The sequence below is a fragment of the Sardina pilchardus genome, chromosome 18, assembly GCF_963854185.1.
Source record: "Sardina pilchardus chromosome 18, fSarPil1.1, whole genome shotgun sequence".
Lineage (NCBI taxonomy): Eukaryota > Metazoa > Chordata > Actinopteri > Clupeiformes > Clupeidae > Sardina > Sardina pilchardus.
In genome coordinates this window covers 8,648,200-8,790,510 of record NC_085011.1, presented here as the reverse complement: position 1 = coordinate 8,790,510, position 142,311 = coordinate 8,648,200, and the positions used below count along the sequence as shown (strand labels likewise).

The 142,311-nt window shown below is 44.7% G+C and overlaps 8 protein-coding genes across 11 annotated transcripts in view; 3 read left to right on the top strand and 5 right to left on the bottom strand.

Moving 5' to 3' along the window:
* The window catches only part of itga9 (integrin, alpha 9), a 67,171-nt gene extending 28,967 nt beyond the window's left edge, over nt 1-38,204 (top strand). Inside the window, exons 16-28 of the mRNA XM_062519729.1 lie at nt 15,739-15,891; nt 16,956-17,032; nt 17,682-17,829; nt 23,882-23,968; nt 24,271-24,350; nt 25,007-25,096; nt 25,809-25,917; nt 26,136-26,243; nt 29,483-29,608; nt 29,996-30,115; nt 30,367-30,462; nt 33,268-33,387; nt 35,446-38,204. Of these exons, the coding sequence (XP_062375713.1) occupies nt 15,739-15,891; nt 16,956-17,032; nt 17,682-17,829; nt 23,882-23,968; nt 24,271-24,350; nt 25,007-25,096; nt 25,809-25,917; nt 26,136-26,243; nt 29,483-29,608; nt 29,996-30,115; nt 30,367-30,462; nt 33,268-33,387; nt 35,446-35,544 (1,413 nt within the window). The 3' untranslated portion in view covers nt 35,545-38,204. The remainder of the gene's footprint in view (nt 1-15,738; nt 15,892-16,955; nt 17,033-17,681; nt 17,830-23,881; nt 23,969-24,270; nt 24,351-25,006; nt 25,097-25,808; nt 25,918-26,135; nt 26,244-29,482; nt 29,609-29,995; nt 30,116-30,366; nt 30,463-33,267; nt 33,388-35,445) is intronic.
* An 8,406-nt stretch (nt 38,205-46,610) lies between these two features.
* LOC134063648 (zinc finger CCCH domain-containing protein 6) lies at nt 46,611-58,557 on the bottom strand. Its single transcript, XM_062519274.1, has 12 exons — nt 58,141-58,557; nt 55,616-55,853; nt 55,094-55,219; nt 54,666-54,897; nt 53,333-53,502; nt 52,956-53,084; nt 52,692-52,806; nt 52,455-52,564; nt 51,364-51,590; nt 50,631-51,151; nt 50,071-50,421; nt 46,611-49,619 (listed from the first exon to the last, which is right to left on the bottom strand). The coding sequence occupies exons 1-12, from the start codon at nt 58,224-58,226 to the stop codon at nt 47,914-47,916; spliced, it is 4,011 nt and encodes a 1,336-aa protein (XP_062375258.1). The 5' UTR covers nt 58,227-58,557; the 3' UTR covers nt 46,611-47,913.
* Nucleotides 58,558-58,930: 373 nt separating this feature from the next.
* LOC134063645 (fibulin-7) lies at nt 58,931-72,503 on the top strand. 2 transcript variants are annotated; one of them, XM_062519273.1, is made up of 8 exons: nt 58,931-60,305; nt 62,367-62,535; nt 64,146-64,322; nt 67,136-67,261; nt 67,977-68,114; nt 69,117-69,254; nt 70,145-70,283; nt 71,158-72,503. In XM_062519273.1, the coding sequence occupies exons 1-8, from the start codon at nt 60,228-60,230 to the stop codon at nt 71,528-71,530; spliced, it is 1,338 nt and encodes a 445-aa protein (XP_062375257.1). In that variant the 5' UTR covers nt 58,931-60,227; the 3' UTR covers nt 71,531-72,503. The 2 variants fall into 2 exon arrangements, with proteins under 2 accessions (XP_062375257.1, XP_062375256.1); XM_062519272.1 differs by having other exon boundaries at nt 62,364-62,535.
* Nucleotides 72,504-78,802: 6,299 nt separating this feature from the next.
* tmem87b (transmembrane protein 87B) lies at nt 78,803-103,033 on the bottom strand. 3 transcript variants are annotated; one of them, XM_062520239.1, is made up of 20 exons: nt 102,880-103,033; nt 101,994-102,054; nt 101,723-101,814; nt 101,464-101,598; nt 101,285-101,341; nt 101,130-101,183; nt 100,541-100,634; nt 100,372-100,433; nt 99,483-99,666; nt 99,074-99,173; nt 98,685-98,778; nt 83,065-83,129; nt 82,224-82,339; nt 81,772-81,830; nt 81,294-81,397; nt 81,026-81,099; nt 80,840-80,910; nt 80,493-80,545; nt 80,262-80,292; nt 78,803-80,078 (listed from the first exon to the last, which is right to left on the bottom strand). In XM_062520239.1, exons 1-20 carry the CDS (start codon nt 103,006-103,008, stop codon nt 80,037-80,039), a joined length of 1,677 nt encoding a protein of 558 aa, XP_062376223.1. In that variant the 5' UTR covers nt 103,009-103,033; the 3' UTR covers nt 78,803-80,036. The 3 variants fall into 3 exon arrangements, with proteins under 3 accessions (XP_062376223.1, XP_062376222.1, XP_062376224.1); XM_062520238.1 differs by lacking the exon at nt 83,065-83,129 and adding an exon at nt 82,636-82,707 and having other exon boundaries at nt 82,224-82,332; XM_062520240.1 differs by lacking the exon at nt 83,065-83,129 and adding an exon at nt 82,636-82,707 and having other exon boundaries at nt 82,224-82,332; nt 101,291-101,341.
* A 372-nt stretch (nt 103,034-103,405) lies between these two features.
* On the bottom strand, nt 103,406-123,362 carry mertka (c-mer proto-oncogene tyrosine kinase a). The gene is made up of 19 exons (XM_062519795.1): nt 123,096-123,362; nt 121,019-121,370; nt 120,272-120,372; nt 119,790-119,957; nt 114,502-114,588; nt 112,884-112,999; nt 112,381-112,561; nt 111,282-111,436; nt 108,542-108,677; nt 108,147-108,303; nt 107,260-107,348; nt 106,853-106,948; nt 106,635-106,715; nt 106,435-106,527; nt 106,116-106,234; nt 105,819-105,928; nt 105,311-105,470; nt 104,703-104,839; nt 103,406-104,499 (listed from the first exon to the last, which is right to left on the bottom strand). Exons 1-19 carry the CDS (start codon nt 123,151-123,153, stop codon nt 104,001-104,003), a joined length of 2,895 nt encoding a protein of 964 aa, XP_062375779.1. The 5' UTR covers nt 123,154-123,362; the 3' UTR covers nt 103,406-104,000.
* An 845-nt stretch (nt 123,363-124,207) lies between these two features.
* On the bottom strand, nt 124,208-136,418 carry lhcgr (luteinizing hormone/choriogonadotropin receptor). Its single transcript, XM_062519411.1, has 11 exons — nt 135,953-136,418; nt 132,095-132,166; nt 129,770-129,844; nt 129,558-129,632; nt 129,354-129,428; nt 129,143-129,214; nt 128,909-128,977; nt 128,716-128,790; nt 128,178-128,366; nt 127,485-127,535; nt 124,208-126,980 (listed from the first exon to the last, which is right to left on the bottom strand). The coding sequence occupies exons 1-11, from the start codon at nt 136,144-136,146 to the stop codon at nt 125,882-125,884; spliced, it is 2,046 nt and encodes a 681-aa protein (XP_062375395.1). The 5' UTR covers nt 136,147-136,418; the 3' UTR covers nt 124,208-125,881.
* A 1,640-nt stretch (nt 136,419-138,058) lies between these two features.
* On the bottom strand, nt 138,059-140,417 carry LOC134063666 (transcription elongation factor SPT4-like). The gene is made up of 2 exons (XM_062519311.1): nt 140,003-140,417; nt 138,059-138,490 (listed from the first exon to the last, which is right to left on the bottom strand). Exons 1-2 carry the CDS (start codon nt 140,286-140,288, stop codon nt 138,423-138,425), a joined length of 354 nt encoding a protein of 117 aa, XP_062375295.1. The 5' UTR covers nt 140,289-140,417; the 3' UTR covers nt 138,059-138,422.
* Nucleotides 140,418-140,821: 404 nt separating this feature from the next.
* sft2d1 (SFT2 domain containing 1) overlaps nt 140,822-142,311 on the top strand; it is a 17,334-nt gene continuing 15,844 nt past the window's right edge. Inside the window, exons 1-2 of the mRNA XM_062519310.1 lie at nt 140,822-141,000; nt 142,244-142,311. The exon at nt 142,244-142,311 is cut by the window's right edge and continues 19 nt beyond it. Coding sequence (XP_062375294.1) covers nt 140,935-141,000; nt 142,244-142,311 — 134 coding nt within the window. The 5' untranslated portion in view covers nt 140,822-140,934. The remainder of the gene's footprint in view (nt 141,001-142,243) is intronic.

Sequence of the window (142,311 nt, the reverse complement as noted above, 5' to 3'; positions counted from 1 at the left end):
TGATGTGGCACATCAGACATCTTGAGGCAGTCATCTGTGTGTCATGTCGAGGATAATAGTCGGTCAGCTGAGTGAAGAGATGTTGTTGTGACACTCGCCTCTTCTCAGGTTACAGCCGGCCCCACATAGTTTATTGCATGTGAACTAGCCACTGCTATGGCTGTCGATCATTCCATGATGGCGGTGTTTTGTCTCTGCGTGCAAACAAAGCACACTGAATAGGCATTTAATAAACACTGAATTGGCTGTTTATTTACCACATCCAACCACACCAAGTGACTCTTGGCATACTCATTAGAGTTTGTTTTCATAAGTGCATTTTTGGTGTGCCTTGAGGATCTACAGAGCTGATAGTGGACTGTGTTTGCGAGTGGTGACGCCAGCAGGCTGTTGTATGTTTGTGCGCGTTTGATTTATTGAAGCGTGTAAGATGTTTTGCATAGGAGTCATAGCTGTGCTCGTTGCGAGCCTCTAAGCGGCTCAGATGTGTCTGTGTGGGCCGGAACATTAGCGTCGGGGATCTGGTGTCGCCCCACATAGTTGGCATCTCTGGGCAAACTCTAATGTGTGAATGGGATAAACACACTTCGAAACGAATGAAGACGGCGTATTAATCATCTACAGGCCCTGGTGTGTGTCAGAGTGTGTGTGTGTGTGTGTGTGTGTGCGTGCTGTGTAGGCAGCCTTGTATGACCACACGCTGAGATCCAATGCATTTTGGATTTGCGCGTAACTACTTTTAAAGCGGATCCTTACATCCCGGTTTTCTGCGTAATTAGAATGAAAATCCAACAAACAGAGAGAGAGAGAGAGAGAGAGAGAGAACACTGGGACAAAAGACTGGAGGAAAGTCTGTGCTTAAAGTGAAAGACCCAAACAAAGCTCATGTGCCTGTGGTTGGGCCTGGTATTTGTGGTATTCTTGGGGTTTAGTTGAAGGGGTCGGGGAAGGGGGGAATAGGCCACAGCAAACGATTCCTATAGCTCATACTGGAGTCAAGCATGGCCACCAATACCTAAACTATTTCCCAAGAGCGTAATTCATGTCGTAGAATGTGTACAGAAGGATGGCTGTTTGCAAAGCAACTTGTCTAAAATTCAAATATACAAATGACTAGAAGTATTAAAACATGCCGGACACGAAATGGTTGACTGATATGTAACCGAGGGGAACCTGGGTTGTGAGAATTGAGTGAACTTCAGGGTTTCTAACTTTACTAGACAAAATCAACAAGGCCTCTTCATAGTCTGGACACGGGAACACAAGGCTATTTCTTATTTCTATCTGTCAGTTTCTCTGTAAATCATAAAAATTCCAAACAACAGCTCTGTCCACTGTAACATAACCTCCCATGTGCCTGCTGTTAGTGAAAGATTCTTTCATTTCGTGCAGATTTCTGTTTGAGTCGAGATGCTGTTTAAGTTGGCGAAATTGCTTTGTTTGAAGTGCGTGTGGAACCAGCAGTCATGGCCATGAGGTGTCTGGGGCTTGTTTAGTCTGGCCTGGCCAGACATGGTTATTGTTGGATTTAGATTATAGATAGCCATGCATTTATTGTGTTGATTGAGGGGCAAATATGCTATAGTCGTGTTAGCTGGCTCCGCAATTGCACAGCATGGACCATTTGCTTGAACATGTCAGGCTGAGGGTGAAGCCCCACCAAACCTCACCGTTTGCCTGGTGCCGTGTGATTGGTTGAGAAGTGTTGAGAATTGTTTAGAAATGGTGGATACATATAATGAATTGCTTCCAGAATGTTGCCATTGTTTGAGCAAAATCATCACTTTCCATAGTGAGTTGGGAGTATAGTTTCTGAATCTTTCCAAAACAATGGTCAGAGATGAAAGATGTAGCCAATCAAGGTGATGATGAAGGGTAATACCTTAGCCAAGCTTAACACATGTGATTTTGTAAAAATTTGCTGACTTCCTGAACACACACATGTGTGCGTGTGAGGAACATAATTGCTTGTGTCACCGAGAAGAAGCGAAATGACTATCATCAGACCTGATTTGCCCGCCATCTCAGGGGGCCGTCCTCCCTAGCCAATCCTGTCATTTATCTAGCTTGAGTGTCTGCCCACATCAACCAGGCCTCCCATTCGCTTGTAGAGGTATGCTAATGGAAGCCAGCTGGTGCTCCACTGGATTCTCATGGGCTTTTGTGTGTGCGTGCGTGTGTGTGTGTGTGTGTGTGTGTGTGTGTGTGTGCGTGTGTGTAGGGGGGGCTTTGCTGTGCCCCCTCCCCTTCCCTTACCTCTATCCCCCCTCCCCTCAAAACGTGCTGTGAAAACAGCGAGCCCCGCTATGGAAGCTAACGTCACAGTGGGTTCATGAGCTTATGTTGTGTCAACGGGCCCGGCGCTCCGGGCTTGGCCCTGGTGATGGAAAAGTGGCTGGGGGTTTGGTTGACTGCCCTCACACTGACACGTGAGCGCATGGTCAGTCTTCGCGCTGACCCTTTTCAGGAGGAGAAAAGTACTGTACTGAACTGTAGCTCAGGATAGCAACCAACGAGAGGGAGGAACGTCAATGTAAGAACGTCAATGTAAGAAAGTAACTCAACTCCCGTTACCTTAACAGCTGTACAGTATGTGATGGTAATGCTCCCAGAAATCGAATTAAACCAAATAAACTCCGTCTCACGTTATACAAGACTGTAATTGTTTCTGCAATTATTATTATTGCAAATGTAACTTAGAGAAAGAGTATTATGGGATCTCAGAAAGGATACAAATCAAATTAACTTATTAAAAAATAGTGGTATACAGTAGTCTCTAGCGGTCACTGCTTTGGCCAACTGTATAAACCATTAATTCTGTGATATTCTGCTCTTTAATTAGGAAAGCTCCGTATAGAAATTGAATTAATGGACATATGGTCGTGAGCAGGGGTTTTATTTATTTTAAAGCACGGTAAAGGCAACAGGAGAGGCTTTGACTGAGCACCCACTGATGATTGATGAAAAGAGTTCTGAAATCACAGAGGTTTTAGCCAAGGTTAACACAAAGTTACAAGGCAGCACTGAGAAAACTAGTTGTGATGAACAATAATACACAGTGAAAATCTGTACCACTACAGTTGTAAGATTTTTTGGTGGAAGAATGTAAGATATTATGTAACTGTTTCATGTTGATCATTTCAAACATGTTTCTATTGGCAAGGAGAATGGAACAGCATACCGGAGCTCCAGATGTTCTTTGTTTGGTTATTTTTAGCCAAATAAACGGCATACTCTGAGCACTTGTACCTCAGATTAAAGGAGAAAAACTATTTTTTTGTCATATTCATGATGGATGTCGGACGTTCTTTGGGATAATCACCAGAAGCCAGACGTTTCGTGAGCTGAGGCCAGAATCGGAGAAGCTCATGTTACTGTCATCCCTCAAAATCTCAACCCCGGCGTGAGTGTAGTCATCTGGGGCAGTTGGCACATTCATTGCTATTTATTGTTTCCTCTGATCACAAGTGGCTGTACGCTAGAAAAATAGCTTGTGTTTGACAAGCATTTCACCTTTTGATGGCTGGGTATTTTATCCTTAATCGGTCTGATTTCTGTATCCTTCAACCAGACTCCTGAACTTCACAGAAGCTAATAAATTGTCAATTTCTCTTCCTATATAATCATGCTATACCAAGAGACAGGAAGTCACACACAGACTGTGCAACACATGACATTTAATCAGCCCACCGTGTTTGCCAAACGATTAGCAAAGCATGAAATAATGTTTGCATGAAAACAATGCAATAATGTTCGCATAAAAACAATGCATACCTTGACTAGTTTTCGAACGGTACAGAGAAGCATAGAGGTATTTGAAACCACCCAGGTTTCAGTTGTTAACAGTTTGCTATAAATGTGTCAGCCTGTCCATGCCAAAAAGAGCACGAGTCTTATCCTCTGGCCTAGAATTTAAGCCTTGTTGATATGTTCCATCATAAAAGGTAAGCATAATTGCGCTGTAAGATACACAAAGCCATTTATTCCCAGAGTGTAACACGTGGTCACGTTTGCGTAAACAGGCTTTTCGTCACCGTGCCAACAGTCGTTAATGTTTTCATCATCCTCATCCCCCAGCTGTTTCACTATATTGTATACACAGTTGCATATATTTGTTGATAATAGGCCCCATTCACTGGCCTAGCTATCTGTGTACCAGCCCTGACCTCAGCCAGCCTTCCGTGAGGTGCATTTTAATGCTGAAAGTGGAGTCTAAATTAGGGCGCCCGCCCCGACCCGTGCTTGCGAACAGTTGCAGATTTATCTTGGGACATTTCCCTGGAGCTCTTGTCACCGCACTCCACATCTCCGACAGGTCCGTGTGGGTACCCCCTGTGTGTGTCTGACCTCGGAACTGCCACGCTGGATATTTAGGGCGTCATTAAACTCTAGATATCTGCCCAACCCCGGGCTGCAGCTGTGCAGTCCACCCCAGAGGACCGAGATGGGCAGTGGACCTGCATGATAATTAAAGTAGGTGAGGAGCAATGATCGTGCGGTGGCATATAGGGGGCATGCTGGAATCTGCCGTTAACCGATGCCAGCTTATGCCAGCTTATGCCACGTATAGCAGTCTCATTTCCTATGCAAAGACATGTCTTTTCAGTGGTGGATATCAAACACACTCCTCTGGCCTAGTTTTTCAGAGGTGCCATACTGAGAAGCCTCGTCTGTTTGGAAATGTGGAGTGGTCATTTGTTTTAATGGAGGCATTTGAAAACATTTACTCTGCCTCCTTTAACTTTTCACCCCGTGCCCGTTGTGTAGCTGACACTATTCAACTAGAACATTTTTCCAAAATATATCACTTTTTTCCCCCCTTTTTTGTTTGTTTTCAAGACTCAGCTGGTGTGATGTCAACCCGCTGACCCAGAGATTTAGGTTATGGAGACCCCTATAAGCCCCTTTCTTCGTCGAACTCTCCACGAGTGGAGTGACCCAGAGAGGCACACATTGCCCGCTACGCTACATGTACATCCATCCATTTGCCTCGCCACCGCATACAGTTCACTGGAAATGCACCATTCCCCTGGTGCCATTCTACTGGTTTTCATTTAGCTAAGGCCAAGAAAGCTGATACAGTGGCTATAGCTGGCAGGAAGGTAATCATATCCAGCTGTCCCCTATTAAGCACACTGGCAACCCTGCCACCTATTTATAAAACACGGGATGGAAAAAATATTAAAATGCAAAGAACCAACCATCCCCGAGTAAATTCGGTGGAAAAATTGAAAAGATCCTCTGGTCGGAGAAAAGGCAAATAAGATCCAGTCCAGATGAAGTGGGCAGTTTTGCACATATCACCCTCCGGGGTGCTTGCCAGGCTTGGGGTTGTGTTATAGTTATAGCACAACCTTACTTAGTGTTACGTGCTCCACTTGTAGGTTTCGGAAGAACATTGCATTCCCACTTCACTTTGTTTGGAATGCCATTTCATGTGCCATTGGACCTTGAATGCGGCTTAGTAGGAAAGCAGCAGAATCATCACTTTAGTGCGGACACACAACTCCTAATAGTTTCCACGCTCTGGCCTGCACATCTCTCAGACGACACGATACTTTGAAATCTTTTGTAAGTACATAGCATAAGCAGGAACTGTGCCTGACCTAATGCCTAATAATATCCATGATGGCATGGGAAAGGAACAATGCATATAGCACACGTTTACTTGGCGCTACTGACCCAAGTTCAAATGAGCAAATGTCCGTGGACTAGTTGTTGGTGAACAAGAATAGATTCTGGCCTCTGCACACACACCTCTGCTTTTCTATTTTTTGTCCTTTGTTCACATGATGTTAACAATCTTGTTTAGAACTTAGTTTGCGGCTCCCATAAAAGCACTGCAGGACCACAATAGGCACTAGTGTACCAGCCGTTTTGTAACCACCTCAGCTTAGCTAATAGGACCCTGCAGACTCGTACTGTCACCTAGAATGAAAATGTTGCTCGCTGAAATCGGTAGGGCTTCACCAAAGCTGTGTGCCACAGAGTTGCCCCGGGCTTCTCAGTGACTCGTGATCGTCCACACACACACACACACACACACACACACACACACACACACACACACACACACACACACACGTCAGGCCCCCCCTGTGCCCCAGGGGTCAGTAACCTGGCCGTGGTGATAATAGACCCTAATCTCCCTGCTCTGTTTTCCACCTGGCCACTCTCTCAACAAAGCGCGGGGAGCCGCTGAAAACAACAGTCAGCAAACGGAGCCCGCGTCTTTCTGTCCTCCTCTTATCAGCCTCGCAGTTGTTGTTGGAAATGTATCTCTTGCTATTGTAGCCTCGCGGTCAACAGTCTGTTTCCTGTGTGTGTGACCGAGCCGCGGCGCTGCACGCTGCACGAGGGGTCAGGCGCGCCGCCACATCAGAGCACGGTCAGAGTGGGAGCTGATGCCCACTGCTGAAACATGATTTCAGCGGGCGGATTAAGGGCAAATTGAAGAATCCGCTTCACAATGGGCACAATGATGTACTGTAGTGTGTGTGTGTGTGTGTGTGTGTGTGTGTGTGTGTGTGTGTGTGAGAGAGAGAGAGAGAGAATGTGTGTGTGTGTGTGTGTGTGTGTTTGAATGTGTGTGTGTGTGTGTGTGTGTGTGTGTGTGTGTGTGTGTGTTTGAATGTGTGTGTGTGTGTGTGTGGGTGTGGATTGGGGGGTACGAGGTCAAATGGCCTAGTTTTCTGACCAGTGATCTCATCAGCTACAGTACAGGAAGCATCTGGAACAAGTTCTGACAGACCAGGATGGGACTGGCCCGAGTTGACGTCGGGCCCAGAATGATAAAACTGCAGCGCCTTATCATGCATGACATGTAAGCTTATCCACTGCCTCTCCCCAAAGGATATCCCCAATCGTGAAAAGATTGCGCCGAGGCAGAGGCACTGACTGCCATCCCCTTCTCCCTCTCCGTGTCTGCCGACTTCTCGGTGCAGTATTTCCAGTATCCTATCGTGTTCAGTGCAGTAGGCTTGGAGCCATGACAAATAGGTGATAGAAATATGAAAAGCACCTTTTAAGGAAATCCAACTGAGATATTGACTCCATGCTCTATGCGGATCTTCTGTGTATGCTAATATTTGACTGCTCTCTCCACTGATGGGCCTTCGTAGATCGGTATGCTTGCCCCTAGAGTACTGTAGTTTTTAGATGCTATCTTTGGTATTGAAACCTCCAATATCCTGCCTGGAGATTTTGTGTGTGTATCAACACAATACGCCTCGGTTGCTAAGAGGATCTGGCAGCATCTGTGATTTTTAAATGCAAAAGAGTGGAAAGGAACCGTTTCCTGTTTGTGCACCGCGTTACATTATCTAGATGCTCAGGAAGTATATCTTCCCTAGGAGGGAAGCCCTAAAACAACGGTGTTGTTGTTTTTGGTGCCGCTGATGTGTTGTTGTTTGGCCCAAACAAAAACACCAGCAACCAAGACCCATACGGCTCAAGCGTCATCCTCTCCACTAAGTGTGAGTGGAGCCGCTGGTGATAATAAGGTCGTGTTTATTGTTGTTATTAATGAGCCTTGGAGTGCCGCAGCGTATGCCATCGTATAACATTACTCCATTTTCCAAAGTCACACAGTTCATGCAGTGCACTACCGTATATTGTTTTTCTTTTCAATGGGGCACGGTGACTAACCATTTTGAAAGATTCAGGGTGCCTGACCTCTATCTAAAAACACACTTTCCTATTGTTTGCGGAGGTATGACTCACCCACCCCCATATAATGCGAGCATACATCCCACAGCTTGGGCAACACTTGAGAGAGCAGCAGGCCTCATCTTTTTTGCATCATTGTGTTTCCATTGCCTCATCAGGGAAAAAACAATATTAGGCTGCCTCAGGCATCACAGGGGGTTGCATGGGAGGGGGTTGAGTTATGAAATGATCACTGGCATTCTGGCAAGAAGGACTAATGTCCCGGCAGCAACCACCTGTAATAGAGAGAAAATGAGCCGGTCCGCCAGTAGCTATACCGGCGGTGGCGCGGCGACCCAAAGGTGCAGCTCGTCAGATGTCACGAACCGAGCTGAGAGGTCACATGAACTCTCTGTACCGCGCTCCTCTGAAGAGAGGGTCCTGGGCTTGTGTTGAAAGCTTAAGAGGCTTGATTGAAGCCATACACCCACCATCCCCCTCGCCCCCCAAACACACGTGCACAAACACACGACACACACACACACACACACACACACACACTCTCTCTCTCTCTCTCTCTCAAACACGCAAAGGCACCGACTCAGTCAAGGCTGCTTCCATAAAAGGACCTGATCCAAATTCCCCATCTCCCTCCTATGCGGTTTTTTTTTTTACTCCAAAGCCGTTTGGCTTGGGTGCAGAGAGAGAGAGTGGGAGAAAGGAGAGTGAGTGAGTGACAGAGGGAGACAGAGAGAGAGAGAGAGAGAGAGAGAAAGAGAGAGAGAGTTGTCTATCTCCTCCCACAGTACAGCCGGATAAGGTAACATCAAGGAGTCATCCAGGAAACAGGGTGTAGGATGATGGAGGGCACTAGGTTGGAATTCTGGGAATGGAATGCCATTCCATGTGCTGTTGCAATATGGCCCCGCACGCGTTCCCCATATTCCCCTGATCCCCCCCTCCTACGCTATCTTCATGTGTACATGTGCTGTCCACTAACGGTCAACTCCTCTCACTACACTGGTCTCTCCCCCCCTTGGGACATGGATACTGTGTGGTCTCACTGCTATGAAAAGCATTCAATAAACATGACCCACAAGGAGATCTGATGCTAAGTGTTTATAACAGGAAACTGCCAAGCATATGTGAAGGAAAGGCAAAGAAAATATAACTGAAGGGCAAAACGATAGGATTTCTCTGTTCGGTAACGTGAAATGGATGCGGCCGACCCAAGATATACCCCAAAAGGTAATGTCTGTGGAGATATCGGAGAGCTATTTGAAGACCGAGACTGATTTAAAAGTATATATGTGTTGGCACGAGTTTAATCCCCAAGTGTTTGTTGAATGCTTTGCGCATGTTGGAACAACAAATCTTCTGAAGCTTGGCCGAAAAGCCCTAAATTCGTTGACAGCCTTCCCAATAGAGGATGAATGATGATTTCGTTTAGCGGGCTCGTCTCGAGCGGAAAACGTTTTCCATCTGCCAATTTACACCCGGGAAGCATGGCACCTCCGCTCCCGCTTTATAACTCCCAGCTGCACTCCCAGCCGCTTGAGGGTCAGACGCCGAAATGCCTTTTACCTGATGTATGCGCGCGCACGGCCATAAAATAAGTTTACTGTAATTTGTGTTTATGTGGCCGTGGTTCCAGTGAGCAACTCGTCTCTTCTGCGTTTTTTTGGCCTTAATTGTTGAGTTATGTGTGTCTCCCAAACCGAATGGGTCAACACGTAGGGTTCGGAGTAAACCGTCTCAACCGCAGGACAGTTTGTCTGCCGCGAGCATCAGTCGAGTCGCGCGGGGGAGTTTGGTCGGAGTTGGCTGCGATTCAAATCTAGAGGAGTTTGGGTCTTGTCAGAGGGTTGTGCGACAGTATAGGGGGAGTGTGTGTGTGTGTGTGTGTGTTTGTGTGTGTTTACATATCTGTATGCTTTCTATTTGTTTGTGTGTGCATGACTCGGTGTGTGTGAGAGAGAAAGAAAGAGCGAAAGAAAAAAAGGAAGAAAGGAAGAAAGAAAGAAAGAATGTGAGTGTGTATGTCAGTGCACGTGTCTGTGGGGGTGTAGTATTAGCGCATGGGAGGCGGAGAGAACCCAGATGGAACAAGTTCCCTGCCAGGGCAGCAGATAGGCCCCCCCCAAACGCCCCCCCACTCCCCGAATGCTGACACTAACTAAATGCACTCACATCTTCAGGCAGCTGAACTTTTGCAATAAGTGACCATTCCCATGGGAGTAAACATGACTGCCCTCCCTGGGGGTTAGCACAGCAATCGGAAACTATTTGAACAAGTAATTTTTTCCTCCATAAATAGAGAAGTGACAAGGACCAACACTATCATGGTTCTGGCCACATCAAAAGAGTAACTGTTTCTCAAGCACTATGACATTACTGATTTTAGAGCTGGCCCACTCACAAGGACATGTACTCTTTGAATAGAACAGGGGACATTTTTCATGTTAAATGTCAGATAATAATGTTGACAGTATTTTGTTTTAGGTTAAGGGTTACTTCATTCTTTGTATGTGCTTTGAACCACCAGCATGGTAGCCAAAACAGGTGCTTCATGCCTTGTGGTTAGCAAAGGCCATGTTGTGGTTTCAAGCGGCCTTTTAAAAAGGTCCGCTGGCTTATTAAAAAAATATGGAGGTCCGGAATTTCATTTAGCAGTTAGAGTTTTTAACCTGAGTTGGAGGGTGATCACAGAAATATCTGTTTTGTTTTTTTATTTTAATGTAATACAGGCTTAGAAGGCCTTTTAGTATTGTCCTTCCTTACCATGTTTATTCCCTCAGTATCACTTTCTGCTGGAGTTCAGGGAAGTACAAACAGTGCAGTTGTTGTTTATACATTTTCATCTCCAAATTCACAAATGAATTTCCTCAGAAATACAAAGCATATGACATAATCTGGCTTCGGGATTTGGAAAAATATCTTGTTAAATCTTGTCTGTCAACAAGTATTCTTAGTGTGTCCAAGATCCTTGTAATGGCATTAGCTAACAACCCACATTTCACTATTTAGTAAAATCCTAAGGCTTCAGTTTGACAGAAGTTGAATGAAAGAGGAGAGAACTTTTACCACAAAGTCGTATCAGCATTTATCCACGATTTATTTTGATATCTCGACTGCTTGCATTGTCGTAAGAGTCAGTTCATGACTTTTTGGCTCATTGGTTCCAGATGGAGTTTAGAATGGGCAGAAGATTGGGGTTGGGATGGGTTGGGTCACGTCTCTCAACTCGATGAGAAAAACAGACCAGAGCTCATGCTGGATCCTGTGTGACCATGTCAGGTGTAGCCTAGTCACTGATCATGGACCTGTAGACGTGAGTCTGCAGTTTAGTGGTCATGGTGGTCGAGACAGTGATCCTCATTTCACACCACAGAAATCACAAGTCCCCATATGACCACAGCAGTGCGGTGTATTTCTGTTGTTTCATGTTGTTACACTGTGGCTTTAGTTTCAAAGCTCTGATCCAACTGATTCTGTGGAGGTACTTGGTCTGTTTGATCCATCCTGTAGCTATTATGAGTCAATATAGCGTGAACTCTAATGAAAGAATGTACCCTGAGCTTGTTACCGTGGCGCTGCATACTGAGCAACACTGACACAGTTTTGGGCTCAGAACCATACATCTGCTGCCCATATTGACCATATATGGAAATCCTAATGGGCAGACAAACTCTTAATAGAGATTGGAGTTTGTTCAACTCATTTCCCACGTCCACTTCTTAAGTGTGTGTGTGTGTGTGTGTGTGTGTGTGTGTGTGTGTGTGTGTGTGTGTGTGTGTGTGTGTGTGTGTGTGTGTGTGTGTGTGTGTGTGTGTGTGTGTGTCCGCGTCTGCGTCCATGTGTAAGTACACACGGATGTATCTCTGCGTGCTTTAATAGCTCTTGAATTGGCGTCCCGGAGTCACTCTGTGAGAAGAGTGTTCTGGTGTGCTGCTAAGAGTCTCCCATCCAAGCATGAGGCAGCTCCAACACACGGAGCCCAGTCCTTATGAGCTGACCTCATCTCCCCCACCCTCGGGCACAACACGCTGCCGTCCCAGCACACACAGAGAGACAGAGGCAGAGAGGCAAGGAAAGAACAGGAGAGAGAGAGAGAGAGAGAGAGAGAGAGAGAGAGAGAGAGGGGGGTGAAGAGAGAAAGATGGAGAGAGACAGAGAGAAGGAGGAGGGTGGGGGGCGTTGGGAAACTGCCATCTTGTTTTCCAGATATGCAAACAAGCGCGCGAGATCAAAGCCGGTCTTTGACGGTTTGAACCATTCTGGCACGTCACTGAAGGATGGAGTTGGTGTAATAAAACTTGGTAGGGGCTGGGAAGGGGAAAGGGAGTAATCACAAACTCACCGACTCAATCCAAACCAGCTCATTACGTCACCACCTTCTGAGTCTTTTCACGGTTGGGAGTGGAAAGGAACCAATGAGATCGCAGAGCTATTTTTGAACTTGCGCATACATTGATCATTAAAGGGCTTATTCATTTCTATCCGACTTGTTTCTCTCCGAAAGCTGGTTTGGATCTCAGGAGAAGGTTAATCAGCTCTGTCTGTTACATGCTCCACAGCTCTATGCTAATAATGCCCTTCTCTGCTGGTTGTCCAAACCCATGAGGTCAGACTCTTGGATGCGTGTGTTTGTGAGATGAAGACATCCATCAAGTGATTAAGCCATCTGCCTCACTCTGTTATGCATCTATATCTCTCTGTCAGGTGTTAATGGATTTATTTCAAACTTTAGAAAGAAGAGGCTCCCTTGGGTTGGAATGTTTCTTTAAATCTTGTTAAACTTCTCCTTTTGGTCCAGTGCCTGGACTTGCTTGGTGGCCCATTCTCATTGCGGCTTTAAAACTCTTCTGGCTTTGTGTGCAAAATACATCTTTGTTCTAGAAGAGTCTGCCTGTCCCACAAGAAGCCCCACAGCCCAGAGAGCTGCGGACTTTTGTAACGGCTGTGACCCAGATCCGGCCCGGATCTCAACCGGAGATGACCCATATCTGCCCGCTCTGCAGCCCGAGCCGCTCCGTGGGTGTCTTACAGCGCTGGCATCCTGCCTGTGGCTCGCACGCCTCCGATAACTGCCCCCCGGAGCGCTCTCTCTGTGGAAAGGATACAATGGCAGGAAGCAGGGCTTCTCTTTTACGGCCCCCTACATCCCACACAATGGCCGCCTTCAGTCGGTGGCACAGTGACCCGCTTGGCTGGTGGCGGTTGATGAGAGTCGGGCCGCGAGGGGGGTGAGGAGGTGGGGGTTGTGTAAGGAGCAGTTGTTGAGGCGCTCCGTGCCTAGGGGCCAATTACAGCGCAGAGAGCCATTAACACCAATGTGCAGGCCCCCAGGCCCCCCTCTGTTCAGGCCTATAAATACAGGAGGCCAGAGGCAGCCCTGGGGGGGGAAGGGGGGGGTCACAGGAGGGAAGGTGTTGGGAAGGATGGGAGGAGTGGTGGTACTACAGAGAACAGTGGAAATAGGGTGGCAACAGGCATTACTGGGAGACTGGGAAAGCCAGGGCTGTGGTTGTCCTAGAGATTCAGATACAGAAACATAAACATCCAAACACACGCACACACACACACACACACACACACACACATGCGCGTGCGCTGATTCCCTCGTGCGTCTGTGTCTGTGTGACTAAGGTGAAGGCCCTGCTGCGTTGTCTCCGGGAGGTTCTTGAGTTTGTCCCGACCTCTCGCCGGGCCACGGGGAGTCTGCGGTCGTCTCCCACACTCAGCGACGGAGCGAGCGAGCGCGCGACATCTTGGAAGCATCAGCCATTATATTGTTTCTCCAAAAACATGGGAGAGGGTGGGAGTGGAAAGGGAAAAAAACAACGATTTCTTAATACGTGCTATTTTTTTAACTTTGTTTATTTGGGTTAAGTCGCGGTTATCTCGAAGGGTGCAAAACAGAAAAGAAAAAAGATATGCGGTGGTCTATACAACACATTTATTGTGTAACAAGGAGTCATTCATGTCCCCCCAATTCTCCCGTGGCCCAGAGAAAGTCCAAGATAAACTTCCAGAGTGGGAGGCTGTAGTCTGAGCTCGGAGCCCAGGGCCGACGGGCCCCGAGGGGACAGGGTCACGCCGGGGCCATTTGACAGGGGCCATTTGATGCATTTCACTTTAATCACTCCTGGGACCCGTGGAGCCTGCCAGATCTCTCTCTCTCTTTTTCTCTCTACCTCTCTTTCTCTCTCCCTCTACCTCTCTTTTTCTCACCCTCTACCTCTCTTTCTCTCTCTCTCTACCTCTATTTCTCTCACTCTCTACCTCTCTTTCTTTCTCTCTCTCTCTCTCTCGTTCTCACTGATCTCTCTCTCACCCACTGTTTCCCTCTCTCCATATCTGGCTGCCTCCCCCCTCTCTTCCCCACTGTTTCCCTCTCTTTCTCTCTCTCTTTCTCACTTTCATTCTGTCTAAGGGGAACGCTGTGTGTTTCTCTCTGAACAATGACATTGTGAGCCTCACCTCTCCGCCGTGGGGAGCCCTCTCACCCCCCACAACAATGATTGTCTGTTGCTGTGCACAAGAGCTTTGCTTTTATGTGATAAATGGTGAGAGTGTCCACAACATGAGAGTGATAAAACTGTCCCAGACTTCCTTTTTAAGTCCGTGCACTGCGTGGGATAAATGTGTTTTCGGTTCTTGTCTCGATGGATGAATATTTCTGTGCAGGTGTTAAGTTGTTGGGGTACATTTTGTGCGCAGAAAAAAAAGCATTCTGAGAAGTCATAACCCGTGACTACGGCTCTGTTTTTGTCCATTCATGTCCTGTCCATTAACACGCCGCTCTTTCCTGCCATAAGTCTCTCAACCTCACCAGGTAGTAGACATCTGCCTGGCTGTAGAGGATGTGTGTGCGAGGTAGTTTGCATGTGTAAATGTGTGTGTGTGCGTGAGAGAGTGTTCGTGAGGCAGTGAGTTTGAGAGTGTGTGTGTGTGTGTGTGTGTGTGTGTGTGTGTGTGTGTGTGTGAGAGAGAAAAGAGAGAGAGAGAGAGTGAGTGTGAGAGTGTGTGTGTGTGTGTGTGTGCATGTGTACAGGAGTGTGTATGTACTGTATGTGTGTGTGTGTGTGCGTGTGTACAGGAGTGTGTATGTACTGTATGTGTGTGTGTGCGTGTCTGTCTGAGATAGTGTGCACGTGCAGCGCTGTGTGTAAGTGGGCCTTTGTGTGTTGGCCCTGGCTGAGGAAGGGGATGGGTGGCGGGCGGCTGGGCTGGACGTAGGGGAAATGGACAGAGTGATAAAACAGACGAGTGCAAACAGAAGAATGGAGACGGGCGCGAGTGGCCCACCAGGCCGCCGGAAACACTCCTCTGTTTACACAGGGGGGGTCTGCCGTGGCTGGACACAGCATGGTCCGATGCGGACCGGGCAGACTCCAGCGGCACGCCGTGGCCCGAGGTCGCCCGCTGTGCCCGGCGGGCATGAGAGATACGCCCGCGGCTAACGCTATAGCCTCCCCCCCTCCGCCTGTCGGGGGTCGTTCAAAGCGGGAGCAGATTGATGTTTAATGGACAGGGTCTCCCTTTCCCACGTCCCCCCCTAGCCTCCTCTGTCAGGATCCTCCGGTGAGGAGCGCATGGGGCGACCCTCCATCTTCTTCAGCGTTTGGTGTTTTTACTGTTTCCAAGCGCCGTGCCAAGGCAAACACTCCTCCATACTGCGGAGCTGCACTCTAGTGCTGCCAGAGGGAAGAAAGATGGAGGTTTTTTGTGTGTGTGTTGTTTTCAAAGGGCAGCACCACATCACACTGCCAAATGCCATTTTCCATCTTTCCAACTCCACTCATCCATCCACCCACCCACCCACACCCCTGACGGTCTGCGATAGTCTCTATGGCAGGGCCTGTGCTGTTGGAGTCAGCTAAGTACAGTAGCCTGGAGTGTGTTAGGGAACGCTTGGGGATGGGAGACAGGGAGAGCAGTCTGTGATGAGCCATCCACAACACTGAGAACCTTTCTTGGTTATGTTGCATCCCGAGGTGATTTGGCTCTAATGTTTTTTCTGTTTTTCTGTGTGTGTATTTGTGTGTGTGTGTGTGTGTGTGTGTGTGTGTGTGTGTCTATCAACAGAAAGAGGTGAGGGACGTCTTCGCTCCCATCACGTTCGAGGTGGCCTACAGCCTGGGGAAGCACGTGCTGGAGAGCGGTCAGGAGCGCGATCTCCCCGCCCTCGATCCCGTGCTCCGCTGGAAGAAGGGCGGCAAGATCGCCACCAGGAACGAGGTAAGAGGGCTCCTCCTCGCCGCCGTTCTCCAGAGACCCAGGGGAGCCGTCCTCCTCGAGTCTCCGTTTACCCAGAGCATAGCTATCCCCAAGTCTCGTCAGGATGACCGTAAGCGTTGTGTTTTCGGGACATTGTCTAGACGGGATGGACGGTGGCCAGACGCCCCGTTGGTGCCTCTCTAGCCCCCACACCCTCAGAAGGGAGCGCACAGTCAACACGCGCTCACTTTTATCAGAGATTTCCCCCAAAATCCACTCTGGCGTTTCCTGCTTCTGCATGAGAGTCATTTCGCAACCCCGCCGACGTCTGCTGTTCCGAGAGTGGCGAGCAGCACCCGACTCATTCACACATGTAGTTAATAAATGAAGTGCTGCTGAGGTCACAGAGGTGTGGTGAACATTTCTGGGCAGCGGACGAGGGAGGCTGCCTTTCGCCTTTTTTTCCTTTTTTTTCGCAGTGTGGATTTCGGACGAGCTGATGATGAATTTATTTGTACAGTGCCCACCCCTGTAATGGGGGCTGAGTGTTTGCACCTTTCGGGCTGCTGGTTAAAGGAAGATTCCTCATCTTTCATCACTTTGGTGGGAGCCATTAGCGAAGGAATGTTCAAAAAAAAAAAAAAAAATCATTCCTGGCTGTAAGCGCCTCCTGCAATCATTTATTCCAGCATCGCTCAATCACGCCCACGGGGGCTTAAACGGGCCAATTGCGGAGCCTTGAGAAGAAACAGAGATCGGAGTCCTTGAAGTCCTCTTTGCTCAGCGCCGCGGAACACGCAGGCCGTCAGAGAGGAGCTTATAGTCCTATTCCACTACTACCACTCACGTGGCACAGGGGGAACAGCAGCACTGGAGGGGCTGCAGCCAGGGAGGATCCAGTCTATTGTCTCCAATCCCACATTACGCTGCCATCTAGTCTAGTCTACCCCCCCCCCCCCCCCCCAACACACACACACACACAGTCTCAAGTCACGTTGACTGTCGTGAAACGTTGTGTAAACATCCTGTTCTTTCCCCCTCTCTTTCTCTCCCCTCTCCCCCCTCTCTCTCCCCTCCTCACCCAGACATGGTTTGAGAAGAACTGTCTGTCAGATGACTGCGCCGCCGACCTGAGACTCCATGGGAAACTACTGCTGTCAGGGTAAGCAGGCTCCCGTCTGTTCCTCCTCCTCCACCACCACCACCACCACCAGCACCACCCACTGCTCCTCTGCCTTGGCAGGCGCTCCCTCCGCTCGGGCCCTGACGTCATGAGGCACTGTGCTGTGCTGGGCTGTGCTGGGCTGGGTGGGGGACGCGGCAGCCATGACACATGCTTGGCACGCACTGCCTCCTTGGAGGTGCTCCATTTAGCCCGTTCCGAGTTTTTTTTTTTTTTTTTTTTTTTTCATTTCTTTCTGTATTTAAAGAGCTCTCTTTCCTGTGTCGTTATAACTCATAACGGGGCATAGGGTCTGCTGCTGCGCTTACCGCTGTGAATACGCATCACATCAGGCAAACGTCATATGAACACCAGCACAAAGTGCTATTATATGCTGTATGGGGACTATACCATGTGCAGAATATGAATGTATAGTGTGTTGTCCATAGTATAGTCTAACTTTGCTGTACGTGCAGGGGGCTTAGCTAAATATACTGGATCCTTTGAGCAAGTCCAGCACAAAGGATGGAAGTGCTGGTGGCCATAAGGACTTCTTCCTCTCACAGGAAGAGCTGCCAAAACAGACTGTCACCAAGACAAACGTTTAAGCATTATCCAATCAGAGATGTATGGCTGTGTCCTTTCGCAGGGCCCACGTCAGATCTCATTTGGCGCTGGGAGGAGTGCGAAACGTCTCGCTGAATCTGACCATCTCCAACGCCGGCGACGACGCCTACGACACCAACATCTTCCTCAACTTCTCCAGGGAAGTCCATTACATCAACTTCTGGCAGAGGGTACGTCCAGCTCTTTCAATCAATGGAAGGAAGATCTTTTTTTGTCAATTTGCCTTATATGGAAAAGATTATTGTGCATGAAAAAAAAAAATGTAAAAAAAAGATATGATGTCATTTACCAGCGCAAAGACAAACTGCCACAGCAGACTGAGATTTAGAGGGAGTGAAAAATTGTGCCTTTAAGCCAATTACACTTGAGAATATGTGGAACCGCAAAAGGACTCTCTCTATCTATCTCTGCAGGCCCAGCACCTGTTGAAAGGGCTTTAAGCGCTTATATATAAACACTGTCACACTAGAACATCAAAGGCCCTGTGAGAACTATAGGAGGCGGAAAAGGTACCCGTGGCCGTGAGCACCGGAGGTCCCAGGGGGTGGGGGGGTGTTGGCGAGAGTTCAGTGGGCTATGGGAACCAGGGCGCACCACACATGCAGGGGGGGGGGGGGCAGGGGGAGGGCATGGGGTATTAGCGACAGCTGGGTCGTCTCTCCACAGCCTGTCATCCACACGGCCACTCGGCTAGCAGCCCCTGTGGTCACGTGTGTGTGTGGCACTAATTTAGGTCAGTCCATCCGTGTCCCCCCTCCGCCACAGCGCACCACACCGCACCGCACCGCACCGCTCTCTCCGAGACAGTAGTCGGGAACGAAAGCAGATCTCCCGTTCACTGGTCCGTTACTTTTTTAGGCCTTGACAAAAAAGCTCTGTCGTATTTCTTTTTTTTTGTTGATGGCCTTCCGATTCCACATGTGTGCCTGATCCTCTTTAATGGGCTGAATGGATTTCCCAGGAATGTTAGTGCTCCGTCTGTCTGCTTACCCTTAAAGAGCCAAGCAGATATTGTCGCACGTACCTGAATGAGACTTGTTTTTTTTTCTTTCTTTCTTTCTCTCTCTCTTTCTCTGTCTCATTCTTTTTTTCTTTCTTTCTGTCTGTCAGAGATTACTTCTCCAGAAGGCCGGTGAGGAAAGAGTCTCCCCTCTATAAGGGCAAGATAAATAAAGCAGTAGACTCTCTCTCTTTTTCTCTGTATGATTCAGATCACCTCACAGGCTCCTAACGCTCCTGACGCACTCCTCTGACAGCCTGAGAGAGAGGGTGTTGATGTCTGCCTCAGACAGCTCCCAATACGACTACGTTTATTTTCTCTTTCCTCGCTCCTGTCATCCACACGGCACAAGTCGAGATCCTCTCCACACACATTTCACACAAACAGTCGTTCGGAGGTCCCGCTGGTCAATAACCTTAAGCGATGTTTAACCTCCCAGGTTCCTCACCGCGCTAAACCCGATAGCTGTTTTGACACTGATATTTTCAAAAATAAGATGTGATGGACAGGTTTTTAATCTTATAAAGGGGCTAATCCTGTCGACCGGCACAAGGTGTTGACTTACCTCTAAAAGGCAGTTATTTTATTGCCTTTGTTTCAAGAGGGAGTCTCCCCCTTCACTCTCGACCAAGCGCCTCTCTGTGTGTTGGGAAATCTCCAGAAGGGCAATAATATTGAGAGGAAACACTCAGGAGGGGGGGGACATGGGTGCTTTGTTGCCATTGCCCCTACTGTAGCGGTGCAAAGCCCTCCCAATTACCCCTGCTCGGCGAGGTGTCGGGAGGCTGTTGATTTGACCTTGAAGCACACGTCGAAGGTCAGCTCCGAACTCCACCCGCAGGCGTGTATTATTTTTTCCACCGTCGTCCCCTTGCAGTGTGTGTTTGTGTGTGTGTGTGTGTGTGTGTGTGTGTGTGTGTGTGAGAGCGGGTGTGTGAACTCCTGCTTCCCTCTTGCCTGATACTGGGGGCTCTGTTGTCCATGTGTTTGTGTTGAAACCCAAGCCCTGGCGGCGGAGCGAGGGCCCGGCGGAGGCCCGGTGGTTTCGGGAGCTGAGACGGTCGCACCCCTGCGGCAGGCGGGCGCGCCTGAGGACACCCCTCTCACACTCTGCCAGGCGCCCGGGCCGCACACAGGAGTGCGCTTAATTAGATCGGCCAGATGTTTTCCTTCAATTAGATTTTGTGGAGGAAGGGGAATGATATCGGTTTTGGGAGCAGGGGTGATTGGGTGTGTGTGTGTGTGTGTGTGTGTGTGTGTGTGTGTGTGTCTGTCTGTGGGGTAGAGCCAGGTTTTGAGTTCTGGAATGAATTTTTGTCATTCCCTTGTCTGAAGGACATGAAAGACGTGTGTGTGTGTGTGTGTGTGTGTTTGTGTGTGTGTGTGTGTGTGTGTGTGTGTGTGTGTGTTTGTATATTTCTACACCTTTTTGTATGTATATAATGAGGCCATGTGTGAGTGTGTATGCGCACGTGCTCTTGCACACACGGTTGTGTACCGCGCAGAGCTGCAGGCCAGAGTGTGTGTGTGTGTAAGTCAAGTGACTTGTATATTTGAACAAGTTAATGAAAATACATTCCAGGAATAGTCCTTAACCATGGAAATTCATACAGTACGTCCATTTGTCATGTGAAGATTTGTTATGATGTGTGTTTATTTAGGAATTCTTCCGTCATTGCCGCACTCGGCTCCCCTCAGTTTCACAGGAGACTGCGGTCTTCCCCCGCGAGGGTACGGAGGTAAATCACTCCACAATGAACAGCCAGCCCTGCCTCAGTCTCACTGTACCAGGGATGAATAGAGAGAATTAGGAGATTGAGTAAGAAGGGAAAGAGAAACAAGCAGTGAAAGATAGAGAGACAGGCGGAGTGTGTGTGAGAGAGAGGGAGGAAGGGATGAAGACAAACGGAGAGAGAAAGAGGAAGAAAGTGACAGAGCGAGTGGGTGAAAAAGAGAGAGATTAGACTCTTGTGTGTCGTCATGTTGTCATCTCTGCTTAAGTACACTGAAGTGAACTTCACTTGTGGAACTTAAACAAGCGGCGTCTGATTTACACACGCGGGTACAGCCAAGAGTCCCGGCCTGCAGTGCCAATGAAATAAGAGCAGGGGGTGGAAAAAAGACAGGAGAGGGAAGGATAAGGAAGCGGAGAGAAAGAGAATAGGAGAGAGCAAGTGCACAGAGAAGACTATCCCATATCTCTCTCTCTCTATCCCTCCCTCCCTCTCTCTCTCTCTGTCTTTCGCTCTCTCTGTCTCAGAAATGCAGACAAAGTTGGGAGGAAGGGGACAGGGAGTGTAGTGTGACTATGTAGGCCTTGTGTATGTAATTTACGTTTAATTGATGTAAGCATGTGACAAAGTAAGCAATGGTTGAAATAAGGGAGCATTAAACCTCTCCCCCCTAAACCTCTCTCTCTCTCTTTCTGTGTGCCTCTCTGAGCCTGAGTGCCAGGTGGGTGATGGGTAAACAGTCAGGCTTGCCTGCCCAGCCCTGCCCTCTCCCCAGGGATGCCCGCTGTTTGTACAGAGACACAGCGGATTACAGGAAATGGAGGAAATTCCTCCATCCCCATAGTTTGCAATGGGGGAGTTTGTCTAGCCCTCCACCCGTCTACCTCCCCATGCCTCCCTCCCTCTTTCTTCTCTCTCTCTCTCTCTCTCTCTCTCTCTCTCTCTCTCTCTCTCTCTCTCTCTCGTCACCTCCTCGTCCCTGGTGTCGCACCGTGGCTGGGGGTATATGAGTTTAAGTATGTGTGTGTGTGTGTGTGTGTGTGTGTGTGTGTGTGTGTGAGAGAGAGAGAGAGAGAGAGAGAGAGAGTTTAAGGTCAGCTTCGACTATTTTAATTGTCAGGATGAGGACCTGGGCCCTGGTGCTGCACCCCACCCTCTGTGCCCTGTGCCGGTGGGGTGGCTGAGGAGTGCTTAGTCAGCGTGGGCGAGTGTGTGTCGCCCCGTGATGACTGATCTTTGCCATGGACACACGTGTGTGTGTGTGTGTGTGTGTGTGGAGGCTGCGTGAGGGGGGCCCCTGGCAGAGAGAGAAAACACACAGGGCCGCTGTGCTCGGCTGCCAGATTATTTTCAATAGAAAGTGGAGCCACTTTAGCCATTACTCTCAGCACGGTGCAGTTTTCCCTCATCGGCAGTTTGTGTGTGTGTGTGTGTGTGTGTGTCTGCATGTGCTTATGTTTTTGGGTGTGTGTGTATTTGTATCTGTAAGATGGAGATGTTATAACTGCTTACGGGAACAAAATATAAATCAGTACTAAAAATAGCCATGATATAAACTGCACAGAATAAAGTGTTGTGGAAAATTGCTTCAGACATGAGCTACAGTATGTCAGTCGAATGGCTCTCGTTTTTTTGCTAAAGCTCACTCCCTGCCTTTATGGAGCATTCCAGAAGCACTCTGCTTGGCCATTTTTATCAGCTGGCCTGTCAGATGTTGATGCATCTCAGCTTTCACTGTTCCCTGTGTGTGGAGGTTTGGTGAAGAGCAGGCTCACTAAGTCTCACTTTAGGACTGCTTACTCCTCTCGGGGTCAAGGCCTCACTGTTTACACAGCGCAGCCGGCGAAGCTACACCGTGTTTGGATAAGCTTCCAAACACACTGTCTGGAGGCTAACCTCACGCTGTCCAGTAGAATAAGTGTTTGTGTGTGTGTGTGTGTGTGTGTCCATGGTGTGTGCTTGTGTGCATGCACAGGATGCACACACATTATTGTCTCTTTGAGTCTACAATGTGTAGGGTGCACGTGCGCATGTGTTTGTGTGTGTGTGTGTGTGTGTGTGTGTGTGTGTGTGTGTGTGTGTGTGTGTGTGTGTGTGTGTGTGTGTGTGTGTGTGTGTGTGTGTGTGTGTGTGTGTGTGCTCGCATGAGTGCACATGCACTGTGAGCACTTGGATGTCTACTGTACATGTATATACTGTACCTGTGTGTCTGCGTCTGCGAGTGTGTGTGTGTGTGTGTTTGCATGTATGTGTGTGTGTGTTTGCCTGTGTGTGTGAAAATTCACATGCAGTATGCACGAAAGGCTTACACGTGTCCTCTCCTGATTCATGCTCTACCTCAAAGCGTGTCTGTGAAGCCCACTCCTTGGCCATTTGTCCTGGTGCTAAAAGACAAGTAGGTGATCTACAGCTGGGCCTCAGACAGAAGGAGTGGGGAGGACGTGTACACTTGGCGAAGTGCTGTAAAATATGGACGCCGTAAAAAAGGCAACCGTATTTTCTCTGGAGATGCTTTTAGACTGTTTACTTTCTTTTTTAAGTCCTCGGCGGGACTGTCTCAGGCTGACAGGGTGGCAGTATTTGCAGTGCACTCTGGACTGCTGTGTTGACCTCATGCTGTGGCCTTGGTGCTCTGAAGGTGGAGAGATAAGAACAAGGTTACGTTCAAGCGTTTCATATACCAAGGTGACTAGTGCTTACTTGGGTTTTCATATACAGTACCAAGGTGACTAGTGCTTACTTGGGTTTTCATATACTGTACCAAGGTGACTAGTGCTTACTTGGGTTTTCATATACTGTACCAAGGTGACTAGTGCTTACTTGGGTTTTCATATACTGTACCAAGGTGACTAGTGCTTACTTGGGTTTTCATATACTGTACCAAGGTGACTAGTGCTTACTTGGGTTTTCATATACTGTACCGAGGTGACTAGTGCTTACTTGGGTTTTCATATACAGTACCAAGGTGACCAGTGCTTACTTGGGTTTTCATATACAGTACCGAGGTGACTAGTGCTTACTTGGGTTTTGATATACTGTACCAAGGTGACTAGTGCTTACTTGGGTTTTGATATACTGTACCAAGGTGACTAGTGCTTACTTGGGTTTTCATATACCAAGGTGACTGTTGCTTTCTTGATGTGGTTAGCTGGTTTTATGGCATGTCAAAATCATGTAGGCACAAATAAGGGGTTTGAAAACCTCATGGCAAGCCGCAGGGTTTGAACAAAAAAGAGACTGAAGAAAGGGAAACAAGCTCTGTTTTCTGTCTTGTGTGGCAATCCTGTCTCTACACTACTTAGTACACATGCATGCATACACACACAGTCACACACACACACACACACACACACACACACACACACGCATACACACGCATATATGCACTCACGCGCACACACACACACACACACACGCACAAACACTCCCCTGACTGACCGCACTCTCACTCTGAGGCTCCGGTCCTCCCTGTGTCTGTTTCTCCTCCAGGAAGAGAAGGGCATTTCCTGTGAACTTGTTGAATTGGACTTCCTCAAGTGCAGCGTGGGATTTCCTTTCATGAGGGCCCAGACCAAGGTAAGCAAACATGGTGCCACCATGCCTAATGCAAAACTAGTGTGCCTTAGGGCCAAAGTCTGCTTATGAATTCTGTAATGATGACTGGCCTATTGTATACTGGAACAAGTACACTAGAGTGTACCAGCCTCCCACGTTGTGTTATCCTGCCTGTGTCTGTATTTACTGTAGCAAGCATTGACCTCTGTGACTGTAATTGGCTTAAGCTTATTTTGCCATTAGAATTTCTTAAATCTCTTTTTTATTATTATTTTTGGTCTGAAATTTGGTCTGTTTTTTTTTCTCTTCTATTTTTCTTTCAGTATCACCTCGCTGTGCTTTTTGACACGAGCCATCTCTCTGGAGAAAATGAGACCTTGCAGTTTTTAGTTCACGCTCGGAGGTACGTTGAAGTCTACCTTTGTTATGTGAAATACCAGATCAAGTCTATAACCTTCCTTGTGCAGACTGTAGTATGTAGCATGACTGTATGCTGATGACATTTCACAGCAGTAACTGAATGGGTGATTTGGCCCACAGTTTTAGTAATAACACATTTTATGTGTGTAGCACATTTCAAAATCACCCATACACTCTGTTTTGCCATAACAAGGAAGCACAGTCATAAGCGCTCATTGTTTTTAAAGGTCTGGATTGAACTGTAATGCAGGCCAGATGTGTTTTCTTTACTTATAAATGTATATTACACGCTGTCGGCTAGCTTTCATTCTGTCAAATGTCTCCATTGGCACTGAACTGCCCTTAATGCATTTTTGGCTCGAGTTCACCTTTGAATGTAAAGAATACCTTTTCAGTGTAACAGCACAAGTAAGCTGCCTAACTGAAAGCAACATGTCAGTTGTCACAATTTATATTGCTCTTCCATTTTTCCTGTATGTTCGAAACCGGTAAATACTTACAGGGAACCTTGATTACAGGAGATGTATTGTACAGGGAAGGATATTTCCTGCCCGTTTAGAATAAACCTACAGTTAATTATAGCCAGAGCACATGTACAGCTGACAGGTTTAATATCATGACTTGTTTTGCTTGTTGCAGTGCAAATCCGGAACATGAGAGCACACTCCATGACAACACGTTAGACATCTCTATCCCACTGGTGCACGAGGTCGACACCACCATTACCGGGTAAGGGCTTCACAAGCATATGACGTTCCCCTTGATAAATAAATGACTCCTCCATAAATACGTGGCTTTCATCGCAGGCAAATACAGCTGGATAGATACTCCTTAGGAAAATAAACCAACTGGAGGTCTGTTGTAATTGTTTGAGAACAGATGTAGCCAGGTTGGGTCTTTGTATCGGAACCACTTAAAAAGCTTGTTAATATTCCGTTTCACCGCAAAGCCCTCTGTTTTGTTTTCTGTCTTTGTCATTGGCCCATAGTTTCCTCTGGTGCAGGAACTAGTCAGATAGAGGCGTGTTATCTCTACAGAGACACTTCAGAGGGAAGAGTCAACCCTGGGCTAGTACCGATGGTCCTTGCCATCTGGGTGGGGGAAGCAGAGCATCTGATAATGTGATCTTCCCTGGTGTCCTTCATGTTCAGAGGAGCTCACATGAAAGCTTGTGTGGGGGCGACTTTTCGCTCACAGGGGACATTTTTGATTCTTTGATGGCTGTCGGGTTTTCAAGTTGTCTGAACACATATATACGTATTCAAAACAGACATATATTATTTAAATGAGCAATCTCATTCCTTTTTAACGCTTCATACAGTCCCTAGAACATAGGAAATAATGTGGACAGGTTATATATTGTGAGATGAAATAAATACCTCCAGATGAAGAATTCGGTGTCTGCCGTTGGACTGATTTTTGGCTTTGTCACCGTCTGCAGTGTGGTGAACCCAACATCTTTTGTGTATGGGAATTCCATTGATGCTTCACGATTTGTCCAGCTGGAGGACATGGAGTGCAACTTCCAGCCACTTAACTTCACATTCCAGGTACTTATCGCCACACACTGTCTAGCGTTTTAGGTTCTTTTAGGTGAGCTTTATATTTCAGTACAAAATGACTTTTAGTGAAATTATTTTGACGTTTATCGTAGTATTATCCTTGCACTCCTGTAGAAAAAGTGCCTAGTGACTGCAAAAGTAGACCTCAAAATTCTGTTCCATGCACCTCTTCTCTGCATGATCGAGTCTATGACGCACTCTTGCAGGTTGTAAACAACGGGCCGAGTAGACTGCCTGGATCCACGGTAGATATCAGGATCCCCAACCGGCTGGCTGGTAATGGAGCTGACATGTTCCACATCATGGACACACAGGTATTGCATTGTTAGATGGTAACAACACTCTAATACATGTGTATGTATGTACTGTACTGTATGTATGGATGTCTATAGCACTTGTAAGGCAGGTTTTCAGATTCCTTTGAGGCAGATGAGAGCTGAACGCCTTTTGCTGCTAATTTACATCTGTGTGAGCTTCTGATAGCTCATTGTTGTCTCAGCTGGCTGTGGCCGGAACCCCATCAAGCAGCCATCAACACTTCCCCCATCGATTCAGTGAAAGTCAAATTGACAACTTCTGAAATACTCATAAAATGTATGTTGTAAATGTAATACATCCATGTTTGGTCTTGAATTAATACTTGTAATGTGGGCAACAGCCTAATCACAGTTTCATTGCAATCTAATATTTGTACATGGTTATAGACTAAGAAATACACTATAGAGTTTTAGACGCCACACCCACTTTCAGGTAAAGAAGCCCTGCTGAGTCGGGAGTGGCTGGATGGATGAAAAGGGAATCTCTTGGTGTGATGCGCTCTTCTCTCACTTTCTCAGTTTTGGGCAAGAGGTGACGCTTCTCTTCCTGCTCTGCTCTGGTCTAGGCAAGAGGTCACACTGACCTCTCTGCCCCTCTCTGCCTCCCTCTCTCTCTCTCTCTCTCTCTCTCTCTCTCTCTCTCTCTCTCTCTTTCTATCTATCTTTTGATTTCTTTATGGGGTTTGTTATTTTCATTATTTGATATATTGTTTATCTGGTGTATGTAGCATTTTAACTTGGTAACTTGTTAAGGTTTAAGTCCAAGTTTATTGTTTGTTTTGAGGTTAAGATTACTTATCCTTTGTTACTTTGTTTAAGGATAATTACTGATACTTTTACTCTTACCTAAGGCTCAAGGCCTAATAAATGGTTAATTCTCCTCGCTCAGTTTGCATATCTCTACAAGTTTAGTGTGCCATTCTCTGCCATAGTTAACATCATTAGTTATTTGGTAATGTATTAGAGGTACAATATGTCTTATGGAGTCAGATTTAACGTGGTGAATTTCCTAATAACATTATCATTTAACTCCACATGGCTACTGATCCATTGTTCTTCACGCATGTAAAGGGAGAACGTCCGATGTGTTTGTGTAGCGCGTTTGGGACTGTTTTTTCCAACCTTACACACTCTACAGAGGTCATGAGCAGTACATATATACGCACATACCATGGTATTAACACATCATTTTTGGGGGTGAAGATCTTATCTTGATGAGACAGTATCTTCTCCCTACTGCACTCACTGCTGATGTGTATCACCCAGTGCCTGGTAAGATCTATGGCATACTTTATGGCCATTCTCATATGGGTTTCTGTGAGTCAGCCGCTAATAAAACACTGCAGTAGTCTGAGTCAGGGGTAATGAGGCCACTGCAGGTAGGCAGACGACGTTCGCTTCTCGAGGGCCCCTTATTGAAGTTATGAAATGCTACACCTCCCGCCAGATAAAATGTTATCTTAACCCTTGCGTCGCTGCTTTCATATGGCTAGATCATGCCGGAGATCAACCTGTTAATTGTGTTTGCAGTGAGTGGGTGGCTTAGGCGGAGTGTACCCAGGGCCCGGCGGCCCCCATGTGGAATCACTTTAGGGGGGGGGGGGGATCAGACAGCTTGCACGAAGGGCTGGAATGGGACACCTGCAAGGAATGCCCTCCTCCCTTGGGGGGACTCCCGGTAACCTGCAGGGCCGCCAAACAGAAGCTGATAACACAGCTGCCCGGCAGAAGCTGCTCAGAGTGTGTGTGTGTGTGTGTGTGTGTGTGTGTGTGTGTGTGTGTGTGTGTGTGTGGGTGTGTGTGTGTGTGTCTGTGTGTGTGTCTGTGTGTGTGTATGTGTGTGTATGTATGCATGTGTGTGTGCGTGTGTGTGTGTGTGTGTGTGTGTGTGTGTGTGTGTGTGTGTGTGTGTGTGTGTCTGTGCACGTGTGTGGGTATGTGTGTGTGTGGGGCACAGGGGCAAGAGCTCCAACAGGCCAACCTGCTCCTCCCAGGGTCTCCTCACAGAGGGACAAAGCAAACAGCAACGCCTCGTAATTGCAAACGCACATGTGCGAACAGGCCGCCACTTTCCCACACGGCGGCATGTGAGCGCTGGAGAGGGCCGAGGGGTTGAGAGGTGGGGCGGGTGGGCCATTTGCACCAACAGAAAAGGGGTCAGAGCTGTCAGCGCAGCGCTGCTACTGTGGGAGAGCCGTAAGCTGCCTGTAGCCATTTTAAATCATTGAAATCCAGGGGTGTAAATCAAGCCGGGGCTGTGGCCATTGAATCATCCCCAGCAGGAGCAGCCACTCTCTGACGGATGTGCTGGCAAAGCCCCGCGACCAGAAAGGCCCCTGTGGAAGGAGCCGACCTCGGGGAGACACACTGGGCAGCAGTCAGACTGACCATGGGAGGCCGGCAGGCCGCAGTCCTCTTTCCCCTTGGGCACTCTTTGTCTCTCTCTCTCTCTCTCTCTCTTTCTCTCTCTTTCTTTCTTTCTCACTCACTCTCACTAACTCACACACACACACACACATACAGTCTCGCCCTCAATTTATCTCTCTCACCTTCTGTGCCATTCTCTCTCTCTCTCTCTCTCTCTCTCTGGGGCCAGCCTGAAAGGAAGGATGGCCATGAGGGGGGAAGAGTGTAAGGGCTCCCTGGGGGCCCGTGTCAAAGCCGACCACCCCACCCCTAAATCACTCCATATGAGGAAGCATGGCAAGGAGCGGGGCGAAACAGCACTTCCTTTAACGCTTTTCAAATCCGCCGGTCACACACGGACATCAGCCTCAACTGTCCTACGACACGCACTCTAATCCTGTTCACGCCGCTATAGAATACTCAACGGGGGAAGAGCCTGAGGACTGAGGACTGGTCATTCTTCCATCCATCCCACCCAAGTCGCCGACGCTGTTCCCAGACTTCACGGGAAATCCTCAAAGTCTCCTCGCCGTGCCTCTACCATCGCGCTTAACCCCCATCACACATGTGGCTTCAGTCTAGTCAGGAGACCTCTCAGCACAGAGTCAATCCCAAGACAAACGAGCACAAAAAAAAAAAAAAAAAATTGAAAAAATGTGTTTTGTTTCGACTTGCAGTAGATGATAATGATACTAACAAGGGTTCTAAAATGACTTTGTGGATGTTTGTGGAATCTTCTGCCTGTTGGTGATTTTGTACCCGTCCTGTTTGTGGCTTCAGCGCATGCCATTCCTGAGGAAGTGTGTGTGTCTGTGTTCTGTTGTGTCCAGGTGGCGGACGGTCGGGGAAACTGCACCCCACACAGGAACCCCACACCCTGCACCATCCCCCAGGACAGGGAGAACATCTTCCACACCATCTTCGCCTTCTTCACCAAATCAGGAAGGAGAGTCCTGGTACGTCAGAAGTCTGTAGAGGGTTTCTGTACGATCTGCTATTTACTCTAGACACTTAAGCAAACTTGAATGTTTATATGTATTCATGTCTACAAAGGCAAGACAATTTCTTAAAAATTTGCTATATAAATAAAATAGTTTCTGATATCTTCAGTGCTTTGTTTGAAGGATTCTCACTAAAAGACTTGATATTGTTTGTTCATCCCTAGTCGTTTAATCTCAAGTGGATGAAAAATGTGTTATATAAATAAAATACTGACTTCAGTAAGTTTCTTCAGTGCTTTGTATGAAGGATTCTCACTAAAAGACTTCATTTTGTTCAGATTGTTTATTCTTCTAATCTGTTTTTCCATCTAACCACGTTATTTGTGTCTCTTTTTGGTGCAGGATTGTGACCGGCCAGGGAGAGCGTGTCTAGTAATCTCGTGTGCCTTGAGCTCTCAAGCCAAAGAGGAAGCTGTTAGTATAGACGTGCGCATGCTACTGAACACAGAAATACTGAAGAGGGTAAGCTGGCTGACATGCATGCCATGGTAATAAATTAGCCACAATCCAATAATCTGCCATCTGAATCTTTTCATCTCAACCTATTTATCTATATTAGTAGGCCTACTATACACATGTGATCAGGCCATTGCTGTGAAATAATTCAATGCTCTGTCAATTCCAGATGAATGGACTGATTGCCGGTAGATGTAGTAGTGTAGTCATGTAGTCATGGTCAACCTGAATTTGCCTTCTCTCCTTCCTCATCACAGGATAGCTCTTCTGTGATCCAGTTTGTGACACGAGGGAACGTTCGGGTGGACGACAGGGCCATTGAGGTGCTCCACGGCCAGCCAGAGGAGATATCCGTGAGTTTCACATTCATTCAGTCGTTCAATTGCACTCCCACTCTCGCAAGGCACTTCAATTAGCCTAACAACCCCTGGCCGTCCTTTCTGTCAGTCACCGAACGCTGATTTGGGAGGGGAGTGCTGACACTCAGGAAATTGTTTTTGGGAATCACAAAACCCTAGAGTCTCCAGACACCTATATTGGGGCGGTCTGGAGAGAGAGAGAGAGAGAGAGAGAGAGAGAGAGAGAGAGAGAGTGAGTGCCGCTCTGCGTAGCCTCGTGTCCTCGTGTCCTCGCTCCACTGGCCGTGTGTGGAGCCGTGAGTGCTTTAAAAGCACCGGCGAGCAGCTGGGGCCCCGGGTCAGGGTGAGGGGTTCGCCTCCGCTGGGACCGCCGCCGCCTCTTTTTTGGGGCCCTCAGCTGTCCTCAAGGATACGCTCTCCTCTGACCACACTGGCAATGAGTGACCGGTGGAGCGGTGTGAGTCCGCGCAACTCTGTTGTGGCTACAGTGGCAGCACTAGGGATTGGGTACAATAATCATCCCAATATTTGATATTGGATTATTTGGAATAGTCTTATACATCTTTCATCAGTTCAGTTTATCGAAGTTGCATCTCATGTCATATTTCTTTGGTTTCATAATATTTTGAATTATTAAAAGGGAAATATTCGATTAATCTTTTGCAAATATGTGTGTTTTGTGAGTTACTTTGGACTGAAATAATGTACCAAATACCTTGAAGGTAATTTTATGTGGGACATAAGCTCCCAGCTGATTGGGTTCCTGACTCAGACACTGCCCGCTGCGGGACGTGTGACCCTCTGAGCTCGAGGTTGGAGGGGTCGTGTGAGGTGGGTGGTGTGGCCGATTTGGCTGTGGGTCTGGCGAGGTGGGGGCTCATTCAGACCTGTCGTAAATGTGTCTGCTCCCCCACCACACCCCATCCTACTCTCCCTCTCCTGTTTGCGTCCCTCAGCACTCAGTCCATGTGTTGACACCCTCCCCCACCCCTCACCCCCCGTCCCCTTCGTGTCCCCCACTCACTCAGCACCGGGATGGAGACATTTCCGTGGGAAAGCCATCCAGGGAAGAGCTGTGAATTCTACAGAACCCAATTTAGTCCAGAGAGTCAATCAGAGCCAATCAAGGCCATTTTCATTCCCCCAGCTCCCGTCTCCGAATATAGCACAGCATTATGGCTAACCCAGTCAGGCTGTCGGGGCTGTCAACCACCGTGGCTTGGCGCAGGTCAAACAGAACAGAACATCTCCATCAGATTGTTTTGTGTGTGTGTGTGGGTGTGTGTGTGTGTGTGTTTTAGCAAGTGACATGATGAGGCCTTTTTCCTGGTCTGGCTGTGTTCACACACCAGGGTTTGAAATGTGGGAAAGTGCTCATGGGGGTGACGGGGAGTAGATTTATCTGCTCCCTCTGCACTCGGTCCAGTGAGAGCTCTCCTTCCGCCTCTTCATGCTACATTGACAGTCAGACGTATTCAGAACCTGCCGCTCTACCATAGTGCTGGAGGCGGCACGTTACAGTCCACAAAAGGTTAAATTCTTCCGTATTGCTCAAGGTCAGCGGGTCTCCTTGCCATGCACCATATCCTCTCCGCCTTCTAATGGCATTTATGTGAGAGCCCATCTAAATGGGATGGCGTTTTCGTAAACCAGCAGGGCTCCCGACACTACAGCCCAGGAATGTGGTGCTGAATTCTGTATCAATATTTATATATGACACATTTATATGGAGTCAGTTATAAACTTTATACCAACTGACCCCCTCCCGTTTTATAAAAATCTCACCCAGGATTCCTGTAGAGATGAACTGTACCACATAGACTTCTCTGGATTCCTCTCTGGACCTTTCGACCCCTTTTGTTTGCCTTCTATTTTTGGCTTCATATTCTGACCTGTACTAAATTATTTGCTTGTTGACGCCATCTTTTTTCCCAGTAGTTAGCGGTGGGTAATTTACTGGGGTCACTGTGCACCCTCTGTGCAACAGGGAGAGTAAATCAGGGGGGTCATTTATTATGGAGCCCAGTGTTTTTATAGGACTCTGTTTGTTTGAGTTCACATGAAAATGTCAACAAACCATATTAGCAATAGAAACAGATCGCTATGTCAGATTGTCCAGATGCCAAAATATAATGCTTGTGGAAATTGTGCTTGCTATTTTATTGAATATAAATATAATATCTTAAAGAAAGTAATGTAGAAAAGAATCGATCGACTAGCTGGCTAGAAAGGCAACCTCCAGAAGGTATTGTTCTGAAAATCAGAGCATTTCTACCATAATTGCTCCCTTTTGTTTTCACTTAGCTGAGCCATATCCAACACGGACGCAGAGCAGACACAATTATCATCCAGGAAATTACATAATGATTTCGTACAGTCCTAAAAGCCTGTCTGCTAGGCCTGCTCTGTTTTGATATCAGTCCGCTGGCTACACAGACCTTTCAATATGTCTCGAAGACAGAAACAGATTATAATGACTCTAGCCAGTTGGAAGGCCAAAGTCCTGTGTGTATATGTGTGCACATTTGAGTGTGTATGTGTGTGTGCACACACATTTGTGTGTGTGTGTGTGTGTGTGTGTGTGTGTGTGTGAGTGTGTGCACATATGAGTGTGTGTGTGTGTGTGTGTGTGTGTGTGTGTGTGTGTGTGTGTGTGTGTGTGTGTGTGTGTGTGTGTGTATGTGTATGTGTATGTGTAAGTGTAAGTGTATGTGCATGTGTCTGTGTGTCTGTGTGTGTCTGTGTGTGTCTGTGTGTTGTCTGACTGTCTGAGTTGATCCCACTCTGGTCTGGTCGCAGCTGGTGTTCGAGGCGCTGCACAGTCAGGAGCCAAGGGGCTACGTGGTGGGCTGGATCATCGCCATCAGCCTCCTGGTCGGGATCCTCATCTTCCTCCTGCTCGCCGTGCTGCTGTGGAAGGTAATAATTGCACCACCTCACAGGCACCATCTTAAACAACTGAAAAAGCTGAGCACCGAAAGGGTCAAAAAACAGTTTAGGCAAGATGGGAAAGATGCCAAATGTCATCAGCTCAACAGACACTTCAAATATATGTAATGTTTATCTATTTCGTAAGTCACTTAGACTAAAAAAAAGGCTTGACAGACTTAAAAGCACCTTCTGTGAGAGAATAAACCATTAAAGACTGGAATTACAGGAGTCATCCAGTGGGCAGAATTATTTCTTTTAATTTCATTAATATTCTGTTGCATATGAAAATGACTTCATGTGTGAGCTAAGCTCCGGTAGAGACACGTAAAGGCCGTATGAATTCAGACCCCCGATGGTCTGGACAGGCTACTCTCGCTCCTCCTCCCTTACCTCGAGTGAACCGATACGAACTGATCCACCCCTTCAGTCACAAGGCCAAAAGAAAAAAAAAACGTTATTGTTTGACCAGATGAAATCACACAGAATCTTAACTCTGCTCTGCTCACAAACAGCTAGGATTTTTTTTTAACAATTTCAGTAATTTAGCTATTTAAACTTTTTTTTGTGTTTTCTGATATTTTTTTTGCATTTTTTTCTCACTCAAGTCACCAAAATCTGTGCACCACAAATGCCCTTTTGATTCTCTCTTGAGACATCCAACTCAAAGTCATTATTAACTGAGCATTTTACGAGCCCCAAACCTTGGCGGTCATGACCTTTGGGTTATGGCCCATAATATAATTAGTAGACCACCTCGGTGCCAGCGTTTGTAGGGTGTCCATTGTATTCCGATCCGTAAGAGACTTCGGCGAAACAGAAGTGTGCAGCCAGATTCTGATCTCACTCTCTGGCTCAGTCAATGCCGGGGAACAGAACGAATACACCTGCTTCAGTAACACATCATAGGCGGCGAAGCGCTCCGAAACCCGAAATGAGCTACAGTAGATCACAGCCAGTCGTGCTCCCATTTAATAATCATTTCCATCATCACGAACGCCGTTAAAGGTAATCATCTGTGCTGACCAACAGAGTTCTGACTGGAAACCTTATTAACCTTCCTTGAGCATTCTTTTATAGGTATCACATTGCTCGTGTGTAGTTAATAGGCTATAAGCAGTCCTCATCAGGTCCCGGAGCATTTGCGTGGGCTGTATTATTTTGTCCCAGAGTCGCATGCTTCAGTGGCACGGTGAAGGGCACATCGCTCCCTCTCCTCCCCCCCTTCACCTCGGGGGATGAGAGGCGGCCTCTTTTGGAGCGGCTTGCCGAAAAAGGGGCTCACCGTCAGCTTCTTGGCTCGCTCGGAGTCGGCTGTAAAATACGGACAAAGCACAGGACCCGAGACAGGAGAATTTACACCAGGAGAATTTTTGCACTCGCGCAGCACGAAAAAAAAAAAGAGAGCAATTTCAAAGAGGAAACGGCAATAGCCCTGATTTCTTGGGGGCCACTTTTCACAGAACTCCTTTTCTTTTCCATTCCTCTGCTTTCCAGCGGGAATACTACAACTAAACCTTGGAATGTTGGTCCAGGGATACACCCCCGCACACACACACACACACACACACACACACATACTTACTCACCCCTTTTTTCTTGAGACCTTGGATGGGCCAAAATAAACCCCTTCTACAAGGTCTGCACATGTCCAGCATGGCTCTCCTCGGGAAATGCCTGAGGAGCACTTGTGACCATATCAATAAACAGAGATAAATGACCACAAGCCATATCATCTGTGTCTGCTTACACTTGCTCTTATCGTTACAATGACACTCGCCGATACCAGCATTAATAGCCATTATCGCTCTTATTTATTACCGTGTGCCTGTTAGTCTGTTTGTTTATCTCAGTGCGTGTCTGACTGCCTATATGTTTGTTTAACGACTGGTCCTGCTGAGTCCTATCTTGTTCACTTATCCACTCGGTCTCATATCCAATGTTGTGTTTGTGTTGTAGGCCTGCCTGCTCTGCAGCTTGTAATCTCACTCCTTTTTTTATCTCTCTTTCTCTCTTTCTCTCTTTCTCTCCGTCTCTTTGCTTCTGCAGATGGGCTTTTTCCGCCGACGCTACCGGGAGATCATAGAAGCCGAGAAGAGCAGGAAGGACAGTGATGAGAGCTGGGACTGGGTGCAGAAAAGCCAATGATCAGCAGGGCGGGAGGATCACAATGACAGCCAACCGGGCTCGAGCATTGGACTCGAAACGATCCAATGAGCTGCTGCCTTTGGCCTCGGCCTTCCTGTAAAGCCACGGGTCCGCCAGTCTTCCATATGTGGAAGAGATGAATATTCTCCAAATTTTTCGGAGGTTTGACACTTTTCTTGTGTAGGAGGCAAGCTAACTGAGATGCGAGATGTGTATGTTGCTGTCAAACACACGGGATTGGAAGGCCATTTCCCCACCACAGCGGAGCTGTTTTCTTGCCAAAGGGACTGAGCAGATAGAGACTGACTGAAAAGAGACAATGGCTTCCTCAATCAGATGTGGATATCACATCAGTGTCAGCAGACGAGAAGAAAGAAGAAACCCTCAGGGCACTGTTTCATAGCAAAATCTATTTTTTATACATATATTCCATATTGTATAGAAAAGATCTTCGGGAGGGGCTTGGGATGTTTTCAAGTCCCCAGGAGACATATCTTATGTTTGTTTTTTAAAGAGCACTGATGATGACTTTTGTAAGCCAAAGAGTTAATGCTATTCTTACATTTTTTTATTTTATTTTCATGCTACCATAATGCAGTGTTTGAGTGTACACATTTGAAGGAAGGTATTGTATAATGCCCTTTTTATAAGCCAAATACTGAATCCAAGATGCCAAGAAAGACCCGAAATGAAGACACATAGACCCTGAGCGTAGCGCAGAGACTGTGGAACATGAACTGTATCAATGTCAAAACAATAAGGTGATGTACAGTAGAGAGCAACTAAAAAGCTGAATCCAAAAAAACATAAAGAAGAAATATCTGTATATTTCAGTATCACAGTAGCAGAAGAAAGTGGGACCACATATTTTCATTTGTGCTGGATATTGGAAATGTTGCGTGTGCAATGCGTTTGGCTTGCCATATTTGAATGTACTGTCAAGCACTAGTCACGGGCTACAATCTGACTGGTCGCTGTGAGAAGGTTCATTGAGTGTATATAAGCCGATAACACAAGCACAAACACTAGAGGTGGCTAGTCTCTGTAAGAAATGTTTGAAAACGGTGTTTGGCATTTATTTATGTGGTATGCCCATTAGAATGGTGTTATTATTGCTGTGCCTTAATACTCCATTTGAGATTTGATAGATAGCCCACGTCTTGCAATCTCCCAATCTCTATGTTGATGTTCCCCACCATCTGTCTTTAGCGTGAACCTGGATTTATATTGTGAATTAAACAAACAGATGCTATCAGCGGGCAAAGGCACGGTCTCAATAATAGAACCCAATGATCTCTATCAAGCCAATATGAGAATGGACAGTGGTTTATATACTGTATGTAAAGAGGTTCTGATTCAGTAAAGAGATTAGGTTCTGTTTGTACAGGATTTTGGACTTGGATGATGGATATTAGTGAAATGAACTGAACCCAAACAAAGGTCAGATAATGTGTCCCATTGTTTGCATGGCTCAGAGAGGTGCGAGGTAGATGGGCTTGATCTTATGGGGTTTGCAACAGGTCTGTAGCCCACAGGAACAGTGGTGCGTAATGGCCCAGTGTTAGCAGGGAATGCAGCATGCTCCGTCAGTCATTGTGTGGAAACGGGCTCTTTGGGGCCTGTGGGAACTGCTCATTTTTAAGTCAACATGCTGGAATGTAAGAACTCCCTGAAAATCTGCCACCGCCACCACCGCAGAACATAGATTCTCACATGAGAGCACATCTCAGTAATGCATTTTAATTTCCATAAACTAGTGCCCAATCTCCCCCTCCCCACTTCCCCCCCTCTCAAATCAAGCTTTAATTTCCTGGATTAGAGTAAAATTTAATCAGAAACTTTCCATAAATGGAAGAGCTCCAAGGACGCTCCGCCATCACAAACACGTTAACTGGGCAACAGTAGAGGCTTGATGTGTGTGTGTGTGTGTGTGTGTGTGTTGTGTGTGTGTGTGTGTGTGTGTGTGTGTGTGTGTGTGTGTGTGTGTGTGTGTGTGTGTGTGTGTGTGTGTGAGAGAGAGAGAGAGAGAGGTGGATCCCAGCATTTTGATTACTGTTAGAGGAGGGGATAGGCTCTTCCAGCTTCTCGACATGTGAGTGTCGAAAGGCCCATGCTTTTTAAACAATTCAGAAGTTTTGTTTGTACAGTCAATGAACTCTGTCTGGCGAGTTTCTCGTTTTATGATCCACTGGGTGCCCAAGAGAGGGGTCACATAGCCCCTCACAAGTCACATGTTCAGTACTCCAGTCACTTTATTTCACTGTCTACGTATATGAAGGTTTAGCACTCGGCTCTTATGGCTTCATTGATGTCTGGTAGGTTCACCTACAGAATATAGCTTGTGTATTTTGATTCATTAATACCACTGGTATGGAAAAAAAACATACTCACACTTCCCCTCTTCACCAAGTATAGTTATTGCCCTACAGTGTGTGTGTTAAACAGAGAGATACTTGTCATTCTAGGTGTGATATATAACTGTGATTGTCATCATTATCACCTGTTTGGGATGTATTACAGAAAAAAAAACTACTGTCACTGAATTTCATTTTTTTTACATAGAAGTATTGAGTTGTATGTTTGTTGTACAAGCTAATGTTCAAGCTGTGTATTTATCGGTTGATACTGCCATTTTAAGATTAAAGTTCACTTGGAGTATGTCACGATTCTGATGTTTTTCTCCTTGAAACCCTTCCATAGAAAACACATTGAGCACCTCATATGCCTTTGCTTTATGTATGATGTCTGGCGCCCCCTGGTGATCAGTTTTAGTGTGGTGTGAAGCGTATTTGCTGGAACGTGTACTGATACAGTTACACTGAATTCATTGGTTGTTGACTCAAAATAGAATGTCTCTGTTTAAATTATGACTACATTTTGAGGTGGTGTTAACAGTATTTGTCCTATCAAATCCATTGCAGTTACACCACTACCTATGGCCCAATTTAAAAACCATCCTTACCCAAAGTGAACTTGTGTTTCATCTAATATGAGCATAACTGTAATGTGAACGATTGGATGTTGTGGACATGCAACTAGGCCTACAGTCCAATATTGAAAGAAGCTCATAAGATAATAATTATTGATGAACTAACAATAACAATCTTTTTCTAAAGTGTATGTAGACCTAAATGCCTTTGGTTTAACATTTTGTTTTTGGTAAGAGTTAAGTTGCTTAAGTAGTTTCAGTCAGTAGTTACGGTCAGTTCATACATGAGGGTGTATGTATTTGAACCAAATAGAATATAGAGCGTGCCGTAAGGGTCTTGAACTTTTTTGGAGAGGGCCTACGCCTTTAATGAGATCATTGTTTGTATCAGCTGACGTTAGTTGCCATGGTACACATGAATATCAACTGGCTGGCCTACAGCGAGTTAATGTGCATAATTTATGAGTCAGTCTCAGGCTGTGCATCCAGTCATCTCCCTTGCTGCCACAACATATGGACTTCTAAGTGAGTTTCGGACAGAAATGAGTGTCTACATTTCATCATATGATGTCTCTATGTGTGGCTGTTGTGTGTCTCTCTGCTGTCTCTATGTGTGACTGACTATAGTTGCAGTATGTCTATTGTGTGATGTCTTATTTAATGGCAGCCTATCAGCATGCTAGTGTCTGTGCAGCAACAATAAGTCATTCAGTGTCTGTGTTTGCCACACCTTGCAGTTCATGATGTAAAAAATAATGCATGCTTTAGTTGGTGCAATTCTGTAAAAAAAACTCACTGATATCAGTTGGAAAATGTGGTTATACTGTATAGACATTCTGTCTCATCTCTCATGATTAACAAAAGGGAAATGATTTAGCCTTAAATAACCAAGAATATTCTATCTACATATTCAAGTCCTACCTAACCTAATATCATACATCCAAGCCATCTTGTTCCAGTTACTGCCATTATTTTTAACTGAGCAGGAATGGCGTCTCTACTAGAGGACGGTCTGATAAAAACCAGCTCCATCGAGCAGGTGGTGGCTCCGGTCACGTCCCACCTGTGCCACCTGATCCTGCTGTGCGAGAGCGGCCAGGAGCCCGAGCACTTCTCCCAGCTGGAGACCGTCGCCAAGGCAGTGGCCAAAGCAGCTAAACACATGGCCACAGTCGCATCAAGGTGAACTTTGGCGTACAAAAGAGTCCGAGAGATTTTCTTCGGTGCCTAAGTTCATGAACAGTGTAATGTCTTTTTCACAACCAAATGTAATAGGCCGGTAAAATATAAGCTTTATTATATAAGCTACACGTCAAAGTTCAAAGTTTATTGTCATATACTCAGAAATAAGCATTTATAAGTATTGAAATTCCTTGTGCTCAAGTGTCCATTTAACTACATAAATCAATTAAAAAGGAAACTTTAATTTAACTATAAAAAAAGAGCGATCGGGGAGCACCAAGGGACGTGTAATGTGATATGTAAAAAGACATTCAAACTAATGCCTTAGCCAGTCACGTCCATAAGGACCCAAAGCGGAGCTTTCTCTCCTGTCCGCAGGCTGGTGGTGGATGCTGAAGATGAGGTGATGAGGATGGAGATGGCTCCGCTGGTGGAGTCCCTGACGGTGGCTGGGCAGCATGTGCTGCTGGCCTCTCAGAAGCTCAGCATCCAGCCCCAGCTGGAGGAGCACCGGGAGGAGCTGGTGGTGGCCACCCAGAACGTTCTACTGGGCGTAGTCAAGGTAACGGTCGGCCGTCAACAGCATCATCCAGAGGAAAATGTTGCGCCATGTACTTTATCTCATAGAAATAAGTCAGCTCTCATTTGGAGATTACTGGATTCTGATTAAAGATGAATTTCTTCGAAGTTGAAATTAAGAAATAAAAGAAAATGGTAGACATTTTGTATTCATATTTATTGAGCTCATTTATGTATGTGAGAAATGAGATAGACAAATAATATGGATTTTTCGTTTCTTCTGGACAGTGTCTCCAATAGTTACTCAGGGATTTTTAAGATGCAGTGAATTGAAGTTGATATTTTAGGCCAATCCCACCCACAAGGCAGACAGCAAGTGGTCCATAAGAGAAATCAGATGAATTTGACAAAAAGTGTATTAGATTAGGATTAATTTTGTACTTTTAATGGGTCAGTTGTCTGTACTACCCCATCTGTATCAGTGACACCATATGCTAATTTGTACCTTTGATGTGTCTTCTCTCAGATTCTTCTGGTGGAGGATGATGCAACTGTAAGGAGGATAGTAGCAGCAGCTCACTGGGTCTTAGAGTGCATCTCACAAATTGGCTCAGCGGGAGACATGCCCGGCTTGCTCAAAGCCTTCCAGGTGTTCTCGAGGGCCATACTCCTCATGAACAACCTGGTGGAGGAGAGGGTGCCGGACTTGAGGAGTCCCAAGCAGCGCGAGCAAGTGAGAGGCTCAATGCACACCCTGACTAAATGCATCTCAATGCTGCACACGGCAATGTACACCACCATAAAGCACCCTGCCAGTGAGCAGGCTCAGGCGGCCAAGACGTACGTCCTACAGCAAGTGATTTCCACCGTCAACGACATTGTTGTTACACTGAAGAGCAACTGCCACTGGGCTCCTTCGGGACCCAACGGGTACTACACTGACAGGCGGAACGGCCTTCTGCAGTTGCTGAGTGTCTCCGATTGCTCGACGATCAAAGTTAGTGATTTCGATGTCCTGCTGAGAGACCTGGTGTTCCACTGCATGATGGTGGCAAACACGTCTCGAGGTGAGCTTCAGCCAGAGGTGGCTGAGAACTGCCGGCATGCCCTCAAACTGTGGACGGAAATATCACATCAGTTAAAGGTCCAAGGGGGTGCACTCCAATCCACGCAACACTTGGCGAGCTTCTGCGCATCCCTGATCCAGCGAATTCACAAGCTCGATGAGGCAGTAGTGACGGCTACGCTGTGTCAGGTCCTGGATGTTTTTGTTTCCGCCAGCGCGCCAATGGAGCAGCTGGTGAACACCATTAGTCACATCTTCGAAGGCGAGCCAGAGGGGAGAGAGTTTGACCAAGACGGTTTCCAGCCACTACTAAGGGCTTTCCAGTCACACGCTGACAGAATGGTTCAGGTCGTCGGATTTGTTGCCGCGTTAGCCACTGACGCTAAGAGCCTGGAGCGCGTGGAAAACTCTCGGACGTGCCTGATGCGACTGCGGGATGGAGTGGCGCCGGTTTTACAAGAGCTCCGAGGGGACTCGGTCCAGTGCTCGGGAGCACTCCAGAAACTTCTAGATCTGCACCACAGGTGGGTGGATGACACCGATCAGCTCATGAATGCCTTCAGTGACATCATGGATATAAAAGCATTCACGAGTCTGGCGGTGCAGGGGATGGAGGACAGCTTGCGTGGATGCGAGACTGCACACAAATGCCAGGACCTTCAGTTGTTTGGTGAGCATGCAGGCCTTCTCATGGGCCACATGAACCAGGTGGTTCAGGCCGTGAGAAGGCACGTGGACAAGAGTGACGATCCCATCTACCGCAACGGACTCCTGGTGCTGGTCCGTCAGGCGGAGGCTGCCGCAGCTGACGTGGCAGGATGCGTCACAGACATCTGTTCAAGCTGCGGTCACGATCATAGCGCTTATATAACATTTTCAGATCAGCTCGCTTTGGCAATCAAAAACTTTGAAGTGTTACGTGAGGGCTTGGATGGTCTACAGCACCCAGACCTCCTCAGCCCACTGCGAGAGGAAGCTCGTAATCCCATGAATTTATTACCAGTCCTCCCAATCATGGAGCCAGTTCCAGGACTATTACCATCTGTTCTTGATCCAAAGGAAGGTGACCCTGAAGATCATTTTTCAGAACAAGACGGCGAGAGTTTAGTTTCAAGCGCACAACCTAAGTTAGAATTTATGATGAAAGCAATTGACCAGAATCTATCCCTTTCAACAGTTCACCAATTCCAACAGTTCCAGCACTTCAAAGACACTGAGTTGGGAAAAAGTCCTTTGATTTTAGAGACCAAACCACAAACTATACCCCAAAAGCTCATTCCAAATGAAACGGTTGATCTTCTTCCCCTCCTGAATGATGTTGTCAGCATGACCATGGGCAGGGATGTCACAGCTCTGAATGTAGCTTGCTCTGGTGTTCTTGAGCTTTCAAACTGTTATGCACAAGCTGCCAAAGAGGCTGCCACCATTATAGAAAAGGATGACAGCAAAGAGGTGGACAGTCTTCGGTCAGAGTTAGTGTCTCTAACACCTCTGCTGGTCCAGACAGCTCAGGAGACTGCCATGAGCTCGGGCATGACCATGGAGAGCATCTACAAACACACCACACAGTTTTCCGATCTCATCAGAAACACCCGGAATATTCTGTTGCCGGTTGCAGGCACCTGGTACAGAGCCATCTCTGCCGTGTTTCAATGCAATAGCCCTAACATGTGGGAGAATATCTCACAAGAACTCACTGAAGTGATGTGCTTGTGTGCAGACGTGGTCCAACTCGTTACATCTTTTGAAAATACGGCAAGAGGAGAGGGTCAAGAGAGCATTTCTGTTTTGCAAAACAAGCTGACAAAAGCACAGACCAACACTAAGCAGATAACAGACCTGGCATCAAAACCAGCAGCAGTGACTGATGTTGAAGGCCCATGCCTATTGTGGGCTCTGTCCATGCAAGTTCTTCTGAACTCGCTGGACAAAATCATTGGTACCGCAGCATCGGCTAACACCAGCCAGCTAACAAAACATCAAATGACCCCAAAGAAATGGCTAACGACAATGTCTGAGAACTCACTCAGGATACAAGAGGCAGCCAGGTTGTCCTGCTTAAACTGCAGGGATCACTACAAAGTTAAAATCTTGAGTGAACTCCAAGGTGAAGTCAAGACGCTCACTGACACCTACCTTCAAGCGGAGGAGGACCTTGGAACCATCTCTCATTCGGGGATTCTTCTGCTTGCTAAGTCTGAGCTCTTGCAGAGACAGCTTCAAGCCAACATGAAGAAGCTGTCGGGCCTGCTCAGTAAAGTAAACAAGGACTATGTGATAGCCATCGAAAATGCAATCGCTTTGGCCTATTCCGCAACTGCCAAGAACCAGGAGAGCAGTAAAGCGGCGGAGACTCAGGAACATTTCGAAAATGCTGCCGAGCTGCTCATGGAGAACGTCAAAGCTGCCACCGCGAGCGTGCAGGACTGCTTCAACTACATCAGAGACCCACGGGAGCGCATTCAGCTCAGGTTCATCAACGACCATCTGTCCTTCCAGATGTCCGACATCGTGAGCAGGATCAGGCTGATGGTGGAGACCCAGGCATGCTGCGAGACTCTCAGTCTCGAAATACAGACCCAGTGCTGGTCAGCCAAAGCACACTACCTGGTGGAGGAGATTTTCAAGGTGGACGGAATCCTGGAGAGAATAAAAGAACAAGTCAAGCTCGGGCTGCAGGGCAAGAAGCCTCCGAGCAAAGCCCCAGTCACATGGACAGACACACCTTTAGCGCTGCCGGAAGTAGCCCCTCCTGCAAACACAGTGACTCACAGCTCAAAACAAGGGAGTGAGCCAAGCACACAGACAGTTCACCCGACCGTAAACATCCCGACTTCACCCAAACAGGAACCCAGAATGGTAAAACAGGATGGATGCTGCATGTGGCAGATGAATGGCTTGCATTGTTGGAGTGTGACAATGTTCTTTTTTTGGTAGTTCACAAGAAAAAAGACATCACATGTGAAATCGTATAATTTTACCAATTAGGTCAAGTTAGCAGTTTCAGTATATATTTAGAACCATTTTCGGAAAGAAACAGAAAACAGTTTCGAGAAGGACAGGTTGTATTGTGAAAAAACAATGTTGCAAAGAGGAGACAACAGGACCTCTGGACCGAGGTGAGGTGGCCATATCATAAGTATACAGTCCTGTGTTTCAGACACTGTTAAGATTGTAGACTAAAATTCCATAAAAAGACACACAAAGAAACTATCTGTGCTCTTATAGTCAGTCTATCATGTATAGTGGTACAAAACCCATCAAGGTAGATTACATTAATCTTAAACCCTGTTATAGACTCTAGATACAGTTCACAGTGACAATCAGGTGATGGCTTTATCTGTATAATCTTTGTCCATTGAAAGATGTAAATGATCATGTCCTTGACAGTGTGTGAGTCTCTGGGTTAGGTGATGGGTGATGTATGGACTTGCTCTCCCAGCAGAGTGAGAGAGGCCCAGTGTTTAGCTCCGGTCCTCCCTGCCTCACCTACACCTGCCTCTACCTGAAACGAGAGACTGAGAGGTGGGACTCACGGGGGAACTACATCGTCCAGGCTACCAAAGAAATCGCAGATAAAATCTACCACATGGCCCAATACCTGAAGCGGAAAGGACCAATACACGTATGTCTCTATATGACAGATGTTTTTAATCTATTTGAAAATGCTTGAGTTCAGATTTTTTTTTACATCTGAACACTGATCAAGATATTATATTATAATACATAATAGATATATAATAATACTGAGCTTAAAAAATGATGTTATTATCCATTATTATTAACTTATACCTCTAGTCAGAGGAAAGCTTATGAATATTGATGATATTAACATGGTAATAATTTAGTTTGTAATATACATAATTCATTGTTACCTCTCCTTTCTTCAGTGTTGAATAGGTCTAATATACATGTATATATTGTGTGTAGTGAGTCAGACTCCAGTGGTTGTGTAGGCCACTCATTCTCATAACCCACCCCTGTTCTGTACTCTAGAGCAAAGAGGCCTTTGTGTCCTCGGCGAAAACCATAGTTTCCAGCTGCCAGTCCATCACACAGTTCCTGAAAGTCATCGCTGACCACTGCCTGGACAAGCACTGCGCTGCCGACCTCGTTCTAGTGGTGGAGCAGATACTGACCATTACCAACCAGCTCACTATCATTTCTAGGTGAGAGAAACAATGAGCATAATCCTGCTATCAACACACACTACCTCAACTGCCACCAATGTGTAGGCTAGTGCCCACCTGAGGAGATTCATGGCAGCCCGTTTTACGTGAGAATTCTTACCACACCCCAGCTTGAGATGAAGAATGAGGGATTCAATCAGCCAATTACACAAATAGCAACAGCAAATAGAAACAAGCCAATCTATGTAAACAATGGAGTTGCATGTGACTGAGCAAGGCATGATGTGTCTGCAGTGTGAATGCGCTGACCCCTGGCAGCAAGTCTTCAGACGAGTCACTGGTGAAGAATGCTCAAAACCTGCTCCAGATCGTCCTGAAGGGAGTCCGTGCAGCTGAAACAGCCTGCATTAAGGTGAACAAGAAATACTGTATTACCACCTTGTACATCTACATGAGGTATCCTATAGTAAAACATGTGTTTTATGTTTAATGTCAATGTCAAACATTAGACATTAACAATACAATGTTAAATATTCTCTTTACATTCTCTGAATTTCCATGTCCTTCTCAGAACCACAGGCTATTAGAAAAAAATCATGCTAGAACTTCTGAGTTACTCTCAAATATCCTGTCTGAACCCTTTTTTTCCTTGGCATACCTTTTGACGAATCTGTCTGTTGGCCCAGTTGAGTGTGCCAACTGGAGACTCCTCTCTTGAAATGTGGCAGGGCCTGCGGCAGCCAGAACCCGGCTCGGACGCGGCCAGAGCCGCAGCCTTGTGCTTCCAGTGGAAAAAGAACCTGCTGATCCACCGGGCGCTGGAGATCTCCAACCCGGAGACGGACGACCTTGGCCTCCGCAAAACCTCCCCCATCTCGGCCGAGCCAAGCCTGGCTCCCCCGCTGCACGTGCTGGGGCAACAGAACAAGTGAAGGAGCCCGGAGCTCCACATACTGCTGCACAACAACACAGCACTGGGATACTCTTTATGCTGTGTCATATGTTTATGCAGTACCTGTATGGCATGTAAATGCTAGTTTCTGGTCTTGCTGCTTCATCATATATGTGTATATTGTAATACTATATAATAATATAGTTATATAGTGTTAATTTCTGGTGTGGTTGCACTTGTTTTAGTATTTCTACATTTCCTGACACTGCTGAACACTTGATGACGTGTTCAGACATACTGTATGACACCATTCATGTTCATTTCCAGAGTCGTTCACACTATTTCTGAAGCCATGTAGATTTTTCTTTATTAAAGACAATGGATAAAAAATAAAAAGGCAATGAACAGTCACACACAAACTCATTTGGAGTGTTTCCTCAGACTGCATCTGTCAGCAATAACAAAATGACATGATTACTTGGACAAAGATTCTGGAAAGCACTGCATTTATGATAGAAAATAAGCTTTTTTTAAAAGTCGAGCTTATAAGTTTAACATACAGTATTTCAAAAAAAACAATGTTCATCAACAAAAAAAAAACGCCACTAAGATAGCACCTTACAGCAACACAAGTCAATTGTCAATTCGAACAATTTTAACATTCTTCGCAGTCATACTGTAAATGACGAACTGAAAAACAAATGCCAAACACAGAAGACAATCATGGGTATAGAAGATTAGCTGGCTCTGATGATAATACTCATAGCACTGGAATATGAAGCTTAACTGTTTTCATCATTTCATAAAAAAAAATCTGTCACTATGCTTTATGTGAAACCTTTTTTCACACGATCATATACAATTAAAACGTTAATACCTAACTTACCATATATCTCTTTGCAAAAGTAATCGTTTAATGTTGAACTTTTTGTATTACTAGAGCTGTATATAAATTAAGTCTGAACCTGTCTCCATTCCATATATAATGCAAAACTTCTTAACAGGAATTAAACCATGACGAAGAGGAGTTCATGGGCAGATTTGCAGTAACAGAATGACATATAGTGCCACATTTTGAATTGTTTCAATTAGCATACACATACTAGTAGAGGTTTACGCATATTCAAATGTGATCCTGCACAATACACCGTTTTTCAAGTTAGCTCCATGGCTAACTAAGTTTGGACAACTACCACTGACAAATCAAAGTAGCTGAGCTTGTCACGTACCTTAGGGAAAGTACAATTGTTTTTAACTGGCACATTTTGAGCAAAATTAAGTTTTACGTGAAAAAAACCCCCCACAACTGCAATCACGTGTTTGAAGTCTGTGGCATTTTAAAAACAGACACTGAATGCCATTCTGTTATGAGGAATCGAACAACACTAGCGCAAGACTGGTAGACGTTTCAGCGAGTGAAAAGTTGATAAATGTGTTCCCCAAGAAACTAGTGATGCAAGAAAGGTCATAATATGATGAAGAATATATATACAATACAAAATAAATAAATATATCAATTTCGAAAAGAGATACATCTACGAGTGCAGTGTGTGCGAGGGGATGAGGGTTGGAGAGAATGTTCCGGGAACATTCCGTATGTACAGAGTTCACGTAACCAGCAGAGGGCGCTGTGGGGCGGCCTCAGAGATGCTCACTGACAGAAGGGTGAGGCGGTCGGGTCAAAGGTTTTAAACACGTCCTTTAGTGGTCTGTCCATCTCCTCATCGTCCTCTTCCTCGTCCTGCTGCTGCCGCTCCTCATCCTCCCCTACCTCCATCTTCTCCTCCTTCTTCTCCTCCTTCTTCTCCTTCGCCTCCTCCTCCTTCTTGTCCGGCTCCTCCGGTGGTCCAGCCGGGGCCTGGCTCGAGGGCTTAGCCAGCCGGGGGTCGTTGTAGGGCGGGCGGATGAGGCCGGCGAGGGCCTGGATGGGGAGGTTGTGGACGGCTGGGGCCGGGGCGGGGGTAGGGGCGGCGACGGGGGAAGTGGGGACAGCGGGGGCCGACGCTGCCGAGCCGGCGCCTCCAGCTGCGGAGCCGTTCGAGGGGCTGTCAGAAGTCTTTCCCTCGGGCCCCGCGCGGCGCGTGGGGGAGAGCTGGGCCGGGGGCGGGCTGCTGCTGCTGCCGCTGCGCTTCCCCAGCGCCGGCTTGAGGATGCTCGTCTTTTTGGGCGGCTCGGAGGGCTCCTCGGCGGCGGCCTTGGCAGGCTGCGAGGTCTGGTTGCGGGGGTCGTACAGGCTGATGCCTCCCAGGAGGGTGGTGGGGCTCTCTAGACCCGCGCCCGTCGAGGCAGCTAGCCGCGGGGCATAAGGGGGGAGCTTTTCGGGCTCCGCTCGCACTGCAGTGGTGGCGGCGGCGGAGGCAACGACAGACGAGGAGCTGGATGACCCTGCAGAGCCTCTCAGCAGCCTGGGGTCCAAGACGCCGCCCGCCCCCGACGAAGAGTCCTTCAGCGGTGGCGGCTTGGAGGAGGAGTCCAGGCTGGACGAGCGGCTGATCCGGGGGTCCTTGTAGGCGCGCGGGTCCAGCTGCTTCTCGCCACCAGGTTTGCCATCCGCGCCGGGCCGACCGGCGCCGAGCCTACCGACGACCCCTTCCTTCAGACGCGCGGCCGCCAGCCGCGGATCCGGCGTCAGCGCCGTCGACGTCGGGGACACGTGCGAGTCGTTCAGCGGCGAGCCGAAGGCGCGGTTGAGCTGCGCGTCGGCGATGAGCGGCGGCAGCGGCAGGTTGATGGACGTCTCCTGCTTGGGCACCAGCAGCGGGATGAGGTCCTCGGGCGCCCACACCACCGAGTGGGCGAAGGCCGGCCGCTGCAGCAGGATGTCCACGCGGATGTGGCTGAACTGCTTGAGCTGGCAGCGCGGGTCGCGCAGCGAGGCGGCCGCCGAGGCGCTGGGCTCCAGCGGGATGAACACCGCCCGCTCGCGCAGCTCCCGCTCGCCATCCTCCTCGTCGTCGCCGCCCGCCGACGACGACGAAGGCGCCTTGTGCCCGCCGCTGGGGTGCCTGCTGTGAGCGTCCGGCTTGGACAGCCCCGCCGAGGGCTCCGGGGGCTTCAGCTTGCGCGGGTCCCTGGACAGCCGCGGGTCGTGGACGCCGGGCTCCGCGTCCGTCTTGCGGGGGTCGGCGGCGCGCTGGCGCGGGTCGGCCTTGACGCGGGGGTCACTCGGGGGCCCCTTCTGCAGCCTGGGGTCGCTCGGGGGCAGCTGGGGGGGCTTGGCCGGACCCTGGGCCTGCTGCTGCTGCTGGCTCTGCTGGCTCTTGAGCATCTCGTTCTGCTTCTTCAGAGACTTCAGGATGGACGAGACGCTGCCCCCGCCGTCCTCCTCGTCACTCGAGTACCAGTTTGTCGTCTCATCTGGAACAGTAGATGTAGAAAGGGTTGTGCATAGGTGTCTATTACGCTAGTGACAAATGGCCAATGGTCTATTTAGATGTGGGGTGATCCCAGCAAAAAGTCTTGGAATGAGTTACTGATTTACCGGGTACCACTAGGGGGCAGCAGATGTAAAACTATGTCCAACAGTCAAAGCACTTTAATAATAACAAATGATGCCACGTTGGGACAAATCACTTCATCTAAACACATAAATGAAGCAGGAAATCAAGAGCTATGAACATTCCTCTCTTACACTGATATAACTACACCATATGACAAGCCTCAGTATCAATAACCATTCTTCTATCCCTACAAATGTTACTACAGAGGAATGCAAAAAAGGAATAAAATAGTAAGAGTAATAAAACCACCCGACAGGCCCTATTTGGTCAAGTACACAGCATGTCCAGTAGGTGGCGTGTGTCCATACCTCTGTCCCTGCTGGCAGGCCCAGCTCCCTGCCCCTCTGGTCTCTGGGGATCAGCCTGCTGCTGGAACTGCTGCTGCTGCTGCTGGTGGAACTGCTGCTGCGGCGGTGGCTGCTGCTGCTGCTGCTGGTGGAACTGCTGCTGCGGCGGTGGCTGCTGCTGCTGCTGTTGCTGAAATGGCTGAAACTGCTGCTGCTGCTGCTGTGGTGGTGGCTGCTGCTGTTGCTGCTGGGTGAGGTGGAGAAACAGGGCCTTCTGCACAGCCGGCAGGAAACCCTGCATGGACGCCTGGGCGTCAGGGCCAGCCTGCTGCTGCTGCTGCTGCTGCTGCTGCTGCGCTTTGTGGCTGTCATCTGTGAGTGACAGCACACGAGAGGAAAGAAGTGGGAGAGAAACAGAGGATGTTTCAACACAACAGAAGCAATGTTGTTGTTTTACTGCTGCCAACAGGCAGGATACAACATTCTTAGAACGTGCATTCATGTAACAGATTTTCATATTCAAATTTCATCAGACATAAGGACAATCAGACATAAGGATGTGAGACATCTTTGTGGCCTACCTCCAGGACCCGTGTTCTGATTGTTCTGGTTGTTGAAGAACGTGTTGAAGAACTCGGCAGGGTTCTGACCCATCCCAGGGAAAGGCATGTTCTGCGGCATGTTCTGCGGCATGTTCTGCTGCATGTTCTGCGGCATGTTCTGCTGCATGTTCTGCTGCATGTTCTGCGGCATGTCACACATTGGGGGGAACGGGGGCCCCCCCTGCGGTCCTCCCATCATCCCCTGCGGCCCTGGGGGCCGGTTCATGTGGAGCATGTTCCCGTGGAACGGTGGAGGCGGCCCGCTTGGAGGCCCACCGGGAGGCATGGGAGGGCCCTGCCCAAACCCAGGAGGAGGCTGCTGGCCTGGGGCGTTGGGTGGGGCCCCTGGGCCCCCGTGCGGAAGAGGCGGAGGCCCACCCATGGAGCCTGGGGATCCCGGCTGAGGGGGCAGAGGGGCGTTAGGGCCTGCCTGGCCATCCTCAGTGAATTGGGGCGGCCCTCCATTGGGGGAGTTGTTGTTGTAGAAACCTGGCCGGTTGCTATGGGGAATAAACAAAGAAGAGATGACGGTGTGAGTGTCAGGAGTAATTCTACATCAGTTTGAAGAGGCAGATACTTGTACGATGTAAAAAAATTAAAAATGAAAAGTGCACACAACAGAACATAAGATGGCCTTTCAACTGCGGCTTTGCCAGAGTGACCATCATATGATTCATGAATAGTCCAATTATTCTGATAAGCTGAAAGGTACCTGAGGCCAATCTTCTGTGCCAGGTCCATGGTGGGCTGCACTTTGATCTCAAACAGAGAGGGGATCTTTTTGCCCCCCCCACTGGTGTCCTGGGGGCTACTGGATCCAGGCGTGGGTAGTAGACCCACCCCAGGCGGCGGTTTGGGGAGGGGTGCGATGCCCTGCTTCCGCAGATCCTCCAGTTCCAGCTCATCTTCATCAGCGTTGTCCTCCTCTGTGTTGACGATCTGAAGAAGAACATAAACACGATGTCATTGCTGGTAAGAACAACTGGTTCATAGAGCTTGTAAAATGGATTGTTTTGGTCCTCGCTTCGTGACGTAGCCTAACATCACCTCTAATGTTAACTGTAATCCACAAGCGTCTTGAGGCTTATTGCTTAATTCTATAGATAGATAGATAGATAGATAGATACTTTATTGACTTACGTGGCAGTGAGTAGAGGTTCCCTAAAGCCAAACCGAAGTATCAGCACGTCTTTATGTGGTCGGATAGAGAGTCCAGAATGAATTTAATCGAGTCCGTACCTTTCCGGAAATGTTAGTAAAGTGTTGTGAAAACGTTGCTAGCTGCAACAGCGACATTTCCGGAAAGGTACTGACTCGATTAAATTCATTCTGGACTCTCTATCCGACCACATAAAGACGTGGGGATACTTCGGTTTGGCTTTAGGGACCCTCTACTCACTACCACGTAAGTGTAGTGTTGTTTGGAACAGTAGAAGAGGTATAAAAATAGCGTTTTGTAGCGGCGAAATGACATGCCCGAGTCACCTCCAGGCTAACGAGTTTTGGCTAAAAACGGTGAGCTCGAACTTTCTCAAAATACATCCGAATGACATGATTTTGGTGTCAACTCAACGTATGTACTCCCAATAGTCTGAAAAATTGATCTAAAGTGCATTTCACTCCGGATTATCCCTTTAAGTACAAATACACATTTTAGGGTTTTTCTTTAAATGCCACGCCATCATGGTTATTGTTATGGCTATTTGGCAGACGCCTTGGTCCAAAGCGACTAACAAATATGAACATAAGAATATCATCCTGAGTGTTTATGACTTGTACATGTTTGTCTGGGTGGTGGCTTACCTTGTCTAAGAGTTCCTGTGTCACGTCGTTCAAAGCATCATGGGAGAATTTGCAGTTGTCTCCCTGGTAGCACTTGGCTCCCGTGTGAAAGAACTTGCAAGGGTACTCCTGTGCATTTGGGGTCAAGGACTGCATCAACGTACGTACATCAACAAGGCATCTGTACAATATCAAAACAACAGCAAAGAGTATAGTGGACGACTCTATCAATAAAGGAAAAGAGGCCGAAAAGGATATTGTGCATATAGATGCAGTTGTCTCCTTTGCTGCAGTAACCCTGGAGGTAAAACTTGCACAGCTCTTTTTTCTTGTCGGGAACAACATGCTCATGATCAAACTTGCACTGGTCACCCTGAGGAGGAAACAAAGACAAATATAGACCTGATTAAGTGATAAAGTTGGGTTATTACCATTAGCCATTGCCTATGACTACCTCACAAAGTCAAATGGCCAGAAAATAAACATTGATTCATATGAAAGAATTAGTAGTGGATGATTTACTTTGATGCATCGACCCTCCAGGAAGTATTTACAGATGTATCTGCCATTGTGTTCCACCGTGTGCTGATTGATGAACTCTTGAGTCATGATGGGACGCTTCTTCTGGAAGCCAGGTGCGCCTTTCCCTTCCTAGGGTAAACACCGCTTATCAGGTTATCTTCAACTCACCAGTGTGCTCTGTTTCTGTTCAAATACCTCATACATTCCTCATACCTCATATATCAGTTGATCCTGTGTGACTCAATTATATGACACATTTTAACACTAAAACACTACTTTGAAATAGTAGGAGGAAACAACTATGCAAAATCACATCAACAAACTGAAACATTTTCTTTTTTTTGTTCTGTCTAGACTTTTAAGAGACGAGCGCTCACCTCTGAGCCGGCGGAAGAGTGTCTGGCTGACTTGGGCCCCTCGGTAGCCTGGTCGGCTCCTCGGCCCTTCCCTCGGCCCCAGTTCTTGCCCTTCTGTTTCTTGTTCTTGGGCATCGCGCCACCACGGCCCCTACCCATGCCGCCTCGGCCTCGCCCTCTCTGGCCACCGACTGCAAGCACAGAGGACATTAGTTATCAAGGGTGATGCAAAATGGCCTCCATTTACGCACCTCTACACTTACAATCCACAATAAGAGAGAAAATGGAACACTGAAAATGGTGTCATAGTTCTGTTGATAGAGAAGTGAGATCAGGCATGGTCTAAAATTCCATTTCTGTTACCCCATTAAAATTAATCTGTGCCTTTTTTCATAATGGCAGCAGTTATATATAAATATGACAGGATTATTTTATACTCATTGGGCCCGTTTCCCAGACATGGATCAAGAATTCCGAAAGTCAAGGCTGTTTATCGGCGGAGATCTTCATTGAAGTACTCTTTTAGTTTAGGACCAGGCTTAATCCATGTCCGGGAATGCAGCCTGTTATATTTATCATGGCAAAGAGACTGACAAGGCAATGACTTACACCCACACATTTACACCCCTTTTACAAAATATCACAAGATCCCTTGTGGCTACAAAACGGTCAATAATATTTTCTTCTAATAAAGTATCTCATGTTGGAGTTGCTTCAGGTTAATCTATTCTGAGGGGGTAGGCTTTCTTTGGACGACTCTTATAAGCAAGTGTTGGAAACTCAGTTGTGTATGAATTCTGGTGACACATTGTTATTGCCAAATTTGTGTCAGACACACATGCAACATGATCAGCATTCTAATCTCACTGCACTAAAACTGAACGGTCATTTATTCAAAGTTCAAAACCAGGGTTCAACTTCAGCAATGGCCCGCTGGCCTGGAGTAAAGTTAAAAAGCATGTCTGCAAAGTTGGTTTGGCCAGTCACTCGCCTGTCAACATCACGGGTCAGATCATCTCACCTGTGATGCTAACTGGTTGGAGCTACAGTAATTTCCCACACAGTGTTTTATGCAAGTTAAAAGAAACAAAACCATATAGACACCATATTAACTGCCCCCCTGTATTAACCTCATAGCGGAGGAAATTTTGCAAAATCAATGTATAAGCCGTGGCTAATAGTCGGGAAATTACGGTAAACATGTGAGGCTACTAAAATAAAAAGGGAATTCATTACAATGTAATACATTTTGTGTAAAAGTGACTTTTCTGGGCCAGTGTGTGTGTGTGGAGGGGGAGGGGATATTACATTGGACACTGTTCAAAGCAGAACTACAGCTCAAGGTGCTCCTTACACTGCGGTTTCTGGAGGCCCTTCATGCCCTGCCTCTTGCCCTGGTCTTTGGGGCCTCCCTTCCCCGGGCCTGGGGAGCCGGTGCCTTTGGCGTGTCTGTACTGGGACAGCTCCTCGGAGAAGTCGTCGTCCTCCTCATAGTCGCTGTAGTCGCTGTACTTGTCCACGTCGCTGCTCTTGTGCTGGGCTTGCCTCTGAGCTTTTCCGTGCCCCCCACCGGACTCACGTCCATGCTAGAGACATAGTTTAAGAAAGACAACAAAAAACATTTAAAAACATTAGTTATCATGAGTTAAGTTGTAGTTGTTTTTCCAGATCTTTTTTCCCTCTATAGAGATCGAAATTCAAGCAGAAATGCATTCAGTTGAACACAGGGCCATTTCTGGGTACATAAACACTACAATCCAAGAGGCTGTGTGGCTGGCCTACCTGTGAGAACTGGCTGTCGTAGTCACCACGGTAGGGCCCCTGGCTCTTCTTACTCTTGGGCCTCTCCTGGCGGTCGTAGTCCGAGTCGTAGCTGTCAGAGCTGGAGCTGCTTGAGGGAGAGTGGTGCTGGAAGAGGAGGAAGAGAAGGTGAAAGAGAAGAAAGAGGAGGAGTGAAGAGGTTAAGAGAGGAAGGAGAGGAAATCTTAAGGGGCCCCATTACTACAGCTGTCACCATGAGCATAAAACCACAGTCTGCAGTCATTCCCCACCTTGACAATCCCAAATTACACTTTAAAAATAAACAAACACTGGTGAGAGCTATCAAACCTTTTTGACAACTTAGAATCATGTTGAAAATATGTGAAAAATGTGTTCTGTGATTTGTTATTGTTATTTGCTACAGTATATGCCCATCTGTACGGAAAATGAACCAAGCGATCAAAAACTTGACCTGTCGGGAGTAAGAGACAAACAAGAGGCATAACGTGAGATTTGGGGCCAGATTACAGGACGCCAATTTACCTTCTGTCTCTCCCGTCTCCTCCTCTTCGACCTCCTCGCAGATTTCTCTCTGGAGCGGCGGTGCTTTTTGCGAGCGTGCCTGTGAGCTTTGTCCTCTCTCTCTTTCTCCTTGTCCTTCTCTCGCTCCTTCTCTTTTTCTTTCTCTTTCTCTCCGTGCTCCTCGTTAGCGGCCTTCCCTTCCTCCTCGATGCCGATTCCTTCGTCATCGATTTCCCCATCTTCCAATTCACCATCCTCCCTTAAAAGACAATTCAGACAACAATCAAAAATCACATGTAATCTGTGAGTTTATACAAATATTTACAAGTTGCTATTTTGTGGTAAATCACACATCACAATAAGGGTTACGTCGTTGTATCAAGTTCCCATATCTATACACATCTCATTTCCAGAGCTTCAGTCACTACAAATACAACTCTTATCTTAAATAAAAAGTCAAACGTGGATTTCTGTCAGTAACTCGGCGATATATAGACGATGAACATCTGTTAATTGCAGTGTAAATACTACTGTTATATGCTAAAAGGCCTGCAAACTACAGGTATATGTATTCTGACTGACACACAAACATGGCCTCTTCATAAGATCAAGAGTGTAAACTAGTGACCACAGACATGTACACTACAGTAAATATAACTGCCATCATCATGTGCGGGACAGTAGATGGTGTTTAGAATAACTTCCTAAGCTCTTAAACTGAGCTATTATCACCCAGAAAAATATATCAGTGTTCATAACAACATTGTAGTCTACTTGTAACTTGTGAATGAAATACAATGAGGTATTCCACGTTTGACAGGCTAGGACTTGAATAATGTGGCCAAACTGGGCAGGAGTGGGAATTTTAAGTGGGAATACTGTGGAGTAAAACATGGGGCTTTCTTTCAGAGGGAAACATCTCTTGTCATAATTCTGAGAATGGGTTGTGACAATTTACTTTGTGGCCCAAACGCACTTAAGGGGAACCAGTATGATTCAACATTCCATCACTTCAAGTCCACTTTTAGTCTTGAGGCATGATTTCCAGCCTTCTGCAAACTCTGGCTAACTGACAAAGATCAGTGGGACAGCAGGGAGGGAGGTGGCCGTGGGGAAACTGAGAATTTGTGGGTTTCCTCAGTTTTTTTTTTTTTTTCATCCAACAACACATACTGTGTGTGGGGGGGGGGGGGGGGGGGGGGGGGCTGTCGGACCAACAGAAGTGACTGCACAAGCATGAGAAATGGACAGAGGCAGCTGGGGGTGGCTGGGGCTCAACTTTGTCCAATGGGTGAATAGAGGATGTGAACTGAACTTTGAAACAGCTAAGTCAACATGATTCGTATGCTCCCTACAGGCGACTGCAATGGCATTCAAGAGTCCTTCTTTAGAATGGGTGATTGTTCAGAGTACCATCAACTGCAGTGTATGGGCACTACTGTTTCATTAACAGTGACAAAAGCTTATTCACTCACATACACATAGACAAATACAACACATGTCTATCAGCACAACTATTTAAAACAAATAGCACTTCACATATCAATCATAATGTACTGGCATGCAAACTTGATTTCTGTGAACAGGGATGGGGTAAGTAAGTGTGTGTGAAAGACAGAGTGAAATGGGGTAAAGAAAGAGAGAAGGAGAAAAAAAAGATATTTTTTGGTCCTATTTTCATGAGGGGGAAAAAAAGAAAATTGTTGGCTTTGTTGAGAAAAGGCCTCTCCAAGGTGTACCAAGTCCCAGCTTCCAACTATAATGAAGTATTATCAAGTATCAATTTCGCATCATCACTCTGTCAACTGCACTGAACTGTCATACTGCAAAATTATGACTTTTTGGTGAAGTAACCTCTGCCCCAGTTTAACATGTCAACAGAAGACTGTACACAGCAGGCTACACCCAGCAATACAAAGTCTGGTCATGGGACCAGCTGGTAGTTAACAGCAGAGCAACAGTGGGCTGCTCTGTCCCAGTACACCTCCTAGTCTTCCCAACAGCTCGAGCGACCAGAAGGGCGTGCCAAAACATGTGAACGGGCGGGGCGTTATCTACGTCACAGTCGCATAATATGCAAATGCCTTAAAGACAACAAGCTAGTATTATATTACCTGTATAGTATTTTTCCCCCTTTTTGTATGCTGTTACCAATAAAATATGAACTGTTAGATTACATCGAATTGACGGATGTTCTACATTTCAACAATCTATTTAAGTTCACTAATATAATGGCACGTTCAAAGTACTGTTGACAGAAATATTCACATGTCAAGGGCGGTGTTGAGAAGGAACTGCCCTTATCTTCTGTCGGAGGGAAAACTGCAAATTCGCTATCGCTAGCACTGCAGCATTAACAAAGTAAATGGCATGCACGAGAAGATGGTTATTAAACGGAGCGGGAAAGGCCTGTTCTCACCAAAACCCACAAAACGGCGCAATTGTCCTGTACGCTAGATGCTCGAGACTAGGAAAAGAATAACAGTTACTCAGGACGTACAAATGAACCTGTACAGAAGAATGTTCAGATAAGAATGTTACTCGACCTTTCATCCCCTGCCAGTTCAGAGTCTGTCATGTTTTTGTCAAGAACAGGGGTAGGGGGACTGGAGAAAAGGCTCACAGAAGCCATGATGGTTGGAAACGGAAATGCCCTTCTCCGCAACAAGACTGAGTTGCATTCAGTCACTCAAAGGAGACGTTGGCTCGTGAGAGATGATGAAGGATTGTTATAGTCTGAAAAAACTCACGGTTACACGTCTCAACAATGAGACAGTAAACAGACATTATCCTCTCATTTCAATGATGATGTTTTAACGCTGTAAACACAGCTTTGATACCCCATCTTTGTTAATATCCCGTCGGATGACAGCTGTCTTGGTGAAATATTGGAGACGGAGGGTGAAACAAACAGAAATTTAATCATTTTCGCTGTGCTCAATTTCTTCTCTAGATATGGCGCCCGAAAGACATTCGCAAAATGGCTGCGAGAAAGCATTGAAGACAATATAGCCCTCCTGGTGCAGAGGTGGACCTATCAGATCCAACGAGCCACCAGCGAGGGAACCAAACAGAAACGTATAATTGGCTAGAATTGTAGACCCAGCCCACATTTTACAAATGTTTGCAATTCTATTGGACATAGGGTTAGTCAGTCATTGCACTTCTTCTAGAAAGAATCCAAGGTTGAAAGACGCGTAACTGAAACAGCCAATGGAAACGAATTGCGCAATGGGGCTATGTGTCCCAAATTGTTGTCGTAAATGTAAATTCGCAATTGAATACATTTTTGAATAGGCTGATGTGGATGGTTGTTGCTGACATGGTAATGGAATATTTCGCTAAATCCAGCGATTAAACAGCCCACTTATTTAAGTAATTATTCGCCAAATTGTAGGTTTGGTTGAGTGCGTACCTGCACTGCCAAATCTTGGCAGTAGGTGTCGGTAGGGTACAATAAAACAAGTAGCCTAACAGACGAACGCATGCATGTCGTACGTCAGGTATACCATATCGTTTATGGTTAAAGCTTAATGATCCTCTCTATATTTTGGATAGGTGTCTAAGCGTCGTGAGAATGAGTTCATGTATATTAGCCGGGACTGCTTTAAAGTTCGTCCTAGTGGGCGCTGTGTAGGCCTTTAGATTATTATTATATATATTCTTTTTTATTATAGCCCCTATAATAAAAAAAAAGTTGGTAGGCTATGTCATTACCCAAACCGTCAAAGTTGCCAAACTCGCGTTGACTATATTATTTTGCCCTCTGCTCTCATCTGACATGTCCTGGTCTTGGACTGGACCCCTGCCAAAATTATTACTGTCTACTTCTAGCATATTCCTACTGTCAGAGATAATAAAAGCTGTGCAACTAGTCCACATCTTTTAGATCAAGACAACCCAACCTTTTTCAGATGTGTGTTAATTAACTGCTGATGCACTCCAGGCTACTTTTAGGCTTTTATTTTCCTGTTTCCCTGTATCTTTCTGTGTTCTGCAATTGACTCTTCTTTTTTATTTTCAGCCTTTCTTTTCTATATATTTTTTTATTTTTCAATTGAACGTGTTTTAAGATCTTTTTGTTTTATCTTTTTGTAATTGATTTTAAATGTTGTGCATTGCTTGTTATAATACTTACTTTGACATAGAAATGTTGTTGGACCAGAAGCTTTGATAAAATGATCTCCTGGCTAGGCTATTATATGAGGAGCCTGAGCCAGATATTACCCTCATCCACATGGTGATGTTCTGCTCCATGAACAGCCAGATGGTTTGCCGTCTGGGCAGCAAGACACATATCGTTTGAACAAGGAGGAGAAGGAACATTAACAAGCGCCAGAGAAAGAATTTGAGACTATTGAGGTGATGTGGGAGGGATTACAACATCCATGTATATGTGAGACTGGAAGCTAAGGTAGCACTTTGCAATCTCACCGCCTGAGCTCCCGGTTGCGCACCCCAGCTGCTACCGGTGTTACATTGATGCGGAGCATCTACGCCAAACTTTATACTTTAACACAACCTGCGCAAAACGGATCCAGCCAGTCGACTCCCCGAAACGCATGAGGATTTTATATGCGTGTTTCCACGAGGAGAGATTATTTTAAAAAAGATTTCAGTGGACTCTACAAACATGGCGCTTATAAATAACAACAGCTTATTTGTGTTGTTGTGTTTTGCAACCTTGTGCAATTGTTTTGATGGGACGCAGGTAAGTGTCCAACTGTGCCAAACCTCAAACAAGTGTCTGTCTGTTTGTGAATGTAATGAGAATGCCTAGTTTCCATGTTCCACCTCATTTATAGGTAATTAAACAATGTGACATGACTTTCTTTATATTTTTAAGATGGGCATCAGGTGTTTAGGACCAATAGAACGCCCTGTGGTGTGGTGTAGGCTATTATCACCAGACTTACTCAACACAGACCTGCTCTGAGAGTGCAGTTTTTCCTGAGATATAAAATTTCCCCCCAGCCTTCTACAATAAACATTTGTAAATGTGCGTATGTTTGTATGGGCGCTTTATGGGTTAGGTCACATGGTTTTGGTGTTATGCTTTCATATATTTACCCCCTTTTTAGTAGATCATGTATGTGCATTCCATTGCCTTGGAAGTGTTTCTCTTGAGCTCCTCGTGAGACCTTCACATGCTCTGTTTTGCATCATTTACAAGAGCTCAAAGCACATGGTTTCAAGACTGAGGGAGGTTGATTTGTTCCCTCTCAACAAAACAGCCAGATTTGTTAAAAAGGATTGTAGTTGAAGTCATCCTTCTGAAATTTGAGTTTGCATGAATCCAATTCATCTAATCTCTCCTCCAACCTATACCAGCTGGTAGCAATTGTCAGCGCCATAGCCTACTCGGTCCAATATTGACATTCTGGGGTATGATTTAGACAGGTGTTTTTATAGTAGTTTTAAATGAGTGTCTTTTGGTTGTTTTGGATATCTCTGTGTCAGAGACACATCCACATTGGCCCATCTGGACATGGTCTCACTATAGTCAGCTGTCGGCATTTCCCCTAAACGGATATGAAAACAGAGGACAGAGAGAGAGAGAGAGAGAGAGAGAGAGAGAGAGAGAGAGAGAAAGAGAGAAAGACATCTGACTGAACTGAACTGTCCTCACACTGGGAAAACTTCTAAACCATATCCTGACATCTAGGCTACTCATTCTGTGCCACCCCACCCCCCACCCACCAAGTGTGATGCCACATTGGTATTTTAGTGCCAGGAAGTCTTTGTATGAAAACATTTGGCCCGCTTGCATTACCACCAGGAGCACCTGTCTGAAATGTGGCACCTGTGATATGGCTGAGAAGCCTGAGCGCCCTACTGCTTCCATTGGCCAATATTCAGAACCAAAATGTATTTGTAAGAATGCATCTGCCCTTTGTCTGTAAGCCATGTCCCCCACTGTGTGTGTGTGTGTGTGTGTGTGTGTGTGTGTGTGTGTGATGAATATTTGTGCTATAGTGGATGACAAGCAGCTCCTGTTAGAGTCTTTGCTCTGCTGTCTTTCATTTGGGCTGGCTCTCTGTCAGGACTGGAATTTGAAGAACATCTTACATTATATTGTGTGCGTTGGACACTGCCTGGTTTAGTCATAGACGCCCCTAAAACTCAGAATTCACGGCTAGTCCATTTAGCGCTCACACTCTCTCCCCAACAAGTCTGGTTCATGTGCCATGAAAAATATACAGTAGAGACCAGACTTTTGGATTAAGGTCCCTGAGACATCTGCCCACCAGCTTTTGTTCAACAGCCTCCAACCCTTGAGCACCAGAGTCAGAGGAGAAGGCTTTTAACACAGTAGCCTTTTTTAAGAGCTTTCGTGAGTAATGGCGTAAGTTAAGCGAAAACTGTATTATTATTCAGCGCTATGAACGTCACCAACACATTAGCATTTGATTTAGTTTTAGCCTTCAGCAAGAGAACTTTCCAAAGTTTGTTGATTGTGCTATCAAAAACACAAACATTGAAATGGGCTTTTTTGTTTTTTGTCTCTGTGTGTGTGTGTGTGTGTGTGTGTGTGTGTGTGTGTTGGGGGGGGGGGGGTGTTGGAGTGTGCCAATATGCAATGTCAAAGTTGTCCTTGACATCACCACTAGTGTCATGGAGTTGCATTTGTATGCAAAGTGTACTGTTGGTTTTGTGAATAAGATGATTAATGACCCTGTGTTGTGTGTGTGTGTGTGTGTGTGTGTGTCTGTGTGTGTCTGTGTGTGTCTGTGTGTGTCTGTGTGTGTCTGTGCGTGTGTGTTAAAAGCAGCCCTGCATGGAGAAGCACCGGGTGGTCGGAATCCTCCGTCAGATGGAGAAGTTCCTGAAGGGCCAAGAGATGCGCTTCACAGAAGGGCTGCGCATCATGAAGTCCAAACTGGCCAACCTGCAGAACTCGGTGTCCAAGTTTCCCCAGGCCGACGAGTCCGCCCGTGCCCGTGAGTACAGTATGACTTTCCTTGACCGGAGGCAGGTAAAACCGATGGACATAAAGGTTTGGTCGACAGAAGAGTGTCGTCATGATTGCAAAAGCATGTGTTAAAAATATGAATGGCCTGCGTATCATGGATTGCAGCACAGATCTATTGCAGTAGAGTTTCTAAGACAGAAGGTGCATTAGTTTAGGAATGAAGTAGGAAGGCCAGCCACCATTCACTACCAGATTATTGAACCCCTATCATAAAGTGCTGAGACAATTTGGGGTCTTAAATGCGTTCTGTGATCAAGAAGAGGCAGACATGGGGTTTGTAAAAAAATATCAGTGGAAAGGGCTTGTTATCCTACAGAAGTACTCAAACCAAAGGAATGCATGAGGTGGTAAAACATCTCGCTGAGTGCAGGTATCATATATTTATTTGTGACCACCACTTGTCTCGCTTGTGTCTCGCTTGTTTTGGACATGTTTTCGAGTTCCAGTCTGGTTGTTTATAGAGAGAAACAATTGGATCTAGAGGATCCCGGTTAAGGTGTCTGATTTGAATTGATAAGCATGCTGTGAAGGAGGTGCAGCCTTTTGTTTTGGCTTGCAATCTGTACTCACACACACACACATACACACACACACACACACACACACATAAAAAAAACAATTCCTCCAATCTCTGGGGTTCATAAAACACACTACAAAGGTTCCACCAGTCATCCAAGAGGATGAGTTTGAGGACGTAGTCCATTATAATTCCCCATGTGCTCGGCGTCCAACCCAAGGGGAAGAGGAAAGTGTGTTGTTTGGCAACAAACACAGGAACCATCAAGGGCCACTTTTTTCCCGGCAGCACAACATAGAGCACTTCCCTTTCACAGAGTTGCACATGAGCTCTTGGCAGCAGAGAACAAAGGTTGATACTGTGCATTTACAGTAATCAAGGCACCACTGGCTCAAATGAGGAGCAATTTCAACCCCCCAGACTAAACCCTCTAGATCTGATGGGGACGCCATGGAGAGAGAGAGAGTGAGAGATAGAGAGAAAGAGAGAGAGAGAAAGAAAGAAATCACAAGTTAAAATCAAAAGTTAATTTCATGACGAGAGTTAGCTCATTTAGGCCAAGAACCCATTACATGTACATTTGAAATTGTTTTATATTACTGACCTGTGCATGAGTTTTGGACCTTGTGTGTTTTTTGGACATTGTACTGTATGTTTTGACATCTTGAAAGAGATTGTGAAAAAAAGGACACAAGGACACGCGGTGTTCTCGCCAGTTTTGTATAGGTATGCATGAAAGAAAGGTTTTCACAAGGCGGAAAATACTGGCTTGTTAACTCTGGAGGGTATCTGTACGCACATTTGTTCTCTCATGTTCTCCAACCAGCCCCATACCCCCTGTCCAGTAATCTCTTTGGATTAAATGAGGCATTTCAGGTCTTTTCCCATGAAGAACCAAGCAAACAGTGCCATGCACCTCCCCAGGCTTGAAACAGCATTTGGGGCGAGCTAATATATCATTTGTCCATGAAAGTCTCCCTCTCTGTCTTCCTCTCTCATTTCTTTTTTTCTTTCTTTCTTTCTTTCTCGCTCTCTTGTTTATCACTCTGTGTTTTCCACAGCACCTCTTACGTGTCCAGTCTTGGAGGCCCCAGCACACGGCAGGAAATTTGGTTCCAAATATTTCATCGGTCACGAGGTCCACTTCACCTGTGCCCCGGGCTATCACCTGGTGGGTGCTGGCACACGGCTGTGCCAGGAGGATGGCACCTGGAGTGGGGCGAACGCCATCTGCAAAGGTAACTCCTTCATAACCTCCCGAATGTTTTAATACAGGGTACACATTTGTGGTATAGTGTTCACTAAGGGAGAGATGATCATATTTTGCTGTTTGGAAGATGTCTGTCTCCAGGGTGACTGAGATGGGTAAATGTTTATTCCCAAAACTCCTTGTAATCACATTCCGGCAGGCGTATACGCTTTGCTAGGACGAGTTAATTGTTTCAGTAAAAGTTTACATAACACTTTACTCAGTATGAGATCTCAGTATATGAGATCGTTCTCATGACCTTACACATTTATTGCCATTGGACATGACTGAGAGCACATTGATCCAATAGCTTTTTGGATTGTTTACACTGAAATGAGTCGTAACAGCGTTTGGCGAATCAGAAAGAGGATTCTTCAGCTTTTGAATGCCTCTGAGTCTGGTCCCTGGAGAACCTCGCTTTTGGAGACAAGCTATTCTACATGAAGCCCCATGGAGACCTGCTGGGTGTCCGCTGCAGGGGGAGAAGAAAGGCGTCTGTCTTCTGAGTGTCGGCGTGTTTGTGTTGGCGGATAAAGAGGGTCTGGACAGTGGCGGGCCACTCTCTCCCCGGTCCCGTTGCTCCGCCACCCTCTCCCTGAATCGCAGGAATGCCTCGGCCAGGGGCGTCTGGGAAGGGCCGGGGTATTCCGTAACACTGGGAGAAAATCCCTGTGCTTCCCCCATTCAGAGTGACCTCGGTGGAGGAGTCCTGTGAATGCCTTTCTAAATGGGAAAGTGGCTCTGTGGAGAGAGAAGAGGGGAACAGGGGAACAAAAAAGTCCAGAGAGAGAGAGAGAGAGAGAGAGAGAGAGAGAGAGAGATAAGGGGATGGGAAAGAAAGAGGCCATTCTTTGAGGCTCGGAGGCTCGCTCTGAGATGCACTGAATGAAGCTCTCGTTAAAGTGGCATTAAATGTCTGGAAAACAGAGAAAAACACCTGTAGTGCATTCCTGACGGGGGCGCCCTCTGTACTCTCTCAATGGCCTCCATGCTTCTCACCACCCCCTCCCCTCCCCATCACACACACACACACACACACACACACACACACACACACACACACACACACACACACACACACACACACACACACTCCCTGTGCCTACTGTAAAGGAATCACCCAGCGGTCATGTTTCTTTCAGAGCTTGTCCCCGGACATCGAGACCCCCGTTTCCCCCTATTTAGCCAGTGGTCCCTGTGGGCAGAAGGGTTAAGTCCATGCATTTTTCATTAAATCTGCTCCATGGTCTAATAGTGTGTAACTATGCTAAGTATGCTATTGATGGCTTCCTTTGCTGGGCCGGGCCGAGACATTCCATTTAGTACAGTTGGACCTTTGGTGTGCCACCGGTGTGTGTGTGTGTGTGTGTGTGTGTGTGTGTGTGTGTGTGTGTGTGTGTGTGTGTGTGTGTGTGTGTGTGTGTTTGTGTGTGAGAGAGAGAGAGAGAAAGAGAGAGAGAGAGAGAGAGAGAGAGAGTGGGAGACAGCCAGAGAAGGGGGAAAATAGTTAAAAAGTCAACATGCACAATATCATCTCTGTGCATTTCTACCAGGAGGGGGTCGAACTTGAGCCTAAAATTAGAAGCCACGCGTGAAAAAGCACCTTTGAGATGGGGATAAAAATACCAAGGTATGCTTAAAAACATTTTAAAATATCCCAGAGAGTAAAACGGACCTTTTTGTGAGGAGAAAAAAAACCCAACAGCTGCAAACATTCTGACCCTGGCCTCCAGGGAAGGCAAATAAACAAGGAAGGATTAGAAGTGGAATCGTCCGGAATTCCATGCCCCAAGATCTGAGATTTGGTGGTGACTGACTGCCCACCATCTTCTCTTCAAAGGACCAGACCTCACCAGTGCATGTCCAACAAACAGAAAAGCTGTGATTCTGTGCTTCATCTCACAACAGTCTTTCCACTGTTCTTCCCACTTTTACCTGTACAACAGTCCAGTTGTACTCTGTGTGTATCTAGTGACTTTTAAACAAACATCACCTGTTTTCAAAAGCAGCAGTAGATCTTTAAAAACAAGTGTAGGTTGTCGTCAGCTAAACCATTTGAACAAAGCTGTTGCTATAGCCATTTCACTTTGCATTCCTCAGCCAAGTCCTGATTAACATTATTCAAAGTATTGCCAGGGCACTCCTGCGATTTTGACTGAAGACTTTAAGAGTGTTGGTGGAGAACAGCCCTGGCAGAATGATTCAAAGTAGTTTATAATTGAGCGGATGAATCATTCACAGTCTGACACTAATGAGCGGCTGGTGCTTGAAATTGGGATAGTCTGGAGGAGTGACTGCACAGTTGGCAAGCTTCCCCAAGCTTCAGGGTTTTACATATAGCAATGCCTTTATTGCTGTATAACTAACCACGATCATTTGCTTTGGTAATTTCTCATTCGCCCTCTAAGAGGTTTTTGTTTTTGTTTTTTAATCAGCCATTGCAACTCATCAGCCTGTTATATCTATACTGAATGTTACTGTACATTTGCTCATCGTTTTTTAGTAGCGATTATGTTCCTGTCTTAGCAGGCAGGAGACATAAATGAGCAGCCCATGTTCAACCCAGCCTGTTCATACTTGTAACTTGATACTGTGTCCCTTTCTTCTCTGGGGCGTTTTTTTTAATTAAGTGCTGCTGATAAGAGATAAGATCCAGAGAGTTAATCCCTCAGTGGCATTAAGCCCGCTCACCACCACACAGTATAGTCTCAGCAGCCACCAGTCATGTATGTCTTGGTTTGATGGAGTTGTGTGTATCCTCCTCCTCTTCCTCCTCTTCCTCCTCTTCCTCCTCCCACACAGATGTGAGTGAGTGTACCAGTAACCCCTGCCAGCACGGAGGCACCTGTGTGGAGAGCGTCAATCAGTACAAGTGCACCTGTCCACAGAACTGGAGCGGGACACACTGCCAGCACCAGACGCAGACAGGTGAGTACACACAACACATGGTCAGCAGGAAATATACACCATGTCCACATCTCAGCACCGACCGTCTTCTTGTTTGTCCTGTTGACTGACTGTTTCTGTGTTTATGTGATAATGTACATGTTAGACTGTGTGTTCAGATCAGTTCCTCTTTGTTGTCAGATTCATAGTCCATTCACAACAACATACAACAGAAACAAACATTAAATACAAGTATTGCCACAAACACCATTGTTTCCAGAGGGGTGACTAGTATTGTTCAGTCGCTAGTTTTATACGGCACTAACCGTAGAATTTGATAGCAGCATGATAAATATGCTCTGCAAATGTGTCTATCCATGTTGCAGTTGTACACTTTCATTCAGGTGTTTTTTTGTCCTTAAAATGGCCTTAAACCAAATTGAACAATTTGAATGATCCTGAATGAACACTGTACAGTTCAAACATATGTCTTGTGTTTGTGTCCATACGAGGTGCATGTCCAGTGTCTTTGTCTGTGTCTCTATGTTACTGACTCAAAGCATGCGCTTGTGTCTGTCTCGTCTGTGTGTGTTTGTGTGTCTGTATGTGAGTGTGTGTGTCTGGGTGAATATGTGTCTTCTTCCTACCTCTCTGCCTTACCATTTGGCTATGGCCTCAGTGTCGCACAGGCCCAAGTCGGGCCGTAGGCCGCCGAAGGTTAAGTCTCCTCTCTCGCGTCCTCTCTCCTTGCACCCAGCGCCTCCCGAGTGGAGCGTGACCAACGACCCGGCCTTCAGCCGACGGCCGCGCTGCGCCAAGGTGGACCAGGCCCAGCACTGCAGCTGCGACGCCGGCTTCCACATGAGCGGCACCAGCGACAACAGCATCTGCCAGGGTAAGGCCTCGCGCTAGCCAATCAGGGTGCCCCGGGTAGCCCCGGGGTTCGTCAGCCAATCGCACGGGAGGGTCAGACGTGTCAAACATTCCAGCGGTGATGTGATGTGTTGCTCCTGTGGTGCAGTAGATCACAAGTGCAGCGGAGGGGAGAGAGTGACGAGAGGGAGAGAGAGAGAGAGAGAGAGAAGGGAGTGAGAGAGGGAGAGAGAGAGAGAAGGTAGTGAGAGAGAATGAGAAGAGAGAGAAAAGAGAGAGAGAGAGATAACAACACATGTTGATTTATGGAGTAAGATTAACAGTATCTACGGGCCCCATTTTTCCTGGTGTTTTCTGATGGTCAAGGTGCCTGATCCTCAATAAGCCATTAAACATGTCATCTGAAAGGGGTGGGGTGGGTGTTGAAAGTAGGCCTCCACACACACACACACACACACACAAACACACACTGCTGTGTCCTTTCATCCAAGCATTTACCCCTGTTTTCTTTCTACCCACGTGTGGTGTTGGCTCGGGGCTGAGTTCTACCTTTCAACCTGTAAACGGACCCTTATCCACTTCCTCTTTCCTCCTGTCCTCCCCTCCCCACCCCACCCAACCCTCTCCACCCCACCCCACCCTCTCCACCCCACCCAACCCTCTCCACCCCACCCTCTCCACCCCACCCCACCCAACCCTCTCCACCCCACCCCACCCAACCCTCCCCACCCCACCCAACCCTCTCCACCCCACCCCACCCCACCCCACCCAACCCTCTCCACCCCACCCCACCCTCTCCACCCCACCCCACCCTCTCCACCCCACCCCACCCCACCCTCTCCAGTGGCTTTATGAAAGCCACATGTCTGACAGCAGCCGTCGTATGTAACACGCACGTGTTCACTGTACAGTATGCTCTCCTCACTCTTCTCTCTCTCTCTCTCTCTCTCTCTCTCTCTCTATCTATCTTTTCCCCTTTCTCTTTCCCTCTTCACTCTCTCTGTTCCCCACTCCTCCTCCCCAGATGTGAACGAGTGCGAGGTGTACAAGTCGGAGCGTGGCGGGCAGCTGTGCGTCCACGCGTGCGTGAACGTCCCGGGCTCCTACCGCTGCTCCTGCCCCGAGGGCTACAGGCTGCTGCCGGACGGCCGGAGCTGCGAGGGTGAGTGACCGGGCCAGACGGACGTCAGGGGGTGTGTGTGTGTGAGAGTGTGTGTGTGTGTGTGGGGGGGTGGGGGGTGGGGGGTGGGGTGTATGCACACTGCAGCTCATTTTCCTGCAGACGGTCCTCTCTAGATCTTAACAGTGCTGCCACCACCAACGCAAGCACTCACACACGCACACACACACACACACTCTCTCTCTCTCTCTCTCTCTCACACACACATACACACACACAAGCACACAGACAGAGAGAGAGAAAAGAGAGGGAGCGAGAGAAAAAGTAAACTTTTTACCCACAGTGTACTCAGGAAGAGCTGTGAGCTCACCCCAAAAGAGGCTGGCTAATCAAAGACAGGAGGGTGATGGAATGGAGAACGTGAAGACAGATATTAGTGGAGAGGGTTTGGTCTGCCCTGATGGCTAGCAAAAACAACTGAGAGGGCGGAGAGGAGAGGAGAGGTGGTGGTCGGAGAGAGGTGGGGCCAGGGTGGGGGTGCTACCTCCGCGTAGCCCCGTGCGGGCACAGGCTCAGGGTTTAAATCCCGCACAAAGCATGTGCCGTGCCAGCCGCTGGAACAAATGACCTCATCGCTGGCCAGCAGGAGGAATGTCCCCGCATGCAGTGGGGCTTGGGGGAAATGAGAGGAAAGAGCCCAAGCCCAGCCCACCATCCCTCCCTCCCTCCCTCCCTCCCTCCGTCTTGTTTGAAGTTGCTGTAGAGCAACATCGGGGAGAGAAGGCCTGGGTATCACACTCACTTCACAGTCCTCTCTTTCCTGCTTCTTTTTTTTCTCACACATTCTTAGTTTTTTTACCATCCCTCCCTCCTTCCCTCTTTCCCTCCCTCCCTCCCTCCCTGCCTCTCATCCCCTCTTTCTCCGAGCCCAGATGTGGACGAGTGTCTTACGCAACAGCACAACTGCTCCCAGGGGAAGACCTGCATCAACACGGGCGGCGCCTTCCAGTGCGTCAGCCCGGAGTGCCCGCGCCCGCACGGCAACGTCAGCTACGTCAAGACCTCACCCTTGTGAGTGGGCAATGGGCATCCGTGGGTATATTTACTGTGATCACGGCCAGCACCACTACTGTTATTGGCCGGGTTTCCCAGAATCGTTAAGAAGCTCTTAAGTTCTAAGAACTTCTTAGGAGCGTTGTCTGAATGTTCTAAGAACGCTCCTAAGAAGTTCTTAGCACTTAAGAGCTTCTTAACGATTCTGGGAAACCCGGCCATTGTGTTCTAGTAGTTAGCGCACATATTGGATTTAGTGGTTGGCCCTCGGCACCGCCTTGTTAGACAATATTGTCGCTGCTTTAAAGTGGTTTTGGTTCTGAAATTGGCACTTGTTGCCAGGCCTTTACAAATTGGCTAATTTGAAAGCAATAAAGGCCCGGTAATGTCGGACTGGACTGGAGCAATCAGAAAGGGGAATATCCATATTTAATAACAGTACATTTTCCCTTGAAGAAACATTGAGGACTGGAACCATATGTAAAGAGAGAAAGTGAGAGAATATTTTGGCATGTGATAGCTCAGTTTTTTTTTTGGTCAATCTTGAATATAGATGGCTGGACTAAATCACTAGGCAGTGGCTGCGTCTCAAACACAGCTTATGACTTAATAAAGATTTATTTCCCTCGTTATCCTGACATATAGCAGTCCCTCTGCGCCTTGTTACGCAAGCTTCCTGTTGCGTCCTCTTATATGTGCTACAGTACATGTGATATAAGGCAATAAAGAGACCAGTTCATCTCTCAAGATGATTCATCTTACCGTCTCCAATTCAGACATCTAATGCATCAACGTGAATCATCGAAAGCTATGTGTGTGTGAGAGAAACCAGGTAGTTTAAGAACTATTTATTTGCCTGACGGCTGGGTTGTTTTCTCTGTCCACCACACAGCCAGTGCGAGAGGAACCCGTGCCCGATGGACAGCCGCTCCTGCCACCTGGCAGCCAAGACGGTGTCCTTCCACTACCTGTCGCTGCCGTCCAGCCTGCAGACCCCTGCGACGCTCTTCCGCATGGCCACCGCCTCGGCCCCCGGCCGCCCGGGGCCGGACAGCCTGCGCTTCAGCATCGTCGGCGGCAACGCCCGGAGCCTGTTTGTGATGCAGCGCTCCGACCGGCAGACGGGCGAGCTGATCCTGGTGCAGCCGCTGCGCGGGCCCCAGGAGGTGAGCGTGGACATGGACATGTCCGAGTACTCCGAGCGCACCTTCCAGGCCAAGCACGTGGCCAAAGTGCACATACTCGTGTCGCCCTACAACTTCTGAACGGCTCGCCTCACAGCCAATGAACAAATCTAAAAAGTTGTGAGATATATACTATATATATATACTGTAAATAGAGTTGTATGTGTTTATGTGCATCAAGTGGAATGGCTGAACAACATGATATGCAAATATTGTGTTTGTTTCCATCCACATGCGTGACTGACTGACTGAATCTCTTTTGTACTTAGTCTGAAAGGTATATATGTTTTGAAATGTCTTCTGATTTTTTTTATTATTGACAGTGACAAATCTCTGAGGAAGTACTGACACTGATGTTTGGATTTTATCTTACAAATATCAGCACAATGCGTGATCAGATGCTATATACAGCAGAAAAACAAAGTTAATCGTGAGAGAAAATGTGTGTTGTGTGTGTGTGTGTGTGTGTGTGTGTGTGTGTATCCGTGTGTGTGTGATGTTTGGATGTGTGTGATGTTTGGATTTTCTCTTACAAATATCAGCACAATGGGTGATCAGATGCTATATACAGCAAAAAAACAAAGGTAATTGTGAGAGGAAATATGTGTGTGTGTGTGTGTGTGTGTGTGTGTGTGTGTGTGTGTGTGTGTGTGTGTGTGTGTATGCGTGGGTAGGTGCATCTGGAGAAGTATGTGGTACTCATTCTATGTAAATGAATATAATAGCTGTGTGCATACTTAACTTTTTTCTTTTTACAAAAACATACCAAACAGTTGCATGTAGTTGAAAGAGTTAGTTTCTCCAAGCAAGCACTCCAACAGAGAGCGATTGAGTTGCCAAAGCAGCGTGCACCTCTGCTCTTGATTTTGCACTGCCGTTACTAGATCTAAGAAACAACAAACACTTCCTGGGTATTCTTACTGGATGCTATTCATTTGAAGAAGCACATTTCAGACCATTGCAATATGTGTTTTATGCACAGTTTTAATCAGTTCATTTGAGGATGTTACCACATACTGTATTGTCTGTTTTATTGATAAAAACCAGGACTACATTCAATGAGTAGCCTACTGTTTATATTGCAGTTTGCTTTGTCCGTGTGACTTGGGTACGATGGCAGCCAGTTCTGTATCAGGTACATAGTAATCACTCTGCGCCTCTTGTCTTTTTTTTTTTGTTTGTCTGTATTGCACACATTTTTTATATTAAGTTCATATAAAATAAATACAGATATATAATGTACATATACATAAAGCCTATATGTACACACACACACACACACACACACACACACACACACACACACACACACACACACACACACACACACACACACTAGTCTCTGGTTTTGGATATTATGTAATAATTTTTTGGCAGCGAATATGAATCTTACAGACTTCTGCTGTGATGCTATTAATACTGGTTTTATAAATGAACTGTTACAATGTTACAATCACAATAGAAAGATGGCAGAACTTAGTTTTGGTGTTGTCCCTTTTGACAAGCACATAATATCAGGAAATTAAGAACGGATACCTCAATGTGTTTTTCAATTATACATGTCAAGATGAGAAAAAAAGTAGTAATTCTGAACACATGTTCTTGTTCAATCCACCCACCCCTTCTCCCTCCCCTGTTTCTCTCTGTTTCTTGTAAATCGTCCCTTTCTTAACTCTTCCTCTACTTTATGTCTGTGGCTTTAAATTGCAATAAGGAGATCAAAAGAACCACAAACCCCAGAAGCACATGCCCTGGACGGCGTAGCCAGGTCACAGAACGACAGTGCACTCTAAAGGGCCGCGCGCAATTATTAGTAACATGCCTAGCCCCGCTGATCATTGTCTCTCTTTGAAGCCCAGGCATCCACAGACGGGTTTGGAGACACACATGTTTCTAGACGTTCCCAGCAGTGAGATATTGCTGGGACAGTGTGTTACTAAGCGCCACCCGCCAAGGGCAATAAACACAGTGGGATTCCACAGAGTCACAACAGTGAGGGCAGAAACAGACCAGGGCTCAGCAGACACGGGACTTGTTAGCACACAGCACGCTCGCCTATAATGCTCTCGTGTCACTCTCATAACAGCCGGACAATGCTCCGACGTCAGTCCTCCAAATGCTCACGTCACCCCCCACGGTAGTTCACAAGGCTCTATAGAGCGTCACTCTCACAACAGTTTTTACAGTGCTCTTATGTCAGCCTAATGGCACAATGCTTTCCCTGTCATTCTCATTTCTAATGGCATCGTGCTCTAATAACAGTTTTACAATGCTCTCACGTCACTCCCATAACAGCCTTTAATTGCAAACAATCTCAACATGGTTGTCTTGGTGCTCCCATCACTCCTGCAGCACTCCCATTCTCTACACAACAAGTTCACTCTTCTCTCAGAACACATGCAATACATTTGCCCTCACGGTATGCTTATCATCTCATGACAATGCAATTTGACAACAGTTTTTGACCAAACACTTTCAAAATCCTCCATGACAGTTTAAGACACCATCATATAGCCTAGTGTTCAGGTTGGTAGGAGATGAGGTAGAGATGGAGGTTTTTTGAAGAGCCCATCTGAAACAACCATCTATGAGATGTGGTGATATCTGCTACATACATTCAGGTTGCCTGTGTTTATTCAGTCCTCTCCAAATTAAAGGTCACATATGTACTGATGAGCGACACGCCATCTATCCTCTTCCAAATCTCCTTGCTCCTGTATACGTTCTGGGAATGTCGTATGGAATTCCTGAGAAATCCACTGAGTCCTGAAAGAAACACTAGAGTCGTTCTCTTCCCCCCACAGAGTCCCTCTATAAAAACAGAGAGGCCGCACGGTTTGTTAGTCAGTCAGTTATTTCAGAATGTAAAGGGGAGTCCGTAAGAGAATCTTTTTTTTTTTTTTTTTCGGAATACATTGCACAGGAAAGGAAAGAGAGGTCACAGAAGAGGATCACTTTTCATGCAGAAATGTACATTGGGAGGGAATCCAAAAGGCGAACGAGAGCAGAGAGTGAGCGTAGTGTTCGTTTGTCCCTGTGTACCTACAGTATCTCAGACATCTGCAAAGAGACGGCCACAAGGCACCTCCAGATCACAGGGGGAGAGACTGATCACAAAGCCACCAACCAGCAGCAACAAAAAGGATTGTTTCTTCAACCCCCTCTGTACAGTGTAATTATTATAAGATACGTCTTGTTACACAAGACTTGGAGAATGTTTAATGAATACAAAATATTCAATGAAATGATAAATTGTGTGCAATGAATACACAGTTGTATCTGTGTATTCATTTGTAGACTTTGCACGGCCTTTTTCCTCAGTGAAAGGTAGCCCTGTTCTGTAATCTGTATTCACCAAGACCTGTCATGAGGAAACAATAAACAAATTCCACCATTTGCACGGAATGTTGCAAATCAAACCCTTGCCTCCAAGAACAGCTTTCATGGTCCAAATCATGTTTATGGAAACATTTTCAACCCTCTCAGAACCCCCATTGACCAACTCGCTTGGCTTGGTTCTGGTTTCACAAGAACTCTCCTTTTTCCAATAAGAAATAAACACATCAACAATGTGAAGAGCTAATATGAGAATGATAAAAATGTGGACTGCCTCTCAACTACCAGCAATACTGGGAGAGGTCACTGGAAGGTGATTGTTTATTGGTCATCATCATTGGAATTATTGTTTATTGGTCATTATTACCTCAGACATTTGAGAATGATCAGTAATTCCACTTTTCATACTAGCCCTTGACTGTGGAATGACTGCAAAGCAACATAAATCGAGGGCTATTTGCTGCTGTCTAACAGGGGAGCTACACAGGCACGTAACTGAACCGTTCTGTTCGTGATGCGTATGCTGCAGCAATTAATAATCACTATAATCAATGGAAGTAGCTACACCAGACGTGACAGAGCACGCACATTCGAAAATAAATGGACCAGTCTTCTAAAATGGATTTTACGTGTTCGAACGGAACACGTTGCAAACGGAACGCTTCAGTTGCACCTGGTGTAGCTCCCCTGTAACACACTCAAGTACCTCAGTGTCATATCTGCACTTACGTGATTGTACTCTACAAGGGCACATCCAATGAACCCTGTCAACCTTGACTGATACACTAAGATTACTCTGTATGAGCATAGTAATCCACTCCCAGTGGCCTTGGAGCCCACCCCAACAAACACACACAAACACACACACACACACACCAAAACACACCCTCACCCTCTCTAACCCCAATCTACTTCAACCGAAGATTTACACAACCCACCCAAAGAGGCTCCAGCATCAATCGGGCTGGGCAAAGGTCACAGCCCCTGGAGCTCTCTGAGTTTATCACGAGAAACAGGCCTTGAGGGCCAGAGAGAGGAGTGGGGTCCGGGGATCAGAGTCAGAGATGTCGGTGTCTGTGGGTCTCTCTCATTCGTCTTTTAATCTATCCTCCCTTCCTTCCTCTGTCCTCGTTCCCACTGATCTAGATAAAGAATGATGGGGTGGCAACAATGGGATAGTCTATCCAGTGTTCTTTAAAGATCAGTGGGAACGAGCCTGGAGGACCGAGCATTGAGGATCGAGGAGAAGAGAGGTTGAGAAGGGGCTTCTGTCTGTGGCTCAGGCTGTCACTGATGCTCTCCGTGCTCAAGAGCTACACCCCAGGTGAGCTTGTGCTGGGACATGAGTGAGCTATTCTGAGATGAATCGACTCAGTGTTATTTTATGAAGAGGTCTCAGAGCTCACTCACCTCTGCCTCTGTTGGCCAGCGTTTAAAGACCCGTTCTCTTGACTTTCATCGACCCGACATTAAATGTGGTCGTTGTGGGGGTCAATAACGTCCCTCTGAGTGGACAGTTCAGCTCTGATGGCAACTCCATTGTGACGCTCGAGCAGCGACCTCTCCAGAATGCCTAGAAAGAGCAAGTAATGTTTGTAAATCATTTCTCCATCTCATGGTAGGAAGGAGTTTGTTTGCCACAAGCTATCACATGACACATCGTTCAACAGAGATTATCTGAGCAAGTACAAAGAGCTTATTAAAGGCTTATGACTGCTTGTTTGCACAAATGGGTGATTTGGTCATTTGATTGATATTTTGCTTGGACACTACATCTAGACATTTTTATGAAAAAAAAAGAAATAGATTAAAAAAATAAAATATTGTGTATTCCAGAAAAGAAAATGTGTCTGAATGTGTCATGCCTCTGTATGTCAGATTCATGTTATGTGGTACGGATAATGTTTACTCACAATATAATAGTGTCATGAGTCTCTTGAATTAAATATGTTTAAAACTCAGTTACAACTGAGAACAGTTATCATTCAGTTCATTGCATTACTTTCCCACCTTGAGTGAAATTTAGATAAATGAAGGAACATTGATATTGAAGCTTGGAGGCCCCCTGGTGGAATCAAGGTGGACACAATTTAAATACATCAAAAAATACAGTATTTTCTTCAACTACAAATACTGGCTTATGAAATGTAACAAGATAAAATACAAAATACTGCTTTCATAAAAATACAAGTAATTAGTCATTTGAAAATACAAAAATACACACACAATAATCATGGCATATCAACTAAATAAACTACAGGGCATATTAATGAAAACATACACCCAAGAGAGAAATACTATTTTCTGATTGGCTGGTAGAGGACTATTAATTCTGTATATTTGGGCTCTTCTTTGCATCCGTCATACCATAAATCATGTCAACTCCATTAAGCAATTTGAATCCTATCCTATAGTGAGAATGATCATTAGCTATTAGGTAGCCTACTCAAGGTCATGGGGTCCATGTCCTAATGTTCTCCCTCAGTATTGTACAGTATCTGTATCGTTTTCAATTTTTAATCTTGTGGCACTTGACATACTTGAATAGCCTACTTTATAAAAAAAAAAAAAAAAAAAAAAAAAAAAAAAAATCCACTTTCAGGCATGTTCTTAGATGACAAAACAGAAAAATCTAAATCAGATCTACTGCAATGCTTCTAAGTTCTCTACAGGGTGACTTACCCTGACTTACAACCCTTCATTTTGGCTCCCTCAGTTGACTTTTCTTTCAATTTTTTCCAACTTCAAACATGTCCAGTAAAAGTGAAAAGTTGGATCTAACACGTTTAGGTTAGTCACAATGTGGCATAGCCTACTACTGCAAGAAAAAAGGAAACATTTCATGCTGTCCTTCAAAAAGGGTAATGAAATTGGCATTTTTTATGAACAAATCGCTACTTAAGTCAACTTTAAAGCTGATTAGAGAATTGTTCAAGGGACACCACCGGGCTCTCTCCCTATTCTTATTGAGTAACTACATAACAACAAACAGCAAAGAAAAAAAATCACAAAGGTTCTGGCCTTTGGCTCTCGGACTATAAGCATAGCTTATTGTCATGGTTATACTGTATGTATTTAACTGAGTGATGGAATTTTGCTTAGCCTATTTGAGAAACAAAAATGTCAGATTTTTCTATTATTTTGTTACAAACTATTCAAAACACATATAATTAAAATACTGCCCATGTCTGGTCTAAGGGTAAACACACATTCATAGTGCAGCACAGGGGCCAAAATCCAAGACCAAGATGATGGCCATCAGAACAAAGGATGATTTTTCACAAATTTATGTATGCAACAGATGTTGATTGCAATCTGTAAACATACATGTCAGATTTTTTAAATAAAACTGCAATGGAAAATGGAGAAGTTCACATATAGACTGTAGGCCAATTCATGCTTTGTTCTGTATTGCAGTATCTGAATAATGCAAAGTATCACCTTCGAGAAATGAAGCTATGTAAATCATAGTATGGAGTATGTTAATGCTTTTTCACGCGTTTCACCAAACAACACAGCATGATATAAATATTTGTTCGTTTATTCATTACTTAACCAAACCAATTCATTTTCTTTATAAAGATGGAAAAACATGCTTTGTATGTTCATACATCACACAGAAGCATATTTTTTTGGTAAAAATAGGAGTTTGTCTAGAGAATGAATGGATTTGTAATATCTCAGCCACCAACTTGAGGTTTCTTAGAGGATGGAATGGAAAAGACTACTTTGTTTCTACCATTAGTGAAATGCTTCAACACTGTTGAATGAAATTCAAAAACCGCACTGCTGGTCATGATCAATCAGACTCGAGATCAGTGCTGAAAATGAAAATGCAGCAAGATGCTGTGAAACTCTCATCTACAGCCAAATCTTCTGCCACCTCAGCCAGTTTGTGCATCACAGGATATACAGAATATACCCTGAACCTAGAAGAAAAAAAAAAAACTACAGAGCACTTAGCTCTCTGTATGACTTCTGGCTTCGGTAGAGAGCACTCTTTCCACACTCTGTGGACATCACTTGAAAAGGTATAACAGTCATCCAATCACATATTTACATGACCCAAAAAAAAAGGAACAAATGTTAATCTTAAAGGTTGTACAGCACAGTAATAAAACAGGTAGGGGTACAGAACGAGGATCAGGAGAGTTCATGTCATAACAACAACAAAAAAAAAAAAGCAGAAATAAATTAACCAAGGCGTTTCTGTGATTGTTAAGTACACTTCTACATAAACAACATACAAGGACAGATGAGCAGAAGGGAAAAGAAAAGCCCATGAGCTGAAGGAAGACTATCCTAGCTCTAAAAATCAAAGTATTTATATTGCTGTAGTGTCCACCGACGGGCAGGGCCTTTAAGCTAACACACCTAGCGCTGCAATTACGCTGCAGCTACAATCACGCCCCACAGCAGTTACGCATATTTCAAGTCACAGCTTACACAACACGTATATAAACTCTGAGGCCCAGCCTGTGACAGCATGACAAGCACAAACAGACACACACATATACACACACACACACACACACAGAGACAGACAGACACACACACACACACACACATGCGCGAGTGCTCACGCATACAGACACACAGATGATCTCAGACACATTTACAGTATTTCACATTACATTTTCGAACCGAAGCAAACCTGCTTCATACCGACATAAATAACACTTAGTGTACAGACGCAAACAAGAAGAAAGAAATATAATCTCGACTTTGGTCAACCAGAACTGCCACTCATCAATTCCATCTTAAGTTACTCATTCCTTTCACGCAAACTTTCCAACGCGACACACAGAAGCGAAAAAACAAATAAACAAACCAGAAACGGTCATGATATGCTAAGATTTTCAGCTCCCTCGTATAATGGACAAAATGAGGGTAGCTTTGTTTGTTGAAAACGTTACTGAACGGAGTTGGTTTAAAAGTATTTTTAAACAATGGCCAGATCACCAGGTGCAAGATGGTGACTTGTACACTTTCACGAAGGAACTTTGAGGTAACACCACCATCGGAGTGAAAAAAGAAAAAATAGAGAAAAGAAACATGCTCGAGGCCTGCGCCCGCCGTCAGTTCTGTTGGCTGGGGCAGATCTCCTCTCCTGCCCCTGTCTCTCCGCTTCAGCCACAGCAGCCTGGCATCGCTCAGTGCACACACGTCCCTCTCGAGCGGGCACTGGTGGTCTGTCCGATGGGGGAGCCACTATGAGGAGGCCAGTGTAGCACTGTGTCCTCCAAGAGCACTACTCCATCTTGGACATTTCGTATTTTGTCGTCATAATTTCCTAAAAAAATTATGAGAGAGAGAAAAAAAGCATGTGAATCCCACAGTCTTACTAGAATGAATAGACATACAAAATACCTCCATATGCATGAAAAAGACAAAAACAAACGAATGAACAGTTCACAGGCAGTGCAATGGGGGCATAATAAAGAGAAAAGTAGATCAAGATGGAGGATACACAAACCTCATCAGAGTCCAGAAGAACAGGAAGTGCCCTAAAAAAAAGACACAATAACACAATTTAGCCTTTATGTACAAATAAAAATTTAACTCTACATTTCAAAGACAAGGAATGCTTCCATTCCATTGTTTGGTGGTTCTCATCATTCACAGCTAATGGCTAACGGAAGACCTGTCCCATTGGGCCAAGGCCGTTCTTGTTGGTGTGAAAGGGAGGAGAGGGCAGTCCACTTACACATCTGACAGCGAAGTAGGAATATTCTCCTCCACCCACTTCAAGTCTTCATCCTGAAACAAAGCGTACACTGCATGAGACAGGTGTGTGTGTGTGTGTTACCACTACATGTGTGCATGAGTCTTGGTGTGTCTAAACTACCAACAGTATTCTGAAAAAGTAAAAAGAGGAACCACATTACTCCAATATTACTACTCAAATATCAGCTAACAGAAAACACAAAAAAAAACTCAAGTTCTTTTCCTTGTAAAACACCCAACAACAGCTACCAGTGGACTGTTGGGATTCTGCCCATGTCAGGATATGATGGAAGTCTCTGTGCGCAGTGTGGTCTGGTTCATACTCACTGGGTTGGCTGCAGGTTTGGCTGCTGTTCCATTAGTCTCATTCTTGGACGCTCTCAGCTTTATGCCTTCAGCTGGATAGAAGGGACAGACGGACAGACAGACGGACAGAAGAGACACGTTAGCAACTCACAGCCACGCCACCTTCAGAAAGATCTGATCATCTCCTAAACCCTCTCATCATCATACCCATATTAGCAGACACGAGAAACTCCTCAATCTCTTCGTCATCCGAGTCGTCCATCAAAGGTGTGAATGCATACCTAAGCACGTCATGACACAGAGAAAGCCTTAATTTCATTCACCATTTAAAGACAATACCTCAATGCTGAGTTAGGCTACATGTAAAGGGGGGCAAAGGAGAGACTTTGAAACTCTTCCAGCAAAGAGTAAAATATGACAAAAAGTTAAAGCAGTGACGTCATGGTGCGTGATCGACCACAGAGGCAGAGCTGACCTTTGATTGTTTGCAGAGGGCCTCCAGAGGAACATGATCGCCAGCAGGATGATGGAGAACAGGAACCTCCAGAAAGCATCGTCCACCCACAGCTCCATCCAGTCCTAGAGAGAGAGAGAGAGAGAGAGAGAGTGAGAGTGAGAGTGAGTGTGAGAGTGAGAGTGAGAGAGAGAGAACGTAATGTATGGAATGTGAAACCTTGACAGTTAAGGTATAAATCGGTGTGACAATCACACACCTCAGTCATATGTTCTGTAAAGAGTTACATCATGTAGTAAGGACTTAAAGTGAAAAAACATCTTGACCTTGAATATTTTTCGGCTTGGGATGTGTGTATCCCAAACATGCATTGAGCTCTGCCAACTGTAGCCAATGTTGTGCATCCGCCTTTGATAACAGCACTTTAACTAGTAGCCAACCATGTTTATCTTGTTAAGAGTAGGTTATTGCAACAGCAAGATCACGGAGCTGAACTCACCGACTGGCAATCTGCAAAGCGGAACTTTTTCGTGGTCCACACCATGAAGATGATGGAGACTGAAACAAACGACAAAGATGAGAAGTCAGGGGAAAACTAAACTCTTCAGACAGGGATGAAAATGATGTTATGTGGCGCTTCTCCCTTCTGGTATTTTGACCAAAGTACTGTATGACACAGATAATTAGCAAGACCTCGAGAAACTATTTCATATTGTGGGAAAATTTGACCTTTCAATTCACTGCATTACATTTTTTAAATTTGTTTGTTTGTCTTGGTGTCACAGGCACGCTGGCGACTACGCCACCCCGTCTAGCCTCTGTTGTCTTATGTATGTTTCTTGTTTGTCTGATCGTTTGTTTTACAGCACTTTGGTCAACTGTTGATGTTTTTTAAAGTGCTATACAAATACATTGACATTGATATTGACATTTCACTTGTGCTGCACTCACTTATGACCGCGAAGATGAGTGTGTTGGTGAAGTGTCGATACAGGGACAGCTTGACAGGGTTCCTCCTCAGCTTCAGAGTCTTGATGGTTTGGGCCAGGCTTACAAATATGTTCCAGGTGGTCAAGGATAGATGATGCATCACAGCTCAAGAGGAGGTTCATCTCAAAACACCATCAGAGACAGACCCATGCATACCCCGCATGCACATCCAACATACAGTAACCACCTTAAACAATAACAATGTCTTGCAGTACACTTCAGCACGACAGGCTAACCTCTATGCTTACCCAATACCCATCCATCTCTCTCACACACTCACACACTCACACACTCACACACGCACACACGCACACACGCACACAAACACGCTGAAGCAAAAGGAGCCCGATAGAGGAGCAGCTTTAAAGGATATCCACCAGCAGAGAGAGGAGTCAAGCAGAGCCAGGGGAATGTTGGCCAGCAGGGCCAGGTCAGAGTCTTTGGCCTGACGGTGACCACCACGGATGGAGTCCACAGGGAGGGACGGAGAGAGAGAGAGAGACAGGGAGCAGGTGCAGGAACCCAAAGAGTGCAGAACACCAGGAGCAGAGGCGGACAGAAGGGATGGGAAAGAGAGGCGAGACAGAATTACCTCATACCAGCGCAGAAGCCACCAATTATCACTTGCAATCTACCCCATCAATATACCCATCAAAACTAGATTGTGATCACTTCTACATATTAATCATCATTTAGATTCCTTACGACCACTCTGTTTTGCTCACTAGCATGTCCCTGTGGGTAATGTGTCTAGAATAGTGTGCTACTTCCTTGAGCTACCCATCCAAAGGATATGTACCAGGTGGCGCCGGAGTCAAGCATGGCTAGGCCGATGATCGCTATGAGACTAGGCGCATTGTCCCGGCCCTTTCAGATACAGAAAAATACAGTCTGAGCATACAGTAGATACCCATCACCTCACAATCTTTAGAAATATCAATGTTGGGGGCGCTGTGGTGCAACAGGCTACAGCGCTCGTGCCCATGTACGGGTCCGAGTGCCCATGGGGACCCAGGTTCGAGTCCGAATGACCTGCGGTCATTTCCCAATCCCACCCCATCTCTCTCTCCCACTTGCTTCCTGCGTCTCTTCACTGTCTATACAAATAAAGGCAAAAAGCCCCCCCACCAAAAAAAGATATATCAATGTTACCTTCTTCAGTCTGTCACTACACGCAATGTGTGACCACCAGTGGATCATGGCGTCATTTCACCAATCTGCACTAACATAACCTCACCCATAACCTCACCACTGTCTCAAAGAGACATTCCTCTGTCTGGACACACTCTGCAAAGTGACCAAAACTAACAGAGAGCCGCTTTTACACGGCAAGGCATCTGCGGGCCCATGAATGGACACACTCTGGAAAGGCTGGCCCGATATTCCAAATGGGTGTGGGATAAATTTTATATGTTTCTCATTGTATTAACCATTTACTATGGCTTACATATATAATTAACTCTAGTTGCCATCCTGGCCTTAGAAATGTGAAGATAGCCAGAACCCCTGCTGTGGCAATGTGAGGATGGTGGCCCCTTGGTGACCCCATGAAACACAAACATGGTTTAGGTTGAGGAGTTCTTGTAAACATTCTTATCTCTGTTAATTACCAGGTGGTTAAAGACTTACCAGTGTATCTAGTGATGTTCCATGTGTGTGTGTGTGTGTGTGTGTGTGTTAAGGGTATAAGAACTGACTTCACCCACAGATGTGTGGGCTTGTTACTTTGACTTCATGTGGGTAACATGCTCCCGGTATCGTGAATAAAGCTGCAGTCTCACACCAGTTGTCTTGGAATAATTTTGACCACATATTTGGCGACGAGGATGGGATACCTATCTCTGAGACATAGTGAGGAGGACCAAAGGCGCAGGACCCAACAAAGTTGCAACTGAGGGAGATCTCTTTGTGATCTTGGGAGAAGGCCGTCAACAGCAACCAACACTGCTCTGCGGCACCCAGCCTGGCCAGAGGGAATCCTCCTGTGACTCGGATACGGTAACACCCATGTTTGGTGGTCACAGACAACTTGGTGGTGAGTCCCTCATTTTACATTCTTTTAAGCTTGTAAAATAGGGTGATTGTGTACACGGGTTCTGCCTAGATAGAGGTAGAACGTTTTCCTGCCAGTGATAGTGGTAGTGGGTTTACTGCCTATGCGTAGGTAGTGGGTGCACATTTTTCCTGCCAGTGATAGTGGTAGTGGGTTTGCTGTCTATGCGTAGTCAGTGGTTGAGTACTCTGATATTTCCTGCCAGATATAGTGGTAGTGGCCGTGCTGTCTATGAGTAGACAGTGCAACCGGTTCTGCGCAGTGTGTGTTTTGGGTGTTTGTGTTTTGCGCATTGTGTGTTTTGGGTGTGTGTGTGTTTTGTACTTTGTGTGTTTTGAACTTTGGGTATCTGATAAGATTGTCATCACATTTTGTTTGATTTGCTCTGATTTTAGGCGTAAGGCAATTGGCAAAATAAAAATATTAAGGAGACACTGATATGGGGAGCAGTAGAGTAAAGACATTAACCCACCAAGAGGGATAGGATGTTTAAGGGACATGTAGAGAGAATATGGATCTGAATGTAGAGTTGGGAGATTTGTGGGTGAAGGGAATAGTTGAAGTGAAGGGACACTTCCTTTATCTATAGTGTGGAGCATAGAAAAGCTAAATGAATGTAGGGCTATGGAAGAAAAGGGAAATGAATGTAGGGCTATGGTAGAGAAGGGAAAAGAAAGTAGGATAAAGAATAGAAAGAAAGATAGACCTGTGCAGAAGAGAGAGAGGCAAAGGCTCTACAGAGGATATTATGGACTATGTAAAGAGTTCTTGTTGCTTGGAGTACAACAGCTCTGAATGAACTGAACGATATGCTTGAAGGAAGAACATGGATGTGGCTAGGGGGGCTAACCAGAGGAGTTAGGACCACTTTGTATGCCACTGTGACAAAGACAATCAGAAAGAGTATTGGGATCACCCATCACAACAGCACTCTCCAACTCCTGTCTGGTCTCAGCATGACAAAGCTGAATGGGACAGAGAGGTCCGAACAGGGGACCCTATGGTGACACTCCTGATTCACAACTTGAACTGTTTCTTCAACTCGCTCTGACAACAACAGCACAGCCTACTCAGCCAATTCTCTCTTTCTGTTAACGGGGATATTTTTTCTTGTTGAATGATAAAGGAGCAGAGATTAGTTATGAGAGTGAAGAAGGATAATAGTACGTTTATGATAATGAAAAGTACAAGAGAAGTGCAGGGTATAGGAGTTTCAGATCATTTAACATCAGACAGAGTTTTAACCCATGGGGAGTTAAATATAAACAACATGTAGTTAAACAACATTCCTCCTCAGCAGTGTTTGCTCCGAAGATTTACTGGACTGGGATTTAATGTGTAAAATTTCACTCACACATAATGGGGTGGGTTTAGAGGTCTGTTTTCTCAAATAATTTGGATAGGGTACATGCACACAGCCTAGTGTAGTATTAACTTCACCAGTCTCGGTCCAGGGAGATAAGGAATCACCAGAGTACTTGCAATGTGTGATGTCATCCTTTCAGGATAACCTCGGATCCGAAATACGTAGAACAATGGTACCAGTTAAGACATACAGTTAAGACTGTTGAAACAGCTGGCTAATTAGCAATTACATGTAAAGCTACTCTGCAGATGTAGTAGACCCGTCACCTGGTCTGACATATTTGTTTGCAAACTCAATATTCTTATACACGTGTATTTTCGTTTATTTAAGGTGTGTGTTAATGGCAAAGATTGGACACATGTCCAACACACCTTGGTTTATTTCCTATTATCGTGAAGGCATATATTTCTGTAGAAATGGTGATTGGCAAAAGTCACCCCTGTGCAGACAGAGACAGATCTTTGTTTTCTGCAGAGAACAGCTTCTGCACAACAGGAGGAGTTTGTGACTCTTTCTACCAAACAAAAAGCAGATCTTCTCTACTTGTCTACTGTTCAGCCACTAACTGTAATATCAAATAATCCGTCGAAGGCGCAATATCCACTATTGAAAAAGGCTGAGCAGGGGATAGAGCAAAACATGTAGAGTAATACATGAGAGAGGAGTTATTGTGATGAACTCCAGCACTAGTCTCTCTAAATGCAACATGTTTCTCTGTAATCGTTATAGAATTGCATGAATTACAATTAGAGCGGATCCTTATTGTTAGTTCGATTTGCGGTTATTTTCAAAGGACATATTTGCCACAAAAGATACAGAGTCAGCGTCCTTTTCAAACAAAGCTCTGGTATCTTGCCTCTTAATATTAATTCTGCTGTCATTAAGCGCTATTATCACCTATGTCAATAATGTTTAACTAGCAAATCCGTCGAGTGAGGTGTGCCAAATTGACACTGTGGCAATATTAACATTTCTGGCCAGTGTGAGACTGGAAGTCTCCAAACAAAAGTTGCAACTCTGTCAGGAGAGAGTTAAGTAATTTGGGTGATATACTAACTCCTGACTGTTGGGCCCTAGATGCATTTTGCATCTCAGCAATAACTGCTTGTCCAGACCCAAGACAAAGCAGCAAATGTTGTGCTTCCTAGGAATAATCGGCTAATCCTTGCTTGGATTTTAAATTACAGTAAACAGAGAGTATAGCCACTCCAAGTGTAACCCAATGAATGGCACTTGCGCCGCCAGATCAGGCCATCTGTAAACGCATGCAGAGACTGATGCGGTTTAGAAGGGGAGATTGTAACCCAATGAATGGACCCTTGCCATTATGATGCGCAAAACAAACCAGAGGGCGCACGAGAACATCTAAATGTAAACAATTGGAAACCGTCAATCAGCAGCGTATTTGAAGAAAAGCTCTACGTCTGATGATACACGGCGAGAGGAGCTCAAGAAGAGTCGCTTGGAAACTTGGATTAATCGATACGAACACTTCGAGACTTGGATATTTTGATGAAAACACGATAGCCTATTTGGACACTTCCACTCGACCATTGAAAACATAAAGATCATCTTCGACCACCACCATTAAAGAAGAAGGAAGAAAGAAGACTTTCCCCGTTACAAAGACTTTCCCCGTTACATTTGTAGCTACTGGAATCCTGGTGAGCGAACCAAACACTTAAGATAAGCTACCATAAACATTTAAAACCAGTCAGGACACCCGATCTGTAGATCGACTGTAAAGTTCGTTTGATGTATAACTTGTTTGACAATTTAATTATTTAATGTGTTTGTTAAAAGAATTGTAAGCTCCGGTTTTTTTGTTAGCCGTTGACTCAGGCTACATGGCGTCCACGGAAGCCATAGCAACCAAGCTAAACGTAAACAGATTTATTAGCCTACTCCTACGGCATTATGCCGCTGTTGTTATTCAAACTCAAGTTAGTTATAGTATATATGTTATTGTTATGACAGAGATTGAAATTAATAAGAGTTCTGTACAATTTTGTGCAGACTGGTTTTTTATTGTACCCGATCAAACCCCGTTGCTTCACCCTTGGAACCTTGGATTTCCCGTCTGGATTTTCCCCGTCGTCTTGGATTCGATTCATCATCATCATCTACATCAACTTGCCCTTCCTGTTGGACTGCCTGTCACATATCACCATCCCCTTACTACCCTTGTGATTGTGGTAGGATCTGGACATTACACCTTGCACAAGTTGGATTGAATCTTTCCCCCTTTTCATTTCTTTTGTTTATTATTTTTTGAGTGCACTCATATTCTATTTTGTTTGGTTTTCATTTAGTTTAAATGATAATCTATAATAAGATTTAGTATTAAATAGGATATAAATAGAATAAATATATAGAAACAAATAGAATAAATATAAAAGAGTATATGGATATATACAGATAATAAATAGAATATTATAACAGAATATATTAGCAAAATAGACACAACCTAATACTTTTAATATTGATATTGAGATAACTGTTGAACTGAATTGAATGACATTGAACTGTGAAAATAAATTATATATTTTTATTATAACCTTAACCACGAGTGTGTGTGTTGTCTTTTGGGGTGAGTACTAGAATTTGGTCTAGAGAAAACCTATACCAATCTTCACTGAACTTAGATATTAGATTAGACTGTCCCTGTATAAGTATAGGCCATTACCCTGTCGTACAGGTTACAGAAAGTTGGCGAGCCAGCCAACCCATTAATGCTATAATGAATAGAACCCAGACAGGGAAAGACAGATACAGACAAAGATGCCAAAATAGCCAATCCCTTCCCCTTGGACTCGTAGGCCCACGCTGCACTGCATCTGTCTCCATTGAAGGAATTGAATGTGAGTCAATCCTTGACACTGGTTCCCAAGTAACAACTATTTCAGAAACATTCTACTTGGACAACTTATCGTTCCTCCCCGTGCAGCCCATTCAGACTCTATTCCAGATAGAAGGTGCCGGTGGCCAACATGTTCCTTATCAGGGTTATATACAAGCCCTCATCTCCTTCCCCAGCAGCATCACTGGCGTTGCTGAACAAGTCTCTTCATTAGTCCTCATTGTACCCAATTGCCATTTCAACACTCAGATCCCCCTATTGATTGGAACCAATGTCCTTGACCGATTATATGAAGGTGGCATAGAAAAACATGGAAAAGAATTCTTACAAAGACCCAATATCAGTAGTGACTGTGTCTTGTTGTTCCAGCATGTTGCCCTTAGTCATCAGGAAGAGATATCAGCCAATCATGTCAAGTTGCATGGACGCCATTCTGTCACCATTCCACCAGGAAGAAAAGTCTCTGTCTTTGGAAATGTCAGAGTGAAGAAACATTCCCCACGTTCCCTTTTTGTAGTCGAATCCCCTGAAAAAATGTCCTTACCTGGTGGAGTGTTTGTTGAAAATGCCTTGATAGAAACTCCTCTTAGATCTTCAAACAAGATTCCTGTCATTCTTAGAAATGTGACTGATCGCACTGTCACACTGCATCCAAGGCAGGTGATAGCTGAAATGATGATAGCTCAATATGTGATGCCATCCGAATCCTCAAAGATGACTTTGCCTGAAGTCCCTCAGTCTCAGAATAACATCAACTTTGACTTGGAAGATTCTCCCATTCCAGAAGAGTGGAAAAGACGAATCACACAGCAGCTGAACAGCATGCCGGAGGTGTTTGCTGTTGATGACTTGTCCCATGGCCGTACAACTGCAGTAAAGCATCGCATCCGACTTCAGGATGAAGCCCCTTTCAGAGAACGACCCAGACCCATTCATCCCTCTGACAGAGAAGCTGTCAAACAACACCTAAGAGAGCTGTTAGATTCTGGAATTATTCGTGAGTCAGAGTCCCCATTTGCATCCCCCATTGTGGTTGTCAAAAAGAAGAATGGTGCGATCAGACTCTGTATAGATTTCAGGAAGCTGAACATGAGAACGATTAAAGATGCCTATGCTCTCCCTAACATCGAAGACACCTTCTCTGCTCTTAGTGGAGCCAAATGGTTTTCGGTCATGGATCTGAAGTCCGGCTACTACCAAGTAGAAGTTGCAGAGGAGGATAAGCACAAGACCGCTTTTGTCTGCCCCCTGGGCTTTTATGAGTTTAATCGTATGCCGCAAGGTGTAACAAATGCACCAAGCACCTTTCAGAGGCTCATGGAGAAATGTGTCGGTGACCTACACCTCAGTGAAGTACTGGTATTTCTGGATGACCTGATTGTCTTCTCTGACACACTAGAAGAGCACGAGGCCAGACTAATGAAAGTGTTGAACCGCCTTAGAGAATATGGCCTAAAGTTGTCTCCTGAAAAGTGCCATTTTTTCCAGACATCTGTCAAATACCTTGGCCATGTTGTAGATGCTGATGGAGTCCACACAGATCCCAGTAAAGTTTCGGCTTTGAGAGAATGGCCTCAACCCACCAACAGAAAAGAGCTTAAATGCTTCCTAGGATTTGCCGGATATTATCGACGTTTTGTGGAAGGATACTCTAAAATAGCGAAGCCATTGAATGCTCTGACTGCTGGCTATGTTGCTCCAAGGAAAAGAGGGAAGATTTACAAGAAGGACAAAGCCAAAACTTCCATCAGTCCCACCTTACCCTTTGGAAATGAGTGGACTGAAGAGTGCGATGTTGCTTTTAGAACCCTCATAGATAAACTGACTTCAGCCCCTGTGCTTGCCTTCGCCAATCCCAACCTTCCTTATGTCCTGCATACTGATGCCAGCCGCGATGGTCTTGGTGCTGCGCTCTATCAGGAGCATGATGGGAAGATGAGAGTTGTGGCTTATGCCAGCAGAGGGTTATCTAGAAGTGAACAAAACTATCCTGCCCATAAACAAGAGTATCTCGCTTTGAAATGGGCCATCTGTGAGAAATTCCATGATTACCTCTATGGAACAGAATTCCAAGTTCTAACAGACAACAACCCCCTAACTTATGTGTTGACCACAGCAAAGCTTGATGCAGCAGGACATCGCTGGTTAGCCTCTCTGTCAACCTACAGATTCAACATCAAGTATAGGGCTGGGATCAACAATCAAGACGCCGATGGCTTGTCCAGAAGACCTCAGAGTCCATCAGAGGAAGATGAGGAGTTCAAGCAGGAGAAAGTGAGGATAGAAGAGCTGAAGCAAAGAATTTTAGATGGAGAAAGCAAAACTGTTTCCGGTGACATGCTATCTGCTGTATGTCAGCGCCACTCTGTGATCACTTCGGCTGACTATTCGCCGCCAGAACTCCCCATTTTTGCTGAATCCTTAGCTTTAGATGCTTCTGCCATTCCTGATGACTTCGTGTCCTCTGGACAAGGCACCCTCCCTGGAATGACTCACAAAGACTGGTATCAGTCTCAAAGACAGGATCCATCTATCAGGCGTGTGATCAGTTTCGTTCAAGGAAACAGAAAACCCACTTTTCAAGAGACATCCTCTGAACTGTCAGAAGTCAAGCTGCTCCTTAGAGAATGGAATAGACTAGAGCTTATAGATGGAGTACTGTTCAGGAAATGCCTCGATCGTGGAAATCAGATTTTTCAGTTGGTGCTGCCTAGTAGCCACAGAGAAAAAGCATTGCATGGCCTTCATGATGAAGTTGGCCATCTTGGTGCTGAGCGCGTCCTTCACCTTGTTCGTTCCCGATTTTATTGGCCGAAGATGTTCCAGTCTGTGGAACAGAAGTGTAGGACTTGTGAGAGATGTGTGCGGCGGAAAACAAACTCCCAGCATGCTGCTCCCATGGAGAATATACAGACCAGCTATCCCCTTGAACTGGTGTGTATGGATTACCTCTGCATCGAACCTGATAGTAAGGACACTAGAAACATCCTCGTCATCACGGATCATTTCACCAAGTTTGCTGTTGCCATCCCCACGAAAGACCAAAAGGCGAATACTGTTGCCAAAACACTGTGGGAACATTTCATTGTGCAGTATGGTTTTCCAAGTCGCCTTCTCAGTGACCAAGGGAGAGATTTTGAATCCCACACCATAAAGGAATTGTGCTCTCTGATCGGAACTGAAAAAATCAGAACCACACCATACCATCCACGTGGAAACCCTGTGGAGAGATTCAACAGGACCCTTCTCAGCATGCTTGGAACACTAGAAGACAGGGATAAATATCATTGGAGGGACTTTGTCAAACCGCTAGTCCATGCGTACAATTGTACGAAAAATGACACCACAGGCTACTCGCCATATGAATTACTGTTTGGCAGACAACCACGATTGCCCATTGATCTAGTTCTAGGCCTAACACCAGACCAAATTGGATTCAAGTCACATTCAGAGTACGTTAAACATCTTCGTCAACGCCTCCAAGACAGCTATGCACTTGCCTCTGAAAGCTCTAAAAAGATGGGAGAGAAGAATAAAACCAGGTTTGACAAAAAGATCAGAGCAGCAGAACTTGTTCCTGGAGATAGAGTCCTGGTGAAGAATGTGAACATAAGAGGAAAACATAAACTTGCAGACAGATGGGAAAAGGAAGTCCACACAGTAGTGAAGAGGATGGGAGACGGCCCAGTTTATGTTGTCAAGCAAGAACAGGGTGAAGGTCCACACCGTACTCTTCACAGAGACCTTCTTCTGCCCTGCGGTTTTTTACCTGTTGCAGAGAGAGACTCAGAACCTGAAACAACCTTACCTACAAGAAAGCTGAGACGCAGGGATGCAGTCCCACAGCAGACCAAGCACAACGATCTTGTTGACCCAGATACACTCAGCAGTGATGAAGATGAGGATCGCTATCTGCAAGTTCCACAGATCTCAACAAGGTTCCCCCAAATCATCCGAACAACCACACAGGCCACCCCGCCAGAATGTGCCATGGAGCTGTCGAATCGAATTGGGTTGAATCCAAGCCCACCAGAATCCTCCCAATCTCGTAATTCACCCATCAGTGAAGAACACCATACCCCTGAGTCTGTTCAGAATCAATTACTGGAAGAGGAATCAATTGTGCGTGAGACAGAAATACTCACAGATGAGCCTCAGTTTGGACCAGTTGAAGGATGTTGGCCTGAAAACAACCCACTTGAACTTGAGAATGCACCGCCCACTGATGTGACTGCCCAGGCTGACCCGTCTGAGAGTGAACAGATCAGAAGATCTAGCAGAGAAAGACATCCCCCTCAGAGACTCTGTTATGGTGAACTAGGAAGGCCTTTAGTCCTAGCCATTGCTTCATTTTTTGAGAGTTTGGGTAGAAATGTTCCTGATACTTCTTCAGTGCCCTCCGCAAGATCAGGCCGTGTGCAAACGCATGCAGAGACTGATGCGGTTTAGAAGGGGAGATTGTAACCCAATGAATGGCACTTGCGCCGCCAGATCAGGCCATCTGTAAACGCATGCAGAGACTGATGCGGTTTAGAAGGGGAGATTGTAACCCAATGAATGGACCCTTGCCATTATGATGCGCAAAACAAACCAGAGGGCGCACGAGAACATCTAAATGTAAACAATTGGAAACCGTCAATCAGCAGCGTATTTGAAGAAAAGCTCTACGTCTGATGATACACGGCGAGAGGAGCTCAAGAAGAGTCGCTTGGAAACTTGGATTAATCGATACGAACACTTCGAGACTTGGATATTTTGATGAAAACACGATAGCCTATTTGGACACTTCCACTCGACCATTGAAAACATAAAGATCATCTTCGACCACCACCATTAAAGAAGAAGGAAGAAAGAAGACTTTCCCCGTTACAAAGACTTTCCCCGTTACATTTGTAGCTACTGGAATCCTGGTGAGCGAACCAAACACTTAAGATAAGCTACCATAAACATTTAAAACCAGTCAGGACACCCGATCTGTAGATCGACTGTAAAGTTCGTTTGATGTATAACTTGTTTGACAATTTAATTATTTAATGTGTTTGTTAAAAGAATTGTAAGCTCCGGTTTTTTTGTTAGCCGTTGACTCAGGCTACATGGCGTCCACGGAAGCCATAGCAACCAAGCTAAACGTAAACAGATTTATTAGCCTACTCCTACGGCATTATGCCGCTGTTGTTATTCAAACTCAAGTTAGTTATAGTATATATGTTATTGTTATGACAGAGATTGAAATTAATAAGAGTTCTGTACAATTTTGTGCAGACTGGTTTTTTATTGTACCCGATCAAACCCCGTTGCTTCACCCTTGGAACCTTGGATTTCCCGTCTGGATTTTCCCCGTCGTCTTGGATTCGATTCATCATCATCATCTACATCAACTTGCCCTTCCTGTTGGACTGCCTGTCACATATCACCATCCCCTTACTACCCTTGTGATTGTGGTAGGATCTGGACATTACACCTTGCACAAGTTGGATTGAATCTTTCCCCCTTTTCATTTCTTTTGTTTATTATTTTTTGAGTGCACTCATATTCTATTTTGTTTGGTTTTCATTTAGTTTAAATGATAATCTATAATAAGATTTAGTATTAAATAGGATATAAATAGAATAAATATATAGAAACAAATAGAATAAATATAAAAGAGTATATGGATATATACAGATAATAAATAGAATATTATAACAGAATATATTAGCAAAATAGACACAACCTAATACTTTTAATATTGATATTGAGATAACTGTTGAACTGAATTGAATGACATTGAACTGTGAAAATAAATTATATATTTTTATTATAACCTTAACCACGAGTGTGTGTGTTGTCTTTTGGGGTGAGTACTAGAATTTGGTCTAGAGAAAACCTATACCAATCTTCACTGAACTTAGATATTAGATTAGACTGTCCCTGTATAAGTATAGGCCATTACCCTGTCGTACAGGTTACACAAGCATATGCAAATACCTGTTAAAAAATTGACTGACGAACTGACTTGGACTGACAATTGTGACGAAACTTTCTAGATCATTAGTGTCAACTCTAGCTCTGAGGTTGCCTAATCATGACCTACCATTCTGTGTGGAAACACCTCAACATGTCCCCAGTGTTATGTCAACAGCATGAGGGTCAGCACAGACCAGTGGCTTAACTTATCTAAACAATTAGATCCTGAATGATTCCTTATCTGAAGTTTGTAACAGCAGCTGCCAGTGGGATGTTAGCTTGTGCTGACATTGTGTTGTTGCATCCACTCAAATGTCCCACATGAAGCACACTCATTGCTTCTACAAGCAAAATCTGCATCTTACACCTGCCCGTGTCCTGACATATCAGCATGTGTTATTAACCCCTACTCATATAACCCTTGCATGTTATACTCATAATTACTGTGAAGTTGTTTCTATGTGCACTAATTCTAGCCTTGGCATTTCTAAAACACTTTTGTCAAATCCCGACCTAATCTTGTTTGTTAATAAATCATCTAAGTGTTTGGAGTCCGGAGAGGTAGGGACTGGTTACTCTGTAGTGAATCAATTTGATAAGAGTGAATCTCACTCCCTCCAATATTTCTCTGCCCAATCAGCTGAATTGGTGGAATTGCCAAAAGGCAAATCTGTTCACATTTATATGGATAGTCGATTTAACTAGGAAATTGTTCAGGATGTGCCTGAAGTAAATTGTCAACCCACACTGCAAATAAGGATGTTATCAGCTTGGTCAATAGGAGGGCTGACGCGGCAGCTAAAGCCTACCTTACATTGCCAGACTTTGCAAAGATTTGGAAAAGATTTTTGAAAAACTACAGTCTCAGACCCTCTCACATCTAAAGACAATTCATTGAGTTTTTAGTCACAGTCTAGTCACAGGCCAGTCTCAGATTAGGATTTTGCAAAGACTGTGGGTCACTATTTACAAGACTGCTGCTAGATTCCTTCAAATTATTTCCATCGTGCAATAGGCTACACGTCATCATTCACAGGAAATCACATGATAGCCTACTCATATCAAAGTAATTTTTTCGCGTTTCTGCAGCATTGTTTGATGTGTGACATCACTAACAGATATAGAGCTGTTCTGTCACGTAGAACAACCGACTAATAAATTATAAGAAATGAAATAACAAATAATCATAAAGGCTGCAGCTGTCGCCTATTTTGCCCCTTCCTGATTCATGTTCGCGCAAGGTTACTATTGGTTTTTAATGTTCACGTCACTATTTGCATGAGCCACGACTGAAAAGACTTCCGATAATATCAAACATGTTTGATATTGTCGTAACGGCAAAACTAGAAAAAGACTGCCTCCGACGGACTTAAAACCGCTAAGATTGGCACCTTACACTAAACGATTTAGATGACGGGAGCGCGCTGCGATTTCAGTACAACTCCCAAGATTTCCGCCCGATTTTGGAAATTTAGTCGCCGACTGTTAAAACAGACCAAAATCGTGCAATGTAAGCCAGCCTTAAGAGAGCCGCGCAGGGGGGAGTGTAGAGAATAACACCTGAATTAACAACTGAATTTTGAAATTTGAGACAACAAAGCACAATGCATTTCTTTTTGAATCTACAAGTACCAGATGTAGTTATATCTGAAGAGGCTTTAAAGGAAGCACAGAAAGCATCAAATAATAAGGAAAGACGGAAATGGAAGAATTGTATGGAAAGTACACAGACAGGTCTGTGGGTACATATACCCTGACAGGCAGGCCAGTTCTTCTGAGGTCTTGTGTTCACATTATTGCTAAACTATCTCATGGCTTAGACAATGCAAATTCTAACGCTATGATACAGACAATAGAGAAAATCTATTTTGCACCAGGATTCACTACAGTAGCAACCATGTATTGTGCAAGGTGTATTAATGTGTCTAAAATATAATGGTGCACCTACAATGAGAGTCAAGGAAGGACATCACCCACCACCTGAATGGCTGTTGAGCATATTATAATGTATTTCATTCAATTGAACAAATGGAGAGGATTTGAATATGTGATAGTTGATATGTTCTCAAAATGACCTGGATGTTACCCAGGAAGACAAAAGGCTTTAATGAGACATGTGGTACCTAGATGGGGAGGCCCTAAGAAACTAACCTCAGATAACATTTTGTGAATAAAACTTTTAGAATTCGATCAGAGAAATTGTAAATTGGCTTTAGAACCCATTGTGCGTACCAACCACAAAGTGCGGTTGCTAATTCAATGTTGAAAGCAAAATTGACTAAAAGTATACTGTCAACAGAGATGGGCTGGGTGACAGCTTTTCCTTTGGCTTTTTTCGACCTTAGAGGCCGTTCATCAAAATCTACAAGGTTTAGCACTTTTGAGATTTTGACCGGACGTCCCTTGCCGGCTCCAGTTTACCTAACCTAAGAGATATAGATAGGACAATGGTTACATGCGAGAACTGATTGCTGCTCTGTCTTTTGTTTCTCATCAGGTGGCGTTGGCCCTTCCACAAGTTTGCAAAGGACAAACCCAGCCAAGCCAGGCTCCTAGGAACTCATCAAAGGATTGCAAAGGAAGAAACGCTGGAACCAGGACAAGTGGAAAGGACTTTTCGAAGAATTCACATCTACACCTACATGTAGCCATAAGGATTTCAGAGTGGTGAAGAATCCAGAACATACATGAACTGAACTGAACATAACCAACACGTGGTTGCAAGAGAGGGTTCACAAACACATTTTGCAATAGACTGAAGAATAGACTTTTGGGGAGAATGAATAAAATATCACTAGCATCACATTAAAATATTCTTTCTCAGTTTAGCTAGATAAACGTTACAAGTTTGTTGTTTTGGTTTAATTTTATTTGGACAGTTACCTGAGGAGGGTCTAAACACCCAAGTCAGCTCTGCTGTTGAAGACTAGGATTAGGTTTTATTTTTGGTTTTGAATAACTGAGATAACAGAAGATGTTGATGTTTGTTTTGCTTATTATTCACCTAATCATCCCTGAAGAAAGAAGTTTGTGATAATAATAAAGTCTGTGAGTTAGCCTTCCATGCTAAATTAACATTAACAGGAAATAATGAAATATGTTGGATATGCCAAGAAAAATATTTTTAAGTGCGAGTGTTTTCTCTATTAAGTGTTTCCCTATAGAACTTTTCAGGATTCTCTGTGCGGTCTATTGACTATGTACCAGCCCTAAATGTTTATCAACAGTGACATGGTCCCATGCCAAGTGGAACTTCTAAAGATTCAGAGAAATACTAGATATTAAGAAAGAGGAAACGATAGAACTATAAAATAAGTCTAACCTTCTGTTTATTGTATCATGAATATGCATATTATATATTGATGCGATAGGAATGGAGCTTCATAGCTCCACAGGGGGGAATATGTGGGATAAATTTTATATGTTTCTCATTGTATTAACCATTTACTATGGCTTACATATATAATTAACTCTAGTTGCCATCCTGGCCTTAGAAATGTGAAGATAGCCAGAACCCCTGCTGTGGCAATGTGAGGATGGTGGCCCCTTGGTGACCCCATGAAACACAAACATGGTTTAGGTTGAGGAGTTCTTGTAAACATTCTTATCTCTGTTAATTACCAGGTGGTTAAAGACTTACCAGTGTATCTAGTGATGTTCCATGTGTGTGTGTGTGTGTGTGTGTGTGTTAAGGGTATAAGAACTGACTTCACCCACAGATGTGTGGGCTTGTTACTTTGACTTCATGTGGGTAACATGCTCCCGGTATCGTGAATAAAGCTGCAGTCTCACACCAGTTGTCTTGGAATAATTTTGACCACATGGGCAACTCAGCCGCTGCTCCAGCTGGCACAGTGCTGCTGCACGCTGTGCTCTTGCCTAAATGCTGCGACTGTTAGCAGCGCCTCCCTCAAGCAGCCCAGCAGGGCCGGGCCACAGAGTCATTCTTTATCACCGTCATGAGCAGGCTCATTTCAGCACACTCATTTGGTGTGTGTGTGTGTATGTGTGTGTATGCATGAGTGAATCTATAAGTGTGTACGTATGACTGAATATCAATCTGTGTGTGTGTCTGTGTGTGAATCTATATGTGTAAGTATGACTGAATATCTGTGTGTCTGTGTGTGTGTGTGTGTGTGTGTGTGTGTGTGTGTGTGTGTGTGTGTGTGTGTGAGCAACAAGAGCCTCTCTCTTTACCCCTGTGATCCTCAGGACACCTTCGATGGCAGCAAAGGCAAAGTATAGCACCCCGAGGCCCACCACTCTGTGCATCACTGTACCCAGACGAGGCCTAGAAAACACACACACACACACACACACACACACACACACACACACACACACACACACACACACACACACACACACACACACACACACACACACACACACACACACACACACAAACAAACAAACACACACACACACAAAGATGAATCCTTGTGTACAAAGAAAAGATATACAAACGCACACACTCACACAAATGCAGGATTCATGCCCACTGCCACAAACACAAGAACAGAAACAGAGTCAGACATACTGACAGAAAACGTGTAGCTTCTGAACAATGGGGGATGGAGACTCACTTGACTATACCGTATCCCAGACTGACAATGATGACAAGCAGGCGAGCCAGAGTCCTCTTCAGAGCCGAGATGAGCTCTGCGAAGATCAGCAGGCCTTGGGCTGCAAAATGACCACACCAGATTGTTTTGAATGCCAGCAATGTCCTACATAGCTGAAGGCTTAAAAACCCAAGGCCAGCCGCACAACTGCGCAGCTCGACACGCAACGTACAAAATTTGCATTTTTTCCCCCCCCTCTGACCAACTCGAAGCACGCAAGACCGTCATTAGAAAACCAACAAGTTATTTTCCGTGGGAATAAATCACAGGCAATCTAACTGATTGACTATGAGCATGACCTATAAAACGCTGTGGTGGTGATGCACCACACCACAGCTTGCCTTGAATAGAAACTACAATGTCCACTCACTGGCTTCCCCCACTGCGTTGGTGTTCTCGTACTCGGCACAGAAGACGGCCATCTCCACCATTCCCAGGAAGATGACGCCGGCGATCCAGAACTGGATCCTCAACAGGTCCTTCCAGTAGCAGGCGGCCCAGACGAACCAGAGCAGCGCGTAGAGGATGTACACGATACACATCACCATGTAGAACTGACCGGTGGGGACAGGGTACACGGAGAGTGGGAATTAACACGTGTGGTATTACTCGTGTTGCTCTTGAATGTTAAATCTGTTGTTGTCAAGTCAAGTCAAATTTGATTTCTATAGCACGTTTTAAAGACGTTGTGTCATGTTGTGTCATACAGGTCCCATAAGTGTTTGTACAATAACACATGTTTTGTCATTTTCCCATTGCACACCACCAGATTGGATCTGAAACAATTCAATAAAGATTTAACTGAAGCTTAAGACAGCCATTTTCATACAAGGTCACTCTGTGATTGTTTATGCAAATATCACCACTAACTGCACAGCTGAACAATCCAATCTAAGTAGTTCAGCCATGCAGAATGAGATATTTCATGAGACATATGAGAGTGAAAGATGCTGCAGTAATGCTGCAGTGAGCTCCTTAGCTGGTTGGCATGGTAATGACTCATCATCACTATCAGAGAGAGCACCACTAAAACTCCATGGTACTGGACTATTCGATTTAAAGTAGGGTTCCGACCAAAGATTCGCGACCGGACTAGCCGCACCGTTCTAAAACCTTGCTACTGCGACTAAACATGTTGAATGCTTTGCATCAGCTTGCGACTAAGTGCAACATTTAATTCACTGCAACTCAGTCACGTCGCATCAGGAATCTTTGGTGTGAAGTGGGAAGAGGGGGAAAAAAGTGTATTCAAAACTCACAATCATCAGGGGCCACTCGGTGACAGAGATGTAGCCATGTGTGCCCTTCATCACCAGACTGGCTGAAAGCACAGAAACAAACACACAAGAAAATGTCACTGTTGCTAGCACCTGCCATTTTGGATATATCTGCAGCTCAGCACAAGAGATCTACAGCTGTCCTGCTCACCTGTTAGCTTCCAGGCAGTTTCTGGCTTGGTTGACGTTATCTTCACTACCAGCAAGTAAGGACCGTCCCTCCATGTTGTAGCAATAACATCAGCCTATCAGGAAGATAGCCCTTTGTCAAATTATGGGGACTGCAAATTACTAACTTGCATCTTAATATTTATTTAATATTACACCAAAAGTGATATGGAATCAACTGTACTGAATGTATTGTTCTATTTTAAAAACAGTGCAATGTAAACATTTCATGGTGACAACTAGCCTGGCTAGCGCCACCACTTCTCAATGAGACGTGGTCTGGGAACCAAACGTTAATTTTCTCGCATTTGAAAAAATGCTCAGATCCGTTTATTGGGCGCCACGGATGTCTCTCAAATCTGTCTGTGCATCTGTCTGTGCGTCTGTGCATAGATCATCATCGTCTTGCTTCCCTCCCCGTTCTGTGATTGGTCCCCTATCTGAGCCAACAATTAGGGCGGTAGTTTCCAGGCTGCCTTAGCAGCGTGAATAAAATCGTGCGCAAGGCAGCATGGGAACACCCAGGGTAGGTGACAACAGTATTTGCATAATCTTCAGAAATAGTGATTTACCGGAACTCCCTGTTTGTCCACTTCTTCAGTCAACCACTTGGTATCATTTTCTTTCTAATGTAACACAAATGGGAAACAAACAATCATGCAAAAATGAATTAAATTTAATTCCATCTAAGCAAATATTGTGAACTGAGACTTATGGGAGCTCTCACACGCACTGTGCTGTCTTGCACTGGTGGTTCTACAATGCGGGGTTCTGCTTTTGTTTTCTGAGGAGAGAAAAAAAAAACAGAAATGAAAATGAATCAGAGGTGCAGTTTGAGCAATGGAACAAAAAACATAAGGTATCTACACATGCAACTGACACACTTTGGGTGCTGACAGAACTTACATTTAGACCGGGAAACATGGACATATCCGTATTGCAAGTTATGGGTTTATACTCATGCTCAAGGTATTCCCCTTGACCTAATGGACTGGGGTCTAGACCATCACCCCTGGCTAGAGGAGTCCGCTCATACATTTCCTGAAGACAGAAGCCACCGCAACAATAATAATCATCATCACAATCACAATGCTGTTAAATTGCATCAAGCACTAGTCTGTTAAATCGTTAGCAACTATTACACTTCCTGAGCAACATGACTTACTTCAAGGTTGTTGAACTCATTGTGACAAGGGTAGAACTTTAAAAACCAATGAATGGTGAATTTCATCTCTTCTGGACAGCTGACAGGTGTTACTGAGATATGGAAATAAGGCAGCAAGAATAAGTCCCATATTGAACAAATACATATATATTTAAGAGCTTGTGTGTCTTGTTTGTAGAACAATGAGGGAATGGGTGGAAAAAGTACAATTCTTTTTTTGATATTGATATGCTCTGACACAGGTTGGGGGGGTAGTTAAAAGTTCACATACCTTTCAATGTTATATCTGTTCCACTGTACATGGATTTTCTTATGAAAAACGGTTTGGATGTCTAAAACGGAACAAAAGCCAATTCAGAGATAAAGGCTCAACTCACTATCAATGCAAATCTCTCGTTATTATCAAAGTCAAACGTGTCATTCAGATTTAATGGCATTACTGAGTGTAAGCCTATCGCTTTACAAAGCTTTCCACTGACACTGGAGAGGCAATTTCAATGGAAAGCTAGGCTAACTTGGATTAAATAATTCATAGTGTGTGTCATGGATTAGTAATCTACTGCAGGACTACTTACATAGAGAAATATTAAACAACAAAAGCGTTACCTATTTCAACTTTTCCTTTCCATCTAGGATTTCCACTGTCTGTAGCTGCTAGTGTCAAAACATTTAGGAGTTGCCTATGGCAGTCTTGCTAACAAGCTATCCGGCCAGCTACAGTAACACATCCCAACACACTGTTGTTGTCTGCAACAACTGAAAGATTGTTTGTCATAAACCTGTACTTGCTAGATAGTTGGTGGAATCAGTAACGTTAACATGATCGGTATCCAAGTTCAGCTAGTGTTGATAATTATTCACACTACGTTACCGAAATAGCTAACAATCTAGCCAGCTAGCATAGCGCAGCTGGCAGGTTCCGTCAAAGAGACCACCTCAGATCCCAATCCCAATTTGGCTACCACAAATTCACAACACAAAACGAAACCCTACATTATCAAGATAGACGTTGCTAAATAGCTGGCATATACTCCTTAACATATTAGGCCGGGTGAAGTATCACACCGAGCTTGCCGCATAACGATGACTGTTAGCGATAGCTAACATTTGCTAACGTTAATTAGACAGGTTTGTGTTCACCAATTAACAACACTTACATTGACAATGGTAACTGTCCATTTCCCAGTCTCCGGGGCTGCAGCAATATCCGTCACACAAAAACTTATTAGGATCCCTGAGAGAAGCAGCATCCAAGGCTTCTGTAAAATATTTCCACGGCAGCCCATCACACAGTGCTGCACAGGGGCAGCCATATTTTCTGTCATGTGGCTAATAGCTAGCTAACAAATTCAACGTAGGTCAGTGACCACTGCCAACTCACCTGAAGGTAAGCGACGTCAGCGTCACCTGAATCCTGAGGACGTGGTGTAGAAGGAGAGACACTTATGCTTTTAAAAAAGACTTTGGTAGAAGGAGCCAGAGACCTAACCACAGCAACACAATTGCAGATTTTTTTTCTTTGGTTAACAGCTAAAGTTTTATATTAACCAGAAGTTTTGATTGCAGAGGATGCTCATCAAGACTAGGCTACATTATGAGGTTTGATTGGTCAAACTCTATTCGCCATCTCAAAAAGGAATATTTTAAAGGTGGGAAATAAGAAATTCAACCAAATCAGAGGGATAAAGATAGCCTTGACATTTGGTCAGTTTATTATATTTTTATATAATACCATTCTTTTCACATATTTTAAGCACATAACACAATTTCAGTAATCTTTACAAAAGTAGAGCATGGTAAATAGAAAATGAACACGACTCATTTACAAATCATATTTGATTTGTATATATACAAACACAATATATACATACAGATCAGATATTGAACTCTCTATCTCACTCACTCACTCTTGTTCACTCGCTCTCTTTCTCTCTGACACACACACACACACACACACACACACACACACACACACACACACACACACACACACACACACACACACACACACACACACACACACACACACACACACACTATACCCACAATTAAATCATGTCAAGGAAATGCATCCTAGACACAAGGCAGCTGCATTCGTAATGTGGGCACAAATACTTCCTATTGAATTTTGAATCAAACCATTGAAAATAATGATGGCCTAACAAAATACTGGCATTAAGCATCACCTCACACAACCAAATGTATCATCTTTAATAGTCTCCAGACTTTTTGGCTAGTATATGAGGTGAACACTGGAATTGTTTCACTCATCACTTCATCATAGTAAGCGTGTGACATCGCTTGGGCCCTGTTCTGTCCTTCTCTCAGATGCATCTGAGTCACTAAGGGCCTGGTCCTGACCCTCCCTGGACAAGAGTGGCACGTTCACAGCAGCCGGACCACCCGTCACAGAAGGGTCCTCGGAGGAGATCACGATGACATAGCGGTCATCCTCATCCGCATCCGCCCCTTCGTCCTCCTTGCCACTCTCGTGAATGTCCGCGGTGACTATGGAGGTGTCCATGGTCTGCCGGCCGCAGGCAGGTGACGAGCAAGCCACCGGACCCACATCCAGTTGGAACTCGGCGGGTTCTGCTGCTGCTCCTTCTGCTGTCGTCGGATCCTCTTCAGGGAAGCTGGTGTTGATGTAGATGAGGTTCTCGCGGCTAGAAACTTCCGGAAGCTTTTCGGCCAGCTTTTCCAGAAGCTCTCTCGCCTGGGTGAAGTCAGGCCGGTCGAGAGGGTCCGCCCGCCAGCAACTATACATGATCTCATAGCTGGAAATAAAAATGAAGTTTGACATCATGGTGAGGGTCTGCTAGTTAGCGTGTACACTTCTTTATGTACACCAGAGTTTTGCTCCATATGAAAATATGAAAGGCATATTACATTGAGGGAGAAAGAGAAAGAGAAAGAAAGAGAATTGATTTCCCCCAAGGGAAATGAAAGTAAGGTAAAGTTACAAAAGCATGATTCTTACAGTTCATCTAGACAGTCGTTTGGCTGCTTCAATCTGTGACCATCCAGCAGATAGTCATATATCTCATGGTTTTGGACTCCAGGATATGGTGTCATGCCACGTGTTGCAATTTCCCACATTGTCACACCAAAGGCCCACTACAGGAAAGGACAAGATAAAGTTACAGAAGAAAAAAAACAGTGCAATAGAGAATATCCAAAATTCAGAGCATCACAATATATGCAGACATTATTTCAGATATATATATCCTCTAATAAGAGAAACATATAAGACAGAAATATATTTCTGAACAAAATGTATTTTCCCTGTATTACAGGACAGTTGACAAGGCATTCAATTCATTGCACAAAGCTGAACTATCAGTACAAGGTGCAGTGACATGAACCTTTAAAATCACATGCACAAGATCCTGGGCCCTAATTTAAAGACTGGGCAAAGAGCAAACTCTCACTAAAGCTTGCTCAATAACTATGCAAAATGTATTTGCAAATTTAAAACCATGAGAAAGATCCTACGCATGCACAAGAACTTTGCGTTTTTGCCCAGCAAATAGATTAAGGCCCCCAAACAGCACTGACAAGAGAGGCAAATGCTCCTGTGATTCTCACCACGTCACTTTTCACAGTGAACACTCGGTCTGCCAGGCTCTCCACAGCTATCCATTTCACAGGCATCTTGGCTATTCTTCCTTGCCGGTAATAGTCACCACTATAGATCTTCTTTGACAAGCCAAAGTCTGCCACACACACCGTCATGTCATCACGTAGCCTATGAAATGAAAGGAATATTTTCACACTTAATTTTCACATTTATTCGGCTAAGCAACTCCTGGAAGCTACGCATCCTCCCTAACAATAGGTGAAAATATGAAAATGAACACCAGCAGTCCATCTCTTTCCATCCAAAACTTTTTTCAAGGTGTTCTTTCAACCAAGAACTCTTAGGGATGTGTGCCTATGCGTCTCCTTTACGCTGTTTAACACTATATAATCCCAGATAACCTCACATACCGATAAGATTATGCAGCAAAGAACATGATAATTAATCTGCTCATCTTCACAGAGACGTATGTCATATCATTAAAAGTTCCCTTGGGGGATTTAGGAAACTACTTACATGCAATTTCGAGCAGCAAGATCTCTATGCAGAAAGTTCCGGCTGCTGAGGTACTCCATACCCAAGGCGATGTCAATCATGAATTTGAGAAGCATCTGAGTAGGCAAGTACTGAAAGGAACAGAATGCATTAATCATCATCCTTACATATTTTATTATTAACACATTATGGCGGCTCTCACTGCAAACTCATTTGGATTCTGCCAACAGGATCTGATTTGCTATTTTAATGTAATGTAACTGCATTTGTGTGAGTGATTGTACATGGAGTCAAGCCCAATATGAGTTTCGTAATTACCACAGAACTTTCTCCAAGTCGAGAGCGGAGCAGATAGCTGTGGAGGTCCCCGTACTTCATGAAGGGCAGAATGACCATGGGTTTAGGAAAATGATTAGAGCCGACCTCCAAACACACACCTGGAAGACCACGGGATAAACGCACCACTCCTTATATTCCAGCACTTCCAATCATTAAATATGTAGCCTTTTTATATAAACAATGTAAAACCATTCATCCGATTCTGTATTGTCAGGAGGAGCGGTGGAGGATTGTTTAATTAAATTGGCAATGAATCATATAGAATTTATTTTACATTCTACACATATGAGATGTTTACCCAAGAGCCCAATGACATTGGGATGGTGGAAGTCCTTCATGCAGGCTGCCTCATTTAGGAACTCTTCAATCTCCCTCTGAGAGAAGTTATCCACTATAATGACAAAGCATCTCTATTAGAGGCAACTCACTGACTTCACTCACTTAAATATTTTGCTTTTATTCTGGTGAACAAAACATGGGGTTTCAAACAAGCTTTACATTTCATTGTCTTCACTGCCACTTTCTCCGAAGTTCCATCTGGCTTCCTCAAATGGCCCTCGACCACCGAGCCAAACTCTCCTGTGTGGAGAAAAAGGGGGGGGGGGGTTGCGGGTTGCTGTTAAACACCGTGGCTAATTTGGCATGTGAGGAATGTGACCTTAATTGCCCCCCCTGAGAAAACAGCACAATGCAGCAGCACGGCGCAGCACACCCACCCTCTCCTAAGATCTTCCCTATGGACAGCAGGGTCCTCACAATCATCACGTCCTGCAGTTTAGCCTGCAGCTCCGCGCTCACGCCCAGGTTGGCCACTGTGAAGGAGGGGAGGGGGAACACACACACCAAGCGTCATTACAGCCACCCATATAAACACACAGATGAGATGCAGATCACCAGCACATCAGAAATACTTCAAGTGAAGCCTAACGTCTCAAATGTCAGTTTGAATGAATCAGAGGAAAATAGATAAGGAAAATAGACAAATTTACCTAAAATAATTCTAGAATTCTAGCATAATTTACAAAAGGGTTAAGTTCAACAATTATACAAACATGCACAGAAAAAAAAACAATCCAAATATTTCCACTTCACACCACTAGATGAATAAGAGGCTTTGACCTACACGTGATCTCGATGGCTGAGCGGTTGTAAGACCTCTGTGGTCTGTACTGAACTGTGGGCTGAAACTTCCCCTCATTTGTGAAGAGCTGCCTGTAGGGGGAGCCAATGAGACACACACACATCCACACACGCACGCACATACACACGCATACACACACGCATACACACACACACACACACACACACACACACACATTAGAAACATTACAAACACAGTGGTAGTGTGACAATAGGGAGTAGATGAGAGGCCAACAATTGCATACAAATGTGATTGTTAAGAATGGGAGCCCCTACTATGCTCCTGCTATGAAACGGCAGGAAGAGTAGATGATTCCACCCCACTGGGACTGACTTTGTTTGTGACAGCGAGCAGCAGACCGTGACACACTTTTTATCAGTATCCTGGTTGGAGAGACTGAGTCACTAACTACAAGAGTGAATTCCATGGAAGAACTTTAGGAGGCAGCTGCCAGAAGGGGGGGTTGTTGTGGTCGCACTGCGCGTTGTGTGCTTTGCTGAGATAATGATATATTTACGAGCCCCTGGCAGACAACCTGCTCTGCCTGCTACTACCTCCACATGATTAAGAGGAAACCATTCTGCTTTTATTGACAAAGGAACCGGATACAAACTCCTTTTACTCCGACCCCCCCCCCCCACACACACACACACACACACACACACACACATCCACCCCAACAAACTACTCAAGCCCTCTCCCTCAGGGAAACCCAGATGTTTCTCCCCACTGATTTTAATAGCATGTCTACCAGAGCAGTTCTGGAGAGGAGCTAAACACTACTCTGGACATGCACACACAAAGTCCCTGGTAAAGAGCAAAAAGAGGGTTTTTTTTCTCCAAAATGTCCGCATGTGTGCTCAGCTCACCCCAGGCGCGTCTCCATGAGTCTGCTGCGCGTGCATATGGCGACCCAGAGAACCACGAGAAGGAGACAGATGCCGCACACCACCCCCAGCACCACGTACACCGAGTCGGAGCCGTGCTTGTCCGGGCCGAAGGGAGGAAACACGGCCGTACCTGCAGCTGAAAAGGCCAAGAGCGAAAAAAGGGGTGAGTCACAGGGGGCCAGCAGTGACCGAAGCACTTTCATTCATTTCAAAGGTCTTGTGTGGAAATGACAACTTCATCATCATGATGATCACTAAAGTCTGGTTAGCCTCTACACACTGATTCTTCCATTTACTCTGTGTGAAGTGTGTTTAGACGACAATCATCTCAGTAACAGCCCATGGAGAAATTCCTCTTGAACTTTAAAAGTTACCTGACTGGTTGACTCGGATCCAGAAGCGTGAGCTGAGAGCCCCACTGCCTGCTTGTGTACGAGCTGCTATCTGGATGCTATAGGTTGTGTTGAATGCAGACAGAACCCAGGTGGCCTCGGTTGTGGGGCTAGAAATCTAAAGCAAGGACAAACAGAGAATATGGATTAGATGTAGAAGTCTACAGATAAGCAAATAGTTTAATCTAGAAAAAAATATAGTTTTTGATAAGACAAGATACATTCTATGAGTGGGACTAAGGACTAAGTTGGACAAACTTGATTTGTATAGCACCTATTGAACAGCCTGGCAATGTAAGGCATTTTACAGTAACCGTAACATACCCAAAAGAGAGATTAAAAAGAGCTAAGCAAGACTTTTTTCTGAGCTCGAGAGCTCTACTTCACTCTACACCACATTCACTGTGGCCTTGTAGCGCTCTTGAACATTTCCATCCACCTACTGTGAAATTGACCAAGATAAAGAATTCAGCATTTAAATGTAGCCAATCCTGGTGCACACTGACCACAGAGCTATCAAGACCATTTTTGTCTGAAACAATGCACTTGAGTAAGGCCTGCTGAAACTGCAATGTCATCTTGGACATGATCACGAAGCACATTCTTCTGACCAAAAGATGGTCAGGAGTTTAACCAACAGTGTTGTTTATATTCCGGCAAAAAAAAAAAGCAGAACACTATGGAAGAATCCGGAGCAAGGCTCTTGACCAAGTCAGTGTGGGAGAGGTCACTCATACCAGAGCCAGGGGCAATGTGTCGGAAAAATAAAGAGGAAGAATCTTGTTTTTTCGCCATACTGCTGAGTGAAGAGAGTCAAGCAGGGTCCTTCTGGGACATGTGACTGATAAAGGGTACTCTTGCGTAACGTCAAGAACATCTGGGTTCCTCTTGGCTACCGACACGCTACTCTTATGATGAATGGCATGACGCATGCATGCAGGTTACAAAGCCGAACATCTCCAGTCAACGATTGCAGCACTAACCAAAAACACCTGCTCTGCGAGTTTCAAATTCTGCTTTTTGTCGTTACGCTCATCGTTTTCACTTAATGAAGACATTGAGAGACCACTTACAGTCTCTACCAAAACAACATTCCAAAGGCTTTAAACTATAACACCCCGTTAAATGAGCAAAGTGTCTGGTGATTAGCAGTCCAGCTGCTAGAACATAGCCTCTCCCATCCGACCGTCAGCGCACATGAGGGAGAGGAACAGGTGATCACAGGGAGAAAAGAGGGGAGGCACAGTTGTTACGCACGCTTCCCGTCACTGTTGTTGTTTCAGGGGGTCTAATGTGTGCGTGTGAATCACGGTTGCAGATGACGGCCAGTAAAGCATATGGGGGCACACGTGTGCGTGAAGTCTTTTGTGATATGGTTCCATTCTCTCAGCGGTGACTAATGAACAGAGGCTGGACAGACGGAGAGAGGACAATTCCGTTTTTTCTCTCTTTGAATTTCCTGTAAGGCCTACGTCAGCAGGAATTGTAGGAAGTTGGCCATTGTACTGGATAGAGTACACAGACACGGTGCCTCACAAAGGAAGCACACATGACTCCGGCATCGGCCTTCATCATGACACACTAAAAGTTCATACCGAAAACAGGATTATGACTTTCTAACATCTTTTCCTCTTAGAGGTTTTCCTTTTTATTTCTCATCAGTTACTTATTATAGCAAAGCTATTCAGACACAATGCTGATGCATTATATGTCATTTGTTTTGTCTGAACTCTTGCACCTTGACTTCCCCATTTTATTGAGCAGTATAGACTTCACGTCATTGTGGAAAAAGATTCAACCTATAGCTGAAACCATCTAATCTGAGATCTAGTTCTTTCTTCACAAGCCCACAGTAGACAAAAAGACTCCAGCTGTTTCTGACCACTTCTGCTTGAAACAGAATAGCTCAAAGGTCCTCAAGACAATGGCTCCAAGTATACACAAATGCAATGAGAGGAGAAGTTAAGAGACGGGGAGAGAGGTGCAAATGAACATCTCAGACTCAGAGGTAAGGTTACTCATTTGTTCATGGATACGGGAAAACCATGAAGAGACCATGATTGATTGTACATAATTTCATGCATATTTCACTTCCCAATCACTTGAAAATGCTGTTGGAACTAGTCTTGTAATGAGCTATTTAAAAAATCCCCCATTTACTGTGAAACAGTTAAGATGATCTGAAACCATTTACGGCTATTTGATAAACAGCTGACAACATGTGAAATAACTCAAAAACATCACAAAAAGCTGACAACTCCCACGAGTTTGTTATTCTGAAACCACTCCAACATTTAAATTTCCCACCATAAAAGGAGAACATGAAACATGTTTTTTTGGAGCTCAGAGGTAGAGACAAGCTCACCAAAATCCCCTTTTAACCTCACCTTCTCTGCAGGCTTCCTCAAGGTTAAAGCAAGGTGAGAAGTTTTTTTTGACACACACACACACACACACACACACACACACACACACACACACACACACACACACACACATACACACACACACACACACACACACACACACACACACACATACACACATACACACATACACACACACACACACACACACACACACACACACACACACACACACACACACACACACACACACACACACACACGGGAGATTCAATTCAGCACTCTGAGGAACGCATGCTCTCATCTTGGCAATCCCGTGTTATTCCCAGAAGGTGCAGACATGGCAGGACACTCACCTTGTTCAAGTGGGTGCCATTCACACCATGCTTGATGATGACGTCATAGCCCTTCAGGATCCCATTGATCTTGTCCGGGTGTGGAGGCACCCAGCGAATGACCATCACCGACTCGTTCAGCTGCACGGACACGTTACGGGGAGGCTCTGAGGGCACTGCACAAGTCAAAAGTATTCCAAAACGTCAACTCAAACCAACACATCTAATTACACAGTATAGATTCTGTAAAGTCCAAATGAATTTTGTCCAGTGATTGCTACATCACACTAGTTGTACTGTTAATCCCAGCTATGCATCCGGTCATGCTAAAGTCTGCAGATTTATTTCTTCATAAGCAGCTAAAGCCGGGTGTTATGTTACTGTGGTGAGAAATTGTTCTGGAACATGTGCCATAACTACATATATTTTCATGGACTGCAAAAACACCCTTGAAGTCTTCTAAAATAAATCTATAAATGTAAAAATCTATGCTAAATCAGTGATGGCAATTACATGACTGGATAAGCATAATTCTTTGTGTATCCTCAGTTTCTCAACATGTGTTTAATCTTTGATATTTCAACTTCAGATTAAGCAGTGATACTGTAAAGCACTGCCTTGTACAGCAGGGAAATGCGCCTTGACTGCAGTACTATATCAACCCCCAAAAATATCTTCCCGGCCTCTAGGAATATGGAGGAAATCCTAAACAGCCACACCCAACAAGAACAACACACAGCCACCAGGAGTCCACCCCTGCTGCCAGAGGAACAGAGAAAAAATGACATAGAGGGGATGTGACCAATTATTTCCACTCAGGAACCCCTTGTAGTGTGCACCATTTCCTCTCAGCAACGTGATTTCTGAGGCCTTTTCAGATGCTTCTGACATTCATACAAATCACAAGATGGCTACTTGTTCATGCAAAAGAAGTCTGCTGCTCATTTGGCTCTTTTCATCATCGAATGTGTATAATATCCCACAGGGCAGCACTTTTCTCTCCATGATTTGCTCTAACTCGTCTACAGAGCTCAGTACTCATTTACACAGTTGTAGTTTAGATGTATGTTGGTGGTGGTTGCTTAAGAAGCAGCTTAAATGCTGTGGAGTAGTTGCTCACCTCCTTCTGGCGTCTCTGTCTTGACCCATGCGCTGGGGGGTGACTTGCCCACCTCATTGGTACAGTACACACTCATGTTGTACTTGGTCATGGCCCTCAGGCCGGTCACGTCGTGCTGGAACGGCGGCACGTGGGCGTTGACCACTCGTGTAGGATAGTCCTTTCTGTTGAGCTCACGTACCTGCCGCGGTCAAAAGTCAAGAAGAGACATCACTCACTTCAGGGAGACCTTCAGGGTACTTCAGGCTTTCAAAAGTGGCGTAGCCCTAAACTACTCAACTGAGTATTTAGATTAGGCACAAACCTAATGACAACCTATCCTAAAACACAAGACATGCATGAAGGGAAGTACTATTGCTAACAGTTTAGATATGCTACTAAGATATGACCATCATCATCTTTATTTTGTTTTAGCATTCATGGGCTTGACCATTGATCACTGATGGCTTGACCAATTCCCAGAGGATATGCAGAGGAGGAAGGATCATTACTGTGAACCTTACCGAGATGGAGCAGTTTGAGAAGGGAGAGAAGCCATCGTGCCCCGGTGTCCAGGCCAAGGTCAACCTATTAGAGCCTTGCTCCGTCACATTCAGACCAGTGATACGAGATGGCAGACCTGGGAGGTTACATAAAGGTTACATTATCAAATATGAAATGTGTTGTTCTAATGCAAGTGTTTACTCTCTTCACAGACACTGTCTTGTGATGCACCCAGCAGCATTATGTGAAGTACATTATGTCTAAGTACTGTAACTTAAGTAGCTTAAGTAGCACTTTACTTGAGTATTAATTTTTCTAACTACTTTTTACTTTACTCCCCTATATTTTCATTTGTACTTTCTACTCCTTATATTTTCAAAACCATTTTAGGTATGTCAAAAAATAAGGTCTGTTAACACCCTTGAACTTCATGCAATACTCAAATACTTAAAAACAGCCCCTACAAGATAACTTGGTGATGTCTTGACACCCAAAACTCTCTTAGTAATGACATGAAGACATGAGATATGAAACTGCCCCAACAGGCCAACTGGTCTCGTAAGGCACTGCTCCAACTGGTCTCGTAAGGCACGTAGCATCATCAAAGATTGTTCCCACCCCAACGACAGACTGTTCACCCCACTTCTCTCCGGGAGGCGTTACAGGTCTCTCCGCACCCGAACTAGCAGATTCAGAGGAAACTCTTCCCTGTGGTTGTCACCCTACTGAACTATAGCTCTGCATCCCGGTGACAACCAACAAACTAGGCTGTGTCTATTTGCTCCAAACCACATTAACACAACTTGAACATTTCAAACGGCACTTCACCCAGTTCTTGAAACCATTCCAACTACTGCTTGGCTTGGCTTATTTGCTAGCTAGTTAACTGATAGTTTCGGTAGGCCACATTGTCAGTCAGTTTTTAGACCATTAGTAATTAAACAAAATCACACTTTGTCACCAGAATTGTCAGTGTGAATGCACTTATGTGAATGAATACACAGTGCTAGTGACCAACCAAAGTATTTTCACCTTATTACTGTGTATAAAACACATTACATTAAAGAGGAAAAATAGGTGTACTTTTGAATACTTAAAAAGAAACTATGCAGTTTGGTTTTTGCTACCATGGTTTCTCTGCAGCACTCCCCCTATAGCTTTAGTGTATATATTTCACGGCACTCCTCAATCGGTCAGTCTGCCGTTACTACTTTCCCTGTTCCTCCGACAACAGTTCACTCGCCTTTTGATTATTTTCGCTGGCTCTGCCCTGACGAATACTTGAGAGACTCTATTGCTACCATGTGTATAGTGCAGTAAAGCAATTTGTTTGTGAGCATGATTGCGAGGCTGTGAGCCTTTCTATTTCTCAGTGCAGCGGCCCACCAGGCCAAAGTTGCAAGGGTGTTTATTTTTTTGTTGTTGTTCACGGGCGCTAAGCCATTCCAATGACACCGAAGCTGTTCAGTTAAGGTACATTAAGCTAAAAAAAACACTGCATAGTTCCCCTTTAAGTATATTAAGTACTTCTGTGCTTCAACTTCAACTTTCACTTGTATTGGAGTAATATGTAAGGTGTATCAGTACTTTCACTTAAGCAAAGGAATTGTGTACTTCATCCATCGCTGTTGGTTTTACCTTTAAGATTAATGTGTGCCTCTTTGGACAAGGTAAGACCCCTCGAGTTAATGGCTTCACAGCTGTACCGGGTGGGCTTGTCAACACCTAAAGAAATAGAAAATACAAAATGTACAGTTATTATAGCCATTTTTGTTTTTCCTCACACATAAGTACCACTGGCATCAACACTCATTCCAGCAGCAGCAACAGATAAAGACAAATCAGTACCCAACAAGTCAGACTCCATTTCATATAACAGGCATGGAATAGGCATATCCGCCTCTATGCTGAATGAACTATATACACACACACACACACACACACACACACACACACACACACACACACACACACACACACACACACACACACACACACACACACACACACACACACACACACACACACACACACACACACACACAATGGTGAAACAGAGTGGCACAACCTTATCATGCCAGTTTCTCCTGGTGACTCATCCCAAACACATTTGCCTTTTCAGGTGAAATGGCTCAAAGGGAAACGATGTAATTTCAACACCTACTGTAAATGGTATAGCTGTGCACATCAATAGCTGAATTAACACTGTGGAGTGCTATCTCTCCCTGTAATGTCACACTGATCCCCTCTTGAATACACAAACCCCAGAAACTCAAACTCAATTTGAGGTTGAACAAAAAAAAAACATAGAGCTCATTCTGAAGGCTTTACAACTTACTCTTGGTTCATTTTAACCAATTTAGTCACCGAGTTCCGTTCTTTGAATGCGCCCCTGATATGAGGTTCATACAGCCGCTGACGTCACACAGTACCAGTGTTCCAGCTGCTCTCGAGTACTCCCACTCCCTGCTCCCTGCAGAAGGTCGCCCCTTCACCCGCCCCATCCCCATCCCCATCCCCATCACGTCAACACAGCCAGCTCCACCACACCAGCCATACTCCGGCTGCTCGTGGAGTCCCATAATATCCCTTTTGTGTGCCTTTATTTCTTTATTTCCACTCCCGTCCAGGCTCTCTCTATCCCTCTCTCTCTCTCTCTCTCCCTCCCTCTCTCTCTCAGATGAGGAAACCTGACAGGAAGCTATTTGTTGTTGTTGTTTTTGTTGTGGCCCTTGTGCACAAACGAGTCCTGCTGTTTGGGGCCAGTGTGTAGTGGTGGTGCAGTGTGCAACTGAGGAGAGACCAGAGAGTGCAGCAGAGCTTGGAGGCAGAGCCATTTCCAAAAGCCTTTAACACAGCTTCTACTTTTCCTCTTTTTTTTCTCCAAAACTGTGCCTGGATCTTGAAATAAGCAATTGCGGTAGTTTGACCAACTGCTTGATCACACAGGGCCTTTACTGGAAATAGCCACATACATCATGCGCTGAAGGCTCGGGCTTTCAAAAATCAACGACTCTCTACGGTCTTGGCCACTTGAATGCGTTTTTAACTACATGAGATGCGTCCAGCAGGCTGAAACACCGCTCTGCCGCTTGGTAAACAAGACTCCAGTTACAGCCGAAGGACAGCACGTGCTGACCCCCGCTGTAGAAGGAGTGCCAGACCAATCAGAACGAGGCCCTCAGAAAAACAAAAAGCTCCCAAAAAGCGAGCACAACTAGCCTTGGAGAATGAGCACACTCCTAGTATTTTACTCTAAGCGAGACATTTCAGCTGTGTCCCTTGCTAAACACACACACACACACACACACACAGACACACTCACGCCTCCTTTGGCCTCCCACAGCAAAAAAAACAAGAGGGCTGATTGTCAACGGCTCCACTCTGCTTGCAACTCATTAAGAGTGTCTAGGAGTCACCCTGTTAAAGGGCCGCGAACAAAAGCGCAACAATAACGGCACTTGCTTTCCTTCCTCCTCCACTTTCACTTCATTCAGAACTTTTGTGGTAAGACCCTTTTGCATCAAAAACTAAACTTAAGGAGTCACTATCCTTTCAATTTGTACCACACAAATAAGAGAAGGTTTAAATAAATGATCGTTTGAGGAAAGTGAAAGACAAAAAGATCACATGTGCGTCTGTGCCAAAAGCTTGAGTGCCCTGGCGAATGGGTAGTTCTGTAGTACATAGCTGTGTTTTTCCCAAGAGACCCTAAAGAGCTCTTTCGCTTCACGCTGCACCAAATGATCCTGAGCACAGTCCGATCGCTACTCAAACATTGAGGCTGACATGCCATACAACCCACTAGCAAGCAACATATCTGCCAATATCATAGAGTGATAAAATAAATCTACAACTGCATAGTTGAAATGCCTTATTTTCTTAAAGTTAAAAGTGCTTCTATCAGACTTCCCTGAAAAACAGGATTCAGACTGATTCTATTTGGGTGGCTAATTTGTTGTCAGACAAGGGTGACTCAGACTGTGAGTCAGCTTACTGAATCCTCAAGAGAGGATGACAGATAGAGAGGTTAAATTCAATTAGCAAACTCACATAAACAGGATGAGCACTTCACACCACAATCTGACTTAAAAGGCCAAAGCAAACCACATATACACAGAGATACAATAACCTATCCTTTCATATTTGCTCTTGTAATAAAGAAAGTAGACTGAGAGGTTCGGGGTTGGGTTTCCTGTGTGCGTATGGCCGTAGCCTGTCCACACACACAGAAGCTAGCGGGGCTGAACCTAATATGATTGCATAAGAGGCCTTTCCTGTATGGAGGGCTAAGGACAGAAGTTCAACAAACATCCCAGAGGAGCAGAGCCAGAGGGGAGGGGTAGTCATCGGGGCCAACTCCTACCGACCATACAGCACAGAACAGACGGGTGACCGCAGACACGCGTGCTTGCTCACACACACACACACACACACACACACACACACACACACACACACACACACACACACACACACACACACACACACACACACACACACAAAAGGAAAAACTAGGAGGACGCAAATAGCTACTAGATAAACAAGATATGCTAACAAACGTACATGTGTGAATCCCTTTCTCAGCACTACACAATCACCTCAATTCAGAATTGCTGGCACAACTGAAGATCTATTCCCGCTCATCTTGAATTACTTTGGTCCAGGCTTCCATCCAAAAGAGCTCATATACAATTCAACAGTATCTGAACTTTCTGGGAATTGAGTGGCAGTGAACATTCCTCCCATTTCTTTTTCCTCCAATTCATCTCTCTGGGGCAGATGCTCGAAACAGAAACAGTGCGTAGGTCTGATGCACTCCCAGGCCACTGCAGATCGGTATCAGGGCGCTATTCAAGGGTGGTTCTATTGTGTGATCACAGATTCTAGAAAGGGAAAGGAACACATTTCCAAACGCCCCTTTTCATCTCTGTTAGCACAGTGGAGATCTAGCAGATCTGCCAACCAAACAACTACATTAGTGGAATTCTCATGGGCCTGAGGATCTAGCTTTACCCAACACAATGGTCATTCTAGTCTACATTTATTTTTACAGCATTTTGATGAACGTCCTTCCATCAGGTCCACCCTAGTCTAGTCAACAAAAGGACATAAACACAACGCAGACCTGGGCAGGGCGTACCTGTTAAAATTGCTGTGTGCACTCCACATTGCAAGCAGTTTTCCTCTGCATAGAGAGCGATAAATCATTTATTGCTTCATCTATAATCAGTACTTGTGCAAAACCCAAATTATAGGAATACAGAGTAGTACTAATTTTGGAGTATACAGTAGGGATTATAGGGTTTATAGGGATAGATTATTATAGGGATAGATTATTAAGGTTATAGGGATATAAGTACAAACACACTTGTCTTAGCTTCAGAGTAGTGACATCCTTACTCAAAGTCAAACTGAAAGTGGTGCAGCCAAGTGATATCAAAGAGTGAGCGTTAGGATAAACCTCTCACTCTGGGCATGGGGCAACACATAATGGGTAAAGCAGCCATCTAATCTGGTTGATCCTTAGTCCCCTACAGGGAGGGGGAGAGAGAGAGATAGAGAGAGGCAGAGGGAGAGAGAGGGAGACAGAGAGAGAGGGAGACAGAGAGAGAGACCAGGCTGGCCCTACAGTGTAACTGAGTACTAACCCCCTACCGCTGCCTCTCCCCATGATGCAGTGGGTCGGCCCATGAATGAGGCCTTTGTCCACACAATACCGCGTCCACCCCTGACACCAACCACTCCACATGCACTGCCAAAGCAAAGCTGCGACCTTTCACTGCAGCCGGCTACGTTGCTCAACCACTGTGGCTGGGGTCTGCTTACGAGCAAGGGGCTGAATTTCTCGGACGCAGAGTGCAACAGGTGGCACAGATTTTTTTTATTATTACTGACAGGAATTTATCCAACATGCATAAACTGTGTCACACACACTGCATGACAGACCAATTATTCCATTCACACATCCAAGCAAATCATAAAGTAACCGAAGCAATGGCCACAACTTTGATAGTGATCAATGTTTTTTTCACTAAGTTAGAGGACGCAATGGCAGAGTACACATGGGGAAAATCTCTGACTGATGAAACTCATGTCCTGTCACTTTCCCTGAGCTTCTGCTGCTACGGAAATAATATTCACACTTAGCAGAACTCACTGTACACACTGAGTCATACATTAGAAAACATCCGGCAGAAACCAGGCTGTCTTTCTGAAAAGCCTTCGCCCCAAAACCAAAGACTGCCTTTCAAGAGGTACTCCCTCTCTCCCTATAACGTTAACCTGAGAGATACTGTATAGACAGATACACTCTGTTGCAGGGATAAAGAGAGTAGAGTTGCCTGACTCTGATTCAGATTCATCAGAGACAATGAGTCGTCTGTGTTGTTGGTTCTATCTTGCTGGATTTTCAGCTTTCAGCCAAAAGGTCATCCACCTCTTATTCCATTATTCACAATATCTTTCTTCAATCACCTTCACTTGCAAATGCAAGCAAACGATCCCTGCTCTGTTTGGGCCAAAACTAACAGCAGATGTAAATCAGCCGAACGCCTCCAACTAAAGCAAACCCGCACAACACCCAAATTCCAGCCTCCGGCCTATCCTGCTGTCATCAGCAAGACTACCGCAGCCAACGATGGAGCAGCAGACTCACTCAGTGCTGCTCAACACACAGAGTGGCACATGATATTTCACCCAATTAGGGAACCATTAAACAGCAATCACAACAGGGGAACTTCACTTATTTGTACTGTTCTTTTGTTTTTAGCTTGATTGTTTGCCTGCCAAAATGGAAATGAAATTAAGGAATGAAACCTCCGTTTAACACACAGGAGCAGCTGATTAAGACAGTCAGTATAGTTAAAGATTCAGAGTGGCCTAAGTGGATTAGGGAGGAAGTGAGCGGACACCGACAGTCTTACCTGCGATGCGGATGGTACTGGGAGAGGGCTCGGAGATGTTCCGCACTCCGTTGTGGTACCACACGATAGTGACCGGGTGAGGAGGACCCACAGCCTCACAGGTCAGGTCAAAAGGGGCATTCTGGGTCACGTTCACATCACTGGGCTGTTTTGTGAATGTTGGCAAGCCTGAGGGATTAAAAAAGAAATCTTGGTGAGGGTGGCAGAGCCTCACATACAACCACATGTAATGATACCTGTGGAATCACTAAACATTGTTTTCTCTTTTCATTCATTCAATAACTCTTTTCATTTTTAAATGTCTGTGAGTGATTTTTATGCAAATTAGATATATGTGTGTTTGTTGTGTTATGGTTGTATAAGCTACTGGATGCCTAAAACCTCCCTCAGGATGAATACAGTATCTATCTAAGGAAGATAGTACTGTGATTGAAGATAAGGACAAGGGGAAATGAGATTAGACAAGAACAGAATGGGCTCACCTTCGACCTCTACCTTAATGGGGTCTGATTCAATCAAGGTGTTACTGACACCCAACCTGCAGCGGTATTCTCCCGCATCGGCACGCTGTACTTTTGAGATTCTGAGGGGAAAAAAACAACAACAAATATCAAATAACACCTCATGATAAACTGGGATTTTCTAGTCACACTAACTGAAACAAATAATTATTACACATTAAGTCATGGCATTAGGGTCTACTACTCAACTATTAAAGTATGAATAAATGCCATACAGTCATGCTTCATGGAAAGAAGACTAAATCAGTTTGGTTGAGTTTGGTTGTTATCAAGACATTTCTGGGACTTTCAGCATCAGCACTAGCCTGGGGACCATATGAAGCTTAGAGTGCATTTGAATTTGCTCAGATCTGATGGACAATCTCCCATTCACGCCCATTTCCCAATCAAAGAGAACTCCGAAACTAATCACAACCTCTTATCTGGCATGGGGCGGGCTTTATATGATGACAGACCGCCACCGCCACCGCTTTGTACACAACCAATACCTGTGCTGATAGCATGAACAATAAACAACACGCACGTGTATCTATTCTTCCTTAAAATTCCATAAACATCTGCGTTTACAAAAAAAGATTCCTTTGCTGTGCTGCTGAAAGTGCCCAGACCAATATCCCAGTCCACATCAGCACGAAGATAGGTTACAGAAGCTCTAGGTGGAAAACAGTAGTGGGAGTCATTGGGAGTGAACTGCTCTGAGACTCTTACCTCATTTTGGAGAGCAGACTAAACTGGCCATCAATGTGAAGGTCAGTTTGTAAGCCGTACGGTACCTCCTGCCCATTCTTGATCCATATGATGGTCAGGTCCGGCTTGCCCAAGCCGGTGACGTCGATGGAGCAGTTAAGCGTCACGTCCGAGCCCTCGGAGAGGTTGATGGTGCCCACGGTTGGCTTGAAACGGAGCAGCTTGATCTTGTCTGGACTCAGGTGGACGCTGGCGGCTCGGCCCGGGACAATGAGGGGCTCCCGGAAGGCCGTAGGCCTGGGGGAGCGTGGCTGTCGAGCCAGATGGACGGGGTGTCCAGAACGTGAGGAGGGCAGGCTGTCATCAACGAGTGCTGTTTGGGAATGACCAGGAGTGAGTTCTGCTCATATACTTTCAAAAGTTTGAAATATTGCATGGCCTTCCATACACTAATACAAAGTCAATTCAAAGATTCAACTTGTGCAGGGAATGCACAGAATATGAAGCGGGGAAAAGCAATATCATGGGCACTAGAGAGCCAGCATAAGCACCTCATCCTCTAGCTCTCTGAAGAGATCACCTTCTAGACAAACTCGTTCTGATGTCCTCCCTAAGCAAGGCAAGGGGCCCCTGAAAACCAAACATACCTTAGCTTTTTATAAGAGATGAAAAGCCTCAAGGAATTTCCCTTCTGTCTAGGTATGCTATTAGAACACTTTCATTTTCTGGCGCAGGTGGAAGAGTGTGAGTAAGCAGTGATGTGATATTCCTCTGGGATCCTTTCTGGAAAGGCTTCAGAGAGCTCACCCAATGGGAAATGGGAGGAAATTCCTGCCATTCTTAGACCGGAATTCTGTTATCTAAGGAAGCATGCTGATAACCCTGGAAATATTACAGTCTCTTACCTAAGCATATCTGCAAACCAAAGGGCCTATTATCGTTCCATAATTGACTAAGCTAGAGGCTGAGATTAATAACTATATTTTTAAATCAACTTGTCAATCATGTCAATCTTGAATATCACACTTTTCAGTGATCTTTGAATACAGGTTGCTCTGATTTAGGACTCTACTATTGTTGCCATTGCAGTTGCAGTTTTAGTAGGCTAACAATAAACCAAAAAATGAAAGGGGAACAGATCGTCTCTAAGGGGACTACCAATTCAACACTGACTGTATATGTCAAAGGAGCGACCATAGCATCACTTTGACAGGGATTCATTGCTTTTCCAGCTTCCATGCTCCATCTTCAAGCTTCACTGATCTCTACACTGAAACAATTACAAATCCCATCATAAACAATTTAGGAACTGCTTTATCTCCAATGAGGATGAGCTCACCTCTACTACCAATTCATTCAGATTAGGCCTCAGAGACCACATTCCAAACATCACTAAAATGGCACAGCCTAGGCAACCATAAAAGGTGGGAGAGAAAGGGCTGCTCCAAACCCATTTCATTCTGGGACCAAGATGTTCAATGTCTGACATCTTTTACAAGAACTTTAATATTCTGAAATGCACTAAGGAAAGAAAATATCCAGTCTTCTGGCCTTTGAATGGTCACTTCCATCAATAACATGTCAAAATGCTCAACAAGGTGGCGATCGGAAATATGTTTCATGCTTGTTAAGTGGCACAGCTGGAATTTAGCTTTGATTTCTTTCAACACATTTTTTTTAAAGAAAGCGGGCTAAAGATTGACTCTCAGGGAATGTGTATCTGCATGTGACGTGAGGCACAAACAGTGCATTCCCAAAGGAATTCCACGCTCCAGGTTTTATTAACAGCATAATTGATAACAGCCGATTAAAAGTCTTAACCATAAGAACAAAGTTTCTTGAAGGCCTATAGTTTGCCTTTTCTGAACAGCACGCATCCAATGGCTAGATTCCAAACCCTACAACAGGGAAAGTGGTTGTGGCAATCAAAATACCACCAAAGCAAAAGCAGGCACAACGGAGTTGCTGCTGCCGCGCTATAAGCGAGAGTGAATTTATTGATAGAGAGCAATGTTATCCTCATGACATCAAGTTGTCTTAATAGTCATGTGTCTTCATTTCAAAACAGCCCAAGATTAAACAATATACAGCAACTTACCAGAGGCAAACGGTGCAAGAAGTAAACACATAATCCAAGTAGCTACTTTAAAATCCATTTTCTTTGAGGCAATGAAAAATAAGTGGTAAAGTTGGATCTTTCTTGCCTCGGAGTTTATGATCGCCAAAAACGCTGGCTCCGACTAAAAACAAGTGAATTAAAGTTACATCGTTTTAGATGTAGTGAAGTTTAAGATATTTTCCGACCAGAGAGCAGTTAGCTCGCCACGTCCTGCAGCAGAACAGAAATGCAGGCAAGTTTTCCACACGTTGTGCTGCTGCTGGGATAAAATGTAAACTTCTCGCGTGACGTCACTTCAAATCTGAGAGTGGCCATGACAGAAGAGTGGTGGAGCTACAAGCAACAAAGTTGCGGAAGCAACGCACTTCTGTGACTTTAATTAAAATTTTAATATGTGGCTTGAAAGTGTGGAAAAATACAGATTATACAGGAACAACCAGCTATCGTAAATTAAACGTTTGTTGTGAAGAAATGCCTAGATGTTTTTGTTAAAACACTAATATAATAGGCCTACTTAAAATGCTTGTAAACTAATTTATAATTGCCTACTTAAAATACTTAAGCTATAATACCTGTAAACTGAGGACATTTTTTTCGGTGGCTAATTCATGCTACTCAAAAGTAGGCTAGTATAGATTTTCTACAAGCATTTACTTTTCTTTCATGGCGTTGTCACATCCAGGGGATGAGGGAGGGTCCCCGCTTTTGCTCAGGAAAAAGTTACATCAAGTTTTATTAACCTGGCTGGCCATAACATGAACAATCTCAAGGAATTACAGTTAGGCCTAGACTACTACCACTTTCACCTGTATTTCTTAAGCCAGACGTTCAGCAGCTTCAGACTGTGCGCGCATCCCATAGCCTATATGAAAGGGACGCGTATTGGAACCATTACACCATCTAGGGGTGAATAATCTGACTAAATCTGACACCATCTGACTCGGTTAAAAAGCTCAGTTTTTTAATTTGTTGTTGTTTTACATTTAATTTGTTGTTTTACAGATAGAGGTTAAGATAGGTACAACTGAAACACAATTGAAATTGAAACAGCAATTTAAAGACTTAGGCTACAAATATACAAGGACACAATGTTTATTTGTAAATACGATAAAAATGTAGATGAAACTATTTATTTTCAGGTTTCTTTCTTTCTTTTGTAACAGTACAAACAGATATAAGCCTACGATCAGAACCAGAACAAAATATGTGGTGAACAAAAATAAACACGCCACTGAATTCATTGCTGTGTCTCAAAGATTGCCCAGCGTGTGGCGCACTTTGACTTATTATGCAAATAATCTGATTCATATTTTCTCCAAGGCCTGCACTCTGTTTTGGAACATCACGTTTTACCTTTTGACCTTACAAAACCCTGAGATGACAATGGCATTGAATCGTTCAGGGTTTAGAGTCCAAATGCATCTTTTTAGTTTAGTTCTCAGCTGAAGCAAAGAATAGGCCTAGGCCTAATTAAGGCCTAACATAGGACAGTATAGACTTTGTAAGTTAAGAAGCAATGACATTTCTCCACAATGTATTTAAAGGGCAAATAATAAAGCTTTTCGAATATTCAGACAAGGCTTAGCTTACAGAAATGACAATAATAATAAAAAAATCAAGCCCACCTGATTAACTATGCCACAAAACTATGTTCACTTTAACATATACGCATACTTAGTACATTTTCAATAGACACATTTGGAGGCAGTGAAATAAAACGACGGTTATGGCTCATTGACTTTGGAATGTTCTGTGGCAGAAAAACAAAAAGGAGTAAACAGCATTTTCATGACAGGCAAGTTACAGCTGGAGACTTACCTGGATTTTCAATTTTATTTTAAGCGAAAAAGTATAGGTCACCTTTCACCAGGGATCAGAGCCAATTCTAGAATGTTGCTTCATAATGTTCATTCCTTTTTCAAGTCACTTACAAAAAATATTTACATCAAGGTTAATACTGATCAGGAACACCAACAGCAGAGAGAAATGAAAGATCACATACAGCATGAGATATAAGACAGCGTATTAACTGGCACTGAATGATAATGTTATTTCTTTCTCAGCCTTTTTTGCCCTGTGTCTCAATTTGGGGTTTCTGGTGCTGGAAAGCCGACAAGTGTCGCACCTAAGGTTGCCAACTATGAGAAAATAAAATAAGGAACATTCAATGTGGCAGGGTGTGTGTGTGTGTGGGGGGAGGGGGGGGGGGATATTCATCTCGACACAAATACACAGACTCGCTAGCCGCTGTAGGCTTTGAGAAACACTAACGCAGCCTCAAACTTCTTTAACTTTAGGCCCGGTTATGGACAGACTTTGGGGTCATGGGGCCCACCTACACGCACCTCCACCCCACCCCCCATCGAATTTTTATGCATTATCTCCCTTAACAATGGGATTCTCTTCTCTGATTGGCTGATGGGGTGGCCATTAACTTTGTTTATTACACGGCTCTTCAGAGTGCTGCAGAAAGTTCCATTCACACGAATGGGCCTTCCCAACATTCGGAGGAATAAGCACCGACAGGGCCAACCGGACCCCGACGCGAAGCAGAAACAACCAGCAAACGGATTTGTTGCACATTGATATGAAAGACGTGAATTAAAAGCACAAAACCCGTTGTCGTTAGGGTGTAGGCTTTTAGTTTTTTTTGTGTGTATGTTTTTCATGGTGGTGTGTGTGCATTGAGCAGTTTCTCAAAAACACGGAACAAAGAGCGTTCCGTATCAGTATCCAACACGGAACAAGACCAAGACTTTTATGTGTCAAATACGGGACGATTCCGTATTATACGGAACGGTTGGCAACCCGTGTTGCACCCCTGGGCCCTTGTGCCCCCCGTCTGAGCGGTTTTGGAGTATTTTCCCAGAGCAGTACCTCTTCATGCGGTACAGGCCTGCCTTGCTCTTGCAGCAGCCCATGGAACGCAGGAGCTTGCAGGCATCCTTTCGGAAGGCCTTGGTGAAGATGGCGTACAGGAATGGGTTGGCACACGAGTTGATGGGGTAGAAGAGGACCAGCAGGATCTTGGAGTTGGTGACGGTGATGAGGGGCACCTTGAAGGCGGCCGAGATGGCGAAGAAGGAGATGGGCGCCATGCACAGGAAGTCGGTGAAGATGAGCACGGCCATGCGCTTGGCGATCTTGGTGTCGGCGTTGCGGCCCGGGAACTCGGGGTTGTGCACGGCCACGTAGATGCACACGTAGCTCACGCACACCACCAGGAAGGCGGCCACGTTGAGGAGGAGCAGCAGGATGACGAAGGCCTGGGCCAGCGGCGTCTCGATGTCCATGGGCAGGCACATGCTCACCTTGCCGTAGCTGCTGACGCCCACCAGGGGCAGCAGCGCCACGGTCAGGCACATCAGCCAGCCGGCGGCCATGATGGCGGTGGCGTGCGACAGCCCCAGGCGGCGCTCCAGCCGCATGGCGTGGGTGATGGTGTGCCAGCGCTCCAGGGTGATGTTGCAGAGCGTGTAGACGGACAGCTCGCCGCCGAACACGGCCAGGAATCCCGCCACGTTGCAGCCGGCGCCCGTCTGCCACTCGATGGCGTGCTCGCTGTAGCGCCCGCGAGTCCGCAGGTCCACAGCCGCAATCATCAGCAGGTAGATGCCAATACAGAGGTCGGCGAAGGCCAGGTGGCACATCAGGAAGCGTGGGACTGTCAGCTTGGTGCCACTGGTGAAGAACACCAGCAGGACGGTCAGGTTGCCAATGATGGCCAGGATGTTGATTAACCAGATAGCCACACGCAGGAAGCCTCCACGCGCCAGGTCCTCACAGGGGTTGAATGCGTCAGGCTCTGGAGTGCACTTCAGGGGAGGCTTGACAGGGTCTAGGTCTGGATATTGTTCTAAAGCTCTTTAAAGACAGCAAGACAAGAGATACATTTCTCAACACATCAATTGGACTCTATGGGTACCAGTTACAGTAGAACTATGCAACAATTTGCCACTTTTTGCCTGAGGTTTGATACTTTTTATAGTCAAGGTCATATGAAGGAGAGATAGACACATGTATCATTCCCACCAGCCATTTCGGATATGGACTTACAGCTCTGCAAAAATTGATTCACAGCATGCATGACATTGATGATTATATTGCAAGACAGCAGACAGCATATTAGCGAGTATCTAGCAGTGCCGGTAAGGCCATGATGGTGCTTGCAAAGCTAGCTTGCTGGGTTTTTAGACCAGAACTCCAAAGTACTGCCCTAACAAGGAAGCTTATGCATTCTCATGAGACAGACACGACTCATTACAGTGCGTTTTCATAAGACAGATGCAAGTCTTTTTTAGTGTTGAGTAATCAGAGTTGTACTTTGACAGACAAACACAGTGAAGGCACCATGACCTATAAACTTACTTCTCCCAGGATATGGACCCATTGCTCATTGCAGCAATTAGAGGTGATTCCCTGTAAATCATATTAAGGTATTAGATTACGATTTATCCATTGAGAGTTATAGGTTACAAACTTAATGATTTAAATAGATAGATAGATAGATAGATACTTTATTGATCCCCAAGGGGAAATTCAATTTATACATTTATTTATTTTGGTTCAACAAAATTTGTATTTTCAAATATTTATTTGTGTTTATTTTAGTATGCAACTGAGTTCCTACATGATAAGTTAAACTAGTGAATGCTGGTTCTGCCTGTCTGCTTACTCTGACCTAACAGTACACTTTGATACAGGTCAACCAACTATTTACAAAGCAACGTTGTTGCTCTTTTGGGACATGTCCATTAAATTGTTTTGCAAACATGCCAGAACACAAGAGACAGGACTTGCAGTCCTTGTCTTTGTAGGACAATTTACTATGAAGAAATTTGCCAGACTGTGGGAAATGCACTGATCCAGAATATAAGTTTCTAAAAAAAGACAATTATCTGATCGTAGAATGTTCTTGCAGTCTGCACCAGTCACAAAACCTAGACTTTAACATGGCATAACATGACATAAATAACACACATCCTTCGGAGCAAGTGATTTCTCAAGGCCTACTCTCAAACTCTTTGGCTGTCATCGTTGCAGCCTTTTCCAGAGTCTCACCTTTGAGCGTCCCAGACGTACAGAGCACAGCAGTGGCTGGGATAGGTCAGCCTGGCATCGCTGAGGCTTGGGAGGCTGATGTCGAAATCCGGAAGTCTCTTCAACGCAAATGCTTTCTCTGCAACCAGCACTTCAACTGACTCAAGGCCGTGGGGTGGTAAGGTCTCCAGCACTGATGACGACACATCCCTGGGGACCACAGAAGAACCATGTTGCCTTGTTGGAGTGAAGAGGAATGCAGAGGCAGTCCAACAACCCAACCCACCGCATTGGGCACTGGGCAGCCACCTCACATGGTACTGGTCCATCATTAACACATCTGTGCTAACTGTTTACAGAAAGTTTACTCAGAAATTCCCCAAAATAGTTGACATAATTGAAATGACTGCCCTGGTGTAGTGTGTGTCTTTGTCAATGACAAGGAAGTAAGTAACTTGACACTCCTGACCACTATTCCCTAGTGTTTCCATGGTTTGTGTAAACAGAGCCCGTAGTCCCTGATTGAGGATGAAGTCAGTGTGGCAGCCAAGGGACTTACAGCAAGACAGGGCCTGTGGCTCCTCTAAAGGCCTCTCTGGGAATCACACGCAGGTGTCTGTTGTGCTTCAAGGAACTGGAAAACATGGCACGCAAGGTTTTCAAAAGACAATTCTCTAGCCTCCAAATCATACATGTGTAAGTATTTATGTTAATTTAGTGGAAAGTATTGGAGTTTTTTTTTTTTTAGTTACAGTTGTTCTATCTTTGTCCCATTGAAGGCATGGCTTCGAATCTCTTTGAAACCATTGTTATAGAGATTCCTGAAACAGACAGACACACACACACACACACACACACACACACACACACACACACACACACACAGAGACATCAGACAGATTGAGTGACCTTTGTAACAATGGACACTTGAATGAATATGAGACAGCTGGAGCTAGTCTGTCTCCTGTTAACATAACAACACTTACATGGTTCTAGTGTTTATTCCAAGAAACGCATTTGGTGGTATTGAAGTCAGGAGGAGATTATCACACATTTCCCTGTAAAATATGAATGAAGTTGACCATACACACCACTGCAACATAATCAAATCTAAGACTTTTTTTCATGACTTTTTTCATGACAGCAGGAAGACCAGGAACACAGCTTATGGATGTTCTCTATTGAAAAATGACTCACAAGAGTTCGAATCTGTGATTAGAAGAGACTGCGCTGAAATCAGGGAATACCGTAATTCCAGTGTTTGAAATGACTCTGTTTAAAAGAAGAAGAAAAAAAACAGCAATATTTTCATACTTCATTAGACCATTAGAGGGAATCTAATTCAAAAGACAGAGAGAGGAGTACCGGTACATTCACTCCAGAAAAAAAGAGGCCTCTCACAGATGTTTCAACTTTGGGAGGTTGTTGAACGCCCGTTGGCCGATGAACACCAGGTTCCTTGTGTTTTTGATAGTGCTTTGAGGAAGAGAGGTAACAGAAATACATTTGGGGTCATAAACATAAATTGTGAAAATAAATCCTTGCAGGAATGCTATGTAATATTTACATTTAGAACTAAACTATCTGCCACATGCAGATGTTACTGTACTTACATAGCTGTGAGATTATAGAGACTGTTGAATGCTAAGGGTTGTATCCTTTCCAGTGTGATGCTCTGCGTTATCGATCTGCAGTGACATAAAACTTAAAAGTTCAGACAGAAGTTTCGAATTTCAATGGATTTATTAATGTTGGCACTCGAAACATTCTCATGCTGAGGAATACCAGCAAAGGAGGATGACATGAACACAGGGCCTGCAATGCGGGTACAATTGTCCATTCATTTCAGTAATTTGACTAGGCTGATATGGAATGGTTTGTACAATGGTAAACCTATACTACGAGGTGAAAACATGAATCTTGGACTGTTCAGAAAAAGAATTATGCCATGTAGTCTTGATAGAACTTCTCCACAGAACAGCATAATCAAATAATTGTCAGGCACAGAGGGGGTTCCACTGTGCCTCAGCGTAATCCCACAATCTGGTATTTCTCAGGAGTAGGACATTCAGTCACAGCACCACAGATTGGGCCAACTGGAGCACATTGATAATGCATGTCTTTTTACTAAAGATGCAAGCAAAGAAAGACTGCCGTTTCGACTGTGTCTTATTCAGACTCACCTGCTTGCACCTGTATTAAAAGACAACAATGCTCTGTGTGTTCCAATGACCTCTTCTCTTCTGCTGTAATATATCAGTTCACTCATCATTCCTCTCTCTGTGGCCCCACCCAGAAATCCACTCCTATAGACCTCTAAAGTTCGCCTACAAAAAAAGCTACCATCTTTGCCCAAATAAGGAGATCCGGTATCTTTTTTTTTTTAAGTATATTTTTTGGGGCTTTTTTGCCTTTATTAGCAGGACAGTGAAGGGTGAGACAGGAAGTAAGTGGGAGAGAGATGGGGTGGGACTGGGAAATGACCGCAGGCCGGACTCGAACCTGGGTCCCCGTGGGCACTCGGACCCGTATGTGGTATGAGCGCTGTAGCCTGCTGCGCCACAGCGCTCCCCGGAGATCCGGTATCTTGAGATTTTTTTCTCTGGGAAAATAACATGGGGATTTTCAATTATCGCACCTGTTAAACTCTCGCGGGGATGACATTGGAAATGCAGACGTTTTTCGCTACACAGTTTTGTCCACTGCCGTCTAGTGGACACTGTGATCTTTGGTAAAGACGGCACACTTTGATCCTTGGTACCCCAGAGCTAACTTACAATGCAACTTGCCATATAGGCTTCAATTGCCATAGGCACTTCAATTAACTCCCGGCGAACTTCAGAGGTCTATGGCATCCATGCTACCATCGCTTGAATCTGTACTGTAGGCAAACTAACTCTCTGTGTGATGCAGCTGATCCAGAGCCTCCTTTGCCATAAAAGGGTAGAATGACACAGAATACATTTGTCAAATGAGAAAATAAAGGATATCTCAGAGCGCCTCTATACTGCCAAAACTTCTGCGCACATGGTCTCCCATTCTGAGCAAAAAAACCTTGAAACTGTAGAAGACAACTTAATGGAGCTGAACTCTCACCCCTTTGCAACATCTATTCCAGACAGTATTCAGATTTACTGCCTCTCCTCACAGCACGGCTACACAGAGCACTAATGGCAGATTAGAACAAGGCCTCCCTTGCCAAAGAACCTCAGTGTCGTTACGACTACATTTCCTCTCTCCACATGAAAGCCCAAAAGCCCATGGAGAAGGCTCTGGATCAATTTCAGAATGTGACTGAGTCCGCAACTTCGCAATTTGTTCCGAGACAGACTGTGGACAGACTGTAGACAGTACATCTAATTCTTCAGATCCCCATTTCGTGTTAAGCCAGAGCAGATGTATGTGCAGATGTGTTGTTGAACTATCTCTTTTTAGACTCTGAATAGCCTAAATGCCAAATCTTTGAACTGCAACAGTTTAAAATGACGTTTTACCAACTGCTTGAAGCCTAAACTTGACATCTAAATGACATCCGAATCTTACCAAATACCAAATGGATTTCAGAAAGGTGAAGGTGGAAACCAAAAGAAAGGAAAATTCTAGACAGATGATGACATGGGAACAGCTTTCTCTTCAATGTAGTGCTAAGAGTGTTCAACTGAAAAGGACTGGCTTCACAGTGTACCTGTCCAATGTGTCTTAAATCCGTAACAAAAATGGCTTACATTACATTTTAAAAAAAATAAAAAATCTTTACTCAGGACAATCGACACAATGTTTGTTTAATGCTATATAAAAAATATAAGGAAATTAAAAGGCATAATATTCTGAAAAATCCTATGTTGCTTTCATAAAGTTTTGTAAAAATACAAGGATGTCCTCCGACCTCCTTTGAGAATAAGGCAGAAGCAGCACACATCCGGGAACGCCATACTCACATGCTCATCACCTCTCGCAGTCCATCAAAGCTGTGGCTGCTGATGACCCTCAGAGATATGCCCATAAGATTTCTGGAATGCAAGAGGGAAACAAAACACAAACATTAGTAGGAACACTTGATAGCTCTTGAAAGCACTCTCGTATTAAATCAGTTAACATCCCAAACGGCCTTGAGATCCTTTCCTTAGAACTCAGGTATGTGCATGTACATACGGTCTGTGCAGAGGTTTCAGGTCAGCTATATTATTATAAATCACGTGTGTGTATAGTTGGTGTGACATCCAATGGATCATCATTTTGAGTTGTTTGATTACAGCAGAATATCCTCAAAGGTTTGAAAAACCTCAAGGAAGTGTGTGTCACTAAAGAATTTACTTTCTACTAGACCAGATAAGAACACAAGGTCTTCTCTTAAAATTGAGGCTGATGTGTTTTTTTTTATCTGTGATTCTTTTGCCACTACATACATCTCTATGTTCTAACAGGTATAACATGTATGAAGCACAATATATTTTCACTAGTTCTGAATTCATCAGTATGTGTAGAAACAACGGTGAAATGAAGGTGTGGGGGCTGGGATATTAGTCACAAGTGTTGTGTTAATGTTTATATTAAGTCATCTCTGTGGCGATTATCAAGTATCAGTGTCTTGATTTTGCTTTTCTCATGGTTGTTTTGAGATGGTAGTCTCCGTTGTGTGAATATGTTTGGACTCCTTGTGTCACTGGTAATCATTTTGTCTGCTGTAAAGAGATAACAAACATGTGTACACCAAACAGTCCATCACACCTCTCCATGCCTGGCTAAACAGAGAATTATACGTGTGAAATGAAAACAAAGTAAATGATGATGTACAATTGTTACATTTAGTTAAGCCTAAAGGTAGGCTTAACTAACACATCTTGAATGTTGGGAATTACAATCTGATCGGTCATTCTGATGACATTAATTAGATGCCTGTTAAATTGGGAAGAATTACTGATCATTATACATTCAACCATGGCAACCTAATCAAACAGCCAAACTCACATTTGATTTGTTTTTTTTATTCTAATTAGACATGAAAAAACTGAAGCACTGTGCCTCCTCCACTTTTAAAAAGAAGTGCTGTGCTGCTTGTCTGATGGCCTTCATTTGAGGGTAACCCTTATCACCACTGACGCAAGGCCTCTGAGGCGGGCGCGTCAGGCCAGAAGAGGAGACCATGTGTTTCCTCTCCTCCTTGGAGAATGCTCTCGACAGCCCCAGACTTTTAATGCCCCCCCAGGAGGCCGCATCACAACCGACAATACAACCTGACCTTACCATTTTTGACAGCTCAGTCACACGTGGCACTTGATCCCGTTGCCACGGCGCGACAAAAGAGGTGTCGCTATACGCAGTGACCACACAAAGCAATGTGCGCGTCCTCAGGCTTCTATTTAAAGGCTATAGCCGGCGGTCCCCCATTATTGGGTGGCACTGCCATGGCCCGGGTGCAGCATGGGTTTGCCAACGTGATCTGAAATAATGAAGCTGGTGTGCCCAGGGCGCCACCATGGAAAGGCGAAGGAGTGGTGGAGGGTGAGCAAGAGCAGCATGACTAAAAAAGACAGACTTGTCCAGGGCTCTGTCAAGATGACTTTCTAGTTTAAAAATAAAACTCCAACAATAATAAGCTTCAACACAGAGAGACAATGTGACAAACTGTAGATTTTTTTTTCTATTCAAAGGGCTACTGTCCATGCTCTATGTTTATCAGACATTTTCATTGATATTAATCCATAATGAGTGAAAAGCCATACCTCCTTATAATGTGTATTTCTCAATGCTAAACCGTGATGAGCGCAATAGATACCCCAATGTTAAATCATGAACAGCTGTCTTTGTTCCCAGAAACTGTCATTGTGAATTGGTTGGCCACAGTCTAGACTCTATGGGAAACAGGTACAGCAGATAAGGTGGGCAAACACACTGACCTACTGTATTCACATACAGTAGTTACTGCTAAGCACAATTTTACATTGACATATACTGTATGTGACATATCTGTTTTTTTGTTTGTTTTTTTGTCAGAGACCTTTGATTCCATTGTATATCTAAAAACAGCATATTTCTCACATGAAGTGAATCAAGGGGAAAGGATCAAATAACCTGTTCTAGCTAATCTCACATTTGTCTATCCAAGGACAAATTAAATATCAAATTAAATAAAATGTCCCATGGCTTCCTGGGACAATAACATTGTGAACAAAAACATCATGATTGATGAAAACTTCCACATGTTGATATAAAACCTCATAACAACTCATTTGCCCAAGCCTAGCAAAGCCTAGCCTCTAATTGTCTAAAATGAAATTTAAATATGTGAGACCTAAACAACAGGGACCCACAGCCATACTTTCGATTTCAGATCTGCCCACATTTGGTGCATTCTCCTGCCTCCTCTCTTGAACACAATCTCCTTGCTGAGAGTGGATATCTCTGCAAAAGGAATGGGTCGAGGTCTTTGCGAATAGGTTATCTTCTCTTCTAGGTCTTGGCTTCTTTTATGTTCACTTACTCCCCCAAAAAATGCCACTCCACGAGATGTAAGATGCACTTCTCAGTGGAAACACATTTCAGATTTCATGTACATGTCTGTTGTGTGTATAAAAGAGTTTGTTGTAAATAAGCAAACAAAAATAATTGGTATAAAATGATTTGGTATTGCAACAGGTGAATCACCAAATTGTGGCTTTGTTCTCTAATGGAAAACTGTGCTTAAAATGTCCCCATGTGAGGACAAACTCAGACGCACAGTTATTCCCCAGCTAAATGAGTTTTCAAATGCAATGCATTATCATTTGCAGTTCCTGGGGAGGTAATTGGCTTGTGACCGCACAAAGTATGTAGTCTCTGAGCAGACTTATGTGAGGGTCATTATGTTTCAGAGACTTTGTCAGCATTCTGCTTGATTAGAACATCGGATGAACATCCCTGACTAACCACACTGAATCACTTGTCGCAATCTAGCAGCACTACATACACCTCACTCTCTGAAATAGCCTAAGTGAATATGTCATGTGTTCACCACAACATTTCTTGGAGAAGAAAGGAAGGTAAACAATGCTCTCAGAGATACCATCCAATGCTTCAACACTAGATTCTGAAGCATTATAATACTTCAGAAATAGTCTATACTGGGCATAGCCTGCACAAACTGATTGTCGAACTGTTTCTGACTGCACTCTATTATGTTTCTATTAAAATTCAATTAAATGGCAAACATGAGACTGTTAATGATACTTACTAACTCAGCTATTTGCCACAAGGACATTTTACAATTAGCTTTGAGTAATAATTCTGCATTCAGGACGTCTAATTCAAGCCAACTCAAGAGGATTGAGATTTTCCTACTATATAAACACAACAAAAAAAATGAAACAATGTCCATTCAATCCATTCAACATTTACATGTAGATACAAAGAGAATGTCTGTGGGTTTTGACATGACATTCATTTGGGAAAAGTTGAATAAAGGCAAGATCATCACTGATCATAGGCAAAAAGGAAATGTTTTTCAACGAAGTCCTATGATGGTAAAACAAATGTTTCATCTGCACTAATTCTCCTGGTTCTGACATAATGTCCTGAACATGCAGACAACAACTACAGTATGTCAAAGTATGACAAATATTCAGAGATTCAATCGTGACAAGAAAGGAACAGACTAGTACAAACCATGCACATTGTGAATACTGGTCTCTACTTTATAAGAACTGGAAATAGACTAACCATAATACATTTCACCACATTTTTGTACAATTTAAATATTGGGTAAAACACTTTTTAAGAATTATAAAGGTATGTTAAAAAGTACCTATTCAAATACTTACATATCTTTGTCAGGTTTCTTTTGAGTCAAAGTAGCGGCATGCTCTGTCCTGTTATTACATGTGATGCTGGTGAAGAAGCACTCACACATCGGAGGACACACGTAAGGACGCTCATAAGTGTCCTCCGTTGTGCCAAACACACTCTGAAAGTTAAGCCAAACACAGAGCACGGGAAGCAGGTGAAATATCCACATCACTAAATGGTGTTTAGTCAGCGGCAGGCAGCGAAGTCTCTCCCTCTGTTTCCAAATCCAAAGTAGATGCAAAAGGCGCACTGGTAAGTGCTGCAAGATCGCCAGTCGAAAAGAGAGATTTAGGTGTTTTCATTCCGTCGAGGTTATCACAGTGCGTCTCAACTCTGTCGAATTGTCTATTACCTATATCTCTCGTAACTGTTTTGAAATATCGGGCTCAAACATAGAGTGGCTCATATGTTCGCATGTTGCGCTCTTGGAATGGTGTGCGCTCTGCGTCTCGTGCGCTCTGCTCTGCCTCTGATCTGCATGGCTTCTCTCTGCATCAGCGAAGACAGTCCACGCCTACTGTTATTGGGTCATGCCCAAAGACAAAAGGTAGTAATAATTAAATCGAAGCCATACCTGTACTACATGTTGGACACATGTGAACAACAAAACAAAACTCCTCACATTTTTAACACCCATTAAAAACGCGCTTTACATCCACATCCCCCCACACAATAGGAGTGTTCTAGCCTATATCATATTGTTGTTTTCATCCCTGTCCACAGGATTGGTTTGTTCGTCATCAAGATAACCCATAAAACGACTTATCAGAATCACATGACACTAAGAAATTGGTCAAGAAAGAACTCTTTAGTTTTGGCACCAGATCGAACTCTAACGCACCCACAGCCTTTGATTTCAGCCGATCTTCATTCGCACCATTAAAGGTTAAATTCTGGGCGGAACACTCAATAATAAAATGAATTAAGAAACATAAGGTTAGAAAGTACCTATTCAAGACTTACATAATATCTTTAGCAGGTTTCTTTAGAGCCAAAGTAGCGCATGCCCTGTTCTGTTATTGGATCTGATGCTGTGGATGGAGCATCCACACTTGAACCATTGTCCGGCCTTGAGGAAGGTATGTGCCCTGCTATTCTAGTTAACTATGAAGTGTCTGTATGCATAAAAACCCCTCTCTGGGGAAAGACAGGATTAACACTATAATGTGTGTCTCCATCATCTTCTAATCCCACAAATTACTGAAGAACTGAAGATTCTGGTAAACTCCCCCTGCACACAGTTTGGCGGGTGCAAATGCGCACCGTGCGCAAACGTGTTCTCTAGTAGCAGTGTGAAGGCATCTTATAACTTAGGCTGCCCAATTAGCAAACCTTAAGGACAGAATGAAAAGAAACTGAGCAATCAGAGGTCTTGTCAAGTCCTTTGTTTCCCATGTAGAACTAACATAATGACCTGTTGTTATGAGCCGAGATGTTTTTTGTTTCCTCTTCCTTTCTATTTTCAGATGATGGCACATTTGACTTCCTTGGTGTTAAAAAATAAAAGGGCTCTAGGTAGCCTATCAAGGTATTAGCCTAAAACAGATATCATCGTTCAACACATCATTGCACACAAAATGTCATAAAAGGAAAGAGAGAGAATGCATCTCGCATCCTCCACAGCTGACGTCTGAGACACCCATTAACACAGTGCTTTTGGAGTAGTGTTGGCATTGCATTTTCAAACAGGTTCAGCATCTTTGTTTTGTTATGGAATAACCTTTTACAATTAATACAGAATGTGTGTGTGTGTGTGTGTGTGTCTGTGAGTGAAAGAGGGTTTAGCGCAAAACACACTCAGCGCAAAACACACTCATTTTTGACCAGTCGAGTCTTTATTTCAAAACATCATGGAAAGTATTGCTCTACTGTCAGCTCTATTTGGAAGGTACAATATAAACTGCTCTCCACTCTCACTCAAACAAAAATGGAGTACAGAGGTATCTATTTTCTTTTCTCTATGGTAAATGTGCCCTTTTATTGTCATCTGCCCATGGGTGTATTATCATTGCCATCTGTTGGTCATACTGTAGGTTTGAAAGCAGCAAATGTTTCAGTGTTTCAAGAAAACACACAAGAGATGCATTCAAGCTTTTACTACTCAGGACATGAACAAACTTAAAAGGAAAGGGGGTAAAACGTAAGAGAAAAAAAAATCACTTGGATTTCAATATTGACTTTTTACTCAAACATGTCAACATTTAATCTCCCCATCAAATATCAATAATATTGCCTGTAACACTAGGTAAATAAAGACTAGACGTGTACATTCACACAACTTAGGTGACATTGGAGGATTTTCATTTGACAAAAATAGATTCTGATATAAAATCATCCATAGTTGTCTTAAAAGTAAAGTAAACAATGTACAAGCGCCCAGACAAAAATATTCCCTGGTATTATTCAGCCATGGACTGATTGGTATAAAATGCAATGATGCTTCAGCTATGTCTTCACTGCAGTGTCTCTTGATTTGTAGATCACTCCTCTGCTTTTCAACTCCCTTACCACACCTAAAAGAGGGAAAGAAGAACAAATAAATAGTTTGCTACAAAAGGCGTGTGTGAGTATGAGTGTGAGTGTGTGTCTGTCAATCACACATGCAATCACACTCACGTGAAATGTTCACACATAAATGCAGATATACACACCAACAACTACACTCGTCTTGATGATGGAAACAAGAACCTTTACAAATAAATTGGACTATTTCAAAAAATGACTATCATACATTTGATTTATACATTTTATTTTGACTCACAATTGTACATCACCTCTAACCTACTATAAAGACCTGTTTGCTACACTGTAGTTTTCCAGTGCCCGTCTGTTAGATAGAAAAGCAGCTTTGCACATTGACCTATCAACCACAAAAAAAAGTCTGATATCATGAAGTTTGTGCAAGTATGATTTCAGACGTGCTCTTTGTGCACCCTTGTGTTCCTGTCAGCTCGATTAACTCTTTTCAGACAGATATCTCCAGAAATAAGATGAGCGATCTGCCCATGTGGCGTGTCTGAGTTAACTTACTGACGGAAGTTTATTTTCACCCACAGCACATAGCCTAAGCCCACACACATGAAACTGTACAAGTGCATCGGAAATATATAGGCCATGGCCTAGTACACTGAGAACAGTGGTGGTACAACCACTAAAATACCGTACCCACATGAGCACCAGCATCTACAAGTAACAACCTGATGTACCTAACCCATGTAACACTAATTACGTTGATAATCAGGCAGGATCAGCTTCAAACGTACAGCAGAGCATCATGATAAGAAAACTCAACTGGCCAGGTTAGAGATGAACCTTTCACAACTTTTCCCTTAAGAAAAGGCTATGGCACTCTACTGCCATACATACTTCACATCCTAACCTACATCTAGTCATATCAAAATGGCTTAGTGGAACCCTCAAGGGTACATGGTTCATATCTAGAGTGTGCTTTCCACGGTAGATACTTTCTTGTGGAGACCTGTCTACCAGAGAGTTTCAATCATAACTTTTTCCCTTCAGGGGCATCTTGCTTCTTTTCAAGTTTCTGGTGAACAACAGCTAGTTTCATTAATGCTTCAGAAACTTTTACCTCCCATGTCCCCTCAAGATTTCCTAACCCCTTTGACAGTGGTTTGCCCATAATTCAAGGTGGATGTGGGCTAGGCTACTTCTTTTTGAACAAGGCCTACTCCTTCATATTGAAAAGGATGTGGCAAGACTATTTGAAAGTATCTTTAGAATAATGTTAAATTGTCTACCCTAATCCAAACCAAAATATTACATTTACCAAAAATATTTAATAGCTTCATTGATATGTTCAGATTTGAACATTTCAACGTAGAGATAGCACAAATGGAAGTCTGTCATAAGAAGTTACTCATTCCATGTATTACTAAGGTAAATAAAATACACCCATCACACTCTTGAGAATTCAACCTTATAAGGTACATTTTCCAACCTAGTCTAACCAACATTTACCCAAGTAGGCTAGTCTACATGGTTTCAAGGCCGAGATCTACACATACCTGGAGGTAAGCGACCAGTCACAGTAACTGCGTAGACTCCTGGTTTAAAGTTGCTAATTCTCTGCCATTTGGCAACCCAACTGTCCTCAGGGCTCATCATCGATACGACTCCGTCAAAAGATGAACTTGTGCACTCGTAAACCATTTCTCGATTCCCTTTCATCTGTAAATAGGCCTCGCAGTTGTCGCAACCGTCATACTCAAACTGGTCAATCGTCTTCACAAGGGAGCACAAAAGGCAAGCCCGCAAATGGCGTAAATCCTTAGGACACGTCTCTAGTGCCATTATGTATGGGTTTATAATAGCAAGCTTGTGAGTTAAATGTTTAACAAAGCTGGTTTCAACAACATGCGCCGAGGAATTAGCCTGTTTGGTATTGTGTATTTTCAGTCGACGACTACAGATGACATCATCAATACAGGACAGGGATTGGTCAGATGGCCGCTGGATTGGTCAATAGATCAGCGCACACATGACTTCACACCGCTTCACACACGGCACTCAAAATCAATTTTCCATCCATGCTTCAAGCTGAATTATCAGTGGTTCGACAGTCAAGGCGTTTCGAGGACAAATATATCACTGTTTCTAGATGGTTGTTGTTGGTCCTATGAAAACCTTATTGTAAAATCAAATTGTAAAATCAAACCAGTAAATTGCTAATTATATATAAAGCAGATTTAATCTAGCCTATTTAAACTTTGATAAAGAGGAAATGAATGCAAAAAGATGTTTCCCGAACATTCTCCACGTTTCGATTTGTGCTGTGTGCCACACATTTCCCGTGAACCTCACATCACATAGCCCTCTGACCTTGCGTTGTTTAGACACGCCCAGATAACAAGCTGAGTCTTCGAAACGTCGAGGAAGTAGCTGTATGAGTTTACTTTCTGTCTTAAACAGTTAAAATAATCGACAAGCACATACGACAATGGATAAACTTCGTCGTGTTCTAAGTGGTCGCGAAGAAAATGAAGAGTTGGGGTTGACAGCACAGGTAATTGTGGACTGACATGAAGTAACTTTAACGACACTATGATACGATACTGTTATTGACAGTAAGCGAGCATTTGCGATGTCTTACTATCATAAGTTCATTTTAAGTTATCCACTATAGTATGTACATGTATATGTCATTCAAATTAAATTACCGAACCTATGTGCATGTTTAGGCAGAGAAAAAGACAGCCATACTGCCAACGAATGTGCCACGGATTTGCTGCTAGCAAATTAGTAGCTAAAGCTAGTTGCAAACAGGCCTGGCTTACATTTACATCACATTTCCCCACAGGCCCTGCTTCTCTCATTTTCAGAGGCCACCGAGGTTCTTGAATTAGGCTATGTCATCTGAAAATGTGTGCACTTGGTAATTGAGCTCTATCATCAACTATATCTCAGTTTAATGTTTCTCCACTCAAATGACAAGTTTACATCCTGTCATGTGCTGTGTCTCTGAGGATTGCATTTCTCAGCACAAGTGAAGAATAACGAGTTGTCTGCTTCCAAAAGGGAAAATATGAAGATGTTATTAAAATGTGTTTTTTCCCCCCCTACAATAAGAATTGTCTAAAATATGATTTAGCCGTTATGCCCAACAGGATCTTTGCAATGTTCTACTGTGTTCCTGGCATTCTGTCACAGTATGATTTGTGACCTCCCTGTGATGTGGGGTGTATAGCCTACAGACTCACAGGTTTGAGAGCATCCACTGGCTGTTAACATGTAGCCCATTTTAGATTGATTGATGAAATTGTATTAATGGAATGCTGAATTGATGCCTTTTTCATGCTTTCATGAAGTGATGGATCATGGGAGGTAAGTTCTTGTGATGTTTTACTGTCATTGCATGGCTGTCAAACTATGTGATTTTTGACATGGGACCCCAGATGCATAGTTTAGATGTCCCGCTCTTTACTTTCATTTTTGTTTCAAATATTCAATTCTTCTATTGCTTTTGACCAGTGTTGATTTTATGAGGAATTGTGGGACTGCTAATCGAAATGATCTAAATCCATCCCTAGGCAGCAAAGATCCGCACTATATTGATATCTCCACTGTGTTCTCCATTTTAAGATTTTAAGAGAAAAATGAACCCTTAGTAACTTGGCGTGACTGAACGATTAGATATGTGGCCGTGCTCTACACCCCTGAGCATGGTAGAGGCATCAAGGAAGTCTGGAGGCCGTTGCAATGCTTATTTCTTGTCTTGTGACATCCTTCCATTGTTCTGGCTACTGTAGGTCCTGGACTCGTCCACGCTGAGCTACAGTACCCGGGTGAAGTGGTTTCTCGTCTGTTTCGCTTCAGG

Excerpts from the sequence above, each read along its gene's own strand:
- tmem87b (XM_062520239.1), bottom strand. The coding sequence starts at position 103,008 with ATGGGCTGCCGTGGAAATATTTTACAGAAGCCTTGGATGCTGCTTCTC. Across the intron at positions 101,815-101,993 it reads AACAGATATAACATTGAAAG|TAACACCTGTCAGCTGTCCA; the intron begins GTATGTGAACTT and ends TCCATATCTCAG. Across the intron at positions 83,130-98,684 it reads GTGTCCTGAGGATCACAGGG|GGCCGGGACAATGCGCCTAG; the intron begins GTAAAGAGAGAG and ends TGTATCTGAAAG.
- mertka (XM_062519795.1), bottom strand. The coding sequence starts at position 123,153 with ATGGATTTTAAAGTAGCTACTTGGATTATGTGTTTACTTCTTGCACCG. Across the intron at positions 108,304-108,541 it reads GATCCGAGTCAACCAGTCAG|CTGCAGGTACGGCCGTGTTT; the intron begins GTAACTTTTAAA and ends TGGCCTTTTCAG. Across the intron at positions 106,528-106,634 it reads GGCAGTGAAGACAATGAAAT|TGGATAACTTCTCTCAGAGG; the intron begins GTAAAGCTTGTT and ends TTGTCATTATAG.
- LOC134063666 (XM_062519311.1), bottom strand. The coding sequence starts at position 140,288 with ATGGCACTAGAGACGTGTCCTAAGGATTTACGCCATTTGCGGGCTTGC. Across the intron at positions 138,491-140,002 it reads GACTGGTCGCTTACCTCCAG|GTGTGGTAAGGGAGTTGAAA; the intron begins GTATGTGTAGAT and ends TCCCTCTTTTAG.
- LOC134063648 (XM_062519274.1), bottom strand. The coding sequence starts at position 58,226 with ATGGCTTCTGTGAGCCTTTTCTCCAGTCCCCCTACCCCTGTTCTTGAC. Across the intron at positions 55,854-58,140 it reads GAACTGGCAGGGGATGAAAG|GGAGGATGGTGAATTGGAAG; the intron begins GTCGAGTAACAT and ends TTGTCTTTTAAG. Across the intron at positions 51,152-51,363 it reads GCACAGAAGATTGGCCTCAG|CAACCGGCCAGGTTTCTACA; the intron begins GTACCTTTCAGC and ends TATTCCCCATAG.
- LOC134063645 (XM_062519272.1), top strand. The coding sequence starts at position 60,228 with ATGGCGCTTATAAATAACAACAGCTTATTTGTGTTGTTGTGTTTTGCA. Across the intron at positions 67,262-67,976 it reads CCAGCACCAGACGCAGACAG|CGCCTCCCGAGTGGAGCGTG; the intron begins GTGAGTACACAC and ends CCTTGCACCCAG. Across the intron at positions 68,115-69,116 it reads CGACAACAGCATCTGCCAGG|ATGTGAACGAGTGCGAGGTG; the intron begins GTAAGGCCTCGC and ends CCTCCTCCCCAG.
- lhcgr (XM_062519411.1), bottom strand. The coding sequence starts at position 136,146 with ATGTGGATATTTCACCTGCTTCCCGTGCTCTGTGTTTGGCTTAACTTT. Across the intron at positions 127,536-128,177 it reads TACGTCTGGGACGCTCAAAG|GGAATCACCTCTAATTGCTG; the intron begins GTGAGACTCTGG and ends TATGATTTACAG. Across the intron at positions 126,981-127,484 it reads GGGTCCATATCCTGGGAGAA|AGCTTTAGAACAATATCCAG; the intron begins GTAAGTTTATAG and ends CTGTCTTTAAAG.